The sequence below is a fragment of the Canis aureus genome, chromosome 7, assembly GCF_053574225.1.
Source record: "Canis aureus isolate CA01 chromosome 7, VMU_Caureus_v.1.0, whole genome shotgun sequence".
Taxonomy (NCBI): Eukaryota; Metazoa; Chordata; class Mammalia; order Carnivora; family Canidae; genus Canis; species Canis aureus.
The window spans coordinates 70,027,374-70,134,115 of NC_135617.1; the positions used below are offsets into that span (position 1 = coordinate 70,027,374).

The window sequence follows — 106,742 nt, forward strand, 5'->3', positions numbered from 1 at the left end:
GCACATGTAGATGCAACACGGGAAACTGAAATGTGTAACTGCCACTGAGGTGTGATATTGATTGATTTCCACAAATAAGTCTATACCAGGTCCTTCCTGAAACCATTAGCGATGGCCCTACACTCACCACGCGCCCAGTGCCACACACAGCGGCGTCTGGTATCCTTCCTCATCCCATTTCTGGGGTGCACAGAACCTCACTTGCTCCTTACTAACAAGCACCATGGAGATGTGTGATGTTGGACGAGGCACCACGTAAGGTGCGATTACCAAGAAGATAAACAGCTTGTGAGCGAGCAGTTAGTGAAGTGCTGTGCCAGGACTGGAGGAAGCCATTCTGCCATTTTACTGGATCTGCTGCTCGAGGGAGGTGCGCGCCGAGAGCTCCATTTTATATTTCTGTGAGTCTACTTTTGTTATGTTTTGGCGTGAACCAGAGATGCTGTATATGTTGCTTAAGATTAGGTTGAACTGGGAGAGCAATCGTGGCTTAACCAGGATAGACATGTCTTTCTCACGTAGAACCCCAGGCCTGGTACGGTCTCTCACAGTGTCAGGGATTCAGATTCCTTCTATCTTGTTCCACCAGCTTCAACATGGCTCTTCCTGCTCGGGTCCAGGATGACTGACTGCTTGAGTTCCAGCTTCCATGTCTATATTCCAATCAGCAGAAAGGGGGAAGAGGAAAGAAGAACCCATCTCCCTTTTTCTAAGGTCACTTTCTAGAAGTTGCACACAGCTGTTTTGCATAAAGGTTACTGAACAGAATTTTTTCTGTGTATTTTTTATTGGAGTTCGATTTGCCATCCAGTGTTCGATTTGCCACCCAGTGTTCATGGGATGAACATCCAGTGCTCATCCCGTCAAGTGCCCCCCTCAGTGCCCGTCACCCAGTCACCCCATCCCCCTTCTCACCTCCCCTTCCACTACTCCTTTAGTGAACAGAATTTATGTGTGACTGTACATAACTGGAGAGGAGAATGGGAAACTAGTACTGATTCTGGAAGTCCATGTGCCCTCGTAAAATGGAAAATTCTATTAAGGAATCAGGGATTATGGATATTGGGGAAAGAGTAGTGTTTTCTGCTGTGCCATGTCTCTAAACAATTTTTTGAGTAAGATCCAGAAATGGGGGATTGTGCAGCGGCTTTTATCAATAAGGCAGTCTCTTAATTTCCATAAAAATCATTAGTTTAAAAGCATACTTCTTGCCTTAATGAGGGGAGGGACAATCCAATGTAATCTACCAATCAATGGTGGCCTAAATGCCAACAGTTCTAGGCAAAGCATGAAACAGGAGATTAAAAACAAATAGGCTGCTTATTTTGTTTTGCTGGCAAACTTCCTACTAGGGATTTCTGGAGGCTGTTTTGGAGGCACCCAGAGCAACACACTTTCCTTCATGACTCCACCATGGGTTGCCTCTATTGATTTGCCTGTCTCTGAGGTCATTGGCCTTATTGGAGCATCAGTAGAATAGCTACAATATGCATCCTTTAAAGATGATTTTAATTTGTTAGCAAGGCCATCCAGTTGAATTCTCAGAGACATATGCCATATAGTTATGTAGGTCTTTTTCTTTTAAAGATTTTATTTATTTATTCATGAGAGACACAGAGAGGCAGAGACACAGGCAGAGGGAGAAGCAGGCTCCATGCAGGGAGCCCAATGTGGGACTCGATCCCAGAACTCCGGGATCACACCCTGAGCCGAATGTAGATGGCCAACGGCTGAGCCATCCAGGCATCCCTAGTTATGTATGTCTTAAATCACCAGACTCCAGTGATCTGAAGACCTATTTAGCCTCTAAAGCCGTATTATCTAATATAACTTTCTGGGATGATGGAAATATTCTACTTCTGTGCGATCCAGTATGGTGGCCACTGGCCCTAGATAGCTATTGAGCGTTTGAAATGTGATTAGCACCCCTAAGGAATTTTATTTTTTATTTTATTTAATTAATCTAAGTAGCCATATGTCACTAGTGGCTGCTGCATTAGCACAGCGCAAAGGCATCTTGCTCTTTAAGGACTGTCTAAATTTGGATAAAAAAAAATAAATTTGGATCCGTTTTTACTAATTGGTGAAGAGCCCCAAGTTTAATTTGGATGTGGGATATGGAGAATTAAAACATACCAATTGATTCCTTTTATCCTTTCTTGGGTGGAGAGTTTCAAGGGCAAAGGCTTTTGCCTGATCTCGGGAAGAATTTTTCTTCCCAAAAGTTTACTGAAATTTTAATCATAAAATCAATAAGGGAAGACAGAGTTTTTGGGTGCAGTACTTTTTAAAAATCAGTATTACTGAGATATGATTTATACCCAGTAAAATTTATCCTTCTTAGCTGAATTGTTCTAGGAGTTTTGACAAACATTCATTGTGTAATCACCACAACAATCAAGGTAGAGGCTATGCTCCCTTCCCCCCCCCAAAAAAAAAGTTCCTCACGGGTACAATTGTTTTCAAGTGATTCCTGGTTAGTTTGTCATTAGTGTAATGAACAATTTTAATACCTGAATTGGATTTAGGTTATCTGTTTATTTTCTTTCTTTTTTTTTTTTTTAAAGACTTTATTTATGTATTTGAGATAAGAAAGAGAGAAAGGGGGCACCTGGGTGGTTCAGTGGTTGAGCATCTGCTTTTGGCTCAGATTGTAATCCTGGGATCCTGGGATTGAGTCCCTCATCAGGCTTCCACGGGGAGCCTGCTTCTCCCTCTGCCTGTGTCTCTGCCGCTCTCTCTGTCCCTCATGAATAAATAAAATCTTTTTTAAAAAGGGAGGGAGGGAGGGAGGGAGAGAGAGAGAGAGAGAGAGAGAAAGCGAGAGCATGAGTGCAGGAGTTGGGGGAGAGGGTCAGAGAGAGAGGGAGAAGCAGGCTCCCCACTGAGCAGGGAGACCAATGCAGGGCTTGATCCCAGAACTCTGGGATACTAACTAACCTGAGCCAAAGGCTTAACCTACTGAGCCACCCAGGCACCCTTCTTTTTTTTTTTTTTTTTTAAATTAAATTAAATTAAAAAAAGATTTTATTTATTTATCCATGAGAGACACAGAGAGAGAGAGGCAGAGACATAGGCAGAGGGAGAAGCAGTCTCACAGATAGCTAGATAGGGAGCCCAATGCGGGACTCAATCCCCACACCAGAATCATGCCCTGAGCTGAAGGCAGATGCTCAACTGCCGAGCCACCCAGGTGTCCCTCTTTCTTTTTTTTTTTTAATCTAAATTTTACTCAGTTAACACACAGTACAATATTGGTTTCTGGAGTAGAATTCAGCGATTCATCTCTTACATACAACAGCCAGTGCTCATCACAATGAGTGCCTTCATTAATACCCATCACCTATCAGGTCATCTGTTTAAATTCTGTTTTATTGGATTATGCCTCAGGGTGGAAGAAGTCACTGTGGTAATATAGCCAATGTGGCTTGTTGCGGCAGCCAAATGAAAGCAAACTGATGGTGAACATAATTTATTGGTATTCAAAAGAATGCACCAGCCAGATGGATGCATGTATGCTAGTCAAGGATAGATTTAGCAAGATCTTTTACTGAGGAAATGATAGCAGGTACAGTGCTAGCCACATTTTATTTATTTATTTATTTATTTATTTATTTATTTATTTATTTATTTATTTATTTTTACAACTAGATGAGTTAAATATTTGTACTTAGAACAGCCCCTGGCATTTATTAAGTACTACTTAAAGATTAGCTAATCTTCCTAATATTGCTATGATTCACAGTTAACTACCTTTTGACTGTCAATGAGTTCTATTGGTGGGATGGGTATCTCTAGGTTCTCCAACTATTTTATCATAATTGTTATTTTACATATTCTCTTCTTCTTCTTCTTCTTCTTCTTCTTATTATTATTATTATTATTTTGTGTGGGGAAGTGGAACTCCAGAGGTTCGAAGTGGTAGCTTTTCCAATTTCCAGAGTTGCATTAGTAAAGTCAAATAACATACCCAGGGACAGGTGAAATCACCACTGAAACTTTTTGGGTTTTCTGTAAACTAAACTCCTTCAATGTTATCTCTCTTTTTAAAAAATATTTTATTTATTTATTCATGAGACACAGAGAGAGAGAGAAAGAGAGAGAGGCAGAGACACAGGCAGAGGGAGAAGCAGGCTCCCTGGGGGGAGCCTGATGTGGGACTCAATCCCAGGACTCAAGGATCACGCCCTGAGCCGAAGGCAGGCACCCAACTGCTGAGCCACCCAGGCGTCACTCCTTCAATGTTATCTCAACTGCTGTCACCTTAGATGCTTGTCCTCCACATGTCCCAATATTAAAAATAGCCCTCTTATTAGATTAGATTTTCCTAATTAAAAGTTGCTGTTGATCCTGTATCCCAAGGTTCCTAGAATTCTGGGATATTTTCCTTGGTCCAAAGTGTTCTACAGAGTCTAGAGTGTCTCCAGACAGATCTAATATTGTAACAGGTCTGGAGGGACAGACCTTGGGCCTTTTTAGTGCTGTCCTTGGAGGGGGTCTGGCTTGATCTTCAGGGCAAAACTCTTTAAACTTACAGAGGAATGAAAGGAGGTGTGCTGAAGCGCTCCCTTTCTGTACCAGGAGAAATGTGTTCGTCAAGTTTATGAGCTCTTTGTCTTTGTGATTTCCTTTGGCTTGGTTCCCAGCACTTTGAAACTGAGTGAGTTGAAAGCTTGCCAAGATCATTTCTATGGTTGAGGCGTCTGTATGTGGTAGAATTGGATTGCTGGTGCTTCCTTACCCTCCTCTGTAATTTTATTAACTTGCTAGTGGGCTTGTTATGTTTTGGGGACTCTCATATCCCCAAATTTAATGAGCTGTGACCAGACAAGACAGTTTATTTCCATCTTCCCTTGCTTCTCTAATTTTTTTTCACTTTTCAATTCTGTAGCAGTTTTCACCTGCAGATGTTTCTGCCTCCACCAAAAGCTACTAAGAGAGGGCCTACATGTTTTTAGAGAAAGATTGTAGACTCTACTCTGCCTCTCCAGTAGCTATTAGTCACATGTGGCTAGGACAATTTAAATGTAAACAATTTAAAATTAAATGAAAAATTCATCTCCTTAGTGCACTAGCCATTAGCATTTTCAATGCCCAAAAGTACCTGTGGCCAGTGGCTACTTGATGGGACAGCTCAGACACAGGACATTTTCTACCATAGCAGGAAGTTCTGTTGGACAAGCACAGGGTCTAGATGTTTTCTGATGATCACATTCACTTTACAGATACTAACTCTCTCTAGTTATGTAGTCCTTCTTCTTTCCAAAGTTGATGTTGAAGGGTTTCCTTCTCTTGGTATGTTTTCTTTATATTCAGTCATGTAAAAATATGACTAGGGTTTGTTTAGTGACAGAGCAATGATTAGCATATTTTCGTGGCTGCTGTTAAAGGCAGAGCCAGACCACTGAAGCACTGGCGCTGCCAAAGCCTCTACATTTGGCCATATTTATTTTGGCTTTTGTATGCCTAACTTTTTCTCTAACTTTTTTGCTAAAAACGCTGGCACTTTCCCAAATTGACAAATTCCCTCACATCTTGTTCCAAGTGTGGATTCCACTGTTGGCCACTAGGTGATGACGGGATCCCACCTGATATTTTTGAGCTTTAAAGCACATTTAAAATTCAGATCCTTGCAATGCTTCTTCCTAAAAAACAAACAAACAAACAAACAAAACAAAACAAACAAACAAAAAAAAGGGAGCATTTCTCACGAGGATTAAAAATACCCTACAGTTTTAATACCTACAGTTGTTGAATAAAGAAGGAAAGGACAACCCCCTACCGTCAGGAGTCGGAAGTGAGCGGAGCTGGGGCGCGGTTGCGGCGAGAAGGCTGTTGACCGAGCACTTGGGCTCAGCTCCTTCATGTACAACACGGAAGAAGCTTACACCGAGTCCCTGGAGCCTGAAAACCTATTCAATGCCCCTGTGATGGGTTTCTAACCCGTCAGATAGGGACCTGCTGGTTTCCTTATCAAGTGCAGAAAGAATCATCCTGATGAGGCACATTGGCTGTTTGTCCTTCAGTGCTCACCACCAGGTTCCTGGGGCTGAGATCAGTCATCACACCCTCAGGCTGTGGTGATAAAGGCTGTACTGAGAAGGATGTTGTCAACCAAATCAGAAACCTAGGACAAGAGACTGGCTGAGAGCACATGGCAGTGCCCTCCTTGCTATGAAGACTGGGATAAAGATCTGTGGGAACAGACCCACACCCTGTTTGTCTGGGGCACAGCCAGCTACTGTGGCAACAACAGTCCTGCCAGCAATGTAGTTATAGGACAGAAGAGTAACCTGGAGTCAGGCATGCGTGTGGAAATGCATAGTAACTGAATATCTAGCTCATCAAATGCCAGACCCTGGAAGACTCTTGCTTCTTCCTGCTACCAGGGTGTTCTTCATTTTTCTCCTCCTAATTTAATTGTAGAAAGATAAACTGGGACTTTCAAACTGATAAGTATCTTTTTTCTTTTTTTCCCCTCCTTGCTTTGGGTTCTCACTCATTTGATCCAAGAAAGAACCCTTGGTGCCTGGCCAGTGCAGTCAGTGGTTCCTGGCTGGCTCAGCAGGTAGAGAGAGCATGGGACCCTTGGTCTCAGGGTTTGAGTTCAAGCTCCACTTTGGGTGTGGAGCTTATTTAATTTTTTTTTTTTTTTAAGGAGAGAACCCTTAAACTCAGAACTGTTTCAAATAAAGCGTCAATGTAGGTTTTTTAAAAAGAAGGAAAGGACAGAAGCACTAAGTAATTTATCTGTTATGAAAAAGAAATTTTCCTATTATATTTCCAAATGACAATCCTCTACCCTCAAGAGGGCATGCTTCAGAACCTGACTCAATAGTTAGAATTCTAAGTAACTCAGGCTTTTTGACTGTCCTCTGATGACGTCATGTGAGGAGGAATTCTTGGCAAACAGAAAATCAGAGAGACCCCCCTCCTCCTTGTCAAACCCTAAACTAATGTATTGGTTCTGTTCTATAAGCAGAGGGTGAGGGGAATCTGGTGGCTCAGTTGGCTAAGCGGCTGCCTTCGGCTCAGGTCATGATCCTGGGGTCCTGGGATTGAACCCCACATCAGGCTCTACATGGGGAGCTTGCTTCTCCCTCTCCCTTTTCCTCTCGCCCTGCTTGTGCTCTCTCTGTCTCTGTCAAATAAATCAATAAAATCTTAAAAAAAAAATAAGCAGGGACACCTGGGTGGCTCAGAGGTTGAATATCTGCCTTTGGCTCAGGGCGTGATCCCGGAGTCTGGGGATCGAGTCTCGTATCGGGCTCCCAGCGCGGAGCCTGCTTCTCCCTCTGCCTGTGTCTCTGCCTCCCTCTCTCTCTGTGTGTGTGTCTCTCATGAATAAATAAAATCTTTTTAAAAAATAAACAGAGGGTGAAATGTTCAGGACTCTAAGATAATAGGCAAATGTTTTAAAACTAAGTCGCTTTTAATTATGACTCAAGATAATATTAAATTAACAATTATGCTTTAGAAATGCTGGTTTATCAGTCCTCTGTTGACAAGACTTGTTTGTTCTTATCAAAATCTGAAGTAGTGAAATGTCTCTTATTTTAGGCAGTGCAGGCAATGACAGGCTCATTCATAGTCAATCTTCTTGCATGTGAAATTCTTTGGGCACTAAGTGGATTGCCTTTCTCATTTTTCCAAGGCAATTGAGAGTAGACATATGAACTACAGCTTAACTTTCTCATTTGGGGCACTGAGAGGTGGGCTACCCATGTCCTCTACTAGAAATATCACAGGCTAGGAAGCACGTGTAATTTCTCATATCATTGAACAAAAGATAAAAACTTCAAGGAACAGATTACCTTCATCTGCATCCTTTGCTTGTACTTCAGCTATTCAAAAACTGTTAAATCCAAGGAAACCAGGGTGGTTCTGACATTGAAGAGAGCAGCTCTTGGTCTCGCGGTTGTGAGTTCGAGTCACCTATTGGGCATAGGGATTACTTCTTAAAAACCCGCTTAAATGCTAATAGGATTCATAAAATATAATAATAATTTCACATAATAACAATAATGAAAAATATTATATGAATTTAACTCTATGTCTTCCGCAACAACCCATGTTTCCAGAAAACTAGTCTTCAAGGGTGCATTCTGTATCAATGTATGTCTTTCTTTGAGAAAAATGAATACTCATGGGGACACCTGGGTGGCTCAGTGGTTGAGCATCTGCCTTCAGCTCAGGTCATGATCTCGAGGTCATGGAATCGGGTCTTGCATTGGAGTCCCCGCAGGGAACCTGCTTTTCCCTCTGCCTATGTCTCTGCCTCTGTGTGTGTGTCTCTCGTGAATAAATACATAAAATCTTTTTTAAAAATGGGTACTCATGTTATTTTAAAAATTGTCAGCAAAATGGATGGCTTGCTCCTGTGCAGGAAAGATGTAACATAGCAGGTCCATCTACTATTTTTTTGGCCTGAGTACAAAGGTGGCCTCTGCCTGGCATCTGGGAACTTGAATTCTCAGATCTAATAAGAATGTGCCTAAATTGTACCTAAACTGTATAAAAATATGGTTTATGCTGAACACCTGCTTTCCTTCTGTGACTCTGGAATTTTTGTATGTGCTAGGTAGATGGTGCTTACATGACCAGGCCCCAGTAAAAATCCTGAGTGCCGTGTGCTGAGCTTTCCTGGCAGACAATATTTGTGTAGTCACAACTCATGGCTGGAGGAATTAAGTGTGCCCTCTGGCTCCAAAGGGAGAGGGCTTTTGGAAGCTTGCACCTGGTTTTTCTGGGCTTTGCCACATGTACCTTTTCCCTTGACTGACTCTGCTTTGTAAACCTTTGCTGTAATAAATCTAAGCCATGAGTACAACTATATGATTCCTCCTAGTGAATAACCTAATCTGGGTGGTCATGGAGACCCCTGACACAGCCCCATATTTGATCACAAGGTGGCTATCTTGTATTTAAAATCACCAAAAACTAACTTATAGTCATAGTTTATAATATTTAATCAAATTGATTTTATGTAGAAGGTCAGTTAAGAAAGAAAAACTCTTTTTTTTTTAAGATTTTATTTATTTATTCATGAAAAACACAGAGGCAGAGGGAGAAGCAGGCTCCACGCAGGGAGTCCTATGAGGGACTTGATCCTGGGACCCCAGGATAATGCCCTGAGTCGAAGGCAGACACTTAACCGCTGAGCCACCCAGGTGTCCCATAAGCATTGTTTTTTTTTTTTTTTAAGATTTTATTTATTTATCATGAGAGACACAGAGAGAGAGAGAGAGAGGCAGAGACACAGGCAGAGGGAGAAGCAGTCTCCATGCAGGGAGCCTGATGTGGGACTCGATCCTGGGTGTCCAGGACCACACCCTGGGCTGAAGGCAGCGCTAAACCGCTGAGCCACCCGGGCTGCCCAGAAAAACTCTTTAAGCTTGGCTAAGGCACTGTCATTTTGAAAAATGATACTAATCTATAAATATTACAAGAATTAGTTTTCCTGATGACTATTATATAGTAATAGTAATGGTCTTAGGTGGCACACCATACCATGAAATGTCTGAAAAAAATATGATTTCTGTCTTAGTCTAAAACATTAATTAAAGAGATTTATAAGAAGTATAATGAACTGTATTCTAAAAGCTGGCCTATGTCTGAAAAATCTGGTATACACATATCTTTGACCTTTTTGGAACTAGAGATGTACTTTCTACTGAATGACTCAGAAGGGAAAGTGTTTTGGGTGATCTAATAAACCTATTATTTACAATTCTGATCTTATGTTGACTTTTACACTTGGAAAGCATATTATTAATGATTGACATGCTTTATTAGTCCTATATAAATGTCAATGGCAAAATCCAGGCTCAGTGTCTGTTCCATCTGGGATTTCTAGGAGTAATGGTTCCACCCCTCGCTAGTAAGAATGCAGCATGAATTTAATCATCTACAATGAAGTAGAGCAAATTTTAGGAGATTCATTATCAGTTGGCCTTCTATTCAATAAGGAGAATGGGTCAATCAATAACCCATCAAGAAGGTTATTTCTCCATGCCTGCGTGAAACAACAATGATCATCGAACCCTTCAACCATAAACATGGTCACATGACCATATTTATCTCCCTCCTCTCAAAAAAAAAAAAAGAGAATAATATTGGATTTAGATAGTTTATGTTCCTCAGGGAAGGTCACTCTATAGATTGGGAGAACTTGAGAAAGAAGTAAATTGAATGAAAATGCTGCGACTCGGAAACTGATATCAGGGGGCACAATTTAGCCATAATCTCCTTTCTGGAGGTGGGACTTTACTGGATAACAGGAATAGCAGAACTGCTTGTTTCAAGGCTACATGTGATGTTTGAGATCAGTTCAGGAACCCTACGAAGAAGAATGAGAATTTATTTATTTCCATTTATTTTTAAAGAATTTATTTATTTATTTGAGGGAGAGAGAGAAAAAGAAAGAGTATGAAAGCAAGCACCAGTGGGGGGTGGAGACTGGGGGGTAGAGGAAGGAGCAGAGGGAGAAGCAGACTCCCCACTGAGCAGGGAGCTCTACCCAGGGCTTGATCCCAGGGACACGGGGCTCCATCCCAGGACCCTGAGATCATGACCTGAGCCGAAGGCAGATGCTTAACCAACTGAGCCACTCAGGTGCCTCAGAAGAAGAATTTAAAACATCTGAAGCTCAAAGGCTACATTTTCTTTCCCTCTAGAGAAAAAAGAGAAAAGAGAGAAAAAAATTACAGAGGTAGGCTGAATGTTGGCCTACTGAGCAATGGAAGAGAGTTTCTGAAGTTTCCTTCAGCAATGGAGCAAAGTCATGCTCTGTGGCCACATCCACCTAAAGAGGAAAATGGCATCAAGAGTTGGGGGCAATTTGGCTCAACTTGCAAGAAAGGTGGAGTGTTTGAGTTTCTCCTCATTCTCAGGGCACTTTCTATGATCTATCCTGAACATAGCATACTCATTGAATGCTCCCAGTCTTATGTTGCAATGACATGAATTATATCCCAAGAAGGAAGAAGGGAGCAGAAATACCATCTGTTGGTTGAGGTCCCTGTCATCCTGAGGGAAGATGAATTTGGTCATCTAGAGAGTAAGGAGCAACAGCATCTTAGAAAATTATCCAAAAATTTCCACCACAGTCCCCATGTCACACTTTAGGTGTGAGTCTACCCCAGGCTGAAAAGAACACCCTGTAGGATAGGGTAACTTTGGCAGCCTCCGGTATCTTATTGGATCAGACCTTGGCTAGGCATCTTCTTTCCTCCAGGGCTGCCTTTGGCTTATCAGCATCTGATTTCAGAGGCCTCTTTCAGTCTCTTGTTTTGCCTTTTTGTCACAACTTCATCACTGAAGAGTAGTGAGACAGTGGAAAGACAGTATCAACCCCTTTCCAGAAGTTTCTTACCTCACTGGCTTCTAAAATGGAGAATGAAGCTCACCAAGAGGGCAATGAGCCCTAGCACAAAGCCTCCAACTCCAGCCAGCATCTTGCTCCAGGCAGAATCTGATGTACCCCTGGGGAACAGAAGTCAGGGTGAGTCTCACCTCCACCTGCCACAACCTCAAGGCCCTGTTTGACACCTGGAGCCTGATCTAATCTACCACGGAGAGAAAAGAAAGGCCAAGCTTGGAGGCACTATGGAAAAGGGGTAGAGGCAGAAGGCACTCTAAAGTTCTGGGCCTCAGAGTGATGACTTCTACAGGAGGCAAATGCGAGTTTTAGATCAGCCTATTAAGTCCAAACTTAAGAGACCGAAGGGAGAGGTGTTGTCATGTCTGAGGGCCAGTCATGAAGGTGACTGCCTTTCTGAGTTGTTATTTGACAAGGAGAGATTCTTTAGACTCCCCCAGAGCAGGATAAACGTACGGGAGAATTGCCAGACCTTCACTGTTCCCAGCCAAGACCACCGTTGGGTGGATGAGGAACAACATGGGGTAGTGTAGTTGTAGTATAGTGTAGTGACACAAGACAAAATGAGCAGACCTCAGAGCCTGGAGTCTGGAGGGCCAGCAGGGAGTAACTCACTCCATTCCACAGTGACAGGACCGTCCAGGCTGGGGTGCTCTACTTGGCAGGTGTAGATGTCTCCCTGCTGAAGGGTCATTTCCAACATCACCAGGATCTGGAAGGTCCAGTCTCCATTATGGATCAAATTGGTGGATAAAACCCCAGCTGTTGGGATCCCTGGGTGGCTCAGTGGTTTAGCGCTGCCTTCGGCCCAGGGCGTGATGCTAGAGACTCAGGATCAAATCCCACGTCGGGCTCCCTGCATGGAGCCTGCTTCTCCCTCTGCCTGTGTCTCTGCCTCTCTTTCTCTCTGTGTCTGTCATGATAAATAAATAAAAATCTTTAAAAAAAAAAAAAAAAACAGCTGTTTCCTCCTGTCCATTCAAGAACCAGCGGACATGGGATCCCTGGGTGGCGCAGTGGTTTGGCGCCTGCCTTTGGCCCAGGGCGCGATCCTGGAGACCCGGGATCGAATCCCACGTCGGGCTCCCGGTGCATGGAGCCTGCTTCTCCCTCTGCCTGTGTCTCTGCCTCATTCTCTCTCTCTCTCTGTGACTATCACAAAAAAAAAAAAAAAAAAAAAAAAAAAAAGAACCAGCGGACTTGAATGTGGCCTGTAGAGAAATCTGACACGTGGCCTGCAAGCAGGTTGTGATGCTGCAGGCGTCCCTTCTTGGAGGGGGAGACGTTCACTTTAGGCTGGACTAGGAGGGAAAGAGAATCTTGTTATGACAGCTGAGATGGCCAGAGCAGTGCATTTAGCTGTTTTCTTGTCACATTGACTTCTCAGATGTTAAAGATGAGTCCTATCACCTATGAAGCTACTTAGCGGGAGAAGATGGGCAACACAGTAGGAAAAATGGAATGAAACATTCCAATGTTCTAAGAATGACCTTGTAAATGACCAGTAAAGAAAGAGCAAAGAACAGAAGAGGGCCAGAGTCTGTGCTCTGTAACATTTTTTGCCAGAAATGTAAGTGACAGTAACTAAAATTCTTTGAGCAGAAATCTTGAACCAGCTATGGGAGCTCCCTGAATTTACATGTTCTCATCTGGGTCAAAAGGATGTGTAATCCTGAGAGATACTATCTTGAAATCCGAATATATTCAGCCTATAGATTTCCTTTGATCTAGCAGTCTGATCCTCTCCTTAAAAAAAGAGAAGAAATAGGGACACCTGGGTGGCTCAGCAGTTGGGCGGCTGCCTTTGGTTCAGGTCATGATCCCGGGATCTGGGATCGAGTCCCACGTACGGCTCCTGGGAAGAGCCTGCTTCTTCCTCTGCCTATGTCTCTGCCTCTCTCTCTCTCACATGAATAAATAAATAAATCTTTAAAAAAAAGAGAGAGAGAGAGAAGAAATGAAATAGCTTGATTTGTTCTTCATTTTAACCTAAGTGTTTCCTGGCTTCCTCTGGGGCGCGGGGAGGGGGGTGCTGGGGCGCTCCCCTCCTCTGCTGCCCAAGCCCCGCCCTCTCCTCCCAGAGTGTCTCCTTCACACCCGCCCTGTCACCTCTGCGCTGCAGCGTGAAACCCTGGTCCAGGTCGAAGATGTGCTTGCACGCTGTGTCCACGGCGCTCTGTCTCAGTGCCAGGAACTCCCGGGGACGTTCCAGTTCCTGGCAGTTACTCGGCCCAGCTCGGACACGGCCGCGAACACCCCCGCCGCGCTGTCCAATTGCGCGAAGAGCTCTGTGTGTAGCAAGTGGTGCCTCCCGTTGAGCTCGTTGAGCTCGTAGCAGGTGCTCCGTCTCTGGTAGACAGTAAAGCTCTGTGGGGAGTAAACTATGAGGTTAACATAAGAATATAGAGGAGAATATAATAATGAATATGGGGCTGAGGAAGCCTTTTCTGCTTCCTTTTTTTTTTTAAGATTTTATTTATTCATGAGAGACACACACACACATACACACACACACACACACAGAGAGAGAGAGAGAGAGAGAGGCAGAGACACAGGCAGAGGGAGAAGCAGGCTCCCCGTGAGGAACCCAATGCAGGATTCGATCCCAGGACCCCAGGATCACGACCCGAGCCCAAGGCAAACGCTCAACCACTGAGCCACCCAGGCGTCCCGTGGAAGCATTTCTTTCTTTCTTTCTTTTTTTTTTTTTTAAGATTTTATTTATTTATTCATAGGCACACAGAGAGAGAGAGGCAGAGACACAGGCAGAGGGAGAAGCAGGCTCCATGCAGGGAGCCCGACGTGGGACTTGATCCCGGGTCTCCAGGATCACGCCCTGGGCCAAAGGCAGCGCCAAATTGCTGAGCCATCCGGGCTGCCCTGAAGACATCTATGACTGCAAGGTGGAGCACTGGGGCCTGGACCAGCCACTCCTTCAGCACTGGGGTATGGAACTCCCGCCCTTTGCCCACGCTGTCCTGACAACCATCTTTATTTCCAGGATCCATCTCTCTGCAGCATCTGCTTTCCTTAATCTCGTGCGTTTTATTGTCACTTTATTCAAACCTCACTGGTGATCTCATGGTTCCTAATCCTTCATACCCCTACATCTGAAGCCACCTCCTGCCCTCTGCACCTTCTAACTCTTTCCTTTGTGCCCCAGAGGCCTAGGAGCTGATCCAGGTGCCTAAGAGAGGGAGACTGTGGTCTGTGCCCTGGGTCTGGTAGCAGGCATGGCAGGTATCATCACTGGCGCCATTGTCCTGAAGACCAGGAGGCCTGAAAGCATTGCCAGAGGCCCCCGGGAGTCATCCCAGAGCTGGTACTAAGGACACAGTGCAAAGGAAGAGACAGCATGGTATGGGTGGTAGATGAGAAAGAGAAGAACTTCGACACGGGTTCTTGAGCACTTTGCATTTCAAAATCACTGAACTAAAGGAAAACAATACAATGATAATGAGCATCAGTTGAGGTGCTTACTATTTACCAGGCACCATTCTATAAATTTCTTAGGTGTTGGACTGGCTGAGAGACAGGGGCACTCAAAATGGCAGACATCTCAAATTGGGTCAAAATGGCTGATCTTCCCGCCAAAGCGGTAATGACCACCACATCATCTCCAGTAAATCGAAGCCTAGATGAGAAACTGAAACTTTCCACCCAGGACCTTCCAGCCAGGGACCACCCCCCCATTGTCTGTACTATCCCACCCCCAGTCAATCACCTAGGGACACGGTGTTCCCTTGCCTAATTTGGCAAGGGACCCACCCAGATCCAGACCCAGAACCAATGAGGCTTAAAAACCCCCACACTCCCCAACCCCGGCGCGACTTCCCTGACTCGGGCCACCTCTCCAAGTCACGGAACCTCTCCCGGGAGCGCTCCCCATTAAAGCACTCTCAAACCTACTGCCTGGCTCTGCCGTTTTATTTTTCCGCCATTCATTTGGAAAAAACCTAAAATTAGGTATTCACTTACTTATTTTTGGAAGTTGGTACCATTCTTTCCCCATGATACAGAGGGGGAAGCAGACATGAAGAAGAGTGAAGGAATCTGTCCAAGGCCACACAACTTGAAAGGCAGAGTCTGGATTTGAACTCAGGTATTGGGGCTCCAGAGGCTCAGTCTTATCTAATATGCAGCCATTTTATCTCTCCCTGACAATCTTCATAACCTTGGTTTTCTTCAACAGAAGAAACTATGACAACATAGTGATGTCTAGAACCTCCAATATTAAACATTTATAATTATAAAAGATATCCTACCTTTTGCAAAGGGAATGCATTTAATTTCTCCATAAATATATTTGCTATAGGTTTTTGGTTTATAATCTTTACCATGTGGTAAAATTGATCAAATTGTTTATACAATTATTGAATTCAGTTGAAATTAATATGAATGTTCTTTTTTGGTTTACTGATTTTTAGGGTCATATTACTGATTTTCTTACCTTGAAACTTCACTGCATGCCTAGGTATTTTGTGGTCCCAGCCTAATGATGGTGATGCAATCAGCTAGGAATGCCTGGGGGTACTCACCTGGGTCCCTATTATTTGTGGTGAGCTCCCACAGACACTTCTCAGACAGGAGCCAATGTTAGGGCCCAACTGGCCCTTGTGGTTCTTATGACTGCAGTTCATTCCTTAGCAACAACCATCAGGGAACTTTGAAATAAACAAGATTTATTAATTTATTACCCACAGCCCTGGGGGGTACAGGGCATGCCCAGAGCTACACAGTGAAGTTGTGAGGGGCAGGAGAGACCTCGGGATCTGCCATTATTGGGGTTGAGGAAGAGGTGCCTCGGAATTCATGAGGTCACTCTTTATTGGTGAATTTAAAACATAAGAGCTGGAATTAAAAGCATAGGAAGGGAAAAGCAGGGTCACTCAAGGGGTCTGTTATCTAGGTCACCCAAGGCTTTCTAAAAGGGGAACTGCATGGGGGCAGGGTGCAGCCTGACTGTTTATCTAGTTGTATATCAGGCAATATGTATCTTTTGAATATTTTTATTTATTTTTTTTTTTTATTAATTTTTTTTTTTAATTTTATTTATTTATGATAGTCACATAGAGAGAGAGAGAGAGGCAGAGACACAGGCAGAGGGAGAAGCAGGCTCCATGCACCGGGAGCCCGACGTGGGATTCGATCCGGGGTCTCCAGGATCGCGCCCTGGGCCAAAGGCAGGCGCCAAACCGCTGCGCCACCCAGGGATCCCAATATGTATCTTTTGATAGATATCTTTGAAATGAATACCTCGGCAATCAAAAGCTTAATGTCAGGCACTTACATTACAATAAAATAAGCTAATGGTCAGGCTCTCACACAATCCTAGTATTAGTAATCTTATTTGATTGAAATGAATCATGCTTGTAATACATTGTTGGATTCAGTGACATGACTGACATTAATCTATATCCTTAGCTGGCTCTGAAAATAAAGATGCACCAGCCTCATAAGATGATTTGGAAGGCTTTTGTTCCTCTCTGTGTTCTAAAATGACATGTATAAGAGAAGAACGACTTGTATTTGAAATGTCCTAGGTGCCACATTAGGACAGGGGCTGTTGGGAAGGTGTTCTTTGCTTCCCAAGCTGGTGTCTTTGATGCTTATGACTTTCTCTCTCTCTCTTTTTTTTTAAGATTTTATTTATTTATTCATGAAAGACACACACAGAGAGGCAGAGACACAGGCAGAGGGAGAAGCAGGCTCCATGCAGGGAGCCTGATGTGGGACTCGATCCCGGACCCCAGGGTCATGACCTGAGCCAAAAGCAGACGCTGAACCGCTGAGCCACCCAGGTGCACCCAATTTAGACTTCAGTTGCATTATGGCCAAAGAACATCTGTGATAATTAATTTGAACACACTGAGGCCTTCTTTGTGTCTTAATAAATGTTATTTTTATAAATGTGCCATGTGTGCTCAAAAACGTGCATATTGTTGGTTGTGAATATCTCTGTAGTTATTTGAGCCTTTTCTTGTATTATTTAGATCTTCTATATCTTTCTTTTTGCTTCTGCTCTTAGTTTTTTTTTTTAAAAGATTTTATTTATTTATTCATGACCGACACAGAGAGAGAGAGAGGCAGAGACATAGGCAGAGGGAGAAGCAGGCTCCATGCAGGGAGCCCAACGTGGAACTTGATCCGCATCTCCAGGATCACATCCCTGAAGGCGGCACTAAACCACTGGGCCACCAGGGCTGCTCCTGCTCTTAGTTTTTGAGGATATGTTAAAATCTGCAGTTTAATTTTAAGATTTTCAATTGTTAGAGTCCTTCTCTGCATATTTCTGTCATTTGTTGCTCTTGTATTTTAAGGTTTTATTTTCAGGGGGATATATGTTCGTGTTCATTATAGTTTCTTGCTCTAGTTTTTACACTTGCCTTTAATTTTTTTTTTTTTTGGCAGATGTGAAATTTGTTATGTCAGTTATCTTTGCTTACCTGCCTCAAATCTCTTTTTCCATTATTTGGTTTTCAACCTTTTGATATTCATTTATGCTATCTGATTTTATTAGACTGGAAGATACAATCTGAGAGTCACTGCTTTTTAATTAATTGTTTAGCTCATTTGATATATTGCAATTATTATTAGATTAAAAATGTACTATCATATTAAAATGCTTTATTTAATATACTTTATTCTTGTTCATTTTTCTCATCTCTCAGTTCCTAAAGGCTAGGCCAAATTCTGTTACTTTAACAGTTGTATTTTCTAATTATCCTCATAAAATAGCTTAATGCTCTTAATTACTTTGATTAAAAAACACTGATAGATCCCTCTATTTATCCTGCCCTGCAAAAAGAGACAAGAACTTTATAATACTTTAATTTCTCCTATTATCACTACCTAGCACCTCCATTATGTTAATACTAACTACATTTTTAGTTTTGGTTTGTTTTACAGCTATTTTTAAAAAATATTTTATTTATTTATTCATGAGAGAGAGAGAGAGAGAGGCAGAGGGAGAAGCAGGCTCCATGCAGGGAACCCAATGTGGGACTTGATCCCGCATCTCCAGGATCAGGCCCTGGGCTGAAGGCGGCGCTAAACCGCTGAGCCACCGGGGCTGCCAGAGTTTTGGTTTGTTTTAAATACACTTTTCTTATTTAAAAAAATTCAGCCTCTGCTTTTTAATATTTTTTAAATTCAGCCTCTGCTTCAGCCTCTATTAAGTTTAATAATAAACTTAAAAAATTATTTGATCTTTCTTTTATTCCACATCTCTCTTAGATGTGTCTCTGTTTTTTTAGGGGGTGCTTTTCAAAAAATTTTTTAGAAGTGGTTTTTTGAATAGTAAAGCATCTAAGGTTGAAATGTTTGAGACTATTCATGTTGTATTAAAATGACCATTTGTTGTGGTATACATTTTGGGATTGAAAGTTCTTTTTCTTCAATTCTATGCAAGTAACATCCCATTGGCATTAAGTGCTGCTGTTGATAGGAATGATGTCAGTTTGATTGTTTTTTTCTAGATGGATCTGCTCTTGTTCTTTTATAGGTGGAACTGCTCTCTCTGCAAGTGTTGAGAATTTTCTTTTTGTCTTTGACATTCTTACAATTTTCTTATAATGCATCTAGACATGTGTGCTTTTTAAAGAGAGATGTTTTTTAAAAATTGATCAATGCACTATGTCAAACAGTCATTCCGTCTTTCTTTAAAGCCTAGCAATCTATTCTTTGTTTCAGACATTTCATCTCCTTTTACTATTTTCCCCACTTTCTAGGTATCTAATTATCAAGATGCCAGGATGTCAGTTTTGATCCTTTATATCTTATCATTTTTCTTTTTTATCATTTTTTTTGTTTAATCTTTCATTGTTTAATCTTTCGTATACTGCCCTTGAGAGTATTTCTCAATCTGAGCTCTTGTTTATTAATTATTCTTCAGTTGCAGGAGTCCCACTAGTTTCATCTAAATATTCTTTATTCCAACCATTATTAAAGCTCATTATTTCTACTTGATTCATTGATTTCTTGTTTTTGCCTCAAATTACCAATATCCTTCTTTGCCTCTCCTTTTAAACCATTTTACTGTGAACTAGCAGACATATGTAAGAAATACACAAAACATTAATGTACAGCCAATGATTGTCAAGTGAACACCCATGTAACTAGTACCTAGGTCAAGGAAAAGAACATTGCCAACACCCCAGAGGTCCTCTTTAGGGATAATTTGTAAACCTTTTAGGAGCTAGAAGCTCCTTTTACCCACAAGACCTAGCATACTTCCTTACACATAGTAGGTTCTCAAGTGAGTAATATATCATTTATTTAATGTCTACTTATGGAATACTTTCTACCTCCAAAGATTCCAACTCTTTTGAAATTATCCATGTGATTTGCTTTGTATAATGAAATGTGAGAAGTGATTCATTATTTCCAAGAGGGATCATTAAGAGCCATTGTATGATTCAGTAGGGTCCTTCACTCTGCTTGGGAAATTATGGGAACAGGTGTCAAAGATCTGTCAGCCTTGCTCCCTGAGTAACTATAATTAGCAGCGCTATCTTGCTGACACACTGGACATGCAACATGAGTGAAAGCTAGACATCACACGATTTGTGCATCAGTACCTCCTATCTTATTTTTATTATATAAAATGCAAGAGGGTTCCTGGATGGCTCAGTTGGTTGAGTGTCTGACTCTTGATCTCAGCTCAGATCTTGATCTCAGGGTTATGAGTTCAAGCCTACACTGGCTCCATGCCCAGCACAGAGTCTACTTAAAAAAAAATGGGGATCCCTAGGTGGCGCAGCGGTTTGGCGCCTGCCTTTGGCCTAGGGCGCGATCCTGGAGACCCAGGATCGAATCCCACATCGGGCTCCCGGCGCATGGAGCCTGCTTCTCCCTCTGCCTGTGTCTCTGCCTCTCTCTCTCTCTCTGTGACTATCATAAAAAAAAAAAAAAAAAAAAAATGCAGGGGGATCCCTGGGTGGCGCAGCGGTTTGGCGCCTGCCTTTGGCCCAGGGCGCGATCCTGTAGACCCGGGATCGAATCCCACGTCGGGCTCCCGGTGCATGGAGCCTGCTTCTCCCTCTGCCTGTGTCTCTGCCTCTCTCTCTCTCTCTCTGTGACTATCATAAAAATTAAAAAAAAAAAAAGAATCTCTGCCTCGCCCTCCCCTTTAGAAAAAAAAAATGCAGGAAAGAGAAGTGTTCAAAGAAACTTCAAAGAAGCAGAGAGGCAGGAGTGTTAGAAAAATAGTTCATCACCTAACCAAGGGAGCGGAAATTTCAGGAAGGAGTTAGTAATTAATGATGTTAGATGTTTATAATCTGGCAACTAAGGTAAATATCCACTGGGCCAGTACTGAAGAGTTATTGGTGCCCCTTTAAAGAGCAGCTTTATATACTGTGCCTAATTCCTACCTCCGTTGACTCTCATTATCTAGCTGCTGGGCCTCACTGTCTCAGGAGTTTCAGAGCACTGTGGAGAGCAGGAGAGCAAAATGACATCTCCTTACGGTGCCCTTAGACTTCTTACTGATTCTTCTCTGGGAGTAGCAACATCTGCTGGGAAGACCAGCTCCTGAGGACCCAGTGAAAGAAAAAAAGAGGCAGGTGTAAAGGGCTAGAGCATGTAATGCTAACCCAAGAGTCCCAACCCCACTGTGTTTATCCTACTGCAGGTGACAACCCATATGTGACAGAAGAGGACATAGGGGAATCCCCAGCATCAGATCTATTTTAAAGGTCCAGTGCCTTTGAATCTCTGTGCTCCTCAACACCAATGATTGATGTCTCCAAAGACCTCTCCAATTCCTTCCTGTCTGTGATCCTACTAGTACTTAGCACCTGCAAAGGGCCTGATACATAGGAAGTACTTAATAAATGTTGAAATTTGATGTATGGTGACAATTTGGCCCCCACACTGGATGGTCTATAGGCCCTGGTTTCTTCTGTGACTCCTCTCTACAGAGTATCCTTTCTGAGTAATCCCAAGGACCAATAAATACCGTGTGTGCTAGACATCTCTGGTGCCTTCTTTGTGACTCCAGGGCCTTTTCTCTATCTTCAATTCCCTAGGAGCACATATCCTGGACCTGTAATGTGGATATAGTTACTGCAGTATCTGAGCCTGCCAGGTCTGGATAATGTTTGCTCTGCTCCCCAAGTACCCCAAGTTAGGGTACTTCCCTAACCTATAGCATGGGGTATAAGGCATAAAGATGGTGTACTGTGGGGTTGATTTACTCTAAACGATTCATATCATCTTCTCCATCCTGTTGCTAGCCTCCTTTGTTCACTCCCCTTTTATTTCACCCAGAACCCTGGCCACTTTTGGACTCTGACCCAAGGGCTCCTCTCCTCTTCCAGGCAGCAGAAAAGATCCATCTTCCAGTAGACACACGGTTTTGCAGGAGTTTCCCATAGTGATGATAAGCCTTTACTGACTTACTGTCTTCTTTTATACCACATTGTATTGTACTCTACCCACTAGTCTTCTGATACACCTGCCCTATCCTGCCAGGCTTTACTTTATTCCCCCCATATTTTTTCAGGGGCATCTGTAACCATCTTTGCAGATCCCAGGATGTTAGCCAGTTTACGGATATCTGAATTCCAATTGTCAATTAAGGTCATGTCTCCCACAGGGTTCCTGGCCCTGGAGCAAAGTATGGGGCTATGGATAAATATGTTCCAGATGGAGAATTTTAACATAAACTGCTCACCATTCTATTATGTATGGTCTTGGTGGTGAATTGAAACTAGAAATTAAGAGGTGCTATGAGGATTTAATACAGAAAACCAGAAGTTATAATATTAAATTATGCATAAGGGGCAGCTTAAGGAGAATGCCACATCCTGTTTCTTGCTTCCTCTCTGGCCCTATCCTACTGTGCTGGATGTGGAAGTTCCAGACATGGGAAGGTGGGGGGATGGTTAGCTTCAGTATGTAACCTATGGGCTTTAACCATAGCTTGTCTTTATCACTCCCTTCTGCTGCTCTGGCCATCACTGGTTCCTCACTGGTTCCAGTAGGGTTCCTGCCTGGTTCTGTGCAAGGGGCCCCTACCTGGAGCACTGATTCTACAGAGTCATCTTCAGTTCTTGGACAAGGCAGGCTAACCATAATTTCCCCTTTCTGATTTCTGATGGGTGTTGAAATGTCATTTTGATGACCCCTTTGTGAGAACCTTGTCCCTCCAAAATCACTCCAGACCACCAGGTACCATTGTCTCCATCACAGGCACACCCTGATCTTCTTCTCTTTCTGGTGAGAATAGTAGCCCTTGCACGATGTCAGGGCCCCAAAGTCTTTCTCAGACTTTCTCTTTTCCCACATGGAAAGCTCCCTAAGCTCATTACCCTGAACTGGATCCTCTAAGCGCAGCAGCTCTGCACTTACCTGGCATGTCTCTGCTCTGAATCAAAGGGGAGCTCAGCATCACTAAGGACATCATGAGAGCTGCCATTCCTGGGACCCCAGTGATCCTCAGGACCACTATCTTGGAGCCTGGGAAAGGCTCTCACTCAATGGGCCCCACTCCTAAAATATATTAATATATTAATTTATATACTATATACTATAATATTAAAATATTAGAGACAATGAGCCTGGACAGCCTCCCATATCCTCTGGGTGTGGCCACATTCTGAGAAAGGAACCAATTAGTAGGAATTGTCACCAGACAGAAATTTGGTATAAAGCACATGATTCTTTAAGGTGTTAAGATTCACCGAAAACAGTATGATGAAAGGGATCCTCATTTTGAGCAACTGGGTGAGCCAAAAGTCTTGATTGTTTATATATTTTCCTCCGTAGGAGCAGATCCTGAACTTTTTTTTTTTTTTTAATTTACTTATTTATTCATTCAGAGAGAGCGAGAGAGAGGCAAAGACACAGGCAGAGGGAGAAGCAGGCTCCATGCAGGAAGCCCGATGTGGGACTCGATCCCGGGTCTCCAGGATCACACCCTGGGCTGCAGGCGGCGCCAAACCGCTGCGCCACTGGGGCTGCCCTAGGAGCAGATCCTAAGGAATGTCATTCCCTTTCCATGGAGAACGCCACCCCCCTTGCATGGACATGTTCTGGGACAGAGCAAGTTCTAAGCAGGGTGTTGAAAATCTAGGGGGATCAGACTCCCTACCTTTAACCTTTGGGGTCCATACTTTCTTTGCATTTTAATATTTTTTTGGAGGGGGTGGAATTTTTAAACATCAAATATAGTTCTCACAATATATTGTGAGAACTAATTTACAGGTGATTCCTGATATGTGTTCCTGATTTTTTTTTTTAACCCACTGTGACTAGTTTCCTCTCATGTAGAATGGAGATTACTATGGAGTGAATGTCATTGGTTTATTGGGAAATCTAATTGGGATAATACTCAGTATTTGTATAGCTCTTAAAACAGAGTCTTGCACATAGTAAGGAATCAAGAAATGTTCATTATTATATTGCAAGTTTAATTCAAAACAAAAACAGTTGAATAAATACAACATACAATTAATTTTAACAATTAAGTTCTATCATTTTGTTAAGAAGTATCAGGGGCTTTTACTACAGTTCTACACAAATTTATAAAAAAGACATATTTATTTTTTAAAAATTTATAAAGCAAAGAATTAATTTTATACTAAGTAGTAAAATATTAGAGACATCTCGTATAAAGAAGATAAAAATTTCAAGAAGAAATAAAACAGAAAAAAAGGGCAGCCCGGGTGACTCAAGTGGTTTAGCGCCGCCTTCGGCCCAGGGCCTGATTCTGGACACCCGGGATTGAGTCTCATGTCAGGCTCCTTGCATGGCACCTGCTTCTCCCTCTGCCTGTGTCTCTGCTTCTCTCTCTCCTCTCTGTGTATTCTCAGAAATAAATAAATAAAATCTTTAAAAAAAGATTAAAGCAGAAAAAAAGAAATAAAAAGGAATAATATTTAGAAGTGAAATAATATTTTTTGCATTCTGATTATATGTCTGGAAACATCAGATTCCTCCAAAATTATCAAAAGAACAAAAGGGTAAAATATAACATTATTTAATAACAATCAAGTGGATTATTATATTGATACAAAAAATCAACATGAAATCATGAAGAAAATTATCCATTCACAAGTTACTTACAAATTAAAAATCTTTTTAATTTGATCAATTTCAAAGATGTATTTCCTATCAACTCCATTGAAAGGAAGGTGATTATCATGTCTCCATTTTTATTTTCTTCCTCTTACCCCTGAACCCCATATAGGTTGGGGCTTTCTCAGCTATGTTGGTTCTAGCTTGTTTCCCAGACACTGAGATGCCCCTTCTGATGTTTTCTGGTTGGGTGAGCCCTGTTGAGCGGTTTCACTTCCACCTCTTCTCCCTTCACCAGATAGGGAAATGAATCCTGGATTCAGAGCTCCTCCCTGCCCTGCTCTGCCTCATTTTCTCCTCACTGTCTGGCTCACAGTGGCCACTGCAGATGCACCTGGAACAGATAAGTAAAGAAAAAACCATGTCCTTATCCCTGAGTAATTAGAATTAAACAAAGCAATGCACATACATAATGAGTTATGGGAGTTATGGTTGGTTTGCCATGCTCAGGGCCTTTCTTCCTGGGCTCCCACACTTAATCACCCCAACCTTTCTACAGACCCCAACTATGCTAACTCCTGTGTCAGTAACACCCACTTCTGCATCTTCAGCCTCAACCTCTCTTGGAAATGGGGGAAGCTGGTCCCATGCAGGGCATGATGGGAGGGGAGCAGTGTGAGAGGAGCAAGCAGTGGGAACTGATGGAGCAGGGGGGCCCAGGGGCAAACAAGAGGCAAGAGCTGCTTGTGAGGAGGCAGGGAGAGAGGAGGCATCACCTGGGTATGTCAGAGATCTTCTGAGTCCCCAGTATGTGCCTCAGGAGGTCATACTCCATGCTTTATGCAAAAAGAACTACTTAGAATCTAGCTCGGCTTTCAGGATAATTTCACGTAAAACAGAAAACCTGTAATCATTTTGGATTGTAAAAGCAGACGTATGTTTAAAAAAGAGAACTGCATCTATTTCTTTGAGCATTTTAACACTATGTGAATTACTACGACAGGAAGCCTGGTGGTCTGATGACGCATCTTCTATAAATTGTTGCATTAAAAAGGCTAAGCCTGTGAGCGCCTGGGTGGCTCAGTGGTTGAGCATCTGCCTGGGTGGCTCAGGTTGTGAGCCATTCCTGGGATCCTGGAATCGAGTCCCACATCAGGCTTCCTGCAGGGAGACTGCTTCTCCCTCTGCCTATGTCTCTGCCTGTCTTTCATGAATAAATAAATAAAATATTAAAAAAAAAAAAAGGCTAAGCCTTGTTTGGTCAAAGACTATCATGGTATCAAAGAAAAGGGTTTAGGTTTATTACATTATATTTCCAATTTTAAATTCTGATCTTAATTTGATTTTTTAAAAAGATTTATTTATTTATTTTAGAGGGGGGAGGGGCAGGAGAGAGAGATAGAGAGACGCAGAGAAGCCAAACCTCCCTGCCCCCTGCTGAGTGTAGAACCTGATACGGGGCTTCATTCTGGGACCCTCAGAGCATGACCTGAGAGGAAATCAAGAGTCAGATGCTCAACCAACTCAGCCACCCAGGCACCCCTTAATTTGATTTCTTAATGGTAATGGTAAAACAGTCTTCATGTATGTTGAGTCAGTGCTGTATTCACCATCTGCTCATCCTTGAATAACTAAGAATGGTCCCAGGCCTCCAGGAATGAAAGTATCAAATACAAATATGGGGCAGCCCAAAGATAGAGTATGAATTCAGAGGAGGTCCATGTCCAATTTGTCACCCTTCCCAATAGTTAGAATATCCCCTTTTCACATTTTCCTTCTTGCCTGTGTATACACAACAATGAACTTCTTCATGAACTCCTACTGTTTGCCAAAATCCTCACACAAAGGCAGTGGCAGAGATGACTTGCTGCATATTCTTAAGAGAATATGCTTTAACATTGGCTTTTTATTACTCATGGAACTACCCTAAAGGAACTTGGATAGAAGCCCCGAGAGAAAGTGTGCATGGAATCAAAGAGAACAACTATAGAAACTAGTTTCAGAGCAATTACTTGGCAGTAACATGTTCTTGGGAGGCTGAAGTCTTTTCCGGAACCAGCCTCTGGGACTGAGGAAAGATAGAAAAATGCTTGTTCCAGGTCACATGCAGGTCTTTGGGTCAGATCAGGAACCCTAGCGGAGGTAAAAGGAAAAGTTGTCTCAGGTTGTTGACATTTCTTACTCTAAATCTCAGGAAAGAGAAATTTCGTGAGAGATTGAGTCTTAGCCTGATGAAAAATAAGAGTTTCTCTGGGCTTCCTTCATCAATGGAGCAAAGTAATGCTCATTTCCACACTTGTATGCTTCTTCCCAGTAGGCGTCTCAGAGTCAGGATGCAATGAAAGGACTTTCTGCAACCCACTCCCAAGAAAAAGAAGCAGGAGTATTACCTGGTTTTCAAGATCCTCATCACAGAATAATGAAAGGAGAAAAGGGAATGTATTCACCTAATAACAGAATCTTAGACAATTAGATAAACTTTCCCATCTCATCTCCATTGCCATGGTCCAATCACTGGGAAGTAAGGCAGGGGCTGGCTGAAGACTAATTCATTACTAAATGAACTCAGACATGACCAGAGTATTTGGAGACTCCATACATCTGGTTGGGATAAAATTCTGGCCTGGGATTTCTCTCTTCCTACAAGCCATTTTTGCTTCCCAACAATCTGATTTCAGTGAACTCCAGGATTCTCTGGTATTGTTTTTCTGTATCAGTTTTTTAATTGAAGATGGTTGAGTAAGTCAGGGGAAAGCAAACCTCAGCCATCTCTCAGGTTTTCTTACCTCTCTTGCTCCTAGTATGCACTCAGATGCTCACTACAAGGAAGATGAGCCCCAGCACAAAGCCTGAGAGTCTAGCCAGTATTTCTCTGAGCAGAATCTGTGTATCTCAGGGAAACACAGACCAGGGGTCATTTTCACCTCTACCTGCTGCACCACCCCTCACGTACTGTCTGAGATTCTGGGGCTTAATATAGAATACCAATATGAGGTCTGTGAGAGATATAAAACTTGAAGGAGGAGGAAATTTAGAAAGAACCCCCAAGTTCTGAAAATTAGGCTGTGACTTCCAAAAGGACACACACATGCCGATTCTGGTAGCTGCCTCTCAAAATAACTCACATAAGCTAAAAGGCTGAAGGCATTTAACAGTTCTCACATGTGAGGATAATTCAGGAAGGTGTTTGAGTTTCCTAGGTTTTCTGACATGGGCAGAGATCTATGAATCATTAGTATTTCCTAGGACAGGGTGGGCAAGTCTCTGCTGCCCCAGCTCTAAACTATTCTCAGGGACTTCTCTAGGAAAAAGATGGAGATAGGTATGGCCCCCACGTATAGACCTGTGACAAAATGAGTAGATCCCAGAACTAGAATATTCCCTGTTTTTCAGAATTTAGGGCCTAACTCAGAGAGTAACTCACTCCACTCCACAGTGACAGGACCATCCAGGCTGGGGTGCTCTACTTGGCAAGTGTAGCCATCTCTCTGGTGAAGGGTCATTGCCAGTATCACCAGGATCTGGAAGATCCAGTCTTTATTAGGATCAGGTTGGTGGACATAACTCTAGCTGTTTTCCTGCTGTCCATTCAGGAACCAGTGGGGTTGAATGTAGCCTGGATAGAAATCTGTCACATGGTAGACAAGAAGGCTCAGGTGCTATAGAGGTCCATTCTTCAAAGGGGAGATGTTCACTTTAGGCTTGACTAAGAATTGTAAAGAGAGGGCACCTGGGTGGCTCAGTGGTTGAGCATCTGCCTTTGGCTCAGGTTATAATCCTGGGGTTCTAGGATAGAGTCCCGCATTAGGTTCCCTGCAGGGAGCCTGTTTCTCCCTCTGCCTATGTCTCTGCCTTTCTCTGTGTCTCTCATGAAATCAATAAATAAAATCTTTAAAAAAAATTGTAAAGAGAAAAGCTAATGGCACATGAGATTATTGTTTCTTAGACATTTTCATTATAGAGTTGATTTCTAGCTGTTTAAAATATAAATGATGTAATTAGGCTAGTAGATACAGATGGTCTAGTCTCCTCGGGACTACAGAGAACAAGTGGTGGTTTTGAATAGGTCTATGGGCTCCTCCTATGGCTCCTTCTTCCCTGGTTCACTTGAGTGATAAAGCGCAGCGTCCAACATCTCCCTGGAAGGAATTAGACTGCACATCTAGCATCCTGACTTTTCTTACTAATGCCCAAAGGTCTAGCCTCTAACTTACTTGTTTCTGGGAGCTGATAAGGCAGGTAATCACTAGTCTCCCGAAAGCTTGAATGAGGATGTGGGCTCTTTCTGCAGCTCTTCCCCCTGGCTTGTTCCAGAAGTAAAATCAAGCCTCCAGCTTCTTCCTGGAAGGAGTTGGAATATATATCTAGCCTTGCAACTTTTCCAGATGCTACTGGAAAGACTCGCTTCCAACTCACCAGTCTCTGAGAGCTGACAGGGCTTAACATTCACTAGGCCACTGGGGGCTACAGAGAGCAAAGCAATGGTTTAAAAGTATGTGGTCTGAACAAGAATACAGACATTTGTCACAGCTCTTCTTCTTGGCCTAGTGCAGAATGAGTGATAAATTCTAACTCCCAGAATATCCCTGAGGAAAGAATGTTCCTTGGATCACTCATGAAGCACCCAACTTTTCCAGCTACTACTCAGGGAATTGGCTTCTACCTCACCTGTCTTGGAGCACTAATAGGACTTGTCACACTCTAGATTCCTGGTGGCTGCTAAGAACACAGACAGTGGTTTGGAAACACACATTAAGATTTGAAAGACCCGGGCAGCCCCGGTGGCTCAGCGGTTTAGTGCCACCTTCAGCCTAGGGCATGATCCTGGAGACCCAGGATCAAGTCCTATGTCGGGCTCCCTGTGTGGAGCCTGTTTCTCCCTCTGCCTGTGTCCTGCCTCTCTCTCTCTGTGTCTCTCATGAATAAATAAATAAAATCTTTTAAAAAAATATTTGAAAGACCCTCCTAATCTTTGGTTGGGATGACTGGCAAGGGTCATCTCTTGTATGAAGCCAGTCTATGAAGACTAGGAGAGGTGGCTATTTTTTCTAAAGCACAGGCATCAACAGAGTCAAAGAAAATGAAGAAACAAGGAAATATATTCCAAACAAATGAACAATATAAATATCTTGAAATCAATCCTAATGAAATGGAGATATGTGATTCACTCCACAGAGAATTCAGAATAATAGTCATTAAGATGCTCACTGAGGTTAGGAGAGCAAAGCATGAAGAAAGTGAAAATTTCAACAAAGAGAAAAATTTTAAAGTATCAAACAGAAATCATAGAGTTGAAAACCCAATAACTGAACTGAAAAATTCAACAGAGGTGTTCAACAGCAGACTAGAGCAAGTAGAAGAAAGGATCAGTGAAACTGAAAACAAGTCACAGAAAAAAAAAAAGAAAGAAAAAAGAAAACAAGTTACTGGAAATCATCCAGAGAAGCCAAAAGAAAAAAGAATGAATAAAGATAGCTTAAGGGATTCGAGACATCATCAAATGGCCCAATATACACATTATGGGAGTCTTAGAGGAGGAAGATAGACAAAGGGGCAGAATGCTTATTCAAAGAAATAATATTGGAAACTTCCCAAAACTGAGGAAGGAAACAGGCATCCAGATCCAAGATGCCTAAAGAATATTAAAGAAGATGAACCCAAAGAAACCCACACTGAGGCACATTAAATTATCAAAGTCAAAGACAAAGAGAATTTTGAAAGCAGCAGGAAAAGGACAACTTGTCACATACTGAGAAACACCAATAAAACTACCATTAGATTTTTCAGCAGAAACATGGCAGGCCAAAAAGAGTGGGATGATGATATATTTAAAGTGCTGAAAGAAAAAAACCCTGCCAACTAAGAATGCTTTATCCAGCAAAACTGTCCTTCGAAAAAGAAGGGAAGATAAAGACTTTTTCAGACAAACAAATGCTGAGGAAGTTCATCACCACTAAGACCTGCCTTATAAAAAATGTTAGAGGGAAGTGAAATGAAAGAATGCTATAGAAAAATGATAATTTAAGAAAGTATGAAACATATTGGTAAAGGTGAAAATATAGACAAATATGGAATGCTATATCACTGTAACAGTGATGGGAAAATATATTTTTTAAGATTTTATTTATTTATTTATTTATTTATTTATTTATTTATTTATTTATTCATGAGAGACACAGAGAGAGAGAGAGAGACAGAGAGAGAGGCAGAGACACAGGCAGAGAGAGAAGCAGGCTCCATGCAGGGAGTCTGACGTGGGACTTGATCCCGGGTCTCCAGGATCACATCCTGGGTTGCAGGCAGTGCTAAACTGCTGCGCCACCAGGGCTGCCCGAGAAAATCATTTTTAATTCTGGTGTAAAAGTTAAAACACAAAAGCATTAAAATAACTATAACCAAAATCATATTAATGGATACACAATATAAATACATATAAACTGTGATATCAATAACATATAATGTGGGGGCGGGAGAGGTAAAAGTGTAGAGTTCTTGTATGCAAGTGATATTAAGTTGTTATCAGCTTAAAACAGAGTGTTATAACTAGAATAAGCCCCATGATAACTACAAAGAAAATACGTATAGAAGCTACACAAAAGAAAAAGGAAATAACTAAAGCCTATCAATACAAAAAAAAGATAAACGCAAAGGAAGGTAGAGAAAAAGAGGGACAAAGAACTATAAGACAAACAGAAAGTGTGCTTGCTGCAGCAGCACATATACTAAAATTGGGACAAACAGAAAGCAATGAACAAAATGGTAACAATCCTTCTCAATCAATAATTACTGTAAAAGTAAATGGTTTAACCCCCCAATCAAAAGACAAAGAGTGACTAAGTGGATTAAAAAAACCCAAGATCCGACTACATGCAGTTTATAAGAAACTTCCTTTAGGTTTAAAGATACATAGAAGCTGAAATGAAGGAATGAAAAAAAAAAAAAAAAAAAGATACTCCAAGCTAAATGTAACCAAAAGAAAGTAAGGGTAGCTATAATTATATCACACAAAATAGACCTTAATTAAAGCCTGTCTTTAGAGACAAAGAAGGTCATTACATTAAGATAAAAGGGTCAATTCAATAGGAAGATATAACAATTGTGAATATAAATGCACCCAACATCAGAGCACCTAAGTATAAAGAACAAATATTGACAGGTCTGAAAGGAGAACTTGATGGCAATACAATAATAGTAGGAGACTTCAACACACTTTCAATACTGAGTGGAATTTCCAGACAGAAAATCAATAAACAGTGGAGTTAAACAACACTATAGAATAAATGGACTTAAAAGACACACATAGTACTTTCTATCCAACAGCATAAGAATACATATTCTTCTCAAGCATACATAGAACATTCTCCAGGATCAAACACATGTTGGGTCAAAAAACACGTTTTAACAAAGTTAAGAAGATCAAAATCATACCAAGTATCTTTTGCAATCATGATGGAATGAAACAAACCCAAAAGCAATGAGAAAATGGGAAATTTCGCAAATACGTGGAAACTAAAGACCACACTCTTCAACAACCATTGGTCAAAAGGGATTTTTAAAAATATCTTCAGAAAAGGAAAATGAAAACACAATATATGCTGTTCTCCACCATGGCACAGGATTAAGGTAGAAAGGAGAACCCCATGTGGGAACTTCACATCTGCAAGTTCTGACTCAACATCTGTGTGGGGGAGAGTGGAGAGAGACTGACCCAGGCAGCCAAGGTGCTGGAGTAGCTCACAGGTCAACTCTGTGTTCTCCAAAGCTAGATACATAGTGCGATTCCCTGGTATTGGGAGAAATGAAAAGATTGCTGTCCACTGCACAGTCCTTAGGTCCAAGGCAGAAGAAATCTTGGAGAAAGGTCTAAAGGTGCGAGAGTATGAGTTAAGAAAAAATAACCTCTCTGATACTGGAAACTTTGGTTTGGGGATCCAGGAGCACACTGATCTGGGGATTAAATATGACCCAAGCATTGGTATCTATGGCCTGGACTTCTGTGTAGGCCAGGTTTCAGCACTGCAGACAAGAAGCGCAGGACAGGCTGCATTGGGGCCAAACACAGAATCAGCAAAGAGATGCCATGTGCTGGTTGCAGTAGAAGTGTGATGGGATCATCCTTCCTGGCAAATAAATTCCCATTTCTATCCAAAAGGCATAAAACTTTTCAGTGGAAAAAAAAAAAAAGAAAAAGAAAAAAGAGAACACAACACACTAAAACTTATGGGATGCAGCAAAAGTAATACTAAGAGGGAAGTTTTTAGCAAAAAAAAAAGGTCTCAAATAAACAATCAAACTTTACACCTTAAGGAACTAGAAAAAGAACGAACCAAACTGCAAGTTAGAAGATAGAAAGAAATAATACAGCAAAAATAAATAAAATAGAGGATAGAATAAAAAAATTGATAAACCCTTAACAAGACAGAAAAGAGAGAAGACTGAAATAAATCAGAAACAAAAGAGCAGACATTAAATGGATGCCACGGAAATAAACAAGACCATAGGGAATTTTATTAACCAATTAATTAATTAATTAATTATGAGAGACACAGAGAGAGAGAGGCAGAGACAGAGGCAGAGGGAGAAGCAGGCTCCATGTGGGGAGCCCGATGTGGGACTTGATCCCACAACCATGGGTTCACGACCTGAGCCAAAGGCATAGATGCTCAACTGCTGAGCCACCCAGGTGTCCCAACCATAGGGAACTTTATGAACAATGATATACTAACAAATTGGATAACCTGGAAGAAATGGAGAAGCTCTTAGAAACATATAAAAATTGGAAAAAAAAAAGAAACATATAACAAGAGGAATTGAGAAGAAATGGAAAGCCTGAACAGACCAATAACAAATAAGAAAATTGAAGGAGTAATTAAAAACCTCCCAAAAAGGAAAAGCCCAGGACCAGATGGCTTCATGGGTGAATTCTATCAAACATTCAAAGAAAATTAGTATCAATCATCCTAAAACTCTTCCAAAAAAAGGAAGGAACACTTCCAAACCATTTATGAGCCCACCACCACCCTAATACCAAAGCTAGACAAAGACAACACGAAGAAAAGAAAACCACAGACCAATATCCCTGATGAACACAGATGTTAAAATACTCAATAGAATATTAGCAAACCAATTCAACAGCACATTAAAAGGATTATACACCATGACCAAGTGGGATTTATCTGTGGGATTAAAGATGGTTCAATAATGGCAAATCAATGTGACACACCATATTAACAGAATGAAAGATAAACATCATCTCATGACAGATGAACAGACACAGAAAAAGCATTTGACAACATCCATTTGGGATAAACACTATAAGCAAAATAGATGTAGAGGAACTTACCTCAACACAATAAAGACCATATATTAAAAGCCCCCACAGCTAACATCATAATCAATGACGAAAACTTGAAAGCTTTTCTTCTAAGATCTGATATAAGGCAAGGATACCCACTCTCTCCACTTCTACTCAACATAGTACTGGAAATCCTAGCCAGGGCAATTAAAAAGAAATGAAAGGCATTCAAAACAGAAAGGAAGATATAAATTTATCTCTGTTTTCAGATGACATGATCATATATTTAGAAAATTCCAAAGACTCAACAGCAACAAAACTATTAGAACTAATAAATGAATCCAGTAAAGTTGTAGGAAACAAAATCAACATATGAAAACCAGTGATGTTTCTGTACACTAACAATGAATTATCTGAAAAGAAAATTAAGGAAACAATCTTAATCACATAGCAACAAAAAGACTAAAATACTTAGTAATAAACTTAATCAAAGAAATGAAAAACTTGGCCACTGAAAATTGTAAAACATTGATGAAGGAAACCAAAGCAGATACAGATAAATGAAAAGACTTCAATGTTCATGGATTGGGAGAATACTGTTAAAATGTCCAGACCACCCAAGGTGATTTACAGATTCAGTGCAATTCATATCAAAATCCCAATGGTATTCTTTACAGATAATAAAAAAAATAATCTTAATTACATGAGGCACAGAACATCCCAAATAGCCAAAACAATCTTCCTATTTTTTTTTTTCCCACAGAAAGTGGATTATTGCTTTTAGGACAAAAAAAAAAAAGATGCTTTCAGAATTTTTTTTTTTTTGATGCTTTCAGAATTAAAAAAAAATTATTTATTTATTCATGAGAGACACAGAGAGAGAGGCAGAGACACAGGCAGAGGAATAAACAGGCTCCAGGCGGGGAGCCTGATGTGGGACTCGATCCCAGGGCCCCGGGATCACGACCCCAGCCGAAGGCAGATGCTCAACCACTGAGCCACCCAGGCATCCTGCTTTCAGAATTTTTATTAGTGAAGAAAAACTGTTAGAACTTTAAAACTTTTCTAAAACGTTATTTTGTCAGCTGATGAAAGTACTTCAACACAGAAAACTTCACATGGCAAGTGTGGGGAGCCCAAACTGTCCAATTGGATACAATAAACTGCTTACAAACGGGACTTGCACTTGCGGCTGATGTAGTGAGTGTCAGGTCTGATTCTTTGTCCTGATGTCTGTGGTGCTCCTTCTCCAGCACCCACTCATGACTCTTCCTCACCATCCCATGCCTCACAATGCTGTATGGGACTCTCTGCAGGAGACACAACTCTGAGTGGGTGGATAGAGTGGTCTGGTAACACCCAAGCTAATCCACACAGGGGAAAATGGTGACCCTCCCTGAGCGAGGTGGCCTCAGAAGCCTCTTTTACAACAGAAGTCCCCCACTTTTGGAACCCTCTCTTCTCCCAGTGAATCCCCTAGGGCCAAAGAAGTTGTTTAGTAGGAAAGCAGGAGGTGAGAGGCCCCACTCCTTCAAAGGCATCTTTGAGGTAGACGACTACCTGTTTAGGTGTGTTAGGTGTTGCCTATAGAGTAGGCAGGGGCCAAGTTACTTTTGGGGCAACACAGGCCAGGATCAGCTCATGAGAGCCTGGCACTATGTAAGGAGAGCCAGAGGCTCCATGCTGCCAGTTCAGACCCTAGTCTGGCTGTGGGGCTAGCATGCTTGATATGGATCAAGCAGGGGCTCCCAGCAACTACAGATGTCTGAGGCAGGAAAACAAGGCTGCCAGCTTGTGGCAGCCCTGACAATGATCCTCAAAGGCTGATCTTGGCCTCCATCCCTGGCTAAGGAGAAAAGGGACCTCTTAGCCCCATGGGAGAGAGGCCCCACCTAACTTCAAAATGCACCACAAAGTTATCAAAACAGTATGCTACTGGTATAAAAACAGACATATAGGTGAATGGAACAGAATAGAGGGCAAAGAAATAAATCAGTGCATCGATGGTGAATTAGTCTTCAACAAGAGTTTCAAAAATGCCCAATGGGGAAGGGAGAGTCTCTTCAATATTGTTCGGAAAATTGGATATCTGTATGCAGAAGAATGAAACTAGACCCTTGTCTCGTACATATACAAAAATCAACTCAAAATGGATTAAAGACTTAAATGTAAGACTTGAAACCATAAAATTTAGAAGAAAAATGGGAAAAGCTCGACATACAAAGCGAGACAGCATCTCACATGTGTTAGAATGGCTATTATCAAAATACAAAAGGTAAGTGTTGCTAAGGATGTGGAGAAGAGGCAATCCTTGTACACTGGTAGAGGGAATGTAAATTGGTACAACCATTATGGAAAACACTGTGGAGAGTTCTCAAAAAATTAAAAATAGAACTACCATATGATCCAGCAATCCCACTTCTAAGTATATATCCATTGTATATACCTATGAATATATATTGTATATTAAAATATTATGTTATTATACATAATACATATGCTAACGAGCTATATAGCTAACATTATGCTAAGTAAAAGAAGGCAGACACAGAAAGGCAAATACTGCATGATCTTACTCACATGTGGAATCTAAGATAGTTAAACTCCTAGAAGCAGAGAGCAGAATGGTGGTAACTCGGGGTTAGAGGGAGGTGGAAATGGGGAGCAACTGGTCAAAAGGTAGAAATTTTCAATTATCCAAGATGATTAAGTTCTGGAGATCTTACCGTAGAGCGTGGTGATATGGTTAACAATACTGTACTGCATAGTTGAAATGTGTTCAGGGTAGACCTCGAGTGTTGTCAACACACACACACACACACACACACACACACACACACACAGAGAGACAGACACTGGCTACTGTCTGAGATGATGGGTATGTTAATTAGCTCGATTGTGTAATCATTCCACGATGTAGACATATATCAAAACATCAAGTTGAACACCTTAAACATATATAATTAATATATTTATAATTCCTATTTGTCAATTACACCTCAATAAAACTGAAAAAAAGAAATCTTCAGGATCTGCCAGGTGTTACCTGGCTACATGGGAATCAGTTGGGAACTCATTAAGAAAACAGATTTCCAGACCTCGCCACCCACTGAATCTGAATCTCTGGGCAGTGATTTGGGGAATCTGTGCTTCAGGCAAGGTTTCTAGGAGATTCCGGTGAGCAGGAGTTGGGACTCATTGGCCTAGAAGATAAATCCACACTCCTCAGGCTGGCATCCAGCACTCTGCTATCCGGAAGCTAATCACCTTCAAGAAAATGCCATTTAGCTCAAACACTACTCTGTACCAGCGACGGGAAATCAAGGTAAAATGCCATCCCAGCCCCCAAGGGGCTTAGGCTTCACACTCCTCCTCACCGCCCTTACTTCTCGGCCCCCCTTGGTACTCTCCTGCTCCCCATCCTGCAGCCAGCCAGCCTCCCCAAGCCTCCCCGATTTCCGAACACACAGTTCAACCCGCCTTTCCTTCATCTTGTTAAGTCATTGCCACCGCTGGCTTAGGTCACCCTCTCAACCTCAGCCTCTGGAACACGTCTCGGGGCGCTTCTCCTAGTACCTGCTCTTCACCTTCTGGTTTCCTTGGCAGGCTGTTCTGGGTCAAACAGCACAGCTGTCCGGGTTCCTGCGATTTCCTCCTTCGCTCTCGTCTCCCCGGATTCCCCCCCGGAAACCAGCGCCTTCTCGTCGGCTCCAGATGCTTTAGAGTAACCTGGGGCCCCTCGAATATCTCAGATCCGCCTTCCCCACGGCGTTTCTTCCCACAACGCCGTCCCGAAGGGCCGGTCAGCACCTCCCAGCCCCCAGGGGCCAGCCCCGACTGCGCGGTCTCTCGGTCCCGCCCCTTCCGGTCTTGCCCTCGCTCGCCCCGCCCCCAAGCCCCGCCCCTCCGTTCGCGTCCGCGCGGGGACTCGCTCCGCCGGGTCCCAGGCCCCGCCGCCGCCCCGGCTCTGACAGGCTGCTGTCCCCGCGGAAGCGCGCGCTCTCCTCTCGCGGTTACGACAGGCCTGTCCACCGCGCGCCGCGCCCCGGGAGACGGCCGGGGCCCTCAGCGTCGCCGCGACCGGAACGTGCGCCGCGGGGCGGCGGCCGCGCCGGGGTTGCCGGACCCCATTCCCCGCACTCCTGAGCACCTCCTCGCGGCCCGGGGGGCGGATCGGGACGGCCGCCTCCGTCGGCCTCTCCTACCGCCTCGCCCGCCCCTGGCTCCCCGCTCTCGCCGAACGTCTAACGGGCGCCACCACCCGCCGGCGGGTGCCCCTGGGGTCCTAGTGCCGCCCAGGTAGCGCTGCTTTGTATTCGTGGAACTTTTGCTGGGTGTCTTGCATTGACTGAGAGATTGGGTCTGTTACAATCAACACCGAAGGAGACCAGCTTTGAAAATTCTAAGCAAACTAGCCAGTTTGATCATGCAAACAAAGCTTAATTTAGCTTATTTTGCATTTGCAAGGCTATCTTGGCCAAGATCATTTCTTGCTTGCTCTTCTGGAAATAAGCAACATTGGACTGTTTCCCATGGTTGATATGAAGAAACCACTGAAAATTATATTGTAGCCAATCTGTGAAAAACAGTCACCGCTTTCTCACGGCATAAGCTATTTTATAACAATATACCCCTGAGTCTCATTCTGTGCTCTGGTTTGACAGCTCCCGGTTTGCAAACTATTTTTGGTATGTGTACAATAAGTTTTTACAAAATAGTGATTCATTGCTTTTGACTTGGCTATTTTGAACTTTAAAAAAAAGAAGAGTTTATTCATTTGAGAGAGAGAGAAAACAGAGCAGAGGGCCAGAGGAAGAGGGAGAAGCAGAGACCCCTCTGAGGTGGGAGCTCTTGAAGGGGGTGGTGGTTAGATCCTAATCTGAGCCAAAAGCGGACCTCAACCGGTTGAGTCATCCAGGTGCCCTTATTTTGAACCTTTGACAATATATTTAATATGCATGGTTCTAGCTATTCTCCTCAAAACAGTTCACCTCAGGGTTGGATTTTTAAAAACTATCTTTTGTAATAGTGAGTTAGGCACAGAACCTTTCTGTGTTCTCACCTATGAGAGGAGAGGATTCAACCAAATGATTTCTGAACATTAAACAATAGGCCCTTCACAGGGAAAAGAAAAAAAGTAAACACGCATAGATATACATAAGTATATAAAACGTGACTCAATGCTAAGGGGTAATTCAGTGATCTCTAGAGAGGGTGGAGAAAGCAATCAATTCTGCTGGCAGCTGGAGGAGGAGGGGAACATGAAGGCTTCTGTGGAGGCGATATTTCTTGTGGGGTCCAGGGAGGGGCAGAAACTCACTAGTGGGGAAGGCCTCAGGTGGAGGCATTGCGGAGACAGAAAACATTGGGGAAATGGAGAGTATGCTGTTCTGACTCCTTTCCTGCTATTGGACAGTCTTGGCTCATATGTCACTCCTCCAGGAAACCTTCCCTCATTTCTTTCTCTTTTCCACAGTTAGGTTCTCTCTCTTTTCTTGCCAGTATTACATCTTAAATATACCTCAGGTTTGTAGTGTTGCGTGCTGGAAATGGAGGAATAAACTTCACAAAGCTTTCTTAAACCCTGGTGTAAGAAAATCTTAGCTTGAAAGTTAACATGTCTTTTCACCTTTCAAGCATTGCCATAGATAGACTTGGCCTCAAAAGGCGTGGAACGTACCTTGACTGATCAATGAAAAATACCACAACCTCCAGATAGTGCATTTAACGTAAATACCAGCAGAATATTCTTAAAAATGTGATGCATTAATTTAAAATATCATTTAGAGACAACAGAAGGCAAACTGAAACATTCACAAATTTGTGGAAATAAACAATAGATCAAAGAAGAAATCACAAGGGAAATTAGAATATACTTAGATGAACAAAAGCTAAGGCACAACACACAATGCTGCATACTGGCAGTAAAGGGTGTGCTAAGGGACAAATTAATCTCTGTAAACACATTAAAAAGGAAGAGAGACCTCAAACCAATCACCTACTTCACAATTTTAGGAACTAGCAAAAGAAGAACAAGCAACCCCAAACTGTCAGATGGAAGGAAATAATAAAGATTAAAGCAGAGATAGAGAAGAGAAAAATATACTGGAAATAAACCCAAAAGTTGCTTCTTCAAAGAGAGTGACATGATTGAGAAACCATTATATAGACTGACTGAAAAAAAAAGAGAGAAGATTCAAAAAAAATTTTTTAAATCTTTAAAAAAATTTTTTTTAAATTTATTTATGATAGAGAGAGAGAGGCAGAGACATAGGCAGAGGGAGAAGCAGGCTCCATGCACCGGGAGCCCGACGTGGGATTTGATCCCGGGTCTCCAGGATCGTGCCCTGGGCCAAAGGCAGGCGCTAAACCACTGCACCACCCAGGGATCCCTCAAATTTCTAGTTAGAAATGAACCGGGGACATTTCTACTGAATCCACAGAAACAAAAAAGGATTAAAAGATGATACCAGGAACAATTGGATAACCAACTAATTGGATAACCTGGATGGAATCGACAAACACCTAGAAACACATAACTTACCTAGATTGAATCAATAAGAAATAGAAAGTCTGAGTAGAACTGTAGTAAGGTTAAATCAGTAATAAAAACCTGTGGACAAGGAAAAGCCCTGGAGCTGATGGCTTCACTGGTGAATTCTACTAAATGTTAAGGAACTAATACCAATTCTCAAATTCAAAGAACTGAAAAGGAGAGAACACATTCTAACTTATTTTATGATATTCTATTTTTGTCCTGATACCAGAGCCAGACAAAGACACTGCCAGAAAAGAAAACTACAGACTAATATCCTTTATGAATATCGATACAAAAGTCCTCATTGAAATACGAGAAAACTGAATCCAGCAGCATATTAAAAGAATACATACTAATTAGGATTTATTCTTGGTATGCAACCATGGTTCAACATATGAAAATTAATATGACTAATTAATGTCATATATGATACTAACATTATGACTAATATAATGACACTTAAGTGGACTGAAATGATCCACTTCAACTGATGCAAAAAAGCATTTGATAAAATTTTGACACTCTTTTATGGTGAGACACTCAAAAAACTAGGAGTAGAAGGAAAACAACCCCAACATAATAAAGGCCATACATGAAAATCTGACAGATAACAGCATAATCAATGGTGAAAGAAAGTTTTTCCTCTAATTTCCGGAACAAGATAAGGATGCTTGCTTTAGCCACTATTCAAAATAGCACTAGAAATTCTAGCCAGAGCAATTAAACAAACTGGGAGTGGAGGGAAGCCATCCTAATTGGAAAGAGTAAAATTATCTCTGTTCAAAGATGCATGATCTAATAAGTACCACACCTTAAAGGTTCCACACACAAAAAATAATTAAAAAAGAAATTCAGCAAAGTAATAAGGTACAGAATCCACACAAATCCACAGTTGTGTTTCTAATGCAAATCAAAACCAAAACGAGCTATCACCTCACACCTGTCAGAATAGCTAGTCTCAAAAAAATAAGAAATAACAGGTGTTGATGAAGCTGTGAAGAAAAGGGATCCCTGTGCACTGTTGGCGGGAATGTGAATTGGTGCATCCACTATGGAAAATAGTAAGGAGGTTTCCCAGAAAAATAAAAACAAATGCTGTATGATCTAGCAATTCCACTTCTGGGTATTCACCCCAGAAAATGAAAACATTAATTCAAAAGGATATATGCATCCCTATGTTTATTGCAGCATTATTTACAATGGCCAAGATATGGAAGCAACCTAAGTTCATTAATAGATGAATAGATAAAATGTGGCATATACATAAAATGGAATATTACTCAGCTATAAAAAAGAATGAAGTCTTATCATTTGCAGCTATGTGGATGGACCTAGAGGGTATTATGCTAAGTGAAATAATTTAGACAGAGAGAGACAAATAGCATATGATTTCATTTATATGTGGAGTCTAAAAACAAAACAAATGAGCAAAATAGAAACAGATTCATAAATACAGAGAACAAACTGGTGGTTGCCAGAAGAGAAGGGGGTGAGGGGATGGGTGAAATAAATGGAAGAGAACTAAGAGGTACAAACTTCTGGTTAAAAGTCATGGGGAGGCAAACTACAGCATAGGGAATATAGTCAATAATATTGTAATAACTGTGTGTGGTGACAGAGTTAATGCTGATCATTTAATAATGTATATAAATGTTGAATCACTATGTTGTACAGCTGAAATGAATACTGTATGTCAACTATACTTCAATAAAAAAATCAATTGTGTTTATATACACTAACGATGAACAATCCAAAAAAGAAACCAATTCTATTTATAATACCATTAAAAAGACTAAAATTCTTAAGAATTAACCTAAACAAGGAGGTGAATACTATATGCACTGACGACTAAAAAACACTGATGAGACTTTTGCAGCCATCGTTGAAGTGCCAGCCTCCAAAATGAAGTTCAATCTTTGTGACTTTTGACCAGAGCAAGAACTATAAAATGCATTTCAATGCACCTTCCCACATTCACAGGAAGATTATGTCGTCCCCTTTTTCCAAAGAGCTGAGACAGAAGTATAATGTTTGAACAAATGCCATCCGAAAGGATGATGAAGTACATGTTGTGTGAGGACACTAGAAAGATCAGCAAATTGGTGAAGTAGTCTAGGTTTACAGGAAGGAATATGTCATCTACATTGAATGAGTACAGAAAGAGAAGGCAAATGAACAACTGTCCATGTAGGCATTCATCATAGCAAGGTAGTTATCACTAGAATGAAACTGGACAAAGATCACAAAAAGATCCTTGAGTAAAGCCAAATCTTGCCAAGTAGGAAAGGAAAAGGGCAAATATGGGGAAAAAACAATTGAGAAGATGTAGGAATAAAGTAATCCTATGTATGATTGTTCTATGAGAAGGGGGAAAGGTAAAAAACATTGCTGAAAGAAGATAAGATGTAAATAAATGGAAAGACATTCCATGTTCATGGATTGGAAGACTTAATGTTATTAAAATGTCAATATTAGGGCAGCCTGGGTGGCTCAGTGATTTGGCGCCGCCTTTGGCCCAGGGTCTGATCCTGGAGACCCAGGATTGAGTCCCGCATCGGGCTCCCTGCATGGAGCCTGCTTCTCCCTCTGCCTGTGTCTCTGCCTCTTTGTGTGTGTGTGTGTGTGTGTGTGTGTGTGTCTCATTAATAAATAAATATAATATTTTTAAAAATGTCAATATTATCCAGAGCAATATACATACTCAGTACAATCCTTATCAAAATCCTAATGATATTTTTGCATAAATACAATTATCCATCTAAAATTCAAAAGGGGCCCCAAAATGCCAAAAACAATCTTGAAAAAGAGGAGAAGAGTTGGAGGTGTCATACTTCCTCATTTACCACAAACTTACCACAAAGTTACAGGAATCGAAACAGTGTGGAACTGGCATAAAGACATACACATAGACCAATGGAATAAAATAGAGACCCCCCCCCCAATATACTCCTGCCTATATAGTCAATGATTTTCAACAAGAGCAGCAAGATCATTCAATGGTAGAAAGTACAGACTTCAACAAAAAGTGCTGGGAAAACTGTATATCCACATGCAAAAGAATGATGTTGGACCCTTATCACGTACAAAATTATGTCAAAATGATCAAAGAGGCGTGCCTGGATGGCTCATTTGGTTAGGCATCTTCCTTCAGCTCAGGTCATGATCCCAGGGTCCTGGGATCGAGACCCTGCAGGGCGTCTGCTTCTCCCTCTCTCTCTGCCCCTTCCCACATCGTGCTCACACTCTCTCTCTTCTCTCAAATAAATAAATAAAATCTTTAAAAAAATTAATCAAAGATTTAAAGGTAGGAGCTAAAACTTTAAAAGATTACTATTTTAAATACATAGTGCTGGAAGCTGCTTTCGTGTTCTAGAGATATAACTGATCTCAAGGAGAAAATTGACCTTTGATTTAGGAAAACATATTAATGTGCTTTTTCATTATGAAAGAAATACTCTAAATTAGTAGAGGCAGGTGGAAGTCACATGTCTCTGTGAAACATATAGGGATAATATTTTATTATAAAAATATTATTTACTAAAGGTCTTACTATTTTCTTTTTCACACATCTTTGGATGTGATTTTATTCATTCAGAGATACTCATTGTATTGGGGAACATTTGGATTTTTATCATATAACTTCAAAGAGAATTCCAAACAGAATATTGATAGACACAGCAAGGTCATAGTCTTGAAAGTCAGACATTAGTAACAGAAAAAGAAGTTTCTGAAATTTTTGGCTTTAGAATTTCAGGCTTGGCTTGGTTTTTAGAGTTTCTTACTGAGTGTGCATTTTAGGCTGGGACTATTTTCTTTTGGAGGTGAATATTCATTGGCTGGTTCTGTGTTTCTGAGATCTTATAAACATCAAAACTCTCCTTTTTCATCCTTTTGCTACCTCCACACGGAGCTAGAACCTATAGGATCCTGTGTGGTTGTTTGGACCTACCCATTCATATTCTAGAGTTCCAGGTACTGCCTTGTCCCTCGTTTGTTAAAGACATTGTCTCTGGGTACTTTCCTTTGCTATCCCAATTGATCTGTTTTCATGAGGACACTTGGGGCAATGAAAAAACTCTACAGCCATTATCATCCTCCTGTATTTGTAACATTTGGCAAACTGAACATTACTTTATTTTATTTATTTATTTTTTTATTAAGACTTTTTTTTTTTTTTTTTTTTTATGATAGTCACAGAGAGAGAGAGAGAGAGGCAGAGACATAGGCAGAGGGAGAAGCAGGCTCCATGCACCGGGAGCCTGATGTGGGATTCGATCCCGGGTCTCCAGGATCGCGCCCTGGGCCAAAGGCGGGCGCCAAACCGCTGCGCCACCCAGGGATCCCTGAACATTACTTTAAAAGCTAATATGAAGAAAAAAGGAAAGCTAATCAACTAAAATTAAAAAAATTGAATGCATAAAACCATTCAACTCAATGTATAAAGTAACAAAAACTTCATAAAGTTAAAGAATCAAGTTTTTGGTAAATCGGTAAAATAGGAAGATTGTGATTTGATGAATTAATTTCAGCTTAGTTGGCCATTTGGTGAGTTGATTTTTATTTTTAATTAAAACAATTTTTTAAAGATTTTATTTTTAAGTAATCTCTACACCCAACATGGGGCTCAAACTTACAACTGGGAGATCAAGAGTTAGAAGCTCTACCAACTGAGCCAGCCGGCCCCACCCCCACCCATGACTTGATTTTTAGAGAGTTGATTTTCAGTAAATTGATTTTCAAGGTAATCATGGAGCAGGTAGACCTGGCCTGGATTCAAGGGCCAGCAGTCCCAGTTATGCAAGCCCAGGATCGGGTAGCAGGTGCATCAAGATGTAAGGGATATGCAGCAAGAGCCAGGCTTGCACTGGGGCCAATAGTGGGGAAAGTGGCTGAGCCCTGTTGCCTTTGCCAAGGAGAACTGATCTCCAATTCGACCAGCCACAGAAACTTTGGTAATTGAAGGAGAGAGGGCAGAGGCCAATGATTAAGATGCTGCTGGAAGTAGAGAACCATCAGAGAAGAGAAAAAAGACACAGCTTCCCATAGTCATAATGTTATATAAATTTACCTTCTGTCCCAGGATATCATTCAAATAAGAGGGAAGGAGAAGGGGAAAGAGGAAAAACCCTGAAAGACAGCCTTTCCCAGGGGAGAGACGAATCTTTTCAAAAACAATCTCATTTAGGGATCCCTGGGTGGCGCAGCGGTTTGGCGCCTGCCTTTGGCCCAGGGCGCGATCCTGGAGACCCGGGATCGATTCCCACGTCGGGCTCCCGGTGCATGGAGCCTGCTTCTCTCTCTGCCTGTGTCTCTGCCTCTCTTTCTCTCTCTGTGACTATCATAAATAAAAAAAATAAAAAATAAAAAAAAATTAAAAAAAAAATCTCATTTAAATAGGAAGAGCTGCATCTGTACCTTTAAAAGTCCAGTTTGGGGGTTTTCCTACCATCATTTGGATTTGTTGCTCCAGAGTATAATGAGATCAGTCAGTTATTCATATATATATATATATATATATATATATATTTAAAAAGTTACTGTTTTTCACATATGAGTTTTGATTTTTATATATCAAGCTACTTACAGATATAAAGGAAGAGTGATTTTAGTATATGTGCTGCCAAAGCGAGAACAAAGAGTGATTTTTGCTTAAAATTTCCAGTTTGTTCCCAGGAGATAAGAGGTCTGGGATTTAGAGAGTCAGGAAATGGGAGGGGAAAGTTCTAAGGGAAGCAAGCAGCTTCCAGCAACACGACAGAAGTTCAAAGCCTGAAAATATGGTCAGAAAGCCACTTGCTATGATAGAGAGCAGCCTGAAAATGACTGAAACAGTGTGCCAGGAGCAGGAGGTTGGAGAAAAAGACATTAAGCATCTGGCATGTGGAAACATGCACTTGTATCACTTCTCTGTCCAGGGAATTCTTTTAAAAAAATTTTTTTAAAATTTATTTATGAGAGAGAGAGAAAGAGAGAGAGAGAGAGAGAGAGGCAGAGACACAAGCAGAGGGAGAAGCAGGCTCCATGCAGGGAACCCAACATGGGACTTGATCCCAGGTCTCCAGGATCAGGCCATGGGCTGAAGGCAGCGCTAAACCACTGAACCACCTGGGCTGCCCTGTCCAGGGAATTCTGAAGAGAGAACTAGACCACTTGAATTCCTGAAATTATCTGTTGGAACTATTTAATTAATTACTAAGAAAGGGTCATCCCAAAAAGTTGAAGACCATATGAACATTCATATGGCACATTAATATAATGGATTTGATTCTTCTTTCTTTTCACATGATAATTAGTTGTTTATAGCCTTCTTGATAAATTGTAAGATCTGGGATGGCAGGAACCATAATTGTGGTTCTAGAGCCTAGTACAGTGCCTGAAGCATAATAAACTAAAAGTAGTTCAATACATATACATAAAATAGATTGAAGATCCAGAATTGAAACGGTGGAAGATAAGTCGCCCTCTGGTGGAATCTCTAGGTGATCACAGGAAAGGATCCCCCCACCTCCAACCCCTGAAAAGCTTACAGCTAAATTGAAGAATCTAAGAAAAGCATTGAATAGTTAATTGGTAGCCAACCAAGAGTAACCAGAGCAGCACTGTCCAATAGGAATACAATGAGAGTTACACATTCGATGTCAAGTTTTCTAGTCACTTTAAAAAGGTAATAAGAAACAGTGAAATTAATAATATATCAAAAACTCAGCATATCCAAAATATTGCAAATTAACCAACAATCAATATAAAAACTATTAATGAGATTATATATATTCAGATATATAATTTTAAATACATATAATGCATATATTTTTTACAAAGCCTTCGAAATACAGTGGTTTTCTATTTATAGTATATCTCAGGACTGGCTACATTACAAGTGATCAATGGCCACATATGGCAGGTGGTGACCGTATTGGACAGCAGAGTCCTATGATTAAGGGGCAGTGTCCTGTTCTTCTCTGTGTCCCCAGGACATAGTGGGTGTTCCATAATGTGTGAATGAAAAAACATTATGTGTGTTTAATGAAACACATATTCATTAAATATGTGTTTAATGAATAATATCTCCTAACACCTACCTCAACTTAATATTATGCTCCAGAGCATATTATGCTCAACATGATGGATACAACTGTTTATCTCAAAGTCAGTGTTTTAGACAATTTAGAGGAACTGAATTTATGTCATATTCAAAGAGCACTTTACTCAGCAATTTGTTGAGCATGTACTTATTTTCAGTACTTGTTTCCAGTGCTGGAATGTCTCTCTCTAGAACCACTGGTATTCACTTCATTGATTTTTTAAAAAGATTTTTTCATTTGAGAGAGAGTGTGAAAGCATGTGTGCACATGCATGAGCAGTGGGAGGGGTGGGGGGCAGAGGGAGAGGGAGAGAGTCTCAAAGCAAAGCCCTTGGTGAGCACAGAGCCCAATAGGAGGCTCTATCTCACGATCCTGGGATCAGAGCTGAGGGGAAACCAGGAGTCGGGAGGCTTACCCAACTTTGCCACCTAGGTGTTCCCACTTCATTGATTTTTATTTGTTAGCATCTATTTGTTTATTTGAAAAGCATTTATTTAATACTGGGCTAGCATCTGGAGGAGAGGGGAGATTCTATAACAGAGTCAATGAACCTCAACTGCTTGGCATTTCTATATAGGGGGGAATATAGTTCATACATAAATATTATAGGAATATAATGGAGAGATCTGCTTTTTGTTGAGATAAATTAGCATATGTTCTTAGTTCCCAGCTCTAAAAACCAACCCTGGAGAAGCAGTGGAGGGAAACTGGGGAATCCCTAGTGACACTGTTAATTGTTTTGGGGGAGCTTGCTTGCTGTGAGAAGATTCATTAGAGGCAATCTGTTCTTGCTTTCTCCCAGTGTTGCCTTTGAACAATTTTTGCCTGTCCCATAATGCAAAAAACAACAACAACAACAACCACAACAACAACAACAACAAAAAACAGTGGCCCAAGATCCTGATTGCTGGATCATGCCTGGAGATAGAGGGTTGGGGATAAAGTCTAGGTTGAAATCCCTGCTAGAGTGGGGAGGGTGCAGGACAATAAGTGCACCTGATGCCATAGTCATTCACTCTGCAGCACTCCTTCGGACCGTCCTCAGGGCTGGCGGACAAGGAGAGAGGACTAGCCCCTCCCAGGGCTCCTTATCCTGAGGCCCTGACTTGAACTGCCACCAGTAAGGTGACACCAAAAGGGTGGCAACTGGTTTTGTGCTGTCCTAGAACTCTGGTCCTTCCCTCTCTTTACCATGATACTGACATAGATGGGCACCTGAAGGCCAAAATAATAACTCCCTCCCTTTTGGGAAGTTTCACATGTCAAAAGAAAAGCAACAGAGAGCCCATATGTGTCCTTAAAGAAATATTAGAAAATATAGGATAGCCACTTAAAAGGAGCATGAAAAACACATTAAAAATAAGAAAAACTGGGATGCCTGGGTGGCTCAGTGGTTCAGCATCTGGCTTTGGCTCAGATTATGATCCCGGGGTTCTGGGATTGAGTCCTGCAAAAGGCTTCTGGGGGGAGGCTGCTTCTCCCTCTGTCTATGTCTCTGCCTCTCTTTGTGTGTCTCTCATGAGTAAATAAATAAAAAATCTTTAAAAAAAAAGAAAAACTATTATAATATGAAAAAAAGGAATACAGAAAAAGCTCTATAGAAGTTCTAGGCATGAAAAAAATATGAAAGTCAAAAACCCCACTACTGGGAATAAATAGTGGGAGAGATAGAAAAACAACAGAGTAATGGGAAGACTACATTGAAGAACTAACTCTTCTAGAGTAAAAGATACAAGGGGTATCGTGACCTGAGCTGAAAACCAAGAGTCGGACACTTAACCAACTAAGCCACCCAGGAGTCCCTCAACTTAGAATTTAATGCATAGCTAAACGTTCACAAGTGGTGCTGTAACAGTAATATTCTCAAGCATACAAAGCTTCAGAAGATTTGCTCATACTTAAAACATTTTTGGAAGAAGTATTCCAATAAAGGAGAAAAAAATGTCAGGGGGTGCCAAAAAGGATGAGAAGTAAAGTTGATCAAACTCCTTGGTGAAGTAGAGAGGCAGTATATGAATAATTTGAAAGCATGCTAAAGTTCTTATCTGGCTAGAGGGAAGATAGGTAAGGTAAAAATAACACTTTTTTTTTTTTTTTTTTAGATGATGAAGCCTAAGGAAAAAAACCAACAACAACAAATGGAAAGATTGAAATAAATACAATATTAGAAACAGGTTCAAATATGTTAATAATCACAATAAATAGAGCAGGGATGGGGCAAAGATAGTGCCTGCGATGTGCTCCCCAACCACTACGTCTTCCTGAACGCACCGCTAAAATACATTTTTCCCAGCCCTGCCCAGGGGCAGGGTCATTGTTTAATTCCTGCCAATGGAATGTGAGTAGAAATGGCATGTGGTTTGTGGTCGAAAGCTGCAAGATCTTCTTCAGATCCTTCTGGAGGTTCTCTCTAGCCTGCAAAGCAGGAGGCATGGTTCTTTTCCAGTGTGGTAGTCCTCACCTAGGGAGCGTGTTACTAACGCAGGTCTCTCAGCCCTACCCTTGAAAAGGCTGCTTTAACTCAGGTCAGGATGTAACCCAGGAATCCGTATCTTTTAAAACTTATTTTACTTTTTGAGAAAGAGAGAGAGAAAGAGAGAAGGGGGAGGGGCAGAAGGAGAGAGAGAAAGAGAATCCTGAGCAGGCTTTACGCTCAGTGCGACTCGGGGCCCCATCTCACGACCCTGAGATCATGACCTGAGCCCAAATCAAGAGTTGGATACTTAACCATCTGAGTCACCCAGGCGCCCCAGGAATCTACATTTTTAACCAACTTTCCAGGTGATTCTCCTCTGTAGCGGGGTTTGGAACCATAGACTCAGATGATATCTTAGTTCCCTTCCAAGCAGAAAATCATTTATTTTCTGATCTTTCAGAAACTGCCTTCAGGTATTTGATTAGACTTTTCCTTATCTGGAGAGATGGTTAGCTTTATATATAGTTTTCATATTAGAACAAATCCTCCTCCCGCCTCCCATTGGCTGAGCTCAACCGGAAGCGGGAGGGAAAGGAGTTGCTGTTGCTGGGGGAGGGACGGGGGCTGGGGCTGGGGATGCTGGCAGCATGAAGGAGGGTGCCCAGGAGACCTGGAGGGACAAATGGAGGTTATCCAGCACCCTCTGCCCCCCCTAGAACAGTCCATTGAGGCTTCTTACAGTTCTCCTTACTCTAAACATCTTACTCTAAACATCTCTGACAATTACACTTTTTTTTCACACAATGAAATAAAGTAATATTTTCCAAAACAATTTAAAGGTTTAAAGGATTTTAATCCTACTGTGTATTCAACATCTCCTTTTCAAAGTTCCTGAGTACAGTTTATATTATTATTATTATTATTGCCTCCAAATGTGTCTGCAGAAACTTAGAGGGGGACTGGGTTTCTCTACACCACAGATCACAAAGCAAGATAGAGGCTTTGTTTGAGCTCAGCTGTGTAGTTCTCTGATGGCCTTTTCTCTTCCTTTGGTGGGTCTCTTCTTAGAGTTTGTAGTAATGGTTGATTAAAGCTCTGCCATCTCCCAAACAGAAGCTTCCTTTTGACTCTTCTGTGGACCAGGCCTCCGTGGTGCAATGAGGGCCCAGTGTATTCTTCCACCTTCCACCTAGGCTCCTTACTTCTTCACCCAACAACAGCCACTTTAACTCAAGGAGTGTCTCTGATTGGCTGAATACAGCAGGGGTCTTCCCCATCCTAGAGTGTTTCCTTCCTCTTTTCTTTACCTTCTGCGGCAGCCCGACTCTGAGAGACTTACTTGGTTAAAGCACCAGGGCAATGGTCCTCAGTAGGGGGCTGGTCCTGGTACTCTACACCTTGATGAGCCTCCTGAGCCCCCATGAAACTGGGGCCATCGAGGGTGAGTGCTGAGGGGGATCGGCTGAGGAAAGGAAATTTAGGGTTCTATGAGAGACAGTATAGAAAGAACATAGATTGTTCTCCTTCTCTGGCTTATGCAACTTCCTTTACCGAGAGATCCTCAATCTCTCTCACCTCTATCATGTTCATTGCAGACCTAAACATACAGGTGCAGCTCAGTGTAGCCACGCCAGCTGCAGGTTCAGGTGCCTCCCCAGCTCCTTCCTTCTTTCTGAGACCCAAACCTCCATTCTCCTTCCGCCAAGCACAGTGACTTTTCTGTCACTTCCTGACTTGGAGTGTGCGCATTCAGGTCCAGTTTTACTGCAATGTTTATCGCCATGTGGATAGTCAACTGTTTATCCTGCTCTAGACATGAGCTCCTTGAGTGAGGGATCCACAGCTGGTTCATCTGTATTTCCCTGGGGCCTGACATCATGCTGGGCACATAGTAGTCCCTCGATGACTGCATAGATTTCTAGAGGTCCCTTACTGATTAAAATCTAACCCAAATTTCCAGAGAACTAAGCCTCAGTTATGGAAAGAGACACCTTGGATCATAATCTCTTGAGGTGGAAGAGCTGGGGCATAAACCTAACTTGAACTTTGGACTCCTTTTCCAGTGCTCTCTGCAATACCCCAGGCTGCTTTTTCCTGTCTGTTTGATCTCTGTCACAAATCTTAATTCTTACTTCTGCCAGCCATCACCTATTCTCCCCTCCTGCCCACATATACTGCATCTCTGTGCCCAAGGCTCTACTTATGCTCCCATCCTTAATCATTTTCCCTCATCCCACTCCCTCATACCACTCATCTCACACACAGGACCTCATAGCACAACTAGAGCTGATGATCATGGCTACCATTTAACTTTGAATCCCAAGCATGATTTGAGGCAGCCTCTCTTCTTCCCAACCTGGTATGCTGGACTGCACTCGTGTCTCTCTGTTCCTGCCAGTGTGTTGGGCACATGTCCGTGTCCCTCTGTCCTCTCCTTTCTCCCCCCCCCGCCAGCAACACTTCCACTGTCCAAAGACCAGCTCAACAGCTCAACTTTGCCCTCATAGAGAACCCAGGATGGGATGTAGGCTCAGAAATTTAAAGTGTCACCTGCTTTAGATGAGATTGATACATTTTCTTTTCTGTCTCTGACCCTGAACTCACTCAATACAGCTGATCACATGGGCTCCTATGGACCAGCCTTCTACCAGTCCTATGGTTCCTCGGGTCAGTTTGCCCATGAATTTGATGGGGAACAGCTGTTCTCCGTGGAGCTGAAGAAGAGGCAGGCTGTGTGGCGTTTGCCTGAGTTTGGCAACTTGGCCCACTTTGACCCACAGAATGGGCTGGCCAGCATCGCGGTGATCAAAGCCCACCTGGATGTCTTGGTGGAACGCTCCAACCGCACCAGAGCCATCAACGGTACCCACCTTTCCTCTCCTTGTTCCCTCTGCTACCCTGTGTTAGGCAAGGGAGGCCCAGAGAAGCTTCTTCCCACCTCACAGGCCTCCATCTGCTCCAGCACATCTCTCAGCCTCTGTGACTGTTGTAATCAGCCCCTTTCTTTTCCAGGAGGCTCTTGATCTTCCCAGACCCCTTCAGCACACTCTTCCTTCTTGAGGACTGACCCTTCCACCTGGATGCCCTCTCAGGGACCTGTCAGATACAGGGGTTCCAGGTGCCCCCCTCTCAGCCTCTTCTCCCTCTGCACCCCTCCCACCCAAGCTGTTACATCCCAGAGCATTTCCTCCCTGTAAATGGCTAAATAGGAGGAAACATTACTTAATCCAAGTCCTAATGAAGCCCAGGTACAGGGATGAGCCTTTGGAATTCAAGGCCTCATTTTTCCTAGTGCCTCCGAGGGTGGCTGTACTCCCCAAGTTTCGAGTGGAGCTGGGCCAGCCCAATGTCCTCATCTGCATTGTGGACAACATCTTCCCTCCTGTGATCAATATCACCTGGCTGCGCAATGGTCAAATAATCAGCGAGGGGGTAGCCCAGACCAGCTTCTATTCCCAGCCTGACCATCTGTTCCGCAAGTTCTGCTACTTGACCTTCGTGCCCTCTGCAGAAGACATGTATGACTGCAAGGTGGAGCACTGGGGTCTGGAAGAGCCGCTTCTCAGGCACTGGGGTACGGAGCTCCTCCCCAGGTCACTCTCCACAGACCCATGTTTCCTTTGCTCTGGAATCCTTTCTCTGAACCCCCTGACCTTTCCTTTCTCCCCCAAGAGCCCCAGGTGCCTATCCCAGTGCCAGACACCATCGAGACTCTGATCTGTGCACTTGGCCTGGCTCTCGGCCTGGTGGGCTTCCTTGTGGGCACCATCTTCATCATCAGAGGCACGTGCTTGTCCAGCGGCCCCAGGTACAGAGGCCCCCAGGAGTCTGGGGGCAGGAGAGTGGGTGTCTCTGAACAGGATGGGGTGCAGGATCATTCTTTGGGGAGCAATGGGGCCAATGGGAAGGGTGAATAGACAAGTAGCGGGCAGGGAATAGAAGAGTAGAAGTGATGAGGGGGTGAGGTTTTGGGGAGGTGGGCAATCAGAGATAGGATCCCAGCATTGTGAGCTTGATTATATGCTTTTTACCACTTTAGGTAATGAGCCTTCCGAGAAAGGATTGTGGGAGATGCTCTATGGATTCCTTGCAAGTTTCTGACAGCCTTTGCATACTCAGTGCCTCAGTCTACTAAGTATATCTCTATTGTGCTGACTTTGGATGGGATCAAACTCTGTGCTATAGGTCTGTCTCCTCCCTTAGACCTGGTACTCACTGCAGGACTGGTGGGGCAGCAGCTAGCTCCCCTTCCCACCCCCAACACGTACACACACACATACTCACACACACACACACACTCACACACACACACCTCTTTCTTGTTCTACCCAAAGCTCTGGTTAGTGGCAATAAATTTTTAAATGGTGTTTGTACTGTATCATTTCTATCAGATCTTGGCAAGTTCTTCCAGGGTGTGAGGGATGCTGGAAGAGGGTATTCCAGGTGATGACTATTGAGCAGGACATTTCAACGGGGATAGGCAGCTATCCTCAGGCCAGTTCAGCTATGTCTTGTTCTGTTTGAGTCTCTATGGTGTGTTAGTTATGAATCGGTCCTCTCACAAGGACTTCATGAAATTTACCTTCTGAATTCAGATTTGCCCCTAAAGGAGTTTTCAGGAGAGGAAATGTTCATGGGAATTCTACTCTTGTCCAGATTTACTCTGTAATGAAGAGAACTTTGGTATACAGCCATGATCTACAATGTCATCTCCTTTTTCTACATCCCCTGGAGTCCCACGCATGACAAAGAGAGGTCCAAGGCTTGGATATGATGATTACTTCCTTAACCTGGGGTCAGTCATACCAGTAGAAGAGCTGGTTTAGACAGAGTTCAGGTGGATCTTTCTTAGTGGTTTTCAAACTGGAATGTACAGGAGAATCACTTGGGAGCCTTTTTAAAAGTACAGGCTTCAGCCAGATCTACTGAATTAGAATCTTGGAGGGTGAGGAGAGTGGTAGCAGTCTGCAATTTTAAACAAGCCCAGATGTTGCTGATGCAGCCACCTGAACTTAGACTGTGATCTGATAACTGGGACCCACTGACATAGCCTGATGCTAAGAATGGATCCCTGAGTTCAGAGGTGGTCCAGGAAGGCTTTCTGGGAACCTGGGTCTTTTAGGGCATAGGAGTTGGGGAAGATACAAGTAAGTAGGGGCAAATTGGGTTTGGCATTGTGAGGTTTGGTCATAGAGAGGAAAGAAACTAAGAGATCGTGAAGACACTGTAGATTTCCCAAGAGAGAGTAAGTTGAAAGGAATCAACGGCCAGAAGAAGACCCTGTTGGAAGGGGGAGAGTGGTCCTAGTGAAGGCTTTGTTTGCCCGTAACAGAAACCCTCCTAAAATGATCACAGATGTAAGCAGAGGATATTTACAATAAAGACACAGGAGTGGTGCCCTGAACCCAAAGGTGGATTTTAGCCAAGCCTTACAGGCAACAGAACTCAGAACTGAAAAGCCCATAGACTCTAGCCCATAGCCCATATCCTTTCTTGCTCTCTTTCTCTCTCTGGGCCATATGGCCTGTGTTGTCCCTCTGCATGTTAGTTGCATTAGCCATATCTATTCTGTCTCTGTGGACTATCCTTTTCATCTAACATGTCCGCCCGCAGCCACAGCACCTCAGCTGAACCCACCCAACAGCACTATCTCCCAGTGACAATTTTAAATTATTGGAAAAACAAATGAATGCCCAAACTTGGGGCAGGTGTCCATCTGAGTCCAATGTACCATGGCCAGAGGCAGAAGATCTAAGGCACAAACCCCTCTGAGGAAAGGGGTTGTTGGATCATTTCTCAAAAGAAAGAAGAATGTGTTGGTTCTCAGAAGACACCTCAAGATATGTTTGACCCCAACATGCCTTGATCTCTGCTGATCTTTTGCTTAAAAGTTAATTTGATCATCCTTGGAAAAGATGTTTCTCTGATCACTGTTCGAATGTTTAATAAGGTCATTAAAAGTGTTTTATTTTGACCAGAAGTCTACTTTTTTGCTTTGCATGTATTACACAGAAGTCATTGGAACTTCAGGGGACAATTCCAAATCTTTTAAATTTAGTATCTGCCTTCATAAGCACATTTTTCTTCTAGTTTCAGAGTAAACAGTCTCACTTTAAAAATTGTCCTCCCACATTTTTTTTTCTTTTTAAAATTTTACTTAAATTTTGGTAGTTAGGGAGAACCTGGGTGGCTCGTGGTTGAGATCTGCCTTTGGCCCAGGTCGTGATCCTGGGGTCCTGGGATCGAATCCTGAATCAGGCTCCCCACAGGAAGCCTGCTTCTCCCTCTGCCTATGTCTCTGCCTCTCTCTATGTCTCTCATGAATAAATAAATAAAATCTTAAAAAATAACTTTTGTTAGTTAACATATAGTGTGATATTGGTTTTCAGAGTAGAATTCGGTGATTCATCACTTACATGCAACACCCTGTGCTCCTCACAACAAGTGCGCTCCCTAAATAAACCCATTTATTTAGGCTAGGTGGCTAGCCCATCTGCTACCCATCTCCCTCCATCAACCCTCAGTTTGTTTTTTGTCATTAAGAGTCACTTGGGTATGCTTTGGCTCAGGTCACAATCCCGGGGTCCTGGGATTAAGTCCTGCATCAGGCTCCCTGCAGGGACTCCTCCCTCTGCCTATGTCTCTGCCTCTCTCTGTGTGTCGCTCATGAATAAATAAATAAAATCTTTTTTTAAAAAAGAGTCATTTATGGGGGTGCCTAGGTGGCTCAGTTGATTAAGCTCAGGTCATGATCTCAGGATCCTGAGATGAGTCCCACTTCAGGCTTCCTTCTCAGCAGGGAGTCTGCTTCTCTCTCTGCTCCTCCCTTGCTCATGCTCTCACTCACTCACTCATTCACTCAAACAAACAAACAAATAAATAAATAAATAAATAAAATCTTAAAAAAAAAGTCACATATGGCGTATTTCCCTCTGTCCTTTTTTTTCTTTCCACCTTTCCATATGTTCATCTGTTTTCTTTCTTAAACTCCACATTAGCGTGCGATCATATGGTATTTGTCTTTCTCTGACTTATTTCACTTAGCATAATAGACTCTAGCTCCATCCATGTTGTTGCAAATAGCAAGATTTCATTCTTTTTGTTGGCCAAGTAATATTCCAGTGGTGTGTGTGTGTGTGTGTGTGTGTGTGTGTGTGTGTGTGTGTATACCACATCTTCTTTATCCATTCATCAGTTGATGGACATTTGAGCTCTCTCCATAGTTTGGCTATTGTTGATAATGCTGCTATAAATATCAGGGTGCATATACCCCTTGAATTTGTATTTTTGTATCTTTTGGGTAAATACCTGGTAGTACAATTGCTGGATCCTAAGGTAGTTCTATTTTAACTTTTTGAGGAACCACCGCACTGTTTTCCAGAGTGACTTCACCAGTTTGCATTCCTACCAACAGTGTAAGAGGGTTCCCCTTTCTCCACATACTTGCCAACATCTGTTGTTCTTCATGTTGTTAATTTTAGCCATTCTGACATGTGTGAGGCAGTATCTCATCATAGTTTTGATTTTTATTTCCCTGATGAGTGATGTTGAGCATCTTTTCATGTGCCTGTTAGACATCTGGATGCCTTCTTTGGAAAAGTGTCTCTTCATGTCTTCTGCCCATTTCTTAACTGGATTATTTATTTTTGGGGTGTTGAGTTTGGTAAATCCTTAATATATTTTGGACAGTAATCCTTTATTGGATATGTCATTTGCAAATATCTTCTCATATTCAGTGAGCTGCCTTTTAGTTTTGTTGATTTTTTGCTGTGCAGAAGCTTTTTATCTTGATGAAGTTCCAATTGTTCATTTTTGAGTTTGTTTCCCTTGCATCCAGAGACATATCTAATAAGTTGCTATGGCCAAGGTCAAAGAGGTTGTTGCTGCCTGTGTTTTCCTGTAAGATTTTGATGGTTTCCTGTTACATATTTAGGTCTTTCAACCATTTTGAATTTAGTTTTGTGTATGGTGTGAGAATGTGGTCCAGTTTGATTCTTCTCAGTGTTGCTGTCTACTTTTCCCAACAGCATTTGTTGAAGAGACTGTCATTCTTCCATTGGCTGTTCTTTCCTGCTTTGTCAAAGATTAGTTGACCATAGAGTTGTGGGTCTATTTCTGGGTTATTTATCCTGTTCCATTGATTTATGTGTCTGTGTTTTGTTCCATTGACTTATACTGTCTTGATGACTATGGCTTTGTGATATAGCTTGAAATTCAGAATCATGATGTCTCCAGTTTTGTTTTTATTTTTCAGAATTGCTTTGGCTATTTGGGATCCTTTGTGGTTCCATACAGATTTTGGAATTGTTTGTTCTAGCGCTGTGGAAAATGCTGGTGGTCCTTCTATATTCTTGATCTGATCCTTTTCTGTATCTCTCAGAATAGACATTCAATAGATAACTCTTATTCTGTATTTTCAAACTCTCCCTCTTTGCAGGTTCTCCCTACAGATGACGTATCATGGCTCTCATATATTGAGAACATTAAATCTCCTCCTTAAAAATAAAATAAAATAAAATAAAAAATAAATAAATCTCCTCCTTGTTGTATAACCCACCCCCCACCTCCAACATTGCAAGATCCTCCCATTCTCTCTGAATGAGTCTTCTGGGTGGGCTGCCTCCAGATCCCTTCTGCTGATCCTCTCTCTCTCTTTCTTTCTCCCCCACAATTCCCTGTTCAGCTGTGTAGCATACAGTGCACATACATTGTATCTTCTAATCCCCAATAATCCCATCTGGTAGATTCTAATATTATTCCATTTTTAAATAAGAGGAAATTGAGGCCTGAACAAATTCAGTAACTTGTCCAAAGCAACACAACTCTAAGTGTCAAAGCAGGGAATAAAATCCAAGTCTGTTTGACTCCAAAGCCCATGCCTTTAATATTCTAACATATTCTAGGTTTAATGTGGATAAATGACCCACTGCATGGACCAGGAGGTGCAGAGAAGACATGGACATCCTCAGAATTTTCAGAAGACTAGAGCTGAATGCAGTTATTCATTTTGGATAATTCCTAATATTAGGAATGTCTATGCAGTGTTCCAAAGGAAGCTTGAGAAAATACTCATAGCTCTAATTTGTGTTTAATAAAACAGGCCCATTGTAGTCAAGTGAATTACTGCATCTTTGATTCATTTATGCATCAATCCATCCGATCAGATGCTAAGTGTCTCTTGTTGCTTTAGGTGTGGGATTGAGGGCAGGAGTGAAAAAGCCAGACATAGTCTCTTACCTCCAAAAGCTTATACTCAGTGAAGGAAACATACCACCAGCGAAAAGGATATTTAATGAGAAATACGAGGCCTGGAAATTGTGATGAGTTCTACAAAGAAAATTAAACAGAATAAAGGGTCTGATAGAGTGACTGAAGGAGAGGGCTGAAGTCCTACTTTAGGAGGTGACACCGGGACAGAAATGTTATTTCCGAAGACTGACAAGCAGAGATCTGAGGAATGAGTGTTTCAGTAAGAAAGAAGCAAGGCCTAAGGGCAGAACAAACACCCAGGAGGAGAGAAAATAATGTTACTTTACCCAGAACTTTGTTTCTTTTTCACATGCCTGCAGTTTTGTTCTTCCTAACTAAATGCATTAGTCATCTCCTTACTATTCTTTCCCTTTTTTCCCCTTTTTACCTTGGACTCCTTTTACTTATTTCTCCCTCACTCACCCCCCAACTACTGCCTCTGACAACCACCAGTCTGTTCCCCATATTTATGAAGTATTTTTTAGATCCCACACATAAATGAAATCATATGGTATTTGTCCTTCTCTGGCTTATTTCACATCACATAATGCCCTAGAGACCCATCCGTGTTGTTGCAAAGGGCAAGATTTTGATCTTCTTTTTTTACAGCTACATAATTTCCTTGCATATGTACCACAGTTTATCTTTCCATTCATCCATTGATGAACACTCAGGTCATTTCCATATCTTTGCTACTATCAACAGTGCTGCAATGAATATTGGGGTGCACATATCTTTTCGTATGAGTGCCTTCATTTTCCTCAGATAAGACGGAAAATTGTAATTTTTAACAAAGTTATGTCATACTTATAGTTTATTTCCTGCAAATTCCTTCTTTTATTAAAAGGTTTTATTTATTTATACATGAGAGACACACAGAAAGAGGCAGAGACACAGGCAGAGGGAGAAGCACCCACCCTGTGGGAAGCCCGATGTGGGACTCGATCCCAGTACCCCGGGATCATGACCTGAGCCAAAGGCAGACACTTAATTGCTGAGCCACCCAGGTTCCCCTGGGAGCTGATGGATGAAGATCAAGATCTGCTGGGCTTGGAAGTGGAATGTCTTCATTATTTCCTGCTCCCACAGTCCTCTCTGCAACCTGCATAATGACAGCAGCCTTCGGAACTCCTTATTCCAGGGCAGCATTTGGTGGTTCTACCTTTAATTTTTCTGGGACCCTCATTTGCTAACTAATATGTTCGCTGTATTCCATTTTAGACTGAATTACACCAATTTCTGCCATGTCGGCACCAGTGGGAGAAGGAAATGCTGCCCACTCACTAAACGTGGACCGGCTACTGCTTGCTATCTGACACTTATTCTGCATCTGTGCTTCACATGAAGTGCTTTAGCTTTCTTCGATGTGCCTGTGCTGGACTTAGAGCCACTTTTGTTCCTCCAGGCCTGCTGGATAGTCCCTGGGGAGGGCCACTGGCCACCTGCTCCCTGGGAGTGTGGCTGCACTGAGGTGCCTGGGCCATCATCACACATATAGCTTAAAGAGTCAAATAGTTCTACAAGATTTCCCCAAAACATCTAGTCTCCAGCCCCTGCTCCTACCATGTCCTCCCTGCCAAGAAGTGATAACTTTCAACTTTTTTTTCAAAAAAATATTTATTTATTTACTTGAGAGAGAGAGAGAGAGAGAGAGAGAGAGATAATGAGTGGGGTGGGGAGGAGCAAAGGGAGAAGCAGAGGGGAGCCTGACATGGGGCTCGACCCCAAGGCCCTGGGATCATGACCTGAGCCAAAAGCAGAGGCTTAACCGACTGAGCCACCCAGGCACCCCAACTTTCAACTGTTTTCGATCGATTCTGTTGGTATTACCTCCTGTCTCTAAATCATGTGTTTGTGTTGCTACATCTTGATTTTTCAGCCTTAGGCTTTCTCTCTTTGCCTCACACTGTGGAAGATGAGGATTTTCATCCTCATACCACACACATGCCCTCTTCTGGTGCTGTCATCCCTTAGTACAATTAGTTAGATGGTCGCTCTGGCTAGGTCAGTGTTCAGTGTTTATATTACTGTGACCACGTAAAAGTTATTTGCAGTCAAACCACAGAGTAAGCCAGGCTCTTCCTTCCCTAAACAGCTTTTGTCTTCCCTGGAGTGAATAATTATCCTGTTTTCTCTTTGCTTGGCTTTGTTTGTACTTATTATTAATGAATGACAAATTTCCTTACAACACAATCAGCCCATTTTATTGCCAGATAAAACTGTCCCACCACCTTCCGTCTGCTCCATTCTTAACCAGCTGCCTTCAGTGACATGGCTGTCATCCTGGGATCACCCTTCACCATCCTTGGCAGGATTTACCTGTCCTGTGTGCGGCAGCTTCTGTTTCTTAAATCCAGTAATTACCCTTTTGTGGTCTATGCTTTATTTTGCAGAAGTACATCCTCTTTTAGCTCTCTGAGAAAGAGTGCATAAAAGGCACATTTTTATGTTTTACGTTTCAGAAAATTGATTTATTCTACTCTGACACTTGAATGAGACAAGTTGGGCATACAATTCAAGATTTAAAATCATTTCTATCAGAATTTTTTTTTTTAAGATTTTATTTATTTATTCATGAGAGACACAGAGAGAGGGGGGTGGGCAGAGACACAGGCAGCAGGAGAAGCAGGCTCCATGCAGGGAGCCTGAAGTGGGACTCGATCCCGGGTCTCCAGGATCACGCCCTGGGCTGAAGGTGGCGCTAAACTGCTTCCCTATAAGTCTTTTAGCTTCCAGTATTATTACTGAGAAGCCAAAAGATATTTGGAGTCCTGAAACTTGTATGTGATCTGTTGTTTTTTCTTTCTGGAAGCTTTTAGGCTATTTTCTTTTTCTCTTCTTCCAGCTTTAAATTCTTATGGGGTGAAGAAGATCCTTCTCAAATTGTCCTCAATCTACTTTTTAACATTATTCCTAGTAGCTCCCCTGAAAACAGCCACTGCTAAGTCACACCAAACTCTCAAGATATGTTTATACCTCCTGCTTTTGCGCATACTGTTCTCTGCTTGGACCTGCCTGCCTCTGCCAACCAAACATTTTACCTGTCCTCCCCGGAGTCCAAATTCAATGCCACCTCTGTGAAACCTTCCTAATCCCAGGCCACAATATTTTGCCCATTTTCTCACTAGGATCTATGACATTCTGCCATATGTCAGAGTTAGCTGCGTGTGTGCGTGTGTGTGTCTTCCTTTGCTGCTCTTCTATCACAAGGCAAGGCTGTGTTTCATCTTTCCAACACTTAACCTCTTATCTGGAACATACTGGGCATTAACACATTGGTAGAATTCTACTGAATTCCATTTTATTTTTTGCAGATTTGGCCTATTCCCACTGTTCTGCAGCTTTTTTTTTTTTTAAGATTGTTTATTTATTCATGAGAGATGCAGAGACACAGGCAGAGGGAGAAGCAGGCTCCCTGCGGGGAGCGCGATGCAGGACTGGCTGGGACCCTGGGATCATGGCCTGAGCCAAAGGGCAGGCGCTCAACCACTAAGCCAGCCAGGCGCCCCCTCTTTCATGGTTTTTCAAAGGCACTGACACAGCGCTGCGGCATTAGACCAGCTCCCTGTCTTCCTACATCTGTTCAGACTGGCGCTCTCTAGGATGCCTGGGCCTTCGCTTGCATAGATAGTCCTTTTGGAGTGGCAGCTTGCTGTTCTGCATCAGGCAGGGGGCAGGGGAGGTTTTGGTGAGGAGTGAGCCCCAGTGCTTTGGAGCATGACTGCACAAATGCACCAGATGGACACCCTTTCTTTTCCCTAGAGTCCTCCCTATCTGCTTTGGGTGCCGCAGGGTAACGGGGCTCTCGCGGGACCCACCCACCACTGTGCCTTCCACAGTTTAGGAGAATCTACCCTCTCTGCCTTGCCTCCCTGCCTCTCAAAGTCATTCCTCTCTCTATCTTCCTAGTATAATGTCTGAGACGCCTGGCGTGATGTCCAGTGTGCTCCAGGCTTTGGGAAATTCAATGCCAGAAGAGGAGAGGTCTTGGAGGTGACATCTGCCATCGCCCTATATCACAGACTTCAGTACAGAGAAAGAAAAAAGAAAAGAAAAGCAATATTCCTCCACCATGTATTATTTCTTTCTTACAATCAACTTGCAAAGTTAGAATAATTATACCCATTTTTTACAGGGGAGGAAGGAAACTGGGGTTGAAAAATTATACAACTTGCCCCAAGGTCAGACATCTAAAAGGTGGCCTGGAAGGTCTGTGTGATGCAGGAGCCCAAATTCCTTCTGCTGAACCATCACTACTCACGAGCTAGTGGAAGGTAGCCTGTAATTAAAATGTGGCTGCTGTTATTAACACTATTGCTTTTATTATCATGATTGTCCTTCATTTATTAGGCACTGTTAGTGTGCCAAGCACTAGTCTGAAGACCTGACATTTGTCCGATCCATTAGTCTGTATGCTCACCGTGAAATATACCTGGTGTTTCTTAAATTGTTCCATGAAATTCAAGTATTCCAAAGAATGCTAAAAACTGAACTAAAAATAAATAGACACAAGTAATATTTTTCTTCTAAATTATACTTTAGGGGCACCCGGGTGTCTGAGTCAGGCAGCTGACTCTTGGGTTTGGCTCTGGTCATGATCTCAGAGTCATGGGATCGGGCCCCAAATCAGTCTCCAAATTCAGTGGGGAGTCTGCTTGTGGATTCTCTCTCTCTCTCTCTCCCTCTCCTTCCGCCCCTCCCCTCTCTCATGTGTGCACCTTTTTCTCTCAAATAAATAAATCCTTAAAAAATAAAAATATACTTTAATATGTATAAGGAAATGTCAAACATGTAGACTTTATCTGCCTTTTAAGACTGATATGTCATTTTTTGTAAGTGAAAGATTGGTAACAATATCTAGTAAGAGTGGAATAGTTGAAAAAGCTATGGTATTTCCACACAGTGGAAGTACTTCCATACCATTACTCTAAAGATGTTGGCAGAACAAGGAAGATCTCTTTGCTCCTGTGGAGGAATCTCTAGGATGTCATGGAGAATGCAACATACAAAGGAATTATATATAGTATGTGCTACCTTTGGGGTAAGAAAGAACAGAGATATATATTTGCAAAAAGCCATACTAGAAGGATAAAACCAGAAATTGGTAAAAATGAAGTTGGGAGAATAAGAATTGAAGGAATGGGTTTGAGAAAACAGGGATAAAAATGAATATTGACTTTTGAAACATATAAAGGCTTTACAATTTTTAAAAAGATTTTATTTATTTATTCATGAGAGACAGAGAGAGTGTGTGTGAGAGAGAGAGAGACAGAGACACAGGCAGAGGGAGAAGCAGGCTCCATGCAGGGAGTCCAATGTGGGACTTGATCCCGGGACTCCAGGATCACGCCCTGGGCCAAAGGTGGCACTAAACCACTGAGCCACCCCAGCTGCCCTGCTTTACAATTTTTTTTTTTTTAAAGATTTTATTTGTTTATTCATGAGAGACACAGAGAGAGAGAGAGGCAGAGACACAGGGAGAGGGAGAAGCAGGCCCCATGCAGGGACCCCGATGTGGGACTCTATCCCAGGTCTCCAGAATCACGCCCGGGGCTGAAGGCGGCGCTAAGCCACTGAGCCATCTGGGCTTCCCTGCTTTACAATTTTTATAAATATTTTAAAAAACCCTAAAATTTAAAACTATCAGAAACAAGTAAACTACACCAAGAAGAGAGTTTAACTAATATTAGAAGACAGTACTAGGGATCCCTGGGTGGCGCAGCGGTTTGTGCGACTCTGTGTGACTATCATAAAAAAAAAAAAAAAAAAAAAAAAAGAAGACAGTACTGTATATTCTTAGTGGAATATATGCTAAGGACAAAAAGAACTACCAAAAACCTTGAATGTCATTGAGTAGTTTCACTGTTAATAATAATAATAATAATAATATTGCATTGGGATGCCTGGGTGGCTCAGCGGTTCAGCATCTGCCTTTGGCTCAGGTCATGATCCTGGGATCTGGATCGAGTCCCACATCAGGTTCCCCGCAGGGAGCCTGCTTCTCCTTCTGCCTGTGTCTCTGCCTCTCTCTGTGTCTCTCTCATGAATAAATAAAAAAAATCTTTAAAAAATTAATATTGTATTATTATTTTGAAATTATATTATGTATATTAACCAATCAGTAATTACTAGTGTAATGTAATTAGGAACCAAGAATTTTTTTTTTAGGAACTGAGACTTTTTTTTTAAGATTTTATTTATTTATTCATCAGAGAGAGAGAGAGAGGCAGAGACACAGGCAGAGGGAGAAGCAGGCTCCATGCAGGGAGCCCGACGTGGGACTCGATCCCGGGGCTCCAGGATCAGCCCTGGGCCGAATGTGGCGCTAAACTGCTGAGCCACCCAGGCTGCCCAGGAACTGAGACTTTTTTTTTTTTTTGGAACTGAGACTTTTAATGTCTTTTTAGTTTTAAAGGGAAAAAAGTAGCTGAATTAAAACACTAATATTAAATTTTAATTAGAAATGAATTTAGGGGTGCCTGGGTGGCTCAGTCAGTTAAGTGTCTGCCTTCGGCTCAGGTCATGATTCCAGGGTCCTGGGATGGGAGCCCCACAGTGGGCTCACTGCTCACCAGGGGAGTCTGCTTCTTCCTCTCCCTTTGCCCCTCCCCCTGCTTGTGCTCTTAAAAAAAAAAAGTCAGTTTTAATTAATGATGTATAAATATGTGTATCTCCTAGTTCCAGTGGCTGAGACAACCTGAAAGTGATACAGGATACCTCAGTAGCAAGGAGCATCCAAGTGCACAGATTGTGGTTTCTAAATACCTAATAAAAGGAAATGGAGTTTTTTAGAGAAGTGACTGATTGCAGGTCTGGGTTAGGGAAAATACAAAGCAAATTTGTTTCAGCAAACAATGAAGTGTTCTAAGACTAATTAGGGGCATGTCAAAAGAGAAGAGCAGCCAGCTTGAAGAGGTTCCCCATTGGCCAAATTTGGGGGAATTTGAGCATCAAAAAATGACTATAATCAACTTAAACATGTTGAATATATGAAAGCCCACAAATCCCTAATAATAAGCAGAGAGAGATAAAACAAACAAGCAACAACAACACTTTTCTGTCACCACTGGATGTGACATTCTGTGTCCCATTAAAGAGCAGTAGGTTCCTGATAGGAATGGAGCCTTCTTTGCCCCCATCGCCGTAACTTTTCAGCTTTTGTTGCCCTGGAGTTAGAGTTAAAAAAAGCACACGTGCAAACTTAGAAAACCTTAAAAACTGGTTGTTTTTGTTTTCATTTTTTTTGAGAGAAAATCGTCTCCCTTTTGCAGCAACTCTGGGTGAGACGCAGAGACGAGGCAGGAGGATAGGTAATAACCATTTCTGGAGGAACTTTCAGAGGTGTCTCTACAACCTGCCTCCACGGAGAAAGCCAGTTCCAACACACACACCGCAGGGGCAGAGGAGGAGAAAGTACTCATTGATTGGGCTCTGTTGCATTCTCATGGTCTCAGAAATCCTAACAGCAGCTGACTCTGAGGTCTGACAGCGGAACCAGTCGAAGAGTACTTTAGTAACTCTTTCACACCAACACCTGGCAAAAATTCGTATCCCTGGAGAATAAATGCCTTTTCTATTCCAACCTCAAATCAGACATTAGCTTAGCCGACAAAGTGTTAGCAATGTCCTTGTTTGGTAGATGCACATGAGGAATATTACGTATAAGTGTTTGCTAGTTCCTCTCACTTGTACAAGGAGCTATTCTTATCCTGGCTGCCTTAGGTTGATGAGAGGCCTCACTGCAAGTGACAGGCCTGCCTGGTACCCCAGGGAGGGAGGGCTCCTGCACAAAGGGCGGGGCATGAAGGGAGAAGGTGATTGATGGAACCCCAAGACCACATGGTACAGCACAAAGACACAGACTTTGGAATCAAAGATTCAGGCCCAGTTAATATACCTCTGTGAGCCTCTGCTTTCTCTTCTATGAAGAGGGCATAATAAAATTTAATGAGAAAGAATTCAATTTTGTGAGAATCAGATGAGTTATACAATAAAATAAGCATAGGGCCTGGAAAATAAAAAAATGCCTAGAGTATGTTACCTCTTACTATCTGCCTGCATGGCCAAAGTGATGATGTCTCCTATTCATGAGGTGACCACTTGTCTCAATTCGCCTGAGATTTCCCCATATTTATAACTAAAGCTAGTCAGCTCTGGACAAAACAGGGGTGGGTGGTGACCGTACATTCTCCCATGCTGCTTAGAATATCCTCTTTCCCCATCAGCAAATCCTGCATAATTAGTCACTGGAGCCAGTGACTTGATACTACGCTAGTCCATACCTCAGCACCCACGCCTGCTAGCCCCGCGGGATGTGTGCTGAGGTGCCTGGGATGGATGCAAATGCCAAGAGGTAATTTAACCATCACTTATTTTTACATGTAAATTGTTTCCCTAGGCACTGGTTAAGGTTAAGTTTATAAAGAACAAGATACAATTCCTGCCTAACAAAGGACCTATAAGAGACATATAAGTGGAAGGGGCAAAATTGAGGAGGAAGTGCTTAAGTGTGAACTGAAAAATTGAAGTTGTCTAATTGTTCATAAGGACATTCCTCCAAGGCTGCTGAGCAGAACAGCCATAACAGAGAGGCCAATTTAAATCAGTGTTAGACATTCCCCCGCTGGAGTCTGGAAAGGGTATTGGTTGGGTGGGGAGGGCTTAGGGCATAGTTAGAAGCTCAATGAGGTCCTTGAAAGTGTGTGTATGTGTCATGGGGTATGGAAGTTCAGTCAGAAAGGTCTTTATAGTGGAGATAACAAGTGGTTCTTGGAGATTATGCAGGATTTACTGATGGGGAAAGGATATTCTAAGCAGCATGGGAGAATCTGGGAAGGCTTATCTTTTGCTCTGAGTTGAGTGCAGAGTTTAAGGAAGGGCAAATGAGAAATATCACTGTGTAGAAGCAACACAGGTTAGAGACCTGGCAAAGAAGTTTAAACCTGAAGAGTAATAATAAGCAACATGATCAGATTTCTGTCCTAAGAGATCTCTCTGGCAGCTAGCGTGGGGGATGGATAGTGGAAATGAGACTGGACAGAAGACTGGTGAGCAGGGAGTTGTGATAGTCCAGTCTGAGGGGGTCATACTGATAGGAGAGAAGTGATGGAGGAAGGCTCCACACGCCTTGATGGGTGAACAGAGAAGGGGAGAGTGAGGGGTAGAAATCTGGACTGATCACCAGGCTCTGGCTCCAGTGACTAAGGGAATGGTGGTACATTAATAATCCTGGCTGTGCCACTTGTTTACTGTAGAACTGTTCCTGGATAGCTCTGTGTCCTCATCTATAAAAGTGTGCTGGGTACCTAAGTCCTAGTGTTCTTGGAAGGACTTGACGGCAAGGGCCCTTGTAAGTGTCCAGGACATTAGTGAGTTTTGTATGATTGCTTGTTCCATAAACAGGTAACTCACAGAGGCATCTATGTGGGAAAGGATGGGATCGTTGTTGGACATATGCTGAGTGCCAGGTGCTCCTGGGACATTGCTATTTGGCAGTTGAAAACAGACTTGGAACTTTGGAGCAAGGTCTGGACAGAGACAGATTGTATGGGTGGGAATTGCCTCCAGAAGAATGGGTAGAATTGATTAGAAATGTGCAAATAAGAAGAGGACCAAGGAAGGTAACATGAAGGATGACAACATCTCATGGAAGGTGGAGGTAGAGACTTTTGAGAAGCAAACTAAGAGAGGCTGCCTAAAAAGTGAGAGAGCCAGGCGAAGCCACATGGGATGCCTCAGAGGCCAAGACAAATAAAGACCTCCTGGTCATAAAAGTGAGGCTGATGTTTCAAAAGTTGAAGTACAGGGAAGTAAGAACTGAAAGATGAGAGGGTACGCACAATACTACCTGAAATATCCACGAGGTCCTGGGCACCATGCTCACCAGGTGGCGCCAAAGACCCTCTGGGATGCTCAACAAATGCCTCGGAAACCTAGCACCCCCCAACCCCAACACCCAGGGGCAACCTTGAGGGGTTTCCTTCACTCTTGCCAGTCAGCCAGCTGGCATTCCTTTAGTTAACAAACTGTCAAACTTCCAGGGCTGGAACACTCTGGACTCCAAGGAATACGGAGCTATTCACAACTGCGCTTCCTGTGGTGTGTGGAGAATAGTCCCATGTGTTCTATCTCCTACAATTTTCAAACTTACCTACTTTTCACCTCCATTGCTGCCTCTCCATTCCAAACCACCATCCTCATTTGTAGGAGCTGCTTTCTAAATAATCACTCTCCATCCCTTCTCGACACCCCACCAACTCAACATGATCCTTCTCACTGCAATTTTTTCAAAGGATGTGAGGACCCTACCAGCCTGTTGTACTGGAATTCCAGGGTAGTATTTCCTGTAGCCAGATTGCTGGATTTGAGTCCCACCCCAGCACTCACCAGCTGTGTTGCAACTTTGGGGAGTTCCTTAGCATGTCTGTGCCTCATTCATCTGTTGGAGATTAGATCTACTTCACAGGACAATAATGAAGACAAAATGAGGGCAGCCCTGGTGGCTCAGCGGTTTAGCGCGGCCTTCAGCCCAGGACATGATCCTGGAGACCTGGGATCAAGTCCCACATCAGGCTCTCTGCATGGAGACTGCTTCTCCCTCTGCCTGTGTCTCTGCGTCTCTGTCTCTCTCTGTGTCTCTCATAAATAAACTCTTAAAAAAAAAAAAGACAAAATGAGTTGTGCATACTGCTTGGCATAGTCAGTACTCAATTAAATGTGAGCTGTGATTAAAGTCTTGGATAAAAATTCAAATCCTTATCATGGCTAACTGCTCTCCTTGGTCTAGTTCTGCCTTTCTGGTCTTACCTAGAAGCACTCACCCTTTCACTCCTGCTTCAGCACTGCCTGCATTCTGCAGTTTACCTCCACTATTTTTTCTGCAGGCCTCATTTGCTCCCCTTCCTCCTGGATATAGCCTAACACTTCATCCTTCTGAAATCTGCCAGAACAGATCTGATGAGAGATCTCAGAATAAGAACTAAGCTCAAAAATAAATAAATAAATAAATAAATAAATAAATAAATAAATAAAATCTATAAATCTCTCTAAGCTCATAAAAACCTTTACATGTGTGAGGCTAGAAGTACACTTTTTCTTAAAAACTGTGATTACCTAATGTTGTCCTCCCACACACTATGGGTGCAGCAAGCTGTCTCATTTAGTGCTAGAGACCAGCTAGTGGGGTTTTGCAGAGCTTGAATTAAACTTAGGATCCAGTAAAGGGGAAAGAAACAAAGATGGGAGATCCTGGGAGACATCAGTTCAGTTCCCTACCACCATTCCCATCCCCTACCCAACTCTACCAGTTCCTCTCACTGCTCAGGAACACCTCTCTCAAGGTGATTTGGGGCCAGACCAGGAGAATAACTCCAATCAAGATAGTTCTGAGAGCAAGGTTGGCAGGGGTGGAGACTGGGATCCACACATTGGCATACTCTAATAAGCAGGAAGTATCTGGGAAGACCAATTCATGCCTTTATCTTGGAGACCATCAGCACCATATATGGATCGTGTTAAGAGTTCAACTTTGACAGAGCAAGCTTCTTGAGGGCAGGGCTTGTGCTCTAATTTTCAACCCCATGCTCGACTTGGCAGAGCTTAGCCGTGTCTGGTCTATTGACGTGGTTGTTAAAATAAAAGGCAACCAAGGAACTCTGTAAAATGTGTTGACTGATTAAAAAACTCCCACAGGAGACATTAGAGCAAATGGCCTAAGAGTCAGGCAGTGGAACCCATGATTTCAAGAGCTGGGAAGAACATGGGAGGGATACCCACAGGACTCCACATTTGTGTCCTGTTAGGCTACAGATTGGTTACTTTGGAAGACAGGAATTTGAACCAAGCTACCACTCTGCCTCTTCAAAACTATTACCATGCCTAAAGCGTATGGGATAAAGCTGGGACTTGGACCAGGAAAAATTCAACTGAGGGGAGAAAGTAAATCAAAGGACAGATTTACCAAACTATGGGTCAGAGACCACAGCAAGGACTCTACCAAAAAACTTTGAGTCTCAGGAAATCCATGTACACTTGAAAATGGCCTGATATGGCAGAGTAGGAAGTCTAACACAGGTCTGGAAACTCTTTCCGTCTCAAGTGGTTCTGCAGTCAAGGGGATGAGCCAATCTGCCCATTCTGACAGCACTTGTTCCCAGTTCAGGTTATACTTCTAAGGAGCTGCCAAAGACATCAGAAACTCCCATTTTGATAGCTGAAATTCACTTTCCCAGACTAGTCTTTAAGAGTATACGAATGCAAGGCAACGCAGCCATACTACCTTAAGATTCTGCAGCTAGCCTCCACCCTCAACTAATCCAACTCACTTTGTATTCTTTTTGAAATGAGATATAATCCTGGACATATTATATACATGCCTCTAACAAACCATGTTACTCCTTTTTAGATTTTATTCCACCCCCACAACAAATTCTATTAAAAGTATGCCAAGTTTTTTTTTTTTTTTTTTAATTAAAGATTTCACTTTAGAGAGTAAGAGAACTAGCAGGGGATAGAAGCAGGCTCCCCACAGAGCTGGGATCGGATGCAGGGCTTGATCCCAGGACCCCGGGATCATAACCTGGGCTGAAGTTAGATGCCGGAGCCACAAAAACATCCTCAATCTTTTCTATCATTCTTCAAGATCAGAGCTCAAAAGTTCCAAGATTCATTCTCTGAATTGTACAGTTAAGTTGGCCCAAAAGCCCAACTGAGGGTTCTTTGTCCCTTTTCAAGCTAAGGGCTTTCCAAAAACACTTCAGTGGTTCTCAACCCTGGTGAGACATTACCATCTCCTGAACTTTTGGGTAGTTATTGCCCAAGCTTCAACTTAGAATTCATAAAGACAGAAAGTTGAAATTACTGCAGTATTTTTAAAAAGCTTTACTGGAGCCCTAATACATGTGGTAAGGGTTGAGAATCCCTGCTACAGTCAAACTTATTGATTCCAAAATCTTTACTACCATCTCCAAATCAGATTCTACCCTGTACTTTCTCCTTTCTGGCAACATTATTCAGAGCAGAATATTTTCTCTACATTAACAATTCCTAGGGCAGCCCTGGTGGTGCAGCGGTTTAGCGCCGCTGCAGCCCAGGGTGTGATCCTGGAGACCCAGGATCGAGTCCCACGTCGGGCTTCCTGCATGGAGCCTGCTTCTCCCTCTGCCTGTCTCTGCCTCTCTCTCTGAATAAATAAATCTTAAAAAAAAAAAAAAATTCCTAGCCCTTACACTTCCAAGTTCATTTTTTGCAGTGGCCTGTTTTACTAGGCTATAATGTCTTCTAAGTCCCCAGTTCCAGAACCCACGTGTCCCAGTTCCCTGAACTAGACTCTTTCCTCAGCAAGACAAGGGGTTAAATTTATGGAGAGGAATTGTGATCTGGATTTGGCAAAAAATTGCTGTTTTGTGTTCTATTAATGTACTGTGCCCGAGGGCCATAAATCTGGAATTTGAGGCCAAAGCTTATAAAAGTAAGCACAACTGCCTTCTCAAGTCAGATGCAGAACACAAAAACACCTGCTGTTGTGGTTAGGTTTCATTCTATTCACATTTGGTTCAAGTGTGTTCAGGAGACAATCCATACATACATAATTTTATGTAAAGGAAAAAACCTCAGAACCCATCTTAAACCTTGAATCCTAAACTTGATCAAAGTATCAAATGAGCCAGACACCTCTTAGCTTTTCCTCTATTTAAACCAGACCAGGGGCACCTGAGCAGTGCAATTGGTTAAGCACCCCTTGGTTTCAGCTCAGGTTGGGAGACTGAGCCTAAGTCAGGCTTGGCAATCAGTGTGGAGTCTGCTTAGGATTGACTTGCTCTTCCTCTGCCCCTCCCACTTGTGCTCTCTTTATTTTTATTATTTTTTTTTTGTTGTGCTCTCTTTAAATAAATGAATCTTAACAACAAAACCAAACACTAAACCAGAACAAACCATGAACCTGAGTGTTATTTAGGATTCACTTTATAAAAAGTAGATGAACTGACTTATCAGCACAGCTAACAGCCTACTACTGGGGTAACAACTAAGGCAATCCAACCACAAGAGGTCTCTTCCCTTTTCCTCACTTCAAAAATACTTTCCTCAATACTCTATTACGTTCCTTTTGAAACACTACAAAGCAAACATTATTAAGGTAACTCAAAATTTGAATAATATTTTCTTTATTTACAAGTTAGAATCAACAGACAAAGAAAGACAATCCAAGGGACCAAATGGGGAGATGACTGAAACCCCCAGGGGCCCCAAATGGAGCAGAAGGAAAAGGGAAAACAGAGTAGAAAAAAAAGTCAACGTAAAAAAAGAGCTCCCCCTTCTTCCCTCCCCATGGAGGCCGAGGGGACCATGGCCCCACACCCCTCAGACTTACCTAGCTTAAAATAAATTAGAACAAACAACCTCAAAACAGGGCCTTTACAAGTGAACAGGGCAGCTATGGCCTCAGGTTAACCCTGGATCAGGGCCTTTGCCCACTCTCACCCTGTACCCGTGCCCCGCCCCAGTCATTTCGAATGGGGGCTCTATGCCCAAGAGGTCACTCTCAATGGGGCTGGGAACTCCATCTTAACTTTGTCCATTTAAGTCCCTCCTTCAGTAAATGTCCCTGCACCCCTCCCCCTTGCAGAGCCAGCTCTCCTACAGTGGGAGGGAGGGGGGAGGAGATGAGGAAGTATCACAGCAAAGGGGGGGAAGGGGCGGGGCAGGGTGGTATAAGGGTCCGGTCCTGCGGAGCCTCCTGCCCCATCTGGCCTGGCCCCTTAGCCTGAGTCTGAATCACTGGTGTCTGAAGAAGAGGATGAGGAGGAGGAGGAGCTGGAATCTGAGCTGGAGCTGGAAGCGCTGAGGCGTGACACTGCTACTTGCTGTGTTGACGAGGACTCAGTTTTCTCACTTGCTGCGTAACAAAATTGAAGGGTAAATTGTACAAGTCTGATCTCCGTTTGTCAAGGAAAGAGTCAAGAAAGGGGGATGTGGTAAATCTATAGTACCTTACAGGAATACTTACCTTTCTTGGGGGGCTTTTTGGTGGAATTGAGCTGCCCACTAACATCTTGTAATCGCTTTTCTAGTTCTCGCTTCTTTTCCAAAGCCAGCTCTTCCTTGGTCTTTCCCACAGGTTTCTTAATGGCTAGAAGTAAGAAACACTCCAGGTCTAAGGATTGCCATAAAGTGCCCGTCACCTAGTCACCCTATGCCCCCCCCCCCCACACCTTCTGCAATCCTTTGTTTTCCAGTCAGGAGTCTCTCGTGGTTTGTCTTCCTAATTTTCCCCCAGTTTCCCTTCGGCAAAGTTCCTTTCCTGATCAGGAAACCAACAAATCCCCACACCTTCAGAAGTGGACAATCCGGACTGCAAGCATACCCTAGTACCCTCTTCCGCACTGTCCTCAGAATTACTTGAGGATTGCCGGATTAATGTGCTAAAGGGTCATTTCATACTCACTATAGGGCTTTCGAGGTTTCTTTCGTAAGCAGGAAAGGACATATCGCTCAAGCTCTCTAAGCGTGGATGGCTTGAGGGTTTCAAAATCGATCTCAATCTCTTCTGGGTTTGAGTCACGCAAAGAGGGCTCTCTGGCCTGAATTATGTGCACAACTCGACCCAATTTCTCCCCAGGTAATTTGTTGATGTCCAAACTCAACTGTCGCTTTTCATCGTAACTCATGGGTCTGCTTTCTTCCTCCTCTTCTGAATCATAGCCTGTAGGCAGGGCAGGTGGGGCTGTCTTTGTGGCCTTTTTGGGCAGTCTATATAGGCAAAAAATTATCAATTAGGGAAGCATCACTAATCTCTCCCGACACATTCCCAGTATTTAAATCCAGAAGTCTTAATTTCCTGCCAGAGTGAAGCTTCAGTTTTCCCACAAGGGTAATGGTGAGCCAACTAGAGTTGAGATACTAGAATATTCCTCAGGAAAACAGACCTTCTCACATGCCAAGCACTTTACATTTATTTTGGGCTTTGAGAACTAGATGTTGGTATACTGACAGAAACTCATCTTGTTGCTCCCTAAACTACTACTTGTGGAAAACAAGAAAAACTACGCATTTATTGGTGCAGAGAGAAGGAACAAATTAGAAGACAAATCTAGCTAGTCACTAGTTTTCATGTAAATAAAGTTTTATTAGAATAGTTCTAAACCCACGCTTCCATAATATCTATGGCTGCTTTTGCATTATTCCACCAGGGTGGAACTTTGGAACTCTACAGTTCTCAAAATCAGTACTTGTTACCTTGCCAATTAAACATTTGTTGACCTCTGGCTTAGATAAAACTTCACACACACACCCCCCACCCTGAGATTATAATAGCCAAGCTGGTCTCTGCTTCCTACTCTCTTATAACTTACTTGGTGCCACTTCCTCCAGAAGGTCCAAAGCCAGGGGGGCCTAGTGTAGCAGCACTGCCACCCCCACTGCCACTCGCTTTCTTGGACTTCTTGGGCTGAGACGGGCGGGGTGCCCGAGATCCCTTGTCATCTTCATCAACCCCAGCTCGGCCTCGATGCTTCTCTGCCTTCCGTTTCTTCTTTTTCTCTTTTTTTTCTCTCTTCCGCTTTGGCTTGGATATTGGGCCTTGGGACAGGGCAGCCAGTTGTTCATGTACTGCCCTAAGCTGGAGACCAAAAATTCAGAGGTATAATCAGAAAAATAAAGCAGAATAAAAGGAGTAAAAAAGAAATTTTAGGGCAAAATAAACAACTTCACAAAATAAACCGAGTGACAAGATACCTGCTCCTGTAGTTCAGCCAGTCTATGAGCCCTTTCTTCCTCGGAGTCCGAGCTTTCACTCTCCTCTTCTTCCTCCTCCTCCTCTTCGTCTTCTTCCTCGTCTTCTTCAGAAGAGCTCTCACTGCTACTTTCCTCGCTGGAGGACTCTGAAGAGGATTTGGCTAACCCAGGTGGCAAGGCAGTAGAGACTGGTAAAGGCCCTGGTTCCAGTGGTTCATCCGGCATCTTGGCGTAACGGAACTCAAATACATCCTAGGGAAAAAGGCATCCTCAGAACCACACTAGTGAATGGTCCCACGATTACACCCAGCCACCTAGTGTTAAGGTACAGCTCCAATTTACAAACTGTATATACTGGGACAGCCTCACAATAAGGTGGTACAGCAGAGGACAAAAAGCTCCCTACCCCAGACTCATTTGTTCTTCAAATTCCAACTGTGACACTCACCTGTAGCTTTCGTGCCATGGCCACAACATCGTGGTCTGGTGGATTGTACTTATAGCAGTTGGAGAACATAAGCCGCACATCAGCAGCAAACTCCTGTGCATCCCGGTAATCACGATTCTCCATCTTCCGCTGCAGAAGGAGGCAGCATCAGAAGCTGCACAGGCAGGAAGACTCACCTTTCCCTGCCAACCCCAGACACCGCAAGAGTAGCCCTCTCTTGAGAGCACAGTAGGGATGACCTTAAAGATCTATGCTCTGGGGTTCAAGTGTGAAGTCAAAGGAATTTGGGTGGGTTGAAGAAATATCTACGTCTAGAAAAAAAAACCATTTCTAAGTGATAGGGGTGGATGGGTGGCCTATCCTTCCAACCCCTTACTCCCCTAACCCAATTCTCTTAAGTAGCACTTAGACATTAATATTGCTTTGAAAACAAAACTCACCATACAGTTTTCAACTCCCAAAAAAATACTATTATCAAGTACTTAACCTCCTGTCCCGTTGTTTTATAAAAATAAAATACCAAGAATCAAGATCGCCGTGTGCCTGTAAGAAGTCACTGATTGTTTTATTGAACCCAAAGTTCCAATCACTGCCTGAGCATCCCATCTGCCCCATGCAGTGGGTACCTTGACAGTGCTGAGGTCCATGGGGTGCTTAATGATGTCATGGTAGTCATGCAGGCCAAGAGCAGAAGCGTCCACTGGTTTATAGAAAGGCCAGGCATAGGCAGCATGCTTCTTAGAGAGCAACTCTTTCAAAATGCCATTGCAATGTTTTAACTGTTCTGACAGCTTTCCTTTCTTGGAGCTCTGGTGTTGTTGCTGAGAGTCAGGCAAGTCTTTGCGTGGGGGCTTGATGGGGCGGCCACTCTCTCTACGCATAGGGGGAAGACGTGCTGCCTTAGCCTCAAGACTCCCAGGGGGGCTAGCTGGGGAACCAGGAGCCAGGATGGCTGTAGGAGTAGGTGTGGTAGTATCTGCTTTCCGCTTTACGCCTTTTTTCTGTAGAGAAAAATAAGATGTGAGCCTTTTAGGGTCCACCTCATTCAAGACCTTTCCCTTCCCATTGCCCAAAGAAATCCACACATCTGTACCTTGGCAAGGGGCTGGGCTGGGGGAGCTGCAGAGACGGCAAGGAGCTGGGGTCCAGCAGAGTGTAAGGACTTGAGAAGGGGAGAAGAGATGACTGATGGGTGGGGAATGTTGAGGACAGTGGTAGGTATCTCAGGTGGTGGAGTATATAGAGCTGTGTGAGACACAGAAGAAACAGCCGGCACCTGGTGGGCACTGGTGATGCTGCCCTGGAGTGCTGGGGGTGGGGGGGGTGGGGTGGGAGAGAGAAAAAAAAAAGATTAGTTCTGTTATCTTTCCCCATCTTATCTCCATTAGGAAAACTGCGGCTCTTCCTACCTGCTAATTTGGCCCCCTTCTTGTGGCTGTTCTTAGGGATGGTCACCACAAGCTCTTGTTCCTCTTGTGGCATTGATGCCACTTTCTGTAGGAAGATCTTTTCCAATGTTTGTGCCATCAGGACAATATCATCAGTGGGCTACAGGAAACAAAAAGATTCAAATACCAGTTAAAGGCAGACACATCAGTTTTCTCAAAGGCATTCCTATTCCTAGGTCCAAATACTACTATCACCTCTCCAACTTTGTCATAATTACTAAGAACCACCACACTGGTTGGGCTACTTATCTCCATATCCTCCCAATTGTCCATCAATATGCAGTAAATAATGAAAGTTCAAATGTAAGGGAATGAGATTCTCAAGGAGAATACATTCCGCTCTACTCAGCAAAAATCTCTCTGGAGATTTCTTTTGAGAAACAGGGTCATCATCCCCAAGTATGAAAATGTTCTACTTAAATAACCTTCACCTTCAGATTTCTGAAGCCACATCCCATCACTGTGCTCAGGGGTATCCTTTGGAGCTCAGATTTTCTAGATCCTACCTACTTTGAAAACACCTTCAAACATTATACCAATAAAATAATAACATAAGCACTCTCTCTCCACCTATTAATAAACACATAAAAAAACTCACCTTGTTGTAGATGTAACAATTGGTGAACATGGTGTTAAAATCCTGCATACATTCTGAAGCAGCCCAGTAATAGTTGTTTTCAAGTCTCCTCTTAATGGTACCCATGTCCATAGGCTGTTTTATGATTTTGTGATAATCCTAGAGAAAGAAACGCTAGATCAGTCACTGAAAATGCCAGTTTTCCTAGACAAACTACTGACCCCAGCAAACACACACACACACATACACATCCCCTATGCAAAATATGTATTCCCCTAAACTGCGGCCCCAATTAAACTAAGGACAGAGAAAAAATGGAACGAGATTCTTAACACCCGGTTGGAGGCCCCTATCTATGCCTTTCCCTAACCACCCATCTCCCACCCACTCTGCAAGGTTTCCCATCCTGAAACATTACCTCTGGGGCTGGCTATCCATGGGCTGCATGAGGGAGAGGAAGAAGCTAAGAATTTTGGCCACCGTGGTCCTCTCCCAACCTGGGGTGGGAATCTGTAAAATGGAGCCAGGGCACAAAAGTTAAGGAAGGACACATGGAGGGGGCACAATGAGAGATGCCAAGATAGCAAGCGGTTGGATCAATAATCACAAAGGACCAAGAATCCAGATATCTGGTGGCTACCTGCCCTACAGGAGAGAGATGGGAACTCCCTAGGGGCCGCAGCACCTATACTAAGCAGCCCACCTCTACTCACACACATTCTTCTTCATTCCCAATACCTCCCGACTCCAGTATCCCTACTCACCGGCAGACCCAGTTTGACGGCATCCACAGGCTGCCTAAAGGGCCATGCAAACTGATGTTTCCACAGAGCCTTCATCACCACCTTGTGCAGGTATTGAAGCTGGTTGGTAACCCGTCCTGGCTTTTTGGGATTGGACACCTCCGGGGGTGGTGGGTTGGCAGGGGTCAGTTGTAAAGCTGGCACTGAAGCCATTGTAGGGCTCTCAAATCCCTCATACAACAGAGAGGGCTTCCGAATCCTTTTCCCTGGTGCTGCTGCCTCTGGGCCCAGCCCCAGTAACCCTGCATTCCCCTCCCCAGGGAGCCTGTGAAATGGGAGGCATAATTAGATGTTGTAATTTTATGAAAATCAGTACTGCCACTTATACTACATACTCAATAAATCCAGGTTTTGAATTTGGTGAGAAACAATCAAGCTTACGGAAGTGGATCTTAACCACAGCCAGCATATCCCAACAATCAGTGGAGATTTTGTTCTTGCCCCTCCCCCACTTTTTATTTCCCTACGTTGAGTACACTTATCCAGATTCCGACAAGCTTTACCACTCACTTATTTATTCATTTATTTATTTATTATTTTTTAAATCACTCCTTTAAAAGTAAAGCCCCAAAACAATTTCTCATATAGAATAACAGCAAAGCATCTACGAGCTTTACAGGATGGGACTTAAGCAAAATGGGTGGAGCAAAGAAGCACAAGCCCCAAGCTTCCTCCTCACTAGGGGCTTGGTGGTTGCCATGGTGGTTGAGCCTGAGGGAAACGAGTGAAAAGCGGAACAAAATAGGAAGCAAATTTTACAAAATGCTGATGAGACACCTAAGAATCCATCTGGGCACAAGAGAACACACCATCATCCTCCCCACAAGCTCTGTTTAATTTTTAGTAGAGAATGAATCAGAAACCTAACGGAAAACCTTACCAACATATTTTGAGACAAGGGGGGCATTTGTCAGACTTCAGGGCCTGGAATAATCCAACTGCCAGACCCCAGAAATTACTCGAATTCCTCTCCCTCCTCCAAAAGACTCAAAAATAGACCCGGCCCAGTCCCCAGTCAAGGTCAGCACATTTCAGCTGGATAGTGATGGACCACCCACCACGCCGCCAAAAAAATTACATTAACGGCTCCCACTCTAGCACCAGACTCTGGGAATCGACAGCCAAAGTGGTTCAAACTTACATTCTCTCTACTAGTCACGACCAGGGGTATCCCAGGGCCCAGAACTACAAACACTACATGGGAGATCTCATTGTTTACATCCGCAGAGCTGGACTAAAATCCTTAGCTCCACCCTCCTGCCCCGAATGTAACTCTCAGAGCTATCCAAAACATCCCCTCCAAAGAAAACGCATGCAAACAAATCCTCAACACAACACAAAACTGACTCAGTCATTGAAAGAATACTCAATGACCTAAGCTGGACACACAAACCCATAGACGAAAAGTAATCCCTTTGCCCCACTCTGGCCATCTCCGTCGCCAGTCAGGCTCTATCACCATGGCAACCCTATAAGGTGCTTGATGTGGCCACTCAACACCCTGAAAGACCTATGATAAACCGTTGCTACACACCAGACCCACCACCTGCAGGACCGGCTACCCCACTCAACGTTGTCCTTTCCCATTACATTCCGCCGCCAACCCAGCTCTGTTCGACTAGGTTAGACTGGACCACGGCGAGAAAAGTAACGTATAAATGGACAACCTGTACTCCCTCCATACGCAGTACCTGGCCCTCGACCACCGTTCCAAAACCGTCACCCAACCCCCTCCGCGAGCCCAAAAGCCAACAGTCGCGCCATGGAATAGCAACGAGCCCCGAGTCGGTTCCGTCCTCCCTCCGAACCCGACGCTCCACGTCCCCGTGCCGCAGCCCCCAACATCTTCCCACACGCGGATCGCGAGAACCTACTTGCTGTGGGGAGTCACGTTTTGCAGCATCCTGACCACGGGGAACCGGCGCTGCCCTCAGCCGCGGAAAGTCCGGGTGGCCTCGGTTCCCCTTACCGCCCGCTCCAGCATAACCCGGGAAGTGGGGGGGTGGAGGGCCCCTGCCCTTGGCCCTCCAGTCGACAACTCCCGCCCCCGTCGGGCCGGCACGAAAGCAGTCTTCTCCGCTGCTTCTCGGAGAGCTCCCAGCAGCTTGGCGCGCTCCGCGGGAGGCGGACAGCGAGAAAATGGCGGCGGCCTCAGCAGAGGCGGGCAAGGGGGGACGGACTCCTCAAACACTAGGACGGCCCCCAATCCCGGACACCGTCGTCAATACTGCCCGCTGTTGATCTGCAAGGATCCCCTCTTCCTGCTGGGACTGCCCGCAGCGGACGAGGTCCCGTTTCGATCTCGGATGGAGGCGGATGAACACGAAAAGTGGTTTAGGGAGCCGCCGCCTCCATCTTTGAAATCCTCTTGAGGGCGGAGTAGAGGGGGTGGACAGACTCCGAGGATTGGGCGGGGCCCGAAAAAGGGGAGCGTCGGGGGCTTCTATGGGGTCTGTACTGTCCGCCGGGACCGGTCATAGGCCGAGACGAAGGCCATTTCCAAACGGATGGACGTGGATTGCAATGGCGGCCCCCGACGACTCGAAGGCTATCAGTAGGCAGAATCCTCCAGCTCGTTCTAGAGGATGCTCCACTCCAGCGCGAAATGGCGCCGCCGAGCCCCGCGCCAGCCCTTTATATATAGGCAGGGAGGAGGAGCTTCGCCGCTCATGCGCGCCACCGTGTTCGAGATTTCCCCCACCCCCTCCGCGCGCGCACGCTCGCTCACGCGCGTGAAGAAGCAGAGTCGAAAGGGGCGGAACACCTCTCCGCGGGAGCGTTTCCTATTGGTTCGCTGGAGCGATGACGTCATAGGCTTCATTTCCAAGGTGTCAGTCACTAGGCAGAAGAGTACCGCATAGACCCATAGGGAACCGGCAAACCGCCACATCTCTGAGCCAATTGGCTGCGCTGTGGTTCGACGACTCCAGGAAGAGAGGCTGGCATGGGTGCAGCGCCTTCTCCCCGCCTCCCCTTGCAACAAAGTCTTCCCAGGCGTCCAGGCCCGGTGCGACCGGCGACTGCCAAGCCCGGGCAGGTCGTGACATTTGCAGATCCTCCATTGGCCAGGCCGACGGGACTGAAGGGGCCGCGTGGGCGTAGCCAGCCGGGGCCCGCCAGGGTGTGGCCGCAGGACGCCTGGCGGGCGGTGATTCTCGGCGAAGAGGCCGCTGCTGTGAGCAATCTGAAAGGAGGAAGAAGACGCCATCTTAGAAGCCGCGGCCTGCTCTCTGGCGGAGAACTAAGGGCTCCCGAACGTAGCAAAAGGATCTAACGTTCCCGAGCTCCACAATAAAAAATACAGGCCTGCTGCAGTCTAAAAAATCCTTCCCTTTCCCCAGGTCAAATAATCGGAAGACAAAGGCACAAAGAATCCACGGGCTCTCAAAGGCTTAGCTTACCCACAAGACAACCAAGTCTAGGATATTCCCCAAACGCACACCCAAGCACTTCTCCAATCCCTTCACAGTTGCCCATAAAGTATCCGCCTGCTCGGCAAAATCCCAGCAGCCCTAAAGTGAAGGCAAAATCTCCAAACATACCCATTTCTCTGTAAAATGAAACCCACCTCCGCCCCAAACTTCATTCCGGTGTCCGGCTCAGAGCCGAAAAAACAAGTTCTGCGAAGTCCCCTCTGACGAGCTCAGACCTCTTCCCAAGCTCCCGGCCCTCCCCAACCCCGAGGGCAGGCCCGAATCCCCCCTCTTAGGGTCCCTCCGCCTCGGGGGCGGCAGGGCCCCCCATCCCCCCACGAGGGTCCGGAGTCCTCCCCACGGAGCGGCTGGTCCATCGGTCAGCGCCAGGGAGGAGGGCGAGCGGAGGCGGCGGCTGCAGCTCAGATTAACCCTCCCCCTCCTTTCTCTCCCCTCCTCCCCTTCCCCCCGGGCTGTCCGCCTCCGAGGAGGGGCAGGAGCCATTTTGGGAGCTCAGTCTCGCCCCCTCCCCCAACCCACTCACTAACTCTTCCCCACAATTCGGTTACCCGCACAGGGCTAGACTATGTTGGAGTCAAGACCGAGAATGCAAGACCCGGATCTCTCGAGCCGTCTCTGGGCCCCCCGCCCAACCCCCGCACCCCTTCTGGGAGAATTATCCCCAACCTGGGCTTTAGCGGGAGGTCTCCCTCTCCAGCTCCCCTTCTCTGGATACGAAGATAGAAAACTGACTGCATATCTGAGAAAGGAAATTAATGTAAATCAACGAACGTAAGCGCCTCCACCTCCACCCCGGAAAGGCTCGTGAGGGCCTAGGTCCTTGCGCTCCGACCACATCACCCTCCTTTCGCAGGAGCTCTTGAGCCCTAACCTCGGTCACTGCGTCTAAAATGGCCGCCAACCTCACGTCTTCTCGACCAGCCCGGTCGGGCAAACCCTGCGGGGAGAAGTGCACACCGGGAGGGAAGCCTCTTCCCCTAGTACCACCGCGCTCCCCCACGCAGGGACCAGGCTTCGGCCCCACAAGTACATGCGGGATGGCGCGGGTGGCTGCAGTAGGGAGGGCAATGACACAGCAACTTTGCTGAGGCCTGCTCCCCTCCCCCCACCCCTCCCCCTAGTGGCCCAGCCTCCTAAATCTGCAGTTCTCCACCCGAGGCCTCGCAAGTTTGCAGAGGCCCATTAGGGGGGCCGGCCGGGAAGAAAAACTTAGGAGGTCGCGAAAATGCTGGGTCTTTGAAAGCCAAAGGGCAGCCAGACCTTACTCTGGCTTACTTTCCCGCATTCCGGAAAATCACTGCTCCCTGCTCCCTCCCAACCTCCCTTCCCCCCCCCCACCCCACCATGAGTCACAGGGGAGGCTAACAGCTAGTCAGGAATTTGGAAAAGTAACTCTCCTCCTTTTCGTTCCCTCCCCCGCAGTACACAAGGAGAGAACTGTTCAGGAATGGGGGGAGGGGATGGAGGAGGCAGAAGACGCCACCCTGGAGAAACCCGAAACCTTGTGAGCTGTGAAATCATTTCAGGTCCTAAGACTCACTCGCTCCTGTCTGAACCACGCTTTCTACAGCCCTCCCCGCACCCACCTTGGGCTTGGTTTCTGTTCCCAAGCGAACCCCAAGCTTTCAGCCTGTAAGCCCTCCCCGGCCTGGGGTAACACATGCTGAGCCTTCTAAGACCCCGCCGAGGCAACGGTTTGTGCAGAAGGCTCCACAGGCCGTGTCCACGTGAATGCACACAAACTCGATAAGCGACTCGAAGCGTAACCTCCAGCATGCCATGTGGGGACTGCGAGCTTCCTACCGCTGACACAAAAGCACAGAAACGCTCCTTCCGGAGTCTGGGGAGACAGGGAGTGGGCGCCCGGGAACAATCTCAGTTCACAACCTAGGTTGCCCATTCACATCCAAGAGTAGGCGATACGGTCACCACTCCCACTCCTCAGCCCTCTAGGTCACCTCTCTCCTCCGGCCGCCAAAAAGAAACCTCACCTGGCTCCGGACTCCTCTACCCCCAGGGGACGAATGGAATGGGGGGACACACCGCCCCCACGCCCCTTTGCCCTCCAATTGGTACGGAGGCACGAGGTTGGCCATTCCCCTCCCCCATCTGAGGGGCCCTCTCCCGCTCGCCCCCCCTTCACGCTCCCATTGGCTGTAAACTGTTTGAAGGACAAACCCTCCCACCCTCAGGTTCTTCTCTGAACCCCAAGAATTATCCCCCGGACTCCCCACCATTGGTTAAGCTTCTAAATAACTAGCAACATCCCCGCCCCCCCAAGGGCCCCTTCTCACCTGGAACCTGGAATCTTCCAGGGGGGAGCCAACGTTCCCCTCGGCTTGGTGCGGGGGGAGGGGGGGAAGAGGACGTAATCCGGGGTGTCACCCCCCCGGGACACCGAAGCTGTGTTGGGGGAGGGGGCGTAACCCCCCGCCCCTCCCTTCCCGAGTGAGCTGGGGGGGTGGGGAGATCGTCGGGGCTGCGCCGCCACGTCAGCAACACTCAGATTGGCTGACCCGGGTCACGTGCCAGCCGTCCCTCCCCCCCCCCCCCACGAGGAACAGTTTTCCGAAGGTTTCTGGGGGTCGCGCAAGAGGCCAAAGAGGCTGCATGGCCCTGACCTATCTCCAGAGAGCCGGGGCGCTCTAATGCCGCTGCTTCTCCACATCCCCGGCTTCCTATCCCGCTGTCGTCGACCCCGTCCCCCCCACTAGCCTCTCCGTACGGGCTCAGCATGGCTGCCACAGCCCGAGAACGTGCACTGCGCAGGCGCAAGGGTGAGCTCCGATTGGGGGAGGGGAAAGGAGCATTGGAGTCGGCGGGGGAGCGCAACAGAGCGCATGCGTCCGGAGGCACGGCCGCTCCCTCGCTGGGCCTGAGAGCGCGCGCAGTGGGTGGGGCGGAAGCGGGCGCGACGCGCTTATCTCTGGTCTGAGCGGCCCCTCCTCCCTCAGTATCGGTGGCCTCACCGTTCGCCGGGGGGCAGCCTGCTTTGGTTCCTCTTACCCAGGTGTAAGTCGCCGCTTGGTTCGCTCTGTACAGTCTAGAAAAAACGCGCGCCTCGAAGCTCTTGTCAGTGAGGGAGGGGATGTGAGGGCTTGCAGGGTGGGGCCTTCCCCTGGTGTGGTTCGACAAAGGGAAAGGGGGTTTATCACCTTCCTGGTGCCGCGGGCGGGAAATGAGCTGAGAACGGTAGATGGGGGCGTTTTTTCCGGCATCTTTGTCTTAAGCAGCCTTACAGCCTCTTACTTCCCCTGAACCTACCCAGACTTACTTCATCGCTTCACTGACGCCTGCCAGCCTCGACTCCTTCCTTCCACAAAATTTAGAGCCTTCTGATCACTTTCACTTCTTTACTGATCTCGTGCTCTATTTCATTTAAAACTACTTTTTCCTGAGGCTTCGCCCTCTGTTCTATAAATGTTAAATCAATCTCATAAAAATTAAGGATATTATGGTGATTCTGTTGCCACCTAAAGCAAACATTTTACTTGTTTATAGCCAGTAATCTCTCCCTTGACCCTCAGTGTATGGGTTCAAATCCTCACTGTAGTTCATAACCTCTATTCCCCACCAAAAGAACAGAACAGAAGAGCCAATCTGCGGGAGGACTCGGGATTTTCCATCTCCGTCCTATAAACTGGGCCTTGCCTGTAACCCTTTAGTATTGTACTAGAAATCCTCTCTTGGATGTAAGGGAATTCCTTTTCTTTAGACCTGGTCAACTTTAGCCTATCACTCTAAAGCTATCCTCCATTTCGTTCCCATTAGTATTTTAAACTTTCCTCCTGTATTGGTTTGCCAGCCTCAAAAAAGGAAAACCCTACCAATACTGTGTTCCTTTGTAGACTATTTACTCTGAGCTATCCTGCACAGTCAAGACCTGAAAATATCATCTAAATTTTTCTAAGCCCCATTCCCACTCTTCAGTCCATTTCTTCCATTATTGAAAGTGTTCTGGCAGATGTCACCAAGGACCTGATTGGCAGTCACGATGAACTTTTCAGTTCTCAGCTTACTTGACCTCTGAAACATTAGACATTTGATCATATTTTCTTCCTGAAATTCTCTACACCCTTGATTTCTGTGGTCATTCCTTTTTTTTTAAAGATTTATTTATTTGACAGAGCACAAACCTGGAAAGCAGGAGAGGGAGAAGCAGGCTCCCTGCAGAGCAGGGACTACAGCCTGGATCCCAGGACCTGGGATCAAGACCTGAGCTGAAGGCAGAAGCTTAACCAACTGAGCCACCCAGATGCCCCTTCTGTGGCCATTCTCACCTGTTTCTTTCCCTGCTTGTCCAACTGCTCATTTCTTTTGTGGACTCTAGCTTCTTCTAATGGGTTGATGATGTTTGTCAGGATTTTTGCCTTAGTTTGCTTCTAGTTCTGTTCATCTTCTCTAATCTCACTCAGTGGCTCTAAGCCTCTTAAACGTGTGTCTTTACACATGCTGAGCCTTAAGTTCAAAAGATTTGTCGGAGTTAAACTTGGAACTAAATATTACCTCTTGATTAACTCTCGGGCACTTAAACCAGTTTAAAATTGATGCAGTCTATGCATGCTAGATCTGCTTCTGTATTACCTTGGTTAATTGCAGCTATTCAGTCACAAAGCCTGGAATCTAGGAACCCATTCTTGGGTTCTTCCCCCCCACACACACAACTTTATACCCACAAAACTTACTATTTTGCCTCTTAAGTATTTACTGAATCACATTCTGTCATAGTCCTATCACCTGAGCTACATCAACAGCTTCCCAACTGATTTCCCTCTCTCTAAAGCTGTATTGTCCAGTATAGTGGCCACTAGGCGCATGTTGCTATTTAAATTAATATTAAATTCTGAAGTTCCTCAGTAGCACTAGTCACATTTCAAGTTCTCATTAGCCACATGTGGTTAGTGGCTGTCATATTGGACAGCAGGAGTGATAGAACATTTCCATTATTGCAGAAAGTTCTATTCAACAGTACTGCTTTAGATTTTCTTCCCTGCCTCTGCCACAATACTGCCAGGACTGAGCTTTCTGAAACACAGCTCTGGCCATATGCTACTGCTTAAATCCTGTATTAATTCCTTATTGCCTGTGTGATAAAGCCCAAATGCCTATGCTTACCAGAAAGTCCTGTCTAGTTTTGTGTGTGGCCACTTTCCCTTGGGCCCTATGTTCCAGCCATAATGAACTGTTCCCCAGACAGACCATTTTGGTTTATACCTCTGTATTTTACACATACTGCTCTCTTATACGGAATAAACTTCTCCAATCAATCAAAGCCCCAAATCCATCATCTAAAAAGCCTACTTTTGCCTCCCAAATTGAGTTGACTGCTCATTCCTTGGTGTCCCTTCCTTTTATGATTGCACCTTTCATAGTGAGTGGTGTTTATGTGATTACATGTTTCATTACTAGACTTTGATCTTGAGAACACGGTCATATTGTTGTTGTTGTTTGTTTTTTTTTAGATTTTATTTATTCATGAGAGACACAGAGAGAGGCAAAGACACAGGCAGAGGGAGAAGCAGGTCCCATGCAGGGAGTCCAACGCGGGACGCGGATCCCAGGACCCCAGGATCACGCCCTGGGCCAAAGGCAGGCGCCAAACCTCTGAGCTACCCAGGGATCCCCATATTGTATTCTTTTTAAAAAAAATATTCACAGCTCTTGGCAGAGTAACTGGTCAATGTGAGGTGCTCACAAAGTGAGCAAATGTTGAAGGGAATGAATACTTAAGTATGTGACTTAGATGAAATTGTAATGTATGTTTATGGGGCATCATTCATAGTATTGGGGAAATAATCATTGTAAGTCATCATTTCTGTCAAGTATATAATTGAGACATTGGAATGGTGTGAGGAAAGACAGAAGCAGAACAGCACAGGCCATCTTCACGGAGAGCAGAGCACTCCAGTCTGGCCAGAATAGGATATAAGCCATAAGAGGTAAAGCAAGAGAAGAGAAGATTGGAAGATAAATTTATCTGAGGCAGTGTTGTAAAAAGATTTCTAGTGCCATTAAGCTTGGACTAGCTGGGGAGTCATTTGAGCAATTCCTTGACCCATGTTATGTCGTTAGATAAGAACCCTGTCTTCATATTCGCAGTAGCTAGCATGATACCTGTTAATAAACACCGAATACAAATGTCGGGTTGAAAGGAGATGAGACCACATTTGTGATAGCTCACATTTGTTGAATACTTGAAATGTGTTTGGGGCTGTTATAAGTGCTTTACATGTATTTTTTTTTCTTTTTAAAAATTTATTTAGGGATCCCTGGGTGGTGCAGCAGTTTGGCGCCTGCCTTTGGCCCAGGGCACGATCCTGGAGACCGGGAATCGAATCCCACGTCAGGCTCCCGGTGCGTGGAGCCTGCTTCTCCCTCTGCCTATGTCTCTGCCTCTCTCTCCCTCTCTCTCTGTATGACTATCATAAATAAATTTTAAAAAATGTTTTAAAAAATTTATTTATTTATTTAGAACACTTGTAGGGGTGGGAGATGAGAGGGAGAGAAAATCTCAAGCAGACTCTGCTGAGCACGAGCCCAATGAAGGCTAGGTCTCATGGCCCTGAGATCATAACCTGAGCCAAAGCCAAGAGTCTGAAATTTAACCAACTGAACTACTCAGGTGCCCCAGTGCTGTTATATGTATTAACTCTTTTAATTCCTTTCTTATAACCTTATGAAGTAGATGCTATTATTATCATCCCCATTTTTCAAATGAAGCAATTGAAGCAATAGATGTTAAATAATTTACTTGTGGTCACACTTTTAGTAAGTGATCTTAAGCTGGGATGTGAACCCAAGTAGTCTGCCCATGGATGATCTGTTTTTCTGGTTGCTAAACACAGCAGGTAGTTTAAGATCTAGGACTAAAGTTGAGAAAAAAGATCAGGGGAGGTAGATTTGGGAGTCATCTTTGAATTGATGTTTGATTCAGTCATGCAGGTAGATGAGATTTATAAGGAAGTATAAAATAGAATTTAGTTTTGAGTCGAAGATTGAACTTTGGGTTAGATCCTTATTCAGGGAACAGAATAGGAAGTAGAACCAATGGAAGAGTATTAAACAAGAAAGAAAAGCAAAATTACATAATATGAAGATGCCAGAACAAGACAAGGCCTCAGTAAGGGCTTCATGTTTGTTGAATAAATGACTAATCAGGAGTTGTTGTGCTTGTTTGTGCCATGGACTTCTTTGACAGTCTGCTAGAGCCTTAGGACCTTGTTTGACAATACCATTTGTAAACGTATAAATAAAACACATAATTATCAGAATTATGTTTAAAGAAGTGTGTGATGATCCAGTAATATGTGCTTCCATGTTAATATAATACATGTGGTTCTTAAGTAACAAATAAAATGATTTATTGGCAAGTCTAACAACTTATTAAATTATAGAGATATTTTGAGATATCTGTATGTGACATGAAAATATTAATTGATTTCTATTGATGAAAACATTGCAGGTACTGCTAGTACTACAAAGATTTGCTTTCTACATTCCTAAACTTAAATTTCAGTTTGATGTTATTGGAAATAAAAGTGACTTTAAAAAATTCCATCCACGTTCATGACCCCTGAATTTTGTGGCTTGTGGAACTGCAAGTTAAGAACCTTGTTCTGATTGAATGAGAAAGTGATATTCTGCAGACAAAGAAGGAAAACTCATGGGTTGGTAATTGGGGGTCATTACTGATATTGAGAGCAGTTTCTGTAAGCTGGGGATAGAATACAGAGCATGGGGATCCCTGGGTGGCGCAGCGGTTTGGCGCCTGCCTTTGGCCCAGGGCGCGATCCTGGAGACCCGGGATCGATTCCCACATCAGGCTCCCGGTGCATGGAGCCTGCTTCTCTCTCTGCCTGTGTCTCTGCCCTCTCTTTCTCTCTCTGTGACTATCATAAATAAATAAAAAAAAAAAAAATTAAAAAAAAAAAAAAGAATACAGAGCATGGGCAACCTGAAAACCCAGGCCAAGTAATCCAGACTGAATATAGTAGAAAGAAGGGAACTATTTAACTTTTCTAAGAGGAGAAGTGAAAGCTACCTTTATAGGGAGATCTATTTGGCAACAGGATGCACCATGGATTGGGTTCGGAGAGACTGGAGGTAGGTCAGCTAGCATGCATTCACATGTGAGATGAGAAGGAATAAAATAGTTGCAATCTCAGGACTATCTATGCTTAGAAGGGGGCTCAAGCCTCCCTGTGGTCCACAAGGTCCCACGTGGTCTTGCTTCTGCCCGACTCTGGCCTCATCTACCATCTTCTACTTGCTGATTATGCTCCAGCCGCACTGATCTTTCACTTCCTTGAAGGAGCTAGCTAGTCTCTTGCCTGTCTTCATGGCTTACGCTACTGCTGTTCCCTCCAAGAGGAGCATTCTTCCCACTCTGCCTAACTCCTACTCACCCTTCAGATCTCATCTCCGTATCATTAGGTTCCCCATTCCAGTTAGTCTAACAGATCTCAGTTTTTTTCCCTTCCTTTTATAATTTGCATTTTTAGATTTGTTTAATATCTCTATTTTCACTAGATTATAAGTGTGATGATGGTAGGTGTCTGGTGTCCAGCATCCTGCCAGGCAGATAGAAGGTGGTCAATACATACTTGCTAAATAAATAAATAAACAAACAAACCTCTTTGAGCCATGGTTTTCTTATTTATATATGGAATAATAAATTCCAACCTTGTAGTTGACAGAGTTGCTAATAAATCCTAATAAAGGATTGTATAGTTGCTATACATCCTAATAAAGTAGCTAAAAGAAAGAATGAATATTCATTCGTGGATGTGAAGAGATATTGAGCTGGGAATGAGGGTAAATGGGAGATGGATGACTAGGTTCACTCTCTGAAACAGGAGGTGGAAGGGAGTAGGAAGAAAATGGCAGTTGGCATGTAGCTTGGGAAGGACCTAGAATGGAATGGGAAGAGTGTGGAGAATGGTGGGTTGCACAGGGAAGGCAGTGGAGGTGAAAGTATTTGCAGGGTAGCCTATAGGCATGACTGGTAAGACCTACTGTTGACTGTTTGAAGGGATTGTCTATCATTCATCTAATGCTTGAGGGCTCTTTAGTCTCGGTTTCATCATCTTCAGTAACACCACACATTCATCCAGTGAACAGTTACTTGTTGGTGTATCTTCTTGGTGGATGCTAAGAGTGTGAAAAAAAAAGAATAGGACATGGTTCCTTAAGGATCTTGCAGTGAGGGTGAGATGACTGTGAAGCACATATATAGAGAGAGTAGTACAAGAAAAATGATGGTAATGGCAGGCACAGGGAGCTGTGGCAGCATACAGAAGAAGCCACTAATCCCTGTTCCAGGTTCCAAGGCTTCCTGAGGGAAGTGAGATTTCATCTCAAAGGACATACAGACATAGGTTAAATGGAGTTCAGGTCATTAAGGATCATACTAAGGAAGCAGATTACAATCATTGAAGGTTTTTGTACCAAAGTATGATGTGATGAAATATGCATAATAAAAAGATTCCTTTGGCAGCACTAGAAAATAAGAATGGAGACAGATCAAGAAGAAAGTTAAAGTAATCCAGGGAAAAGCAAACAAATCAATGAAGGCCTGAGCCAGTGGGAATGGGAAGAAAAGAGGACAGATGCAAGAGATATTAACAAGGTAGAATTGATAGGACTTGCTAAACAATTGGATGAGAAGATTTGAGGAAGATGAAGTGGTCAAGGTTGACTCATAGATTTGTGGCTTAGATGATTGATTGGATAGTCAAGTTATTTACTGAGGTCTTGAATATAGGAGTTGGAACTTGTTGGGAAGGAGGGTAATGAGCTTAGTTTTGTAAATTTTGAGATGGAAGGGTATTCAAGATTGTAATTGCTAGACTTCATTTGCCTATTAGAATTCTTTATTGAACCATCAACAGAGGTTTTTGAGACCTAATGTAAATGACCTAGATGGCTCAGATGGTTAAACATCTGCTGTGGCTCAGGTCATGATCTCCAGATCCTGGGATCAAGTCCCCCCCCCACATTAGGCTCCTTGCTCAGCGGGGAGTCTCCTCTTCCCTCTCTTCTGCCTCTCCCCTCTGCTTGCTCATTCTCTCTCTCCCCCTCCCTCTCTTTCTCTCTCTCAAATAAATAAAATCTTAAAAAAAAAAAAGAAAGAAAAAACTTGTCAATACTTTTGAAATGAATGCAGTTTGGAAATCATAACACACTGCTTTTCATTTAGAATTTAGACATTTTTGAAGATCACTGGGGAAAAATGAGCACAGACTGGTTTAAATGAAATTAAACAATTGTTTTTAATTTGGTTGGTTGTGGTAATAGTATTGTATTCTGTTAAAAGAAAAGTTATCTGAGAAATATAATGGCAGAATTTGTTTAAAATAGCCCAGAAAAGGAAAAAAAAAAAAAAAAAAGGACATGGAACAGAATAGATAAAAAGGACATGGAACAGAATAGATGAAACAAGAATGGAAGAGTTTTAGAAGGTTGAAGCTCATGAGAGTAAAATGAGGATTTATTATATTCTCTTTTATGTTTGTTTGAAATTTTTAAAAAAAGTTTTCACTTATTTAGAGATAGAGGTGGGAGGACAGCAGAGGGAGGAGCAGAGAGAGAGGGACAAGCAGACTCTGCTGAGCGCAGAGCCTGACACAGGGTTCCATCCTATGACCCTGAGATCGTGACCTAAGCTGAAATGAAGAGTCAGATGCTTAACCAACTGAGCACTTAGGCGCCCCTGTTTGAAATTTTTCACCATAAAATTAAAAATATATATATTTTAGTCATAGATCTAAAAGAAATCAATTAGTGGAATGTAAAATTTTTATTATTACTAAGTCAACACTGAATCATATTATGAGTATGTTTCGAATTTGTGCCAAGACTTGTGACAGACCAGAGATCAAGTGGAAGACATATATCACTCAGGCAGTTAGTTGGAAAATGCTATCTGAGCATTAATACACAGATTTAACCTTGTGTTAATGTCTCAGATGATGTCATGCAATTGTCCAGCATGTCATCTGTTGAAGATAGCGTATTGAGGTGGTTTTTGGTTCATGATGATTCTCCCTTCTCTGGGAATAACTGTGATACATAGGGGTGATATTGTGCCTGGCCACAGCTAATTGATCCAGAGATACACACTAATACAAGCTGAGCCAATCAGATCATCTCTCCCAGCAATGTGAAACTTGGGAGATGGTGGCTGGAGGTCTTTAAGGGTGAGGCGTAATTAACAGCAGCTCAGCTCTTGCTGCTAAGACCCCTGAGGCTTTCCTTCCTGAGGCTAGCTTATTCCATTCTTCTTTTGATTTTATGAATTTAGCTCAGTATCCTTCCAGTAAATTGCCATTTTAAAAGTTAAGTTAGCCAGAATTGGTGTCTATTGCCTACATCTCGAAGTTTTATTCAATATAATAAATGATTACATAATGAGATTATTATGGTTTGGCATCTTATTACCTCTGTGTTGAGGTAAATTTAAAAATAAAAAATTGTTACTATCGAGACGCCTGGGTGGCTGAGTGGTTGAGCATGTCTTCAGCTCAGGGCGTGATCCCAGAGTCCCGGACTGGGGGATCTGTCCCAGGGGGACAGGGGGAGGGGGAGCCTGCTTCTCCCTCTACCTATGTCTCTGCCTCTCTCTGTGTGTCTCTCATGAATAAATAAATAAAATCTTTTTAAAAATTGCTACTATCAAGTTTACAGTCCAAAAAATTTCTTGAGGGACACTTTTGTGGAGAATACAGTTTGAGAACTGCTGTGGAGGTCAAGTGGAGATGTTGAAAGGCAGTTGAGTATATGGGTGGTATGAAATTCAGGGAAAGAACTGAGCTCAAGGAGTAAATTTGGAAGACATCAGCAAATAGGAGGCATCTGAAGGCATGCCATCCAGGACAAATGTGAGAAGAGAAAAGGTTGAGGACAAAACTCCAGGGAACACCAGCTGTTAAGAAAGGAGTCCACAAAGAAGACAGAGAAGAGGACGCCAAAGAAGTAGGAGCAAAAAGACTAGGAGAGATTCATGATGCCAAAAAATAGGCCATTTTAGGAAGGAGGGCATGGCCAACAGTGTCAAATGTTGCAAAGAGTTCATTTGATTTAACAACTCAAAAACATTGATGAACAGTCTCATTGTTGAGAGTTACAGCATAAATGGCAAGTATAAAAATGGAAATATGGAAACCCATGCCCTTTTCAGGAAATTTGGCCTTCTAGGAAAAATAAATGGGGCTAGAAAGGGATGAGTGAGCTGTGTTAGAAAGCCATGAGCTACTAGATTCACAGGTGCCATTATTTTCAGGGACATTCCTATTTAATGACCAAAATATACAGTGAGTTACTGGGATACAGAACCAATTGCCTTGCTCCTCTCGCATGCAATTACTTCTGCAAACTAATTAGAGACTCTTTGAGATATCTGTTACAGAACTTGTTGGAGAGTACTGACAGGATTGCATAGAGGGAAGGATAGTCCTAACTGTTTGAACTTGTTACTCTTTACTGGGAGAGAAGAGTTGACCACACCTGGCCAGAGTCTTGATGATGGGTGGTTATATATCTGCTCACCTTGATCTTGTCTACACTCTAATCTGTGAAGAACTTGTACCCTTTTATTTCTTTCCTCTCACGCAGAGTAGTTGCAGTGACTGCTTTACCTGTTCCTAGCCTTCCTACCTAGTCTTCTTCCTCATGTCCCCTCAGACCTCCTTCCAAACAGTCTGTCCTATCTGGGCCACAATCATTAATCAATAGCCACCCCCAAGGGGAAATGGAGCCCTTCTTTGGTTTATTTTGAGTCCCCATCTCAATTCTGACCACATACAGAGAATGGTGTTCAGAAAACTATAGTATGGAGCAAAATCCAGCCCACCATCTTTTAAGGGGCCCAAGAACTAAGAGAAATGGTTACATTTTTAAATGGTTGGAAGAAAAGCGAAAGAATGATGTCATGAAAATTGTATGAAATTTAAATTCCAGTGTCCATAAGTAAAAAAAAGGTTAAGAACAAAATTCCAGGGAACACCACCTAAATGGTGTTTTCAGAATGACTGAAAGAAAGTGGTCCACGAAGGAGACTGAGGAGATGCCCAGGAAGTGTGGGAGGAAGCTGGGAGGAATCCAGCATAGCCATGCTCTTTCAACATTGACATGTTGTCTGTGGCTGTTTGTGCACTTGCAGCTGAGTGCATAACACAGAGATGAATGGCTCAAAGCCTAGAATATTTCCTATCTGATCCTTCACAGAGGTTTTCGGATTCTCCTGCCTTAGATTCTAGGTGGCTGTGTGCACTATGTCTCCCCCTATGGTCCTGATGATGTCATAAACTTCCTTTCTGCTGCCCTAAAAGGCCTGAATCTTCCCACTGCAGGAACTGTTGATGGATTAGTCTACAAAGAGTGGGACATTGGGAAAATGTTCTGTTTTTCGGAGCGTAACACAATGATTTCCAAACCCTACTCCAGCCTTGCCACTCTGCCTGCCCCCCACCACACAAACTCATATATGTGCTTGCACATATATACACATTAGTGTTTCAGAATATCCAGGAGATCATGGGGTTGTTTTGGGTTTTGGCTATTATTGCTGCTGATATTTATTTTTCAAAGGGGAGTATGGATTTTGAAAGTCTGAGATACTGAGGGATTATATTCACATAGATTGATTTCTAAGGTTACTTAATTGCCACATTAGATGTTTCTCACTGCTTCTTCCCCCATCCCTTCTGTCTTTCTCTCTTTTTCTTCTCTATTAGACTTCCCAGCATATACTGTGACAGTTTTCTCCCTCACCTCCCACTTGCTTCTTAGCCCACCACAATCTGGAGTCAACTCCCACTACAACACTGAAACTGCTCTCAATACATTTGTCAACCATTTCATAATTACCAAATCTAAGGACACTTCTAGTCCTTCCTTGACTTCTGGGTAGCATTTTATAATGCTGACCTTGTCCTTCTTCATGGAACACCTCTGCTTCTCTGAATCTGCTCCTTCCTTGTTCTTCTCTTAGCTCTCATGGCTATCTGGATGCTCCTGGTGTCACCAAATCTCTACAAATTGGTGCATGTCCATGTACTGGTTATTTTCTGGTGTTAGTGCCAGGCTCGCCCTCCTATACTGTGTTCTGAACTGCTTGGCCAAGGCGTCTGTAAAGCATGTACTTCTTAGGCTTATTAGCTGGTTGGCTTCCCATTATATTCTCCCAATAGGAGGCACTGGCAAGGGATATGAAGGCAGGGGAAACTGAGAAGCTTCCTGCTTTAGTTTCTAACAGAGTGACAGTTGCTGGTAGATATGGCAGCAGTAAGAATGGGTGATTCTGGACGTAAGCCTTCTAGGTAGAGAAAGCATCTTCTCAATTATCCAGCCTTGAAGAAGATGGAACCTTTTCAGCAGATCCAGAACTAGCTATGATGGTGTCAGTCCCAGGGCAACAGCAGGCATGGACGTGGATTCCATGTCAGGGGAAGAATAGCTTCTGATTTCTAGATATTCCTCTATTTGTGCCTCCAGACACCTTTTCCTTTTTGTACTTCTTGCCCTTTTAACACCTTTGTGACTGATTTCCTGTATTAAATTCCCTGAGTCTGGAAGACCTAGAGTGGTTCTATATTCCCAACTAGATCCTGGATGATAACTGGCAAGAGGGTTGGGGTTGGAATCCATGCAGACTTACATCATGCCACTTCCTGTTCTGTCTGCACAGTCTACTTGCATGATCTTATCCACTGCTTCTGCTTCAACATTTGTGCTCATGACTCCCAAATTGAGGTTTCTCAGCCCATGCTTCAGTTCTATACCCATATACCTCATGTCTCCTGCATGGTTCTTTCACTGGCATCTCACATTCTACATGTACAACACTAAACTCATCCTCTTCTTCATCAAATCTGCTTCTTTGGCTCCTTTTCTATTTCATTACTGACTACCCACCCAGCCAGCTAATCTAGAAATCTTAGTGTTGGCCTTGACTCCTCTGCTTGGCTAATCAGTAGCCAAGCCCTTTAGATTCTGTCTCCTAATTATCTCAATATTCTATTCCCTCCATTGCCTCTGTTCATGACTTAATTCAGGTTCTTATCAATTCTCAACTAAATTATTGCTATATTGCTAAAAAAGAGTGGTATGTGGGTGTGTGCAACTTATTTTGATGTAATGTAATATAGACTCTGACCAGCAGTTTTAGCTCAATTTTTTCTAAGCTCCAGTCCATCCTTTGAAATTTTTGAAGACCAGTTTTTCTAAAATTTAAAATAATTGGGTCACTCCTCAGTTTTAATACCTCTAAAAGCCAGACCCTCTTTGTGTTATAACATGGCCTATGTGATCTGGCTCTTGCTTAAATTTCCAGCTCATCTTGACACTCCTCCATGCACTACTACCAAACAGGGACACAATCAGTAGTCTCCACACCATTCACATCCAACCACACAGATGTCTCCAAGGGAAGGAGCTCTGAATGCCTTTGCCTTCACATATTCGCCTGGCCCTTGCCCTAGAATGCTTTTCTCTTCCTTCGGGTTCTGCTGGTCAAATTGTTTTTCTTTCAAGATTCTCAGAAGCTTGGATTATGTTCCATCCTCATAAAGTTAATACTTTTAAAACACTGAGCACATTCTTGTTGGAAACATTACATTGTTGTGTAATTATTTATTCATTGACTCCCCCACCCCGCCAACTAGACTTTAAGCTCTTTGAAAGCAGGAATACCCTTTATTCATCTTTGTATTTCTAGCACTGGACCCAATACTAGTACTTATTAAATTTTCCATGTATTTCTGCAGAATGAAATTGAGCTAATGCCCGAAGAACACCTCTCAGAGAGAAAAAGAGGAAGGAGGGCTGGAGGGAGGAGGAGGCGGGGTCTGAAGAGCCCTGGGAGTTTGCCGTGGGAAGAGGAGCTTCCCCACTGCAGCCAACTGCCAGGAGGTGGTGCTGCTCTGAAGAGCCCATTGCCTAGGTTACCAGCTTAAGCTGACGGTTTGGTACTACAGAGGGATCCCCAGCAGGAGGCAGACATCCCTCCATTGTCTTCCCAGCCCAGTTACACACCCGACTCTGGCCTGGTGAAAGAGCCAAGTCTTAGAAGAGGTTGCTGGCACTGTGTCTCTCCCCAGCAACTGATGATGTTAAACCCTACACTTCTGTGATTGGTTTAACCAAGTGATAAAGGCAACTATTGGAACTAGCTGGTGGAACATGATCTGGGGAAGGAATTTGGGGCCCTGGGTCAGCTGGTTGGTAGGTCTTAGCCCATGGTGTGGTGTGAAGATATGGATCATGAGCAGAGGCAGGGAGCTGCACTGCTAAGGCTGTTACACCTCCTGTGGCTGCTGCCCTACTCCCGGACCGCCCCTGAAGGTATGACAATACCTCGCCTTTACTTCAATCCTGACAGGTCAGAGCCTAGCAAACTGCCCAGAGCATTTGAAGTCTTCTTTGCATTTGAAGCCCTGTGCTTTGTAAGTGGCAGGAAGTATTATGGAGTAGTGGAAACAATAGCAGAATTGGGAAAGAGATCAACTATGGATGGATGGCCAAACAATGTCAGAGGTGCTTTATATATTGCACTCGAAACAATCTCTTGAAAGAGATTATTATATCCATTTTACAAATGGAAAAAAAAAATGAGACTAAGAGACTCTAGGTAATGTATTCAAATTCATGCAGTTGGAAAGTGGCAGAGCTGGGATTTGAACAAAGTAAATATTATGTTACTGTCCTATTTAGGTATCTGCTCTGCACTCTGTCATCAACTCACCTTGTGGTTCTTGAAAGTCTCTTAACTTTTATTGGTCCTTAGTTTCCTTCCTTGTAAAGGACGGGTGGAATGGATGAATAATCTGAAGATCCTTCTTCCTCTAAATATCTATTATTCTAGATATTGAGTACTGGATAGAAAGTTTCCTGCTCCTGTGTGTGGGGAGATTCTTGCCAGGAATTCCAAAGGATAGATATTATTGCCTACAACTTTGGGTCCTCCCACTCCTGTCATTGCAGGGGCTGGAGGGCTGAGGGAGATGAGGAGGTTTTCAGAGAGGTCTGGTGCTGATGAAGCAGCTGAAGAGAAACCTGGAGATTGGTTTTTTAGCTAACCATGTTTTCTGGGGGTAAGATGGGGCAGTGTCATGTGTGGCTTGGGGAGGCCATGACCATTCCTTAATTTACCCTCCCTTCTAAGATGGGGGAACCCATCGAAGCCCTTCACAAGTTAACATAGTGGCCTTCTGTGATTTAGACAAAAGTATCTTTTTTGGGAGGATGCAGCCCTGTGCCATGTGGCATGCTTGGTGAGCAGAGTGCAAGCTAGATTTCAACTTTCAATTACTTCCTTGGCCAGATTCCTCATGTAACACGCAAACAGGCAGCCCAACCTTGTGACTCCAAATTTGTTGCTTTAGACCTTTTTTTTTTTTTTTTTAATTTTACAACTTTAGACAGTTGGCCTTTTTATGGGCAGGGGAAGTTTGGAGAGATCCTGTGATTTCTTCTTCACCCTTATTGGGAGGGAGAGCCTAAATAACAGACACAAGAAGGGGTCACACCCCAATCCTACCCCTCTGCCTGAAGCAGGCCTTGCTGTCTTCTAAGCTAAGGAGGAGGAGGACACTCCCACCTCCCTGACTTACCTTGTTTCCTTTGCAGCTCCTACTCTAGCATGGCGGGATGAACTGCAAAACCACACATTCTTGCACACGATGTACTGCCAGAACTGGAGTCCCAGCATCGGACTCTTGGAAGCCTATGATGGGGATCAGCTTTTCTCCTTCAACTTTTCCCAGAACACTCGAGTGCCTCGCCTGCCTGAATTTGCTGACTGGGCTCAGAAGTCTGGAGATATGCCCACCATTTCCTTTGACAAAGCATTCTGCCAAGCTATGATTGAGGAAATAGGACCAAAACTTGAAGGGCAAATCCCTGTGTCTAGAGGTCAGGGGTGTTTCGGGGGGCAGAGAGAGGGGCTACATTCTTAACCTCCTCAACCTGTACACTGAATTATTCCCTTTCACACCAGTCCCCTCCTCTAATGTCATCTGCGTCTCCCCTTACCAGCTATGGTCTGCCCTCTGTTTTTGTTGTGGGACAAAGACTTGTGCTCAGGACATAGTAGGTGTTCAGAACTGTTTATTGAATTTAATGAATGCAATAGGGACTAGTTGATGCCTACGGAATATTAGAGCTTGTGTTGCTATGCTCAGGAGGATGGAAGGGGAGAAAGGAAGTATCTAATGATGTGCCTGTGCTTCAGTGAGAAGATAGCATGTGATTAGATGATGGTGTGAACTGTAGACAGGAAGTGCTGCAGGAAGTCACGATGGAGGGTCCCAGAGTAGCCTGGATCTAGCTCTGCCTCTAGTCAAGGTCTGGTACTTGCCTGGAAGAAGACCTCCGTCAGAGCCCAAACTCCTCCCTCATCTCTCCTTCCAAAGCCCATTCCCACTGACACTGTCTCTACACTCCCCTCTGTATGCCACATCCCTTCCAAACTCAGGGGTACCATGTAAACTAGTTACTTCTTTCCCTCACACCTCAATCCTCCCACCAGGGTTTCCTATGGTCGACGTGTTCACGTTGAAGCCCCTGGAGTTTGGCAAACCCAACATGCTGGTCTGTTTTATCAGTAATCTCTTCCCACCCACATTGACGGTGAACTGGTGGCATCACTTGGACCCTGTGGAAGGAATCGGGCCCACTTTTGTGTCTGCTGTTGATGGATTCAGCTTCCAGGCCTTTTCTTACTTAAACTTTACACCGGCACCCTCTGATCTTTTCTCCTGCGTGGTGACTCATGAGATTGACAACTACACGGCAATTGCCTATTGGGGTGAGAAATTTCTCCTTGGAAGCCTGCTTTCTTTTGGGGACAAAAAAGGATGGACCCATGGGAGGGCTTTCTTTCTCTACTTGCACTTTGCTTAAGTCCATTCTCACCCTGAGCAACTTCAATTTTTCATGCCTCTGTTTCTTCTGTTTAATCCCTGCCCCCCAAGTCATTCCCCTGGGTGGGGACTCACCGACCAAGGCTCCAGGATGACTTGCTCCTCTTTTTCTCCAGTGCCCCATGATGCGCTGCCCTCTGATCTTCTGGAGAATGTGCTGTGTGGTGTAGCCTTTGGCCTGGGTATGCTGGGCATCATTGTTGGCTTAGTCCTCATCGTGTACTTCCGAAAGCCTTGCTCATGGTACATCGGGGTGTCTGGAGTGGGTGGGCAAACCATGGGAGCCACATACAGTGGTGCATGTGGGGGCATGCCCAAGGTCATCCTGTGGTATAGGGAGGCCTGTGTCGGCACCATGGACATCCTCCTGGTTGGAATCCCAGTTACGTACATACATACATACACACAGTTATAGGATCACAGGCATGGCTTTGAGTGGGAGAGGAGTGATATGGGGAACTATAGGAGGGGTGCTTGGAGATAACTTGGGGCCAAAGAGAGATCAACTTGTATGGGATATGCACCAGGCAGGGAGAGGCCTTTGTGGAGGAGGGGGGGTCCTCCTGATGGCTTTCCTCCATCCTTCTCTCTCCTCAGATCGATAGTTCCTGACCAGAATCTGGTGCCAGCAGGGTCAACCATGCATGCAGTGGGAACTCACGTTTCTGGCATCCTGCCCAGGATCTCCCTTTCTCAGAGCAGAAGTCCCCAGGACGCCTCTGGGAGTGTATGCGTGAGGATGTGTACAAGTTTCTCAGCTGGGGCTCTACTGTCCCTGGACTTGCACCCAGGGGTACCCAGAACAGCTTACTTATCACAACCACATTCCTTCCCACTTCAGGGCAATAAATCTTATTTCTTAATATTGCATGGGTTGTCATTTCAAGTTCAACTTGCTTTAACTTGAATGCAGCTTGCCCTCATTAGGGAGGGAAATGGGAAAACCCCTAGCTCCTCAGTTGACTCCTGTTCCCTGGTCTCAGCACCATACAATGGCTTTTACTCCTCTCCGTTTGTGCAAAATACATGAAAAATGAAGGCAGAGCTATTTTCTGATAATCTGCTCACAAAACCGTGGAGGAAGCTGATTGCGGATATTTTTTTTCATTTTACTGTTTGTGAAAATGTTTATGGCTAGTATAAGCTGCCTTGGGAAATATATAACTCCTTTCAACCTTCACTGTAGCTGGGAAAATGGGAGGTCAGGAATGGGAAAAATAAGCTTTCAAATGCTGTTCTAACTGAATCATGTTGGTTCTGTGAAAACCGTATATTCAAGCTCCTGAAACAGCCTGAAGGGACAATTCATGTGTCCCTCCAAACAATTTGTTCTTTGGCCAGAGTGGATCATCCAAGGAGAACTATGGTGGTGCTGCCCTGAGCAGATAGTGGGGGCAGGGGACACGTGACTACTGGTGGTAAATTACTTTGCATGCTCTTTTTTTCTTGCTTTCTTTAGGGTCTGGGGGTTACTTTGGAGGAGGGGGTGGCATTAAAGTTAAGAGTGAAATTATTTTGGTATTGGTCAGAGAGTCTCTGTTTTTCACATTGTACCAGAATCTAAGGGAAAGATCCAATTCCTAGGAGTTGGCACCTCCTCTATCCCATCTCATTTCATTTTTTTTTTTTTTTTTTTAGATTTTTTTTAGTTATTCATGAGAGACATAAAGAGAGAGGCAGAGACATAGGCAGAGGGAGAAGCAGGCTCCCTGCAGGGATACTGATGCGGGACTCAATCCCAGGACCTGGGAATCATGACCAGAGCCAAAGGCAGATGCTCAACCACTGAGCCACCCAGGTGCCCCTCCCCCATCTCATTTCTAATAGCAGCATGCTTACTGCTTAATAGTATGCTCAGGAACCAGGCTGCCAAGGATTCAATTTTGACTGTCAAATTTCAGCTGTGTGACCTTGGGCAAGTTACTTAACCTCTCTGTGCCTTGGCATTATTTTCTGTAAAAGGATGATAATAAAGGTGTTGTTGTGAAACCTAAATAAGGCAATATCGTAGAATGCTTTAGAACAGTGTTTGGCACATGGAAAAGCTGATCAATAATTGAGCAAGGATTTCCATAGGGAAACTTAGCAGCATGACTGACTTCTTTCTTTTTTTTCTGGAACCTACTTCGAATCTACATTCAAGTATTATATTTTCTCCCTTTGAGATATTTTTATTTTTCTTTTCTCTTTACCATTCTACATGTGTCTTACTCCTTTGTAGTTCTTCCTGATTTTTATCTATTCTCCAACTTATCTAGAAATTTCTTGCCAGTCATGTCTTCAGACTGCGTTTATTACACTGTGTGACCTTAGACAAGTTACACCCCCTTTGTGGACCTCAAATCCCACATATGTAAAATGATGGGCTTCACATTAGATGCTCTCTGGTCAAACATTCTATGATACTGTCACTTGAAATACTCAAGAAGCACTAAAGACCCTCTCTAGTCTGGTGTCCCCCTTCCCAACAGGTATCCTTACTCTTGAATGAATCTGGTTTCACCACTCTTCTTTGACTGTACTGTGTCTGTGTTCTCTTTAGGGCACACAGGCTTCCTCTCACTGTAATTCCTTCTTTATTCTGCTCCCCTTGTTCCCAGCTTAACCAATGCTATAGATCCCACCTAAATTCAACTTCTTCCATGAACTTATCCCTCATCCTGCAAACTTTTTTTAAAAAAAGCTTATTTAAGTAAATTTAAGTAATTTCTGCACCTGATGTGGGGCTCAAACTCACAGCCCCAAGATCAAGCATTGCATGGTCTTATGACTGAGCCAGCCAAGTGCCCTCCCTGCAGCCTTAAATAATCTTTATTGAGCTTTACTAAGACTTAATGCACTTTGATCCAGACTGCTTTCAAGGATATACTGCCTTGTTTCATATGTTAATTTTTTTCACCTAACTAGTTTGTAATTTATGTAATTCAGGGATTATAAACAGTTTATCCTTCCATCAACAGGGAAGGTGGGTCTCATTTTCATTTATTCACTAACACTTGAAATTATTTAACTTTCAAATGTTGGCAATATGGCAGTATAGTGGGTGTATTTTAATTTGCCTTCCTCGTGTTACTACTGTGTTACTACTGTGGTCGGGGATCTTTTCATGGTTTTCTCTCTCTGTGAATTGCTGAGTCATATCTTTTGTCTATTTAAAAAATTGCATTTTCTTGTGAATTCGTGGGAATTTCTTATATAGTCTTTGTAACAATTTTATGTCAGTATAAATATCGCAAATGCCTTCTTCCAGTTTGCTGCTTATCAGTTAAATTTGTATATGTTTCTTTCCTGAATAGAATTATTTAATTTTGACGAACGGTCAGAACCTTCATGATTTGTGCTTTTATAATCTTAAGAAATCCTTCCCAACCCCAAGGCAGTAAAGTTACAATTTTTGCTGGAATATAAAGTGATAAAATGATACTCAGTTTTATTTATTTTTTTTAAAGAATTTATTTATTCATGAGAGACACACACACACAGACGCAGAGATGTAGGCAGAGGGAGAAGCAGACTCCCTGCGGGGAAGCCCATTGCAGGATTCAATCCCAAGGCCTGGGGATCAGGACCTGAACAAAACGCAGATGCTCAACCCCTGAGCCACCCAGGAGCCCCAATACTTAGTTTTCTCAATGAGAATATTTTAGAAGTTTTTTGACCAATTCAATATATAAAATTTGAGGGATGTAGAAGTTAGTAAAACGTCTGCTAGCTATCTTTATTTAGTTACTAACTCATGAGATTAAAATCACATATTTTATTGCTCAATGTATTAATATAAAAATGGTGCTGTTTCCACTTGAATGTCATAAAACAAATTTATTTTCATTTTTTAAAAGATTTGAGAGAGAGAGCATGTGCATGTGTTCAAGGGGGAGGGACAGAGGGAAAGAGTGTCTTTTAAAAATTTTTTTAAATTAATTAATTAATTTGCAAAGAGTGTCTTAAGTAGACCCCATGCTTGCTGAGTATGGAGCCCCATATGGGGCTTGATCTCAACATCCTGAGATCACAACTTGAGCCAAAACTGAGTCGATCCCTCAACCTACAGCACTGTACAGGCACCCCAAACGAATTTATTTTTATTCTTCTTGTGTATTTTTTGATTATGTGAATGACTTCCAAATTCTTTATTTATTTTTAAAAATACTTTCTTTAAATAAAATAAATACCAAAAATATTTCATTATTTATCTTCCCTGCCCCCCACAACTATCAACCTGTTCATCTATGAACTCTTTTTATCTTTTTTAAAGATTTTATTTATTTATTCACGAGAGACAGAGAGAGAGAGAGAGCGAGAGAGCAGCGGAGACACAGGCAGAGGGAGAAGCAGGCTCCATGCAAGGAGCCTGATGTGGGACTCTATCCCGGGTCTCCAGGATCACACCCCGGGTTGAAGGCAGCGCTAAACTGCTGGGCCACCCGGGCTGTCCCGAACTCTTTCTTTCTATTTTAATTTTTCATTTTTTTTAGATTCCATATATAAGAGAAATTATATGTTATTGGTCTTTCTCTGCCTGGCTTATTTTACTTTGCATAATGCCCTTGGGTTCCATTCATGTTGTCACAAATGGAAAGGTTTCCTTTTTTTTTTTTTAGGCTGAATCACATTTCATTGTGTATTTATGTGTGTCCAGCCATATGGATATGTTGTCCATCTAGCCACTAATGGACACTTAAGTCATTTCCATGCCTTGGCTGTTGTAAATAATGCCTAATGAACATAGGGGTGCATATCTCCTTTTGAGTGAGTGTTTTCATTTTCTTTGAATAAATACCCAGAAGTGGAATTGCTGGATAATGTGGCAGTTCTATTTTTAATTTTTTGAGGAATCTCCCTATTGTTGTTGACCGGTGTGTGGTCTGTAGGTAGGACTGTAAATTGGTGCAGCCACTATAGAAAACAGTGTGGAGTCCCCTTCTTATATTTATTGACATCATTTTAGGATAATGTGTCTTCTCCAAACAGCTTTGAAAGAGTGGTCCTAGTCTGAAAAGGAAAAAAACCTGAGGACTTATGTATGAGGTAATTGTCTTTTTTTCTGATGAGTAGTTTTGGGTGGAAAACCTTTGCCTTATATTTATTTGGCCATATATGATATTTCACGATGCTTTCTTCCATTCGTGTTATTGTTTTCCTTTCACATTCGGATATTTTTTGCTCTGGAGTTTTTCTATATGTTGGGAATAAGGACACAACTTTCTTTTCCTCCCAGATAGTAAATTGATCTTCTTAATATCACTTACTAAATATTCCATTTATTCCCAGGGATTTTATTTTATTTTATTTTATTTTATTTTATTTTATTATTTTTTATTCCCAGGGATTTTATACCAAATTTCTGTATATGTATGGATTTGTCTCTGAATTATTCAGTCCATTGTTTTGTCAGTTC

General features: G+C 43.4%; 3 protein-coding genes, 4 long non-coding RNA genes, 1 other non-coding gene and 2 pseudogenes across 18 annotated transcripts; 5 read left to right on the top strand and 5 right to left on the bottom strand.

Annotated features, from left to right (window-relative positions):
• Positions 1–5,431: 5,431 nt before the first annotated feature.
• On the bottom strand, positions 5,432–37,957 carry LOC144317708 (uncharacterized). The gene is made up of 6 exons (XR_013383718.1): positions 37,839–37,957; positions 13,490–13,745; positions 11,996–12,293; positions 11,375–11,484; positions 7,815–7,935; positions 5,432–5,645 (listed from the first exon to the last, which is right to left on the bottom strand). It is a non-coding gene; the product is annotated as an uncharacterized LOC144317708 (long non-coding RNA).
• LOC144317707 (uncharacterized) lies at positions 23,776–37,582 on the bottom strand. Of its 5 annotated transcripts, XR_013383715.1 has the most exons (5): positions 37,275–37,582; positions 34,870–36,965; positions 28,618–28,744; positions 26,416–26,536; positions 23,776–24,797 (listed from the first exon to the last, which is right to left on the bottom strand). It is a non-coding gene; the product is annotated as an uncharacterized LOC144317707 (long non-coding RNA). The 5 variants fall into 5 exon arrangements; XR_013383717.1 differs by lacking the exon at positions 34,870–36,965 and having other exon boundaries at positions 37,286–37,577; XR_013383714.1 differs by lacking the exon at positions 34,870–36,965 and having other exon boundaries at positions 37,275–37,577.
• On the top strand, positions 32,011–32,551 carry LOC144317706 (large ribosomal subunit protein uL5 pseudogene; annotated as a pseudogene).
• On the bottom strand, positions 35,458–35,586 carry LOC144317939 (small Cajal body-specific RNA 20). The gene has a single exon (XR_013383817.1).
• A 3,942-nt stretch (positions 37,958–41,899) lies between the features above and the next one.
• Positions 41,900–42,705, top strand: LOC144317887 (large ribosomal subunit protein uL24 pseudogene; annotated as a pseudogene).
• Positions 42,706–51,021: 8,316 nt separating this feature from the next.
• LOC144317705 (HLA class II histocompatibility antigen, DO alpha chain) lies at positions 51,022–55,708 on the top strand. The gene is made up of 5 exons (XM_077904506.1): positions 51,022–51,175; positions 52,348–52,596; positions 53,027–53,308; positions 53,407–53,542; positions 53,774–55,708. The coding sequence occupies exons 1-5, from the start codon at positions 51,094–51,096 to the stop codon at positions 53,775–53,777; spliced, it is 753 nt and encodes a 250-aa protein (XP_077760632.1). The 5' UTR covers positions 51,022–51,093; the 3' UTR covers positions 53,778–55,708.
• Positions 55,709–56,614: 906 nt separating this feature from the next.
• On the bottom strand, positions 56,615–69,953 carry LOC144317709 (uncharacterized). Its single transcript, XR_013383719.1, has 2 exons — positions 58,972–69,953; positions 56,615–58,229 (listed from the first exon to the last, which is right to left on the bottom strand). It is a non-coding gene; the product is annotated as an uncharacterized LOC144317709 (long non-coding RNA).
• Positions 69,954–73,128: 3,175 nt separating this feature from the next.
• On the bottom strand, positions 73,129–84,912 carry BRD2 (bromodomain containing 2). 5 transcript variants are annotated; one of them, XM_077904509.1, is made up of 13 exons: positions 84,719–84,912; positions 80,865–82,174; positions 78,952–79,255; positions 78,209–78,346; positions 77,572–77,710; positions 77,256–77,470; positions 76,789–77,163; positions 76,163–76,291; positions 75,715–75,966; positions 75,333–75,598; positions 74,426–74,730; positions 73,988–74,110; positions 73,129–73,876 (listed from the first exon to the last, which is right to left on the bottom strand). In XM_077904509.1, exons 2-13 carry the CDS (start codon positions 80,891–80,893, stop codon positions 73,740–73,742), a joined length of 2,412 nt encoding a protein of 803 aa, XP_077760635.1. In that variant the 5' UTR covers positions 80,894–82,174; positions 84,719–84,912; the 3' UTR covers positions 73,129–73,739. The 5 variants fall into 5 exon arrangements, with proteins under 5 accessions (XP_077760635.1, XP_077760636.1, XP_077760634.1 ...); XM_077904510.1 differs by lacking the exon at positions 84,719–84,912 and adding an exon at positions 83,091–83,109; XM_077904508.1 differs by lacking the exon at positions 84,719–84,912 and adding an exon at positions 82,559–82,711.
• A 58-nt stretch (positions 84,913–84,970) lies between these two features.
• LOC144317711 (HLA class II histocompatibility antigen, DM alpha chain) lies at positions 84,971–102,207 on the top strand. 3 transcript variants are annotated; one of them, XM_077904514.1, is made up of 6 exons: positions 84,975–85,201; positions 98,189–98,765; positions 100,050–100,334; positions 100,951–101,229; positions 101,461–101,587; positions 101,942–102,207. In XM_077904514.1, coding segments are annotated over exons 2-6 (798 nt in total). In that variant the 5' UTR covers positions 84,975–85,201; positions 98,189–98,659; the 3' UTR covers positions 101,943–102,207. The 3 variants fall into 3 exon arrangements, with proteins under 3 accessions (XP_077760641.1, XP_077760640.1, XP_077760642.1); XM_077904515.1 differs by lacking the exon at positions 98,189–98,765 and having other exon boundaries at positions 84,971–85,201; XM_077904516.1 differs by lacking the exons at positions 84,975–85,201; positions 98,189–98,765 and adding an exon at positions 99,412–99,514.
• On the top strand, positions 85,220–89,981 carry LOC144317713 (uncharacterized). Its single transcript, XR_013383720.1, has 2 exons — positions 85,220–85,436; positions 88,688–89,981. It is a non-coding gene; the product is annotated as an uncharacterized LOC144317713 (long non-coding RNA).
• Positions 102,208–106,742: the final 4,535 nt, after the last annotated feature.

Coding starts and splice junctions, on each gene's coding strand:
- LOC144317705 (XM_077904506.1), top strand. CDS start 51,094: ATGGTCCTCAGTAGGGGGCTGGTCCTGGTACTCTACACCTTGATGAGC. Junction 51,176..52,347: donor TGAAACTGGGGCCATCGAGG/GTGAGTGCTGAG, acceptor CACTCAATACAG/CTGATCACATGGGCTCCTAT. Junction 53,309..53,406: donor GCCGCTTCTCAGGCACTGGG/GTACGGAGCTCC, acceptor TTCTCCCCCAAG/AGCCCCAGGTGCCTATCCCA.
- BRD2 (XM_077904509.1), bottom strand. CDS start 80,893: ATGCTGCAAAACGTGACTCCCCACAGCAA. Junction 77,471..77,571: donor GAAGGGGGCCAAATTAGCAG/GTAGGAAGAGCC, acceptor CCCCACCCCCAG/CACTCCAGGGCAGCATCACC. Junction 76,292..76,788: donor TGGACCTCAGCACTGTCAAG/GTACCCACTGCA, acceptor CTCCTTCTGCAG/CGGAAGATGGAGAATCGTGA.
- LOC144317711 (XM_077904514.1), top strand. CDS start 98,660: ATGGTGTGGTGTGAAGATATGGATCATGAGCAGAGGCAGGGAGCTGCA. Junction 100,335..100,950: donor GCAAATCCCTGTGTCTAGAG/GTCAGGGGTGTT, acceptor TCCTCCCACCAG/GGTTTCCTATGGTCGACGTG. Junction 101,230..101,460: donor CACGGCAATTGCCTATTGGG/GTGAGAAATTTC, acceptor CTTTTTCTCCAG/TGCCCCATGATGCGCTGCCC.